The sequence below is a fragment of the Balaenoptera ricei genome, chromosome 2 (assembly GCF_028023285.1).
Source record: "Balaenoptera ricei isolate mBalRic1 chromosome 2, mBalRic1.hap2, whole genome shotgun sequence".
Taxonomy (NCBI): Eukaryota; Metazoa; Chordata; class Mammalia; order Artiodactyla; family Balaenopteridae; genus Balaenoptera; species Balaenoptera ricei.
The window spans coordinates 20,461,437-20,596,527 of record NC_082640.1 but is presented as its reverse complement, the minus strand read 5'-3'; the positions used below and the strand labels follow the sequence as shown (position 1 = coordinate 20,596,527).

Below are 135,091 nucleotides of genomic sequence, written 5' to 3'. Positions count from 1 at the left end.
CTCACTTTCTTCCCAGCCAGCAACCCTCCCAAGTGCCGAAAACGCTAACCCCTCCCAGGCCCTGCCGTGCTCTCATTTTCTCCCCCATGGAACAGGGGATGGCTGGCCCTTCCCTGGGGACAGAGCCAGGAGGCAGCACAGGGCCCAGGCTGCAGCCTCCTGCTCCCCACCCCCTACTACCCGCCAGCAGTGAGCCCTGCGTGAGCCTCTGGGTGAGCAGTGCAGGACGGACGGTTCCGGAATCGAAATGCTCTGAAACCTTAAGAGTCTTTCAAACCTTCCCTAAATAAGGCAAAGAAGTTAGGGAACAATATTTGGCCTTGAAGCAACAGGGGAGGATCAAGGGCTCTTCAGGCTTTGGGACATGTGACTTGTGACTTTCATGGCAGCGTTTTATAAAGAGAGCTTAATGGATGGATAATACATTGGAGTGCTGTTTGGGGACTCTCTCTGTGCCTTTCTCTGTGTAGATAGGTGATAGACAGAGTAGATACATAGATAGATAGTTGTGATGGATGACGGATGGATGGGATGGATAGATAGAGTTCATAGACAGATAGATAAAGAGATAGTTGTGATGGATGATGGATGAATGTGATGAATAGATAGATAGACAGAGTTCATAGACAGATAGACAGATAGATAGATAGGCAGACAGAGTTCATATATATGGACGAACTTATTTAATCCTCACGTCAGCCCCGTGGGGTGAGGCAGGTACCACTGGAGCACAGCTAGGTAACTTCCGGAATCCCTCAGCTGGTAACTGTCAGAGCTGAGATTCGAGCCCAGGCAGGGTTGTTCTTCATGACACTGACTGCTTTCCCACCCAGCATCCTGCGCTGGTCTTTTCTCACCCCCTGGGACTCACAGGAGCTGGAAGTCGTGGTGCACGTGGCCTTGGACCCAGGGTAGGCCAGGTGGTGGGGCCCACAGTTTAGACAATCTGGGGGCCCCTCCTTAAGGCAAAGACTACGAAATGGTGATGACTAATCTCACAGGCTTTGGAAGTGGCCATGCCCGGGAGGGGCCCTGGGTTTTCAGCTCTGTTGGCCTCGTGTAAACGGGCCTCTGCCCTGGTGACCTCTGGGGCTGTCAGTCTCCGATTATCTGTGCGAGGGATTCCGGGATTCTTTCTGTCACTGGCACATTGTGTGTCTCTCTTCTGGGAAAGAGAAATGATAGCCCAGGAGGGGAAACCACACGGGGGTCTGAGGGAAAACCCCCAATCACCCGGCATCCCCTCAGCCCACTGCTGAGAGGAGCGCCGGAATCCGGGACCCTGGGTGGGGCCCCGTGTGTGGGCCGCTCTCAGCCATGCAGGCCCGAAGCTGCTGGCACCGGCCTGCTTTCAAAAGCATGAATAGCCAAGGGGAAGATGTGGAAAATTTCCTGCCAGACCTGAAGGTGGTGGGATCATTAAAATGTAACCCTCTCAAGGTCACGCGTGTGGCTTGAAGCCCAGAAGGAGGAGAGGACCAGGTTCTCTCCTGAAGGCTGTAAACGACTCTTCCTGTGAAGAGGAACAGACGGGGTCACAGGTGATCCAAGCCGGAAAGCCTCAGTCCCCAGGGAGTCCATGTGAGGGGTCAACTTTGGTTTCTAAGTCTCAGAAATCGTCACCCCGGCTAGAATGTTCTGTGTTACCAAAGGCTCTCCCTTCCCTCACAATGTCATCCAAGAGCCACAGGGTGGGGCTGAGCAAGGCTAGGTGTCTGTGCAGGTAGGGGGCACAACGCTGGTGAGGAGGAGGGCCACTGTGGGGTAGGTGGTCCAGCGCAGGGCCTCAGAGCCTGGGGGAGGTCGGGAGGGGGTGGCATCCTCAGGGGGGAGCGGTGTTATGATGAGAGGCTGGTCACATAACGGGAGTGACCGAGGAGGTCGCTATGTTAAGGACAGTGGGAGCCAGCTCTCTCCCCATCTGAGAAGGTGCTGAGAAAACTAGAAGGAACCCTTTGGTGTCAGGTCGGAATCGGAGATACTGGTGTGCCCTTGAGGTATTCAAGTGATGTCGACAGAAGCAGGAATAAACACAGATGTAACTGCGTGCAGATGCACGTGTGTTTACACACACATATGTTCCTGAGCTCAGTCCACGGACACTGCAGTATCCACGAGTCCACGTGGCGCCCAGGCACCATCGGGAAAGAAAGAATGACTCATGACACTTGTTAGAGAAGGGAGGTGAGCCACTCGCTCCTACAGTGGGGGATGAACAGACTCAACTCCACCTCCAATGAGGACCAGTGGCGGCTTATATCCCAGGAGCAGAGTGGGGGTCAGAGGACGGAACATCACTATGGGGAAACATCAGGGGTGTTCAGGCTACATCAGCTCAACACAACTCTTGCTGAAGACAGGCTGGGTGATAGGAAACCAGGTTAGGGATGAGGAATTTGATCACATAGTGAGGGTGGCCAGATAGCAAGGGGGGCTATTTAGGTAAACTGAACTAGCACGGTTCTTGCTCAAGCTGGATTCTCCAAGGACAAAGAGGGAAGCCCAAAGTCGAGCCCAGAGGAGAAGGCTCAGAGGAGCTTTGTCACCATTCATTCTTCACTAAAAAGCGTCAGGGCTCCTGGGAGGAGTGGCCGGCTCCAGAGCTTGGGACTGGAAACCACAAGATGCGCCTAGAACATATGCTTGTGCCAGAAAGTGAGGAAGTGAGTGCTCAGAGAGTGATGGGGACATGTCAAAAAGACATAGAGGTCGGCTTGAACGGGCTCCCATGGACCAGATCTGGGATGATTTGAGCATCAGGATAAATAATGATAATAATGAGTCATAACCCACTGGATGAAATAGGAAACCACAAGTCCACGTGTATGTTAATTGATTAATTACATTAATGAGTTATATTTACCTGTATATTTAGAATTAATTATTAACCATAATTATTTGATGAGTAACTGGTTAGGTTACATAGTTTCAAAGTATTTCCCCACAAAACGCTTAACAATTAGAAATGAAAACTAACATCAGTGGAGAAGCTCGGCAGACAGACCTTAATCAGGGGTCGGGTCGGTTCCATCAGTGATGGAACAAATGGAAAATCGTGCAGCAATGAGAACAGGTACCACTTCCGTTCCTACCAAGATTTAGACCCTGAATCTAAGCATGAGGCAATACCAGAAAACTCAAACTGAGGGACAGTCTATAAACAACTGAGTCTGTGATGCTCAAAAGCGTTGAGATCATGTAAATCAATAAAAGACTGAGGAACGCCTCCCAGGCAAGGAAATCAAAGAGATGCGACCACTAAATGGGACACAGGATCCTGTACTGGACCCTTTTGCTACAATGGACATTACTGGGAAGGCTGGATGGTAGGAACAGGACAGACTGACTTCTTCATTTGATGGTGATGTTGGAGGAGAATGTCCTTGTGTGTAGAAAATACACACCAAAGTATTCAGGGGTATGGCCATCATGTCAGCAGTTTATTCCCTAATGCTTCTGGAAACGTATCTATACCGTACTTGCCACTTTTCTGTAAAAGTGTGAGAGGTCGTTTCTAATGAATCAATCTTCACAGAACTGCAGGTCTCAGAGATGGCAAGGAACTGAAGAGATCAGACAGTCTGGTCCCTTGCCTGGGGTCTGGAAGGGTTTCTTGCCCCCGTTTCGCAGACAAGATGGTTGCGACAGAGCAGGTAGTGCGATGGGCCTTTGGTCGCTCATTCCATGAGTGGGGCTGGAGGAAGAGACAGTGGGGAGAACAGCGCGGGGCGGCCACCCCGCACCTTTCCACGGAGCCCCGCTTCCACTCTGACCCTGCATTGCACCCTGGAGTCCTTTTCTGACCAGGAAATTGCCACATGGAAAGCAGGACAGAAAAACATAATAGGAGTTAGGTGTGCACTTGATGGTCAGGGCTCAACCCAGACAGCTGGGGAACCTTCTGCCCGTTTTCAAGGTCCTCCCAGCAAGAAAAGCTCCCGCTGTAGCCCATGGGGGAGAGCTCTGGGGAGAAGGAATCCCTCAGGAAAAGCCTGCTCCGGGAGACAGGTGGATATTACCTACGAAAGGACAATGAGACAAAGACATTTATTTCAGGGGAGGCGTCTCCGGAAGAAGCAGGCATGGAGACAGGAGGAGACACACGTGCTGTCCGACGGAGGCTGCCCGCGCCGCTCTAGCCCTTGACCATGAGAGACCGTCCTGTCTGTGCCTGGAGGGGTCAGGCCCCACGAGACCGACTTCCCCTCACTGCACCCGGCTCACACGGAGCTGGACGCCAGAGTGCCGGGCTTGTCCTTCAGAAGGAGAAACAAGAAAAGCTGCTAAGGTCTCGTGGCTGGGATGTGATAGCACAGGCGGGCTGGCTCTAGAAACACAGATGTGACACCAGGCTGGAGATTCTTACAGCATTTTCCCCTAAAGTCAAACTACTTGAGACATCAAATCAAAGAGGGCAGTCATCTTTAGAAAAGACAATCTGCCTTAAGCTTGAATAGAGTTTTCCCAGGCAGATGCCTGGGGACAGCAGGGATACTGCCCTCGGAGGCCAGGCTGAGGGGACAGCTGCACACATGCCTGGCAGCTGCATCCCTGCCTTCGTTTTTTGGCTGAGCCACTTGGAGCATCCTTCTGTACGAGGGAGGCGCCATGTGGCCTCAGACACTGGGCATTCAGGACCCCTTTGGCAGAGGCCAGAGACGTGGGAACTCAGAGTCCTGTGTTTAAAAGCCCTGTGGCCTGGAGGGCGGTACAGCACGGCGGTGAACTATACGGGCTCTGGAGTCAGAACTCCTAGACTCCAGTCCCAGCTCCAGCGTTTATGAGCTTGGGCCTGTGGGGGGGTCACCTGGTGTCTCTATGTCTGGGTTTCCCAGCTATAAAATGGAGATCACCATGCCTACGGGACGGGGCGGGAGAGCCACAGCGGGCTGGTCCTTGTGAGCACCAGCCACCCCTACTCCTCCACCTCTCAGGGCCTCCGCTTCCTCATGCGTGTAGGTGAGGAAACCGTTCCCACGCTGAGCAAGGGACATGGAGGGTGAATGTCTTGCATCTCTAGAAGGTTCTCTGTGTATGCGTGTTCTCCTTCGTTTCTCTTCTCTGCTTTCCTGGGTCTGGCTTCTCTACATATAGGAGGGAGACAAATGATTATCCCCACTTGCCCCCCAGAGAATTCACACCAGCTCTCAATCCAGAGATGGGTCTGCGAGGGCCTTACTGGTCTGTGGGGCTTTCCTGCCCTTTATGCTGTGTTGTGGCCAATCGTGACCCACGTGACTGACAGAACACAGCCAAGGACAGAGGGAGGTGGGAAGGGTGCCTAGTGCACGCTAGAATCAAAGGGTTTGGGTGGAGAGCAATAGCCCGGGAAGCCCTTCAGGCATCACGAGGAATGTCATCACCATCAGTCCTGGAGCCCACGGGTGCCGAGGGGCACTGAACGGAGGCACGCTGGGACACCAGGGGATTTCAGGAGGAAAGAGGGGGAATTCCAAAGGGTGACGCCAGTGCCCCCAAGGGCGAGGTCCATCCTTGCCCGGGTTCCAGAAAGCAGTCCTTAACAAAACACTACTGTGTCTATTTCCTTATTCATCCAGCTCACCATCAGCGTGATTCATCTCATTCCTCCAACATCCACTGACATTATAACATTGGGAATCTTCAGAGCAATCTCACTGCAGCAAAAGTCATCAGAGAGCAAATATAAACTTTGGAAAACAGAAGCAGATTCTCTCAAAAGTCAACTGCTGTGGCTTTGACTTTGAGACAGCTGGACTCTAGGGAACTTTCCCCCTTTAGAGATGCGGGGCATATGTGAGGCAGAGGATAGAGGCAGAAGGAGGACGGGGTCCGGGCTGCTGCAGAGCTGAGAGCCTTCACGCAGCTCCCCAACTCTCCCTGTCCAGCTCTTCTGTGTGACCTGCTGGTGGTGGCCCTCTTCCCCAATTTCCAAGCTTTCTCCTTTTTCTTTCATATTCTCAGGTCCACCTTCGTGCTCCTTGTAGTTTTATTTTGTCCTTGTAGCCTGCGCTCTCCAAGGTTTCATGAACAGTTTTCACCTGTGATTGCTCAGAGCTTTACACCTGGTGCAGTCATGTTTGTACTTCTTAAAACTTTTAAACCTTTAAGTAAACACATGCTCAGAAACACAGGGCAATCTGGTGGATGCCCTAAAAGCTCTGTGTAAGGGTAACATGGGTTTTACACTTAAACGAAGTCTAACCCTCATCTCAAAAATATTCTTTAAATGTACAGAGAAGCATGTAAGTCTCGTAGAGCAAGACTTACCAACCTGTCGACAAGATGGTAAATGACCGGGAGGGGCTGTCCTGTCATCACCGATGTTCCCACAGTCCATGGCTAGAGTAATCAGGTGGGAACTGTGCTCCTCCGAGCCGTGAGGAAACAAATTTAACTGCTGCATTTAACTACTGCAAATTTAACTACTGGAGAGTAGACTCTGTTTTGTCTTTAAAATCCAGGCAAATTTTTCCTACTCTATAACACACCTATGTTTATTTTCATAGATAATTGTTTTCTCATCATCGAATAAAATGGATGTTCCAGGGCGGTGCAGCGGGTTATCCTCTGGCTTTGTCTGCCCCCCCCGGAACATCACCAGGTATCCCCAGGGATTCATGATCCCAGTTTCAGAAGCCCAAGACTGAGGCCATGTGGAGCTTGTTAAAAGGATAGAGAGAAAGGGGGGTGGCAGAGCACTGAAGGGCTGCCAGTCATTTACACTGTAGTCTAAATGCACTCCCCTTTCCAGAGGAGAAGTTTCAAGGTCAGGAAAGAGGAGCAAGGAAGAGAGGCCCAGGATGTGTAAGGGCAGCAGAAGGTACAAAGAGGAGGGAGGAAAGCTGGGATTAGCAAAGTCAGCCTTCACCTCTGCGTCTGGCCCAGGGCCAGCCCTGATCCTCTGACATCAGTGAGCAAGCATTTGTAGCATTTGTCACACACCTGCTGGCCCCAGAACATTCCATTCTGAGGCCCCTTGTCAGGAGAGGTCTGCATGGAAGCCCCAGGGAGACCAAGACCCGCTGGGACCTGGCTGGGAGTTCAGGCCACAGTATTGATCAGCCCGGGAGAGCCTTTCAATCTCCAGGCACCTCTGGCTCCACATTAATTCTCAGCTTCTGGGCTGCCCAGGGCCCTGCCCTTAGGGAACAGGAGGCCCTGATATGGGGTGGCCAGACCCACCCAAAAGGTGACTTCCAGGCCAGGCCAGAAATGACATCATGCTCCCAGCGGTGAGAATTTACACTTAGGGCCCAGAGGATGGGTTGCCGGAATGTTCCCTGTGCTGTCTTCACTTCCGGCTGCTACACTGGCTGCCAGCTACACACCCAGTTCTCGGGGGTCTCGGGAAGGGGCTCGAGCTGAGATTAGAGCAGCCTGTCCCGTGCATCGCCGGGACCCCAGAAGCCCTTTCAGCTGAGGATGACTTTGGGCCTGTTGGGAAGGGAGGGGGCCTCCCTGACACCCCTTGGCTGAGTTTGTGACGGGAGAGGGCACGGAGTCCACTTATTCGAGCTGAGTTTATTGTTTAGGGCCAACAAGGATCCCTCAGAGGTAAGACTGTGCCATACAGTTTGAGCCTGGACCCCCTCACGTCCAAACGCAGACTCGCTGTCTTCACTGCTGAGTAAGCAGCGGGCATCTCGGCCTCGGGCGTGATTCCACCTCAGGTGGGCTGCGCTCTGACCAGTACCCGGCAGGAGTTCCCAAGCTAAGGTCTGGACGTGGGTCACCTTAATTCCTTCTTGTGACAAACTTGTGCAGTATTTCCTTTATTATCTCTGCTGAAGGATGAGGAAGCTGAAGGTTAGAGAGGCCAAGGTCCAAGGTCACAGAGCCAGCAAGTGACCGGGCAACACTGGGCACAAAACCCATCTTCTGATACCTGCACACCCAGTGCCCTGCAGGTGGGATGAGGAGGCTCCAGGGACACACAGGCTGGTGAGGCTGCGTCCCCACGTCCGAGGTCAACTGGCCAGGTCAGGGGCACCACGCAAATATCCTGTCCCCAGCTAGGTAGATGTAGGTCAACGGTTTACAAGAGCTCATTAGAAGGGGTTACAGCCTCCATCCCAGCAGCCCTGAGATCTAAGTGACACATAGAACAGGACCTGAGGGCCAAGGCGAGGTCACACCCTGCTCGTAGAGGCACCCTGACCCCAGTTAAAGGAGAGCCCTAGGATGGGAACAGATTCTGCCGCTTCAGCAGGAAGCAGGGCCTTCCTCCATCCACAGAGGCCCCTCTGGTCTTCAATGCACTCATTTCTTTAGTAAACCAGGTGCCAGGGAACGAGGGCTACGTGCCCACTGACCGCTCTTCCCAAATCAACAGTCTCCACCCAGGGCTGCCTCCCAGGGCCGTGGGGCCAAGTGTTTGAAGCTGGAACTGAACCAAAACCTGGGTCCCGCCATCACTGGACGTGACACCCCCTCCCTCATTCCCCTCCCCTGCCCACTAAGGGTGGGCACGGCCAAAATAAAGCCAGCCAACCCCACCAGGCCCGGCGGTTCCTCCGCTGGCCGGCAGGTCCATAGGGGATGTGGCGGGGGGGTGGAGCATGGGCGCCACAGAGCATGGTTTTCTCCCAACACAGTAACAGGTGCCAAGAGGTGTGTGTTCTAAAAGTCTTGGAATCTCTTTATAGAGAAGGTGTGGTTTATGTTAGCTGTGGCTGCACAGGCTTGGGGGCGAGCGGGGACCTCAGCAGCAGACAGCAGCCCCCTCCTCCCCACCTCCACCCCACCACAGATGCCCTTCCTGACTCTTCCTTCTCCAGGGGGCTACGGCTTTATTACACGGAGCCAGAAAACATTGCGCACAGGTCGCAATAAGGCTGTACTAAGAGCAGGCCTCTCCAGAGACGGTGTTCTCCCACCACAAGTCAGGAGTGACAGTGCTCAGAGAGGCAAATGCTCTTTTTGTTACCCTACAGGGCAGGTCTCAGAATTCCCTATTTTCCTAAAAATGGCACTTGTGGGTCTGAAAGGGATTGCCCAAATTCATTTTTCAATGAAGACATCATTTTCTCAAAAAAAAAAAAAAAAAAAAAAAAGCCTTTTGGGTCTGGGTCAGTACAGAACATTGTTATCAGGGGTGGGTTGTGGAGAGATTAAGAGAGAGGGAACTGACACAGAGCAAGCAGGCCAGGAGAGCAGAAGGTGGACAGGGAGAGGATGATGGGCCTCTCAGCCGGGCTGCGGCCGCTCCTCCCCTCCCCCAGCCCCAGCCTCAGCCCCTGACCTCCAGCCCAGCCGGCTTCCCACAGCTCCTCACCGCTCTGCTCCGGCCTGACCTTGCCCACCCAAATGCTGGCCCCGCCTGCAAACACAAACAAGGCCACTTATCTGCATTGCCTAACCAAGGTAAACAGCCCTGCAAGGGCCCAGGCCCTGCCCTCACCCCCAAGGTCGGGCTGCTGGGCCAAAGGTATGCAGAGGGAGATTTTTTTCGGTGACTATTTCCTGCTGGCAATACTTTTGGATTCAAGTGGTTTCGGTTGAGTAGTTCCCTAATTGTCATCAAAGAATCCTAAGTCTAGGAGGAGCTTGAAGCAGTTATAAGTCCATTCCCCTGCCCCTCTGCCCAGCTTTCTGCCACTTTCAGAGGAAGAAGCCCCATAACTGCCACTGGCCATACTTGGCAATGACTCCCCACTTTTTCAAACAGGAAGCCTTTCTGAGGTCTGAGCTAAATCCTTCTGGTTTTGGGTGGGCCTATTCCCCTCTGCTCCTGTCTCACATAAACAGAGGGCTGGTTCCGGAGGGCACGCCTCCGCAGGCCTCACCACACACCCTCAACAGCTAGAAGACACTGTCCCTGCCCCCACACATCTGGAAGATGATGCGCCTGACTTCCGGTTCTGGCTATGCTGCCAGCCAACTGTGTGACCTTGAGCAAACCACTTAACCTCTCTGAGCCTCAGTGTCCTCATGGGTTAAAATAAGGGGGCTGGACTAGAGGGTCTCTTAGGCCCTCTTACCAGTGATTTATGTCCCCCTAAATTCATGTGTTGAAGCCCCAAATAACCCCCAATGTGACCTTATTTGAAGATAGGGCCTTGAAGGAGGTAACCAAGGTGAAATGAGGTTGTTAGCGTGGGGCCCTGATCCAACAGGGCTGGGATCCCTATAAGGAGAGGAAGAGACACTAGACCACCCTTTCTCACTCCCACAGATGCACACAGGAAAGTCCGTGAGAGGGTGGCTGACTGCAAGCCGAGGAGAGAGGCCTCACCAGGGCCCGGCCCTGCCAACATCTTGACCCTGGACTTCCAGCCTCCAAAACTGTGAGAAACAAATGTCTGTGGGACTTGGTTATGGCAGCCCAGGCAGACAGGCCCTTCCCCTCTGCCATCCTGGAGTCAGTAAGATGGCTGGAACCCCAGTGGGAAACTCAGCAACTCCCAGTCCCTGCCTCTGGGGGTTACGGGGGCTCTGTCTTCTATGTCATCTCTGGCAGTGAGTTTCGGCTTCCACAGCATTCTTTCAGGAGTAGATCTTTCCCATCTTTCACCTGCCCCCAGACACCACCCCAATCTCCTCAGAGCCCATGAGGAGCTGAAGGGATGGGGTATCAGAGACAGAAGGGGAGAGAGAGAGGGTGTGTGTGTGTGTGTCTGTGTAGGGGTGGTGACTCTGTTTGGCAGTGTCCCTCTCCTTGTGTCTTTTCTCTCCCTCGTCCCCACCTCCAGCTCACCTCTATGCCGAGCACTACTGCCATGTCTGTTTGGTGACCTCCTTCCCAACCTTGCTGGTTGCGTCTTTTGGCCCAAAGAGGCAACCAAGGCCTTTGGCTAACAGACACCCATCCTCTGGTTACGATCTTAAGTAACACTCCCTTGGTCCACAGCCGGCCACAGTGCTCTAAAGCCAGGTCTCTGGCTCCCGCAGCCCTGAGACCTCTCTGTGAAACTGAGCAGGACCCAGTGGAGCCCTCCCGGGTACAAAAACCCCTCCATGTACCCCGTTTCTTGTTTGTAGAAAAAGGCTTTAGTCTCCTAGGCCTTCCCTGAGTTCCAAAGAGCAAACTCAAGCAGTTACTAATTAGGGAAGTGAGCGAATGCAGAAACAAAGGAAAAGCAGATAAGCAAGAAAAGTAATGACAAGAGTTCAGCTATGAAACAGAGTCCTAGTTCCTCCTCAAGGGATACACATAACAATCTGATGCACATCTTCAAGTTGTTCTGCAGAAACTAAGACACACCCAGCCCCCGCCCCCAACACACACACAAACATGCAGACCCCAGACTGGCTGGAACCAGAAGGCTGATGATTAAGATTCCTGAACCATCACTCTGTTACCCCGTCATCAACCAACCAGAAGAAAGTCCACAAGCCGCAACCCTCACCCCAAACGTCACCTTTAAAACCCCTCCCCTGAAAGCCATCAGGGAGTTCAGGTCTTCTGAGCATGAGCTGCCTGTTCTCCATGCTTGGAGTCTTGAAATAAAGGCTGTACTTTCCTTCACCACAACCCAGTGGTGAAGACTGGCTCTGCTGCACCCCAGGCAAGTGGACTCAAGTTCGGTTTGGTGCCATCTGGAGCACCTCTTGCATACCTGGAGCCCGAGCAGCCATAGCAGCATCTCCCTGCCTCCTGCAGGCCCCATTTAGCACCCTCTCCTCCACATCCACAGGTTCTCCTCTAGCCCGTCACAGTGACACCCCCAGCACCCCCTCTTCTGCCTCCTGGTGGAGGTCGTGGTCAGCGCCCCACATCACCAGAGCCCCGGGTGGTCCCCACTCGGCTGGCCCTTCCATTTCCCTCTCCTGCTCAGTGGGTTACAGCTCTGGGCTCTGGAGCGCAGCCGACTTGGCTTCATCCAGGCCCCATTAGCTGGGTGACCTCAGGCAAGCCACCAACCTCTTCAAGCCTTGTTTCCTCATCCTTACAGAGGGGACCCCTCCCAGGGCTACTGGCCTGTGTAAAGAAAGAACTGAGCACGGTGCCTGGGCACATAAGCATCCACAGACTCCAGTCACGGTTACGGCCTCGGAGAGTGGGCCCTGTGCTGTGGCTGACCACACCCTACCCATTGGGAGACAATCCTCAGAGAGGTGGGGAGACACAGCCTGACCTTGGGCACCTGCGTAAGCTGGTTCTCCAACCTTCCCATCAGTTCTGAGAGCCATCTCAGAACTAGTGCCATCATAACCAAAGCTAGTCCCTATTGTTTGGTGACCAGGGACCCCACTGCACCTCTGGAGCCTCCGCTGGCTGAACACCACACCCCATCAGCCCCAGGCTCACAGCCGTGAAACACAAGCACCACACACTGCCCGCCTCCGGCTTTTGCTTGAGTGGCTCCCTCTAACCGGGAGAGCCTAACTGGACTCTTCTTTATCCAAGTAACTCCCACTGCTCTTCAAAAGCTCTCAAGGGTCCCCTCCTCAGGAAGCCCCTCACCCACCCACTTCTTCTGTGCTCACATAGCACCTGCACACATAACACAGTTCATCAATCCCACTGGGATCCCTGCAGGGGAAAACTGGATCTTCTCCATCCTTCCCCAGGGTCTGGAGCATAATATGTATCTAACAAATGTAAGCAGACGGTGGACAGATGTTGGGTAGATGCATAGATGGGTGGATAGATGGATGGGTGGGTGGGTGGATGGATACATGGGTGTATGACAAATCACTGTCCCTCTAGTTGCCCCTGCTCTGTCTCTCCACTGAGTAATTTCCGGGCTAATCTTCCTAACAGCCGGCTTGGTTCATTTCATGACCCAAATACCTTCAGAGGTTGTGCACTGCCTGCCAAATACAGTTCGAACTCCTCAGCCTGGAATCTGGCCCCCACCTACTTTTCCAGTTCTGCTCTCCTTCCCTCCCACTGTTCTCCAGCCAAATCATACCAGACGTTCTCTACACTCTTGCGACTCAGGGTGACCCTCTGACCCGCGCATCAGCCTCACCTGAGAGCTTGTTAGAACTCTCAAGTCTTTTCCCAGACCCATGGAATCAGAATCTGAATTTTCACAAGACCTCAGGCGAGTCATGTGCATATGAGAGTTTGAGAATCACAGCTCTAGGGTGTCCCCAAAGCTCCTGCCAGTCATCTGTCAAAATCCTTTACATCATTTAGGGTTCAGCTTGCCTATGCCCCCCCTACTGGTAACAACCCCCATCCCACTTGCCCTAACCACACCCCCCTACACACACACACACACACACACACACACACACGCTGTTTCCTTTCTCTGAAAGACCATAGCACTTGGTTTATGCCTCTCTCATCCCAGGGATCACATTGTTTCTAAAGTATAAGCATTTGAGACTCATCCCTCTGTTGTAAATTATAAGTGTCTGGTGAATAAGGACCTTGTTAGTCTATTTCATGCCATGCCATGACTCAAAAGATGCCTTGCACCTAGCAGGTATCAGACAAATGCATTAAATAAATGAATGGATTAATGAAGGTCAGGTTCCTAATATGGGATGAAGGTCTGCAGGATCCCCACTGGTGGCAGCTGCCCCAGGCATCCTGGGGCAAGAGTTTCAGGTGCTTGCTCCTGCCTTTCTTCCCTGGAACATTTGGGAGCCTCTCAGTTTGCCTGCCCCTGCTCCTCTGGAGTGACGGGGAGTGAGATGCAGCCTGTGAGGGCACAGGACCCTTAGAGGCCATCTGGCTGTCTCATTTACGGGCGTGGTGGGGAGGGAGAGGAGGTCGACCTTGTCAGGGAAGCATAGCTAAGCCTGCAACAGCATCAGCAGTGCTGAGCCCGTCCTCTTCAGCTGTCAGTTCCTGCACTGGAATGTTGGGACAAACTCACAGACTTCCTGAGCTCAGTGAGCTCATCTTCCTCCCAACCCATCTCCTTGGGAAGCAGATGCCCTCACCCACCCCCCACCCCCCCTCTCAGGACCCTGGTACTTGGTCAGTATGTGGTGCTCTCTGTATTATATTACATGGTTAAAAACAGAATGCTTTCTCCTAAGATGAGGAGCAAGGCAAGGATGTCCGCTCCCACCACTTCTACTGGTTACTATATCGGAGATTCCAGACAGTGCAATCAGGTAAGAAAAAGAAAAGACATCCAGATTGGAAAGCAAGAAGTCAAACTGTATTTGCAGATGACATGATCCTGTATAAGGAAAATCCTAAGGAATCCACTAAACAACTACTAGAACTAATTGGCTCAAACAACATCACAGGATACCAGACCAGTGTAAAAAAAACAGACTGCGTTTCTAGATATTAGCAATAAAAAATCTGAAAACGATATTACAAAAACAATTCTATTCACAGTAGCTTAAAAATAATAACGCCAATTCCTATGGAAATCCCAGCAAGATATTTTTGTAGACAGAGACAAGCTTATTCTAAAATTTATATGCAAAGGAACTAGATTAGCAAACAAGCTTGACAAAGAATAAAGTGGGCGGAAATCACTCTACCTGATATCAAGGCTTACCATAGAGCTCACCAAACAGTAATACAGTGTGGTATTAGCGAAGCGACAGACCCAGAAATCAATGGAACAGAATAGAGAACCCAGAAATAGACCCACACGGTAGGTTCTGTGGTTTTCTCGACAAAGGTGCAAAAGCTACCCAATAGAGAATGACAGCCTCTCCAACAAACGGCACTGGAGCAATTGATCATCCATAGGCTAAAAAAAATCCTAAACCTCACACCTTACACCAAAATTAACTCAAAATGGATCATGGGGGCTTCCCTGGTGGCGCAGTGGTTGAGAATCTGCCTGCCAATGCAGGGGACACGGGTTCGAGCCCTGGTCTGGGAAGATCCCACATGCCACGGAGCAACTAGGCCCGTGAGCCACAACTACTGAGCCTGCGTGTCTGGAGCCTGTGCTCCGCAACAAGAGAGGCCGCGATAGTGAGAGGCCCGCGCACCGCGATGAAGAGTGGTCCCCGCTTGCCACAACTGGAGAAAGCCCTCGCACAGAAACGAAGACCCAACACAGCCAAAAATAAATAAGTAAAATAAAGAATTATTAAAAAAAAAAAAAAAAATGGATCATGGATCTAATGTAAAACGTACAACTATTAAACTTTTAGGAAAGAAGGACAGCATAAAATCTTTGATATCTAGGGCTAGACAAAGAGTAGAGTTATCAGACATGATAACAAAAGAATCATCTATGCAAAAAAAAGATAAGTTGGATTTCATCAAAATTTGAAACTTTTGCTGAGCAAAAGACCCCTTTAAAAGGATGGAAGGCGTGCTACAGATGGGGAAAAATTATTTGGAAACCACATATCTGACTTATATCTAGAATCTGTAAAAGAATTTTAAAAATTCTCAAAACTCAAAAACACAAATGCAATAAATACACAAATGTTTGGCCCTGCTTCTAATTAAATTAGAAAGGCAGAAGACATGAACAGACATTTCACCAAAGAGGATATATGAATGGCAAACAAGCACATAAAAAGGTGCTTAACATCATTAGCCATTAGGGAAACGCAAATCATAACAAGGAGATACCAGTACACACTGATTATAGCAGGTAAAATAAAAAAAAAAAAACAGTGATAAGACCAAATGCTGGCAGCAGTGTGGAGCAACTGCCTCTCCCCTACATTGCTGGTGGGAATGGACAATCGTATAGTCACTCCAGAAAATAGTTTGGCAGTTGTTTCTTAAGAAACTAAACATGCACTTACCACATGATCCAGCAATTATACTCTTAGGCATTTATCCCAGAGAAGTGAAAACTTACATCCATACAAAAACCTGTACATATGCTAAATTATACACCTAAAAATGGTTACAGTGGTAAATTTTATGTATACTTTACCAAAATTTTTTTTAAAACTTGTACAGGGGCTTCCCTGGTGGCGCAGTGATTGGGAATCCGCCTGCCAGTGTAGGGGACACGGGTTCGAGCCCTGGTCTGGGAAGATCCCGCATGCCGTGGAGCGGCTAGGCCCATGTGCCACAGCTGCTGAGCCTGTGCTCTAGAGCCTGTGAGCCACAACTACTGAAGCCCGCGTGCTCTGGGGCCCGTGCTCCGCAGCAAGAGAGGCCACCGCCATGAGAGGCCCGCGCACCGCAACGAAGAGTGGCCCCTACTCCCCGCAACTAGAGAAAGTCCATGTTCAGCAACGAAGACCCAACACAGCCATAAAAAATAAATAAAATAAAATAAAATAAAAAAAGCCACCTCTTTCTTAAAAAAAAAAAAAAAAAAAAAAAAAACTTGTACAGAAATATTCATAGAAGATTTATTCAGAATAGCCTCAAACTGGGAACAACCCAAACGTCCTTCAGTGGGTAAGTGGTTAAACTCTGGGACATCCATACATTGGGGTACCATTCATCAATAAGAAGGAACCACATGCACCAACTTCGGTGGATCTCAAGGGCATCATAGATCCATCATTGATCCATACTGTGCGGTTTCATTTACATAACACTCTCAAAATGACAAAACTACACAGATGAAACCAGGTTAGTTATTTCCAGGTACGATGACTAATTTTATGTGTCAACTTGACTGGGCTAAGGGATGCCCAGGTTGTTGGTGAGCCATTATTTCCGGGTGTGTCTGTGAGGGTGTCTCCAGAAGAGATGAACATTTGAATCAGTGGACTGAGTGAAGATCCTCCTCCCGCATGTGGGTGGGCATCTGCAAGTCCACTGAGGGCGTGAAGAGAACAACAATGTCGATGGAGGGGCACCTGCTCTCTCTGCTCGAGTTGGGACGTCCATGTTCTCTTGACCCCAGACATGGGTGCTCCTGGTTCTCGCCTTCTGACTCAGAGTGGGTCTCAGGCCTTCAGACTTGGGATGAACTGAAGAACTGACTTTCCTGCTTCTCCAGTTTGCAGATGGCAGACCGTGAGATATCTGGGCCTCCGTAATTACAGGAGCCTACTCCTATTATAAAATATCCCCATATGCATCTCTTTTTATCCTTTTGGTTCTGTTTCTCTGAAGAACACTAATACACCAGGGGTCAAGGAGTAGCACATAGGAAGGAGTTCCTTTGTGGTGCTGGAACATTTCTGTATCTTGATGGTGATGGAGTTACACAAATCTACACATGGAATCCCATTCTGTAGAAACACACACACACGTGCATGTGTAAAAACTTGTGGAAACTGAATGAGGTCTACAGTCTAGTTACCAGTATTGAACCAATGTCGGTTTCCTGGTTTTGATATTGTACTATCATCATATAAGATGTCACCCCTGGGGGAAGCTGGACCAAGGGTTTGCAGGACTCGACTATTTTTGCAACCTCTGGTGAGTCTGTAATTATTTCTAGATAAAAAGTTTTTAAGAAGTAAAATGGGATTAGGGATTCTGTAGTTATTTTAGAATTCCTCTCCCCGTAACACCCAGGGTGGCCTGGCTTTCATGCACTGGCTCTCCATGCTTGTTTGCAGGTTAGAGCAGCAGGCACGGAACACCGCGGGAGCTGGTGCAGAAACCCCAGTGGACCATGCAAGGGGCAGGACACCAAAGTCACACGTTGTTGGCTCTAGGGACCTAAATACACAGATCTTCTCTCCCACCCTCCGCCGCTCCTAAGGGAGTGACCAGATGGCTTCCTTCCGAGAGGGGCCGTGTGGGCCAATGGCACCTCCCAGTTCCTACCGCAGCGGGTGGTAGAGAGGAGGGAAAGAGAGGCCCAGGGTGGGTGAGGTCTGCCTGGCGCTGAGGCTGCGGGAAGCTGGGGGCTTGCAGAGGAGGCCCGGGCCTCTGGGAGGGCCAAGGGGAGGCTGCGGCCAGGCAGCCCCAGCCTGATCCGGGTGTGCAGCCACCAGCCCTGGCGCCTCGGGTTTCTCTCCAGAGTCTCTCAGAAACAATGCAAAGCAAACAAACAGAAGTCAGATTAAAAGGAAAGGAAAATCCAGGTCAGGCAGAACAGAGAGACATCCGTTTATAGTCGGCCCCATCCCACCAGTCTGCACGGGCCCGGCGGGAGGGTCCCCTTGCTCCTCACCCGGCCCAGGCCCAGGGCCTGCGCTCCAAAAGCACAGCTGGACAGCACTCCTGGAGAAGAGGCCCCGGGGCCCCCCTCCACTTGCCAAGGGCAACGTCATGGCCTCAGCTCTCTGGCCGAGACCTTTGCCTGCCCCCACCTGCAGACAAGGAAGTCTCCAGAAACCAGGTCCATTTGGCAGTGGCCATTTTCCCCGGCAGCCTGTGAAAACATCATGCAAACCCTCGAAGGGAGGTGGGGGGGAGCCTGCCGGCAGCTCCAGCTCCGTGAATGACAGCGCCTGGGGACGGGCTGCACCCACCCACTCCCTCCCTCCCCCCTCCCTCCCCCCTCCCCCCCTCCTTCCCTCCCTCCCTCCCCCCCCCGGCCCCACCACCACAACCGTGCAGGCCAGGACATCCTACCCGCTCCCACACCTACCCATCAGGCAGCCCTCTCCCCTCTACTTGGAAATCTGCCCCCTCTTTCTGCCACCACCCCATCGTCTCTTGGCCAGGCCCTGGCCATACCCTGCTCCCAGGTCTCCCCAGTTCTACTTTAGCCCCTACAATCTGACCTCCACTCAGCAGCCAGATGATCCTGTAAAGTCAGAGCAAATCAATCGTATCACACCCAGAAGAAAATCCACGCCTCCCTCTGGCTTACGAGTCCTCTCTGATACGGGCCCTGCCTCTCAAAGCTCTGCGTCCACCTCTCACTGGTTTTTCCTTCCATTCCTCAAGCAGGCCATGCTCGTTCCTCCCTCTCTGACCTCTTGTCTGGAATGTGTATCTTCCAGAGGGGCTGATCCTTGCCATCTTGGGGGGTCAATCTCGAGGGGCCACCAGTCACGGCACCTCACCCTGCACAGCACTTGGGCTGCAGTCCGGTCTCAGGAAAGCAGAGCCTGGGAAGAAGGTTAGAGCACGCGATGCTCATTAGGGAGCACGCTTGGGACCAAGAGCCGTGGAGGGGAGCCAGCAGGACGGGCAGAGGGGCAAGGCGGCTGTGATGTGGGCTTCACGACAGCTGGACTGGCCCTTGGGTTGTCTGACTTGGGCCGAGGATGCCAGGCCTTCGTGCTCCTGCTCCATCAGCCCTTTCACGTGGGCTTCCGCAGGCCCCCTCCTGCGCCTACAGCTAAGTCCATCCTAGAAAAGGGCCTTCGGCATTGCAGTATCCATCTCAGCTTCTCTCATTTTGGTATTTTTCTTAATTTTTCATTCCTATGTGTCTCTCCCTCCAAGAATGGAAACTCCATAGAAGCAGGATTTGCCTTGTGTGTCACTGGGACGTCAGCCTAGCACGTGGTAGGTGTTGAGTGAATGCTTTACATTCACGACCACCCTGGAAAATTCATCATTTGATTCTCATTGCACAAATGACATCAGTGAGGCTTGGGTTAAGAAACTCACCCAAGAAGTGGCAGGAGCAGAACCCCGGGTCGCTCTGTGTGGCTCCCTCGCCAGCGCCGCCCACCTCACCAGAATCAAGGCAGGGGCAGCGCCATGATGGCCCCAGGCTGACATGGGAGGCTGCACATTCTGTGCGTGGCTTAGAACAAGATTATAAATTACTGGGGGATTTGGGCCATTCCTTACAATCCCTCCTAGGCTCGGTGTTCAGTCAGTGGCCCCCATGCACGCAGAAGTCATAGTGAACCAGCCCTACGTGCCCTTCTGCTACACACACAAGCAGGTGGTCAACCTGATTAAGCTGAGGACAACTCTGCTTTCTCTTTTCAAATCCGCTGCCTGTTCTGCTCTGTCCGCTTCTTCTCCATTGCCGATGCCCCCTCAAAGAAGCCTGGCAAAAAATCCCACCTTCAAGCACGGAAGTCCTGTTGCAGACATGGCAGGGGAGGTGTTTGGGAACGTGGCCACACACACTTCCTGGGGTGGAGCAGATTCCCTGGAATTCCCGTAGTTCGGGGGAAGCACGTGTTGAGCACCTCACAGGGTCCCCCAGTCCTAGCCTGGTACTCCTATCAAGGGGCTCTGCATGCCTCTTGCAGAACAGTTGCTGAGCACCACCCTCCAATTAACCTCATCCCCCTGCCAAGGGCAGGTGGGCAGGCAGAGGTCCCTTTGATGAAGCTCAAGGAAAGCATCTAAATTAAATCAGGGATGAGGGGACAGCAAGGTTTCCTAGAGGAGGAAGGCCAGTAGCACAGCCGGGCAGTAAGGAGCGGACATTTCTGGCAAAGGAAACGGCATATGCAAAGGTGTCATACTAACACTAGCCACCATCAGACAGACCCTTCCTATGTGCCACGTGATGAGCTAAGCACTTTACAGATACCATCACTTAATTTCACAGAATTTTTCACATTTCTTGTCTGTCTCCCCTACTAGAACATCAGTCCCACGGGGGCAGTGATTCTTTCCCCACCTCTGTATCCCCCATGCCTGGTATACAGAATGGGGTCAATCAATCTTTCTCTTCTCATGGTCGCCAAGTATTCATCTAAATGTTTAAATCCATGAATCTAATCAGACTGACTATACAGTATCAATAGGAAACCAAAGACAGGGTAATAGCATGAGCACTTGTACACATACATGCACACACTCAGCAGAATTTGAAATGCTTTCCCCAGTAACTACAAAACTAGAGCTGCTTCCAAGGAAACAAACATTTGAGTAATAATCCAACCATTTCCAAAGTTACTCCTCCAGAAAGAAGAATTTCTACTGAGATAACAGAAGATGGCTGACTGTCCCTTGTACTTCGTCCAAAGGTTTAAAAAAAAAATTGCATATAAATAAAAATGCCAAAAACATGATTTTACTTATAGCATGCTAAATATTTTAAAATTGATTCTACCTCCATTCTGTTTTCATTCAAAACAAGTCTAGGGAAGAGCACTAGACAGAGCTGGGGCAGCTATACCCTGGTGCCAGCCACACAGAGTGAAAGAGATGCTTTAATGAGAGGTTGTACAGACAAAACATTTGGAGTTCTTTAAAATCCAAACTTTAGAAATAAACGTATAGCTATGTGGAAAACCTCATGTTTAAAATCTGAGAACCCCAATTATGGATAACTGAGTGTAGGAAGTGCCCCCCACCCCAGGTAATTCTTAAGGCTCCTGCTTGAGCGGCTATGGTTTCACAGAACCTGCCCCCTTGACCACAGATCCAAGGATGGACCAGCAGATCTGTGGGTATGCAGACTTGGTTGCACTGTCCATCAAGTTGTTTCTGTAGCTGCAAGATTTAAAACTCAGGAGCTGTTGGCAGCCAAGTTTACAACGAGTGTTATGGACTGAATTGTGTGCCCCCCCCTCAAAATTCATAGGTTGAAGGCCCAAGCCCCCATGTAACTGTATTTGAAGATGGAGCTTTTAAGGAGGTAACTAAGGTTAAATGGGATCAGAAGGGTGGGGCCCTAATCCAATAGGACTGGTGTTCTTATAAGAGGAAGAGACACCAGGGATGCAGAATAAAGGCCATGTGAGGGTGCCAGCTGCAAGCCAAGGAAGAGAAGCCTCACCAGAAGCAGTGCTTGGGCTTCCAGCCTCCAGAACTGTGAGGAATAAGTGTCTGCTGTTTAAGCTGCTGCTTTGTGGTATTCTGTTAAGGCACACCTGAGCAGACTACAAAGGAGCAGAACGCACACACACTGGAGGATCCTGATTGCATTTAGGTATCTTTAAAGCCCAACAATATTCTCATGTTGGTTTCAAACTTTAGGATCCTTACAATAATCTCCTGTGAGTTTAAGTGAATTCAAATTGGGTCTCTTTCATTTGCAACTAAATGAAAGAGGCTTCTGGATAGCTGGAGGTTTACCCCCCATCCCCATCCAAGCACACAAAATTTTAAAACCATTTTAGAAGGGAACCTGAGATACATTTCATCTCTTCTTTTTATAAGAAGATACTCTGTCTTAAAAAAAAAATTTCCCAGGTTTTCCATTATGAGTATTCCAAAGATATTCTATGATATGGCTGGAGTTATTAGGAAATCTGAGGTCTACACCTCTCTTTGCTGTTGGCCTCACCACTCTGGGCCTATTTCCTTTCTACAACAAGTTATTTCTGCTAATCACAAAAATTCTGATACCGCCAATGACTGATCTCACTACGCTGAACGTTAAGTCACCACACTGCTCAGGATGACTCCCCATCTGCAAACTGAGTGTTTCTTCCAGGACTAACATTCTACATGTTCCAGGATTACTACCCCACCAGGTCTCTCGGGGTCCTGTGCCATGCTCTCCCCTTTGGTATTGCCGTGTCCTGCTTATGTGGTTTGCCTTTTCTAGTCTGGCTCCTTGTTGGGCTCTTCCAGCTGCTGTGTGCTATCTGTCCAGCCCCCGGGTCTCACACGGGTCAGGTACTGTATGGGGCATGAGCTCACAGGGCCTGGGCGGCTCTCATAGGCAAGTGCAGAGACTCACCGGGAGAGTGACCCTTGGGCTGCCCAGAGGCCTTCTCAGCTTATTTGTTCCCCAAAAGGCATCAAAGGATCAAAGGGAGAAGTCTGACAGCAAACATTAGGTTTGTTCACATCTTTGCTTACCTTTGGTGGATCACAAGGTAGGGGAAAGAGGCCAAAGACTGACCACGTATGAGAATCAGTCTTCTCCAAAATCCAGTAGGCTTTCCCCCTTATTTATGTTTTTAAATATAAGCAAGCTCCTTGGTGGTTAAAACAGAACCCATCTTATGTGTCACTAATCTTTCGGTCACCAGTAACCTCTCTCTGCTACAGAAATCTAACGGAATAAAGCACAGGGCTGCACACCATCTTATTTGGTCTACTTTCTTTATGGTTACACCTGCTAGTGACCTTGTTTCTTCTAGATGAAAGATGAAAAGTGAATGAAGGTGAATTATCACAGCTGATTTTCAGATATTCTCTGCCTTGTGCATGATACACAGCAGAATTACCCCTGGTTCCCTCTAACAATTTAAACTTGGAAACAATATAAACATGACAAAACTTGTAAACCATTCTCCTCAACACCGAATAGCAAGGAATAGTACACAGGTCAGCAAGGAAGATGGCGATGAGGGTTGGAAAACAGGGTTAAGAGAATTAAGTCGAGTTTTGAAACTTCCTTCATGCCTTCTGGATTGTCTCAGCCAGCCTTGGAATAAATACCTGGAAAGAAATTGAAAACGATGGTTCTCGCAATTCCCTTCTGAACCACCTGCCTTACAGAGGGGTTTATCAGCCCTGCAGCACACACGTGGGTAAGATCATAAACACCACCCCAGGCTAGACTGTGCTGTGCCAGCATTTTCCATCATAACCAGCTTCAAGCCTGCTCTAAAAATGTTTATTCTATTGGACTCCACTGGCTACTTTTTTTACTGACCCCAAAGGTAAGTTAACTCAGGAACCCAGGAAAACAATGCAAGTAACAGATGCTAAAGGGAGAGCAACAATACTAGTGAAATGCTAAAGAAATCGTCTCTGAGACTATTTTATAAAGAACAGTGATGACCGTGGAAGATACTGATTTACCCATTTAATAGGTTTCCAAAACCCAAACCAAATAAAACACAACCACACCAAATCTAAATTACAACACTTTATTGCAGCATCGGCAAAGGTCAGATTTCTGAAGCTGGTGAAGATCGGGCAGCATTTCCATGTGAAATGTTACAACTTTACAAGTTTTGTTTCTTATTTAATTCTACATGCAGAAACTGAAACATTGTAAAAGAAAAAATGCAAAATAGCTAGAAAAAAAGATGTAATCAAGTTGTAGCATACAGATGTGCTCTTCAACTAAATTTACTATGCCTATTGGAAAGCAAACGAAAGACAACTATCCTAATAAATTAACAGATTGCCAGAAACAGACTAAGAATGCTCATTTCTACTTAGTGGGGGGAAAACAAAACAAAAGAAAAGAAAAACAAAAGCAAAATAAAAGCTCTACTGTTTCCATACTTTGTTTAGAGACAGAGGCTGTAAACCCATGAAGGTCAACAAAATCTCCGGATCCCCTTCTCGCTGTCCTTCGTCCATCTTCTGTGACATCTGCCTGGCACGCTGTCTGTTTTCAATGATACTTACAATGGGCTCAACTATCCCTGTTCTTAGGCTGGTGTCAGACTCCCCTAAGCCATCTGGGTACATGCTTTGTACACTAATCGTCTTCACATTTTCTTTTTACCCTAATAGGCAATGTTACATTACTGACTATGATGGATAAAACTGATTTTTCTCCCTCATCCCTTGTTCCTCTTGAAACAAATTCCTAAACAAAAGCCTTCCTGGTGGATTATCTGGTATCTGGATATCTTTCATCATTTTGTTGTCCTGCATGTAAGTTTTCACTAGAAGATTTTACTGCTTGCTCTATACTTTGCTACTATAGTCCTGGAGCCCCCAAATGTATCTTCTTCCAACTTGGGATGTTCAATTCAGAGACACTGTAACTCAAATCAAGTTTAAACTCAAGTTCATTTCCCCCATACCATTACCATTACAACCGTTTCTTCTTCGGCTCAGTCATCTCACTGACACTCTTCTTGGTGTAACTGCTCAGGAATCAAGTCAACCATCTCATTTCTTGACTGCATTCTCAAGAGAAGATGAACCCTCACGTGATTTCCATTACAAAAGGCCTTTTCTGCCTTATCTGGAAGCGTCGGCTTGTTCCGGTGTTGGCAGAGGCTGCTGTTTCTGCCTCATGGCCCCAGCCTGTCCCAGGTTTAGATTCGCAACTCTCTAGACCGACATGCTGAGATGTGTCCACTGCTCTCATTCAATTGCTGGAGGACTCCACTATCCACAACATCAGATACAGGACCTAATGAAATGACACGTGCTGCTGGATCAACGTCTCCTAGAGGCACAAACAGGGCAATGTTAAAGAACCAGGACTGAGGACGACCCTCCAGCAAGAAAAGGCCCCTAAAAAAGGCCCCAGCCACTATTCACTGACGTCCGCAGACAAGTCAGTGCTTTTTAAAGAGCACACAAACTCCTACTGGACTAAGACACAACAGGGGCCAGAGGGGCACTAAAAAGAGCAATTCTGATGCTGATCAGAAGGGGGTGGTCCCAGTAGCTCTCCTGTAACTACTTTCTAAGATGCTGAAAATTCATGGTTTGTGTCATGGTTGAACGGTGTACCCTCCAAATTCACATGTTGAAGTCTAACCGCAGTACCTCAGAATGTGACCTTATTTGAAGATAGGGTCACTGCAGGTGTTATTTGTTAAGACGAGGCCAGACTGGAGTAGGATGGGCCCCTGATCTAGTGTGACTGCGTCCTCGTAACAGGAGGAAACCCAGACACAGACACACACCCTGGGAGAACGCCACGTGAAGATGAAGGCACGGGTCAGATGGTGCTGTGGAAGCCAGGGGAGGCCAAAGATTGCTGGCAAAGCACCAGAAGCCAGGAGGGAGCCTGGAGCGGATTCTCCTCTCAGCCTCAGAAGGAACCAACCCGGCCCTGACCTTGGATTTCGGCCTCCAGAAATGTGAGGCAAACCGTTCTGTTGTTTAAGTCACAAAGTTTATCATGCTTTCTTTTGACAGCTCTAGCAAACTCATACAGGTTGTCTCTCACAAGGCAAGTTGCATTAGCAAGAAACTTTCAAAGAATAAAATGCAAATACGGAAAAGTCTATTTTCAGCTGGATACATCCGTAAGTCGTGCAGAACTGAACTGAATGGGAAAAGGTCAGTAAAAGAAGTATTCTCTGAGAGAAAGAAACAGTTTCTCCCCTGATGTCAAGACAAAGCAATGGTCTAAAACAGAATACTTTAGATAAACGCAATGAATGACAGGAAAAGCGTTCACAGTCTTTGATAAATAAGACACACTTATTATAACCCCTTGCTACTCAGAGTGTGGTCCACACTCCAGCAGCTTTGACATCACCTGGGAGCTTGTTAGAAACTAATCAGAACCAGCAGTTTAACAAGAGTCAGGATGGTTAAAATAGGTATTTTAAAGTTTGAGGAGCGCAGGTATAATCCACACAAATTTATAGCATATAAACTGTATTAATATTAACACTTGCCAAAGATGCTGAGTTTCACAGTTTATTCAACACTCACAGGGTAGAAGGCAACCCTGTCCTGCACTACAGAACACCTTGGTAATTGTGTTACTTAGAGTGCTACTGCCATTTTAACTCATTATAAGCAAATGTTTATTCCTTGTTAGAGCATTCCTGCCCAGGGAGAAGGACTGAAATTTTAACTTACAGCCCTATTTCAATCCTGATTAGAAAATATAAAAATCATTATAATTAATGTCTGGGAGCCTTATCAAAATCTACAGTTAATAAAAACTTAAAACTGCTTTAATAACAGTTTCCAAGTAAATTTCCCTTTATCTGACATATAATGTCAACAATTTAATAACTTTTTAAAAAAAGTACTAGCCAAGTTAACAGTCAAATTGAAAACAGTTTCTCAGACCTCACTCACAGAACCTCCCTCTGCCTCTTTCCACAGGACTTCAGCACGCAGACACCCGAGGACCACGGCTCTAGATGCACAGGTTCCTACTGAGTCTGGCCCAGCGTTAAAAATAGAAGAAAATAAAGAGGAGCCAAACTACCAAAAGACACCACCCCATCATCTAACATTCTTCCACATGACTACATTTCTTCACTTAAGTTTAAAAAATAGCAAAGAACATTTGGTACTTGAAAGGCTCAAAAACTCACTTTTACACATTTGCTTGTTCCTCTACAATGTTCATCCGAACCTGCATTTTAAAAGCACTGGCTTTGAGAAGACTATAAAACCATAAGACTTTACAGAGGGTCATTTTCAAGAGTGCTGGACAAGTTAGGATTTTTTTTTCCAAGTCATTATTTTAGGAAGAGATTTAAAATAGGTAAAGCAAGTAGCTCAAGAGTTGGGAGTCTCACAAAATCAGGAAAACAAAAGGGAATGACGGTGCTAGGGAGCATAACACAGGAAGAAAGTTTATTAAATGACTAAGCATAGATTCTTTTGAAGTCCCTCTGTCCATTCAACAAATATTTACTGGGCATCTACTATGTACCAGGCACCAAGACCTATGGAGGAGATAAAATGGAAAGCAAGATAAGGCTTCATGTCTGCCCTGAGTCTTCAATCTCCTGGCGGATGGAGACAAGCTAGCAGGTGACGAAGCACAACAAGGTCTCGGGAAACACAGTGAGCCAGGGCAGCAATGTCAGGCTCCCGAGTTTCAAGGGGAGACCTGACGGAGGAGCAGGAGTTATCCGGGGAAGAGTCCGAAAGGGTTCCAAACAGAGGGAGGCAAAAAAGGGCATAACTAGAAGAGCTAAAAGGCCAGCTGGGTGGAAGTAGGGGAAAAAACAGCAAGAGGTAAAGCCAGTAAGGGGAGTGCACCCCCATCACGCAGGGTCGTGTTAACCAAGTGAGGAGTTGGGACTTTATCCCACAAGCCACGAGGAGCCACTGAAGGGTTTAAGCACAAGAGCTCACTGCTAGTCAGATGGCAGGTTTGCACTTGAGAAAGAACACTGTGGGGAGAGCAGAGAGGATGCATTGGAAGGGGTTGAAATTGGAGACTGAGAAGTATATCTGGAGGCTGCAGGCAGTAATCCAGATGAGAGGTGACAGTAGCTTGATCTAGGATCTCCGTGGCGGAGGTGGAATAAACAGGGCCAGTGTGAGAAAGCCATTTACCAGTAGAATCAGAGTATTTGTTAATTAACTACACAGAGAGACTGATGGAGAGGGAAGAGTCAAAAACAAAACCTCCTTCTCTAGTTTGGACAACTGCGAGGGCAGAGCTTCCGTTCACTGGGCTAGAGAACAGAGGAGGGGAGAGGATAGGGAGGGGACACGCTGAAGTCGAAGTTCCCGGGAGACGTCTAGGTGGTTGTTCAGAAGACAGCAGGTGCACGGTCAGAAACCAGAGTGGAGGCTTGGGCTGGAGACCTGGCTGGTAACAGAGCCACGGGAGGGGACACCTCCTGCGAGAGCGCTCGGCGTAAGCGAGGAGGGCCAAGGACCAGCCTGAGGGGCACAGGTATTTCCAAGAGGAGGCAAGGCCACCCTGGAGTCAGGAGACAAGCAGAGGAGGCAGGGAGGGAAGAAAAAGACCAGAAAGGACAGCAGAGCCGCAGAGGTCATGGGAAGAGAGTGTGCCGACAGAAGAGGGGGGCCCACGTGCAGAGCGCTCCGAGACAGCCACCCAGATGGCTGAACGGAGCACTGAGGCGGTCAAGGTGTCAGGGAAGGGGCGGGGAGGCAGATGCACAGTGAGTGCGAGGTGAGAGACAGCCAGCGTGGCCAGTTCCAAGTCTGGCTGACTGCAGGGCTGGAGGGAGGGAAGGAAATCAGAAAGGTAACAAAGAACTTTGAAAAACGACCGAGTAACTGGTAGCAAACTAAGAAAGGCACATCTCTGTGTTCATATACACAACTATAGCAGCATGTTTAAGTTGATATATCTGCTTTCCCATATTTTTATTCCATACTCCTTGAGAAATGCTTGGTGCTTAGACTCTCCATCAATGATTTTTTAAATAAATACATGACTAGGGCAAAATTAGCTGTCAAGTACCTGGACCTGGTTTCTCAACTGGACTATAAGTCTGAGAGTAAAGTCTCTGTCTTCTACTTCTGAATTTTCCACAGTGCAGGACTGAACCCATGGAAGGTGCTGGATGAAATGTAAGCTAAGGGGAGCAAATCCTACTGCAAATAGTAATTATGTAGCAAATGTCATATTTATTGATTCTGTAAAGTCACCCAAACATTGAAAAATTAGGAAACGATGCTACAGTTACCATATCTAAACTGAGAAAGGATTAGGGATTAATAGAAACAATGCTGTTCAGAGATGTTAGGCTGCAATACGGCCGGTGAAGTTGATGAAAAATGTCAAGATAAGAAAGAGGGAGCAGATATTACCAAGAACACAATGGTATATATTTAAAGCTACTCTAAGAAAATGTAAAAGGAGAAAAGTAAAATTTCCATGGCCTCTTTCTTAACCTAGCCGGTTCCACATCTTAGCACAATAAAAGGTATTATTAAAGGACTTTAATGAAGGTCGGGTAATTTAAAATAACCTAGTATCTTATGCCTATTGTACATCATTTGTCACGTGGATTTCTAAAAAAAAACAATTACACTCAATAGCTGTTAAAAAACAGATCCCTAAACTGTCAATGACAAACCAATTTCCTAAATTGCAATTTGATTAGAGTTGTCTGAGCATATCGTTCAAAGAAAAATGTTACCGGGAACACAAATATACTCAGTGAGTAAAGACACAGGCTGGAACATCTGCGTTTTCTCCAATGCTACTACTCTCCTCAGTGGACCATTTCTCTATCCCAGCACCTCTTTTCTACACCTGCTCGCCTGTCTCCAACAACAAGGTGACAACATTTGAGGGCTGCTGTAGAGCCTCAGTCTAAACACTAATACCCCAAGGAAAACCAGTAAGAGCACAAAGCCTATGTCACTTTTGATAATAACCCAAACACAAGACAGAAAACAAAGTTGATAGGTACGGGTCTTTAGATCAGATCCCAGCAAAACTTTCAACAACTTTAAAAAAAAGATGAGTGAGGTCTTAGGCAATATCTAAGAAGATATTAGGCAATATCTTCTATATGAAATACCTTACAGAGTTTTAATTATTTCACATTAAGTAACTCAAGTTTAAGAAGAACTGGCATAGATCCCAGTAGGATATTTTATAATTTAAAAACAAACAAACAAAATACCTCAAAACAAACTCAATCTGCATGACTGAAAGTCTAGTAACAGGTTTTGAGTTTTTGTAAACATTATGATTACATAACACTGGCTTGAGAGATTCTAACAGAAAGCCTGTGACTTCTCTCAAACTAATCTATAACTAGTCCTCAAAAGAGAAAACTAAAAAATCCAAAGAAGTCCACTCAGAAAAAGTGAAAGCCAAGATTGGTGTGGCTGAAATTAAGATTAAAAAAAAAAAAAAAAAAAAAACTATTTCATAAATAGGTTTTCTTTACTCAAATATCTACAACTCAAAGACTTTTCTATTTTGCTAATCATTGGGCTTTGATCATTAGGTATAATCCAGAACTATCTAATTTGCTCACATGGACACCATGAAAAATAGCTAAGGCAGAAATAAGAGAGACCGTCCTACCTCCCACCAGTCTTAAAGATTAGATCTGCATTAGGCGCTCCCTTTGGATGTTGGTAACGAGGCCGCCGCTCCCGATTGGTGTTTGCTGGAGCCGGGCGCTGGGCAAGAGACTGCAGCATTTCTGGAATTAGGAGCAAACAGAAAAGGCATTTAACGTTGGTAAATGTACTCCCAAGAAGCAAATAAAACCCTATGGAGATGAAGTTTATTAGTACTGTCAGGTAGCTGACTAAAGAATAATAACCATTATATGGACTAAAATGATTAAGAAGTACAAGAAGAGCAATCAAGAGAGGAGACATGCTCTTGAGTATCATTTAACATCCAACGCTCCCTTTACAGTCAATGTGGCCACGACGTTAAGTGTCGTGAGGCAGTGAAACAGCGTAAGAAGCAGTTTAGTACAAAAGCTATGGGCATGGCGTTTGGAGCCAGATAATATTAGCTCAAATCCCAGCTCTGCCACATACTAGCTATGCGACTTTTGGTTCAGTTTCCCAAAATGTAAAATGGGAATAATAATAAGCACTTATCTCATAGAATTGTTGTGAGGATTAAGTGATTCAATAAAGTACATAAGTGTCCAGCCATAGTAAGCACTTACACTGAGTGTTACCTACCATTATTTATTATTAAGAACATTGGGTATCAACTGAATTGGAAGAGAAGATTCTAGAAGTGGGATTTAAAGATAGAAACCTGGGACTTCCCTGGCAGTCCAGTGGTTAAGACTCCACGCTTCCACTGTAGGAGGCACGGGTTCGATCCCTGGTCGGGGAACTAAGACCCCACATGCCACGAAGCGTGGTCAAAAAAAAAAAAAATTAACAAAAAAAAAGACAGAAAACCAACTATTTATTTATACAACAATCTCTTGCACAAAAAGCAGTCTGTGAGTATAGCACTATACAGATAGCCATGTTATGGCTCTAAAATCTGGATGCCAGGGGAATGACAAAAGGCTGACTTATGAAGTGTCAGTGGACTCTATATGTAAAGTTCCAGTTAATCCAAGTGTGCTGGGTATGTCTGCATAAAACCGGAATCCTAACTTGATGCCCGCAAATCTGAAGGAACAGAGGGTCCTCGAGACCAGGATTCTCAAGTAGACAAAAGAAATGACATTTGTTGAATAATAATTTGCTTACAGTTGACTGGCAGCATGAAGCAATTAAAACTTGGTATTATATCACTTGCAAACATAGCTCTAACAGTATAGAACCTAACTGAATTATGGGGGAAGCAAAATATGATGAAAATTACATTAGTGTTACTTTACAAAATAAGTGAGAGAAAAATAAAGACAGAATGGAATATAAAAAACAATCAACTTCTCAGGCTAAATATATACAAACATGACATGAAAAGGTGCAGAATAAAAACTTTGATGTTCTGTACTTTAAAAGCCCAAATTTCCACTTCCATCCTGAAAAAGATTTGATACCTTGATAATCTTCTTGTTCTTGCCGTTCATTGATATCTAGTGTGAGCTTTTTCATTCTCATCCTCTCTTCCTGTTCTGCCTGTTGCTGGTTCCAATGATTTGCAGCAAGTTGGGAAGACATGGGTACATTAAGGATCTTAAACTGAGAAAAAAAAATAATAAAGAAATCACAAATGGCTTGAGAAAATCAGAGAAAAAAAGATTTCAAATAAATTAGTAAGTAGAATTAAATGAGTTTAGAAAAATAATAATCTTTCCTTCCCTAATAAGTCAATAAAGACAGCATCATCTAAGAACGTAAACAGACAACAGTGTTACTCTACTGGAGACAAATCCATTAGGGCTGGATGGGAAGTGAAGCCATCAAGTTCAACCTCCAGGAAAAGCAGACGTTCCCTCTTTTTTGCACCCTGTTTGGGAGCACACATCTAAGCAACGGGATCATTTTCCACTGTACAGACCCTATTACATATGGCTAACTATCAGAAAGGGTTTTATACAGCAAGCTGTAATCTGCAGCCTTTTCATTTCTACCCTCTGGAATCAGTTCTGCCCTCCTGAACTATATACTCTAGTCCGCCTTCAGGCTTAACAGACCTTCATATTCCAAAGATAGCTGTGACACTGGAAAAGAGAAAGAGTTAAGCAACTGACTGATGAGATCTATTTCTCTATTATGGGGGAGAGTTCTTATCTACGGAATGGTTTGTTTTTAGCAGGATGTCCCTGTTTCAGGACTGTTAACAAGTATTAAACTATAATAAATATATTGTGCATTTGTTTAAAACAATCAAAAAGTTCTTTAAAACATTACATAATGGCTCTATTACATTAAAACTTTTGCTTTAATGATCAAAACATTTTATTTCAATTCATTATTCTAATTCACAGACATTTAAATATAGAAAGAAACTATCAACAGTATTATCCTTTCTTTTCAACTACTTACTTCATTGGTGCAAATTTTTCTTTTCCTACTGACTACAGAAGAAAGTTATTTCTGGGCACAAATCCGGTGCACAAAGAGATCTTTCATTTAAAAACTAAAGATTCCTATAAGGCTACACATTTCACATTTCTAAAAAAACCATTGCACCAGAAGGGCCAACGCCCAAAAGTCAAATAAAGAAATAAAAATCAGAACAAAATATACTTTCTTCTTCAGACCACAAAATAACAGTGATGTTTCTTCAAATAATGTTCCTAAAGTTGAACATTTTCCAAAATTCCAAATAATGTTTATGAGTTGAAAATTTACTTAATAACCAAGTACTCTGAACTCTCATTTCATGTTTGCTAACATTTTAAAAATAAAGTTCAATAAAAATGTTTCCTTAAACAAAATTTCACGTTTTAAGAAATAAGGACTCACTCCTCATTCTGAAGCTATATAGGTTACACACTATATAATCTATCCACTTTGAACCAAAAATATTTCTTCTAAAACACAGACATATGGTCCTATGTTGACCCATACAATTTAGAATTCAGGACAGCTGAAATGAATTTACTTTTCAAAGCTTCAAAGTTTCTGAAGGTAGGTTTTAATTTTATGCCTACACGTTCTGAAAAGATCAAATGGGGTGTGCAAATTCACAGGTATAGTGAATTTTCATGTGTGCCTCCGAAAAGGGAGGGATGAATGAAGAAAACTGATTATTTACTGTTGTGTAATTTGATCTTCACAGAAAGATATCCCTAAGGCTCCTTTTAAATAAGAAAAATCAAGGCTCAAGAAGTGTGCCAATGTAGTACAAATGTTCAGGAGCTGTACGGGAATAGGAACCAAGGCCTACTGAACTGACGTTGCCACGTACTGCCCTTCACAATTAAATAAAAAACCACCTTCCTTTTTGTGCCAAGAAATCTGGTGATGAGGGGAGAGCGAGGGAGTGGAAAGGGGAAGCTGAGAGCTTTTAAAGAAAAAGAAAATGAATCAGACCTACAATGTGATGACTGAAATAGAAAAGTCTACTCAGAGTACTAAGTCATCCCTAGAAAAGAAAAGAAAAGCAAAAACTCTGGGCTTTGAGAATCCTGGTAACCATGGTGAACTAGCAGTTCCAAGTGCTGAGAAGAGCAGTTTTACAAAGATCTCACTCCAACACCAAGTTTAGGGTCTTGATCAAAAACAAACCCTTATTTTTCTAGGGACTGGGTGGAGGATGAGGGAGAGGGGTAATGTGAGGGCTCATCTCTGGCCTGAGGGTGAGAAAGGGGGGGAACTTTCCTAAAAACTTGATAACCCTAGAACCTGCGACGGAGGAAAGTCCTATTGACTAGAAAGGAATTAGTAAGACAGTGTCTGAAAAAGATACAGCAGTGCTCGGAATCGAAATCAAAGTTAACTATTTAAACATGACTCATGATGGAAACCCTGTTCCCAGCCCTCCATTCTGTGATCTTAACTGGTATTCAGTTTTCATATCTCAAGATTTATTTGCACTACAGCAAAATAATGGTATACTGTACAACTTTGATCTGTTGAGTAACAAGATATTACCTGACCAAAGCAGAGATAAAAAATTAAGGTAGGCATCATCTCCTGGAGGCTGTGCTGGGAGGGAGGAAACAGAGCATCCCTGCCCTCACAGAGAACACCTCATTCCCGGTCTTCTCCGGTCACTCCCGCAGCGGCTGTCTCCCTCTCATAGCCTCCTCCTCACCCGGTCTCTTCTATCTTCTTATCTTGCTTTATTTTCCAACACAGCACTGTCTCCAACCTGACATTATTTCTTTATTGTTGCCTCTCAATACTAGAATGAAAGCTCCCAAGAAAGGAAGGACTTGGTTGACTCCTGCATTTCTGCACATGGAACAGTACCTGGTATGTGGCAAGTCAACAATAAGTATCTGTTAAATGACTATTTAAATGAATGGGGGAGCCAGGTACTGAACCTGTCTGTGATAAGCTGTGGTAGCCACTGTATTTCATAGACACTTCCATTAATTATAAGATGCACCATTATTTTACATACCACTAAAACAGAAAAAAATGCTGTCAATTATCCCAAGAGTCCACCAACTCTAAGAGGCGGCTTGATTTCAGAAATATTGAAGTGTGGAATTTTTTTTACAGAACTGGTAATATATGATGTATCCTGGAGTTGTATCTGAGAGCCAGGCTCTATTTTCTTCAGGGCACTTTTCACTATCTGCAAATATATTATGCTGTCTCTCTCCCTCAGCTGGGTTGTGCATTCATGGGGCCAGGGGCTGCATCTTGTTCATCACTGTAGCCTCACACTTAGGATGGTATTTGGCACACAGTAGACAATTAATATTTGATGAGTGAATGTATGAATCAAAGTGATAGCTTAGTAGTCAGGAAAATGATTTTGAGGGCCATCTGTGAGATAAGGGAAAGAAGGAAGAGGTAATTTAAGGAGAATGGAGGAGAAGGATCAGGGGTCAGAAAACAATGATTTTTGTTTTTTTCCCAAGAGAAATCTTGGCAAGTGAGCATTTTCTTGAGATTATCTACCCTCACTCTCCTTTCCTTTCCCACCCTGAGCTTACACATGAAACCCTTCTACTGAAAGTCAAGGTATTTATATCTTCTAACAAATACATATGATTTAAATTTTATTTTATTTATTTATCTGGCTGTGTCGGGTCTTCGTTGCGGCACACAGGATCTTCGGTGAGGCATGAGGGATCTTTCGTTGTGGCACACGGGCTTCTCTCTAGTCGTGGCATGTGGATTTTTTCTCTTCTCTAGTTGTGGCACACAGGCTCCAGGGCTCGTGGGCTCTGTAGTTGTGGCGTGCGGGCTCCAGAGCACATGGGCTCTGTAGTTTGCGGCACGCAGGCTCTCTAGTTGAGGCGCTCGGGCTTAGTTGCTCCGCAGCATGTGGGATCTTAGTTCCCTGACCAGGGGTTGAACCCGCGTCCCCTGCACTGCAAGGCAGATTCTTTACCTCTGGACCACCAGGGAAGTCCCTGATTTAAATTTTAAATGTCCTTTCCATTAAAAAATATCCATTCCATAGAAGTCAGATGTGTCATTTGTACACATAATAGATAAAATTATTTCTACCACTGAATATTTATTTATTTATTGGCTGTGTTGGGTCTTCGCTGTTGCACGCAGGCTTTCTCTAGTTGTGGCGAGCAGGGGCTACTCTTCGTTGCAGTGCGCGGGCTTCTCATTGAGGTGGCTTCTCTTGTTGCAGAGCATGGGCTCTAGGTATGTGGGCTTCAGTAGTTGCAGCACACAGGCTCAGTAGCTGTGGCTCGCGGGCTCTAGAGCGCAGGCTCAGTAGTTGTGGCACACGTGCTTAGTTGCTCCGCAGCATGTGGGATCTTCCTAGACCAGGGCTCGAACCCGTGTCCCCTGCATTGGCAGGCGGATTCTTAACCACTGGACCACCAGGGAAGTCCCTATCACTGAATACTTTAAATGTTTCCAGTCTTTCCCCTTGTAAGCAAAAGAGAATTTAGAACCTATAAAACAAAGTTACTGCTTACACTTGATAACTAACAACCAACTGTGAATACACGGCAGACAGATTCTTACCTGCTGTTTATTGCCTTTTCTGGTTAACATGACAAATGGCATCGTATCTGCAGACTCTGCCTCTCCCTCCCCACCACCGAGTGGGGGCCCTTTCCTCAGCTGGCTTTTGAGATGCAAGGGAATGGCAACATCAAGTTGGTGCACTTTAACAGATTCGCCACTTCGTTGCTTAAAGACAGAAATGAAAAAATGTAAATAGCCCAATACATTGCAAACAATTCCTTCAGTGCTATATTTCTTAGAGCCAAGTCGTCCTTCTGAAACCAGAGTCATCCCCCACCTCCAAACCCTTACACACGCCTTGGAAGAACCATATGATTTGGCTCCTATTGATGGCTCCAGCCTCTCCCAAGCTCAAACAAACAATGCTGTAGGTTCTCCTGTTTCCCTGTTCCTTGAGTGCACTTGTCCTCTCATTCACATTCACAGCACACATCTTCCTTTGTAGTTATCATAGGCCATAACTGCCTGCTTATCCATGAGATGTCCCACCTGACTGATGGGGTTCATCACTGAACCCTTTCCCTGGCATTCTATGGTGGTGCTTTACATACAGCAGGTGCCCAATTAATATTTAAGAGTGAATGGAATCTATTAATGTTCAGATTAACTTCCTGCTTATTAATATCAATTATTTTTTAGCATTCACACTGCATTTATCAACCAATTATTTAAACAAACCTTCACCAATGACTTACTACATGTTAGGCTTGGAGATACTAATATTAAAAAGACAGTCTCTACCCTCAAAGAGCTCATAAACTTGTTAAGTAAGAGAGAGAAATAAATTAATTACGATTCATCTGGGTTGTGTATAACGTGTGTTGGGGATGGAGTGACCACATAGGCCTAGCTGAGAGTGGGTGGGTGCTGAGATTTCACAAAAGGTTGAATGAAAATGGGACATTTGAGAACATTAAGACTTCACATGACTTCTTCCAAGCAGATGGTAAAAGAGCAGTTTGAGGGATATGGAGGGAATTTAGGCAGGGGAGGAATAGGTGCAAAAGCAAGGATGTGAAACAGCAGTTGCATTTAGGGAACTGCAAATAATTTTCTAAGTCTGATGAATGGAGCACGAATGAGAAAAGAGCGGAACATGACTCTTCAAAGCTAAGAAGGTAATGCGGAAAGGCCATGAAGGTGTTAAAACTGCTTAACGCTATTTAAATAGTCTTTTGATATAGGTGCCATATATGCAAGAGACTTGCAAATCAAGCAAAATGGTAATAAAGGTGTAAGGTTTTATTGTTTTGATTTCTAAGTTCCAATTTCTTAGAATTTGCTTAAAGTTCTCCCAGGTTCATAAGATTTATAAAGACTTTTTATCAATACTTAAAATTTGAAAGAATCATGTTAGATGAATCTTGATTTGTAAATTATCTTTCTTTCCTGATTACAAAATTAACATACTCTCTTCGTAAACTATTTCAATACAAAAATATATTACCGGGCTTCCCTGGTGGCGCAGTGGTTAAGAATCCGCCTGCCAGGCAGGGGAAAATGGATTCGAGCCCTGGTCTGGAAAGATCGCACATGCCGCAGAGCAACTAAGCCTGTGCACCACAACTATTGAGCCTGCGCTCTAGAGCCCGCAAGCCACAACTACTGAGCCCGCATGCCGAAACTACTGAAGCCCACGCGCCTCCAGCCAGTGTTCCACAACAAGAGAAGCCACCGCAATGAGACGCCCACGCACTGCAACGAAGAGTAGCCCCCACTCGCTGCAACTAAAGAAAGCTTGTGCACAGCAAAGAGCCAACGCAGCCAAAAATAAAATTAATTAATTTATATATATATATATATACACATATTACCAAGTGCGTCCATACCAATCCCTCCAGCTACCTCCCTCAGCCCGACTCCAAGATGCAACAACTATTAACAATGGGTCATGTCCTTCCAGACTTTTTTCTTGCATATATATACATATATAAACATATACTATATACACATGTAAACAGGAGCAACCATGATGCATATTATTCTATACTAAACATACATGTTTTTCTTCTTTTTGATTCAATATCTTGGGCATCTAGTTGAATATATACAGAGCTAATTATAGGGGTGTGTCTTATTTATTTTATTGGTCCTCTATTGATAGACAGTTTATACTTTTTTTCTATTACAATGTCACATCTTTGTGACATTATATTTAACTTCATGCACTTGAGAGATTATTATTAAGGGTACTTTTTTAGATCAAATGGCATGCCCATCTGACAGGTTTACCAAATTTTCTCTAAAAAACACTGGACTCATTTACACTTACCAAATATAGATGTTTGCCCACACTTAACCACAATAGATACTGTCACTTTTTAAATCTTAATATCTGATGATCTGATAAAAAGGCCCTTCTTAGTTTGCTTATCTTTTGATTGTCAGTGAGCTTTAGCACGATTTTACATATTCTTTCCAACAACAACAAAATGAGTCATTCATCTTTTCTCGTTAGTTTGTACGATCTCTTTGGTATAGTAGAGATACTGACTCGTGTTGTGTCGGCTATAGACTTTTCTCCCCCCTGGTTTGTTATTTCTTAAAGGTTTTTATGGCATTCTGTGCTGGAAAGTAATGTAACAAATGGTTGATAAGAGACTATACCACTCACTACCCTTTCACCTTAAGCAAGTTTTTTTGTCTTTCCAAGCCTATTTCTTTAAGTGAAACATGAGAATAAGAACAGCATCCAACAGCACTGTATGAAGAGTAAATGTAAAGTCTTAATGCAGTGCTCAACAGTTTTCACAATTATTAAGATTTTTTGAGAGATTTGCAATTAATTCTGGTGTGGAAATAAAACAGAAATCCAGCTTTATTTTTATTGACCATTTGTTGAATACACCATTTTCCCTCAACTGATCTGAAATGTTAACTTCATCATGATTAAACTGCCATGTTCTGAGGTCTATTCTGGACTCTCCTCTGTTTGATTAATCTATCTATTCCTGCAACAACCTACTACTGTATGTTTAAAGTGTTTTAATATCTTGTATCTCGACTCACTCTTCATTTTCTACAAGTCTCCTAGCTATTCTATTTGTTCTTACAGATGCTTTTAGAATAATTTTGTTAAGTTCACTCTGCATTCATGTCCCTGTTCTTCTCTCCCCCCGCCCCCACCCCATCCCCAAATGCCCCCCATGGGACAGAATTAGGACTGCATGAAATTTAAGGACCTGATTCATGAAGAGTCAATGTCTTCACGATACTGCATCTTCCTATGATTTTTAGCAAAAGGAAGACATCTGTACAACTGTTCGTTTGGGGTATTTGATAATGATTTAAAATCAGTGCCTAACAGAGGATGAAGTTTTCTCCAGTACATAAACACAAATGCAAAAATGTGAATTCAAAGTTTCCTCCTCTCTGATCACATCCTCCCATCCTTCCAGATCACTTCTTCAAGAGTGCTCAATAAGCAACGATCACTGGACCACATCAAAAGCTCCCATTCCTCTGACTTCCTCAGCTGTTCTACCTCATTTCTAAATGCTGGGTTCCTCAGGGCTCAACCCAGAACCTGCTCCTCTTCTGTCTCCACACTCTACATCTGGGTGAGTCAGTTATTGCCATGGCTTTAAATATGCTCTAACAACTGCTCCGTTTATGTTTCTCTTCTGATCTCCAGACATTTCCACTGACACCTCACAGGCTCCTCAAACTTAACAAGTGGAACTCGGGCTCACTCTCCCGTTCCCTGTCAGAGACCAGTCAGTGGCCCAAAAGCTAAAAGACTTGAGCGTCGTCTTTGACTCCTTGGGCCCCACACACTGCTATCTAATCAAGCACCAAATAAATCCAGTTCATTCTACCTCCTTAACAGCTTTCAAATCCAGACTTCTGTCCATGTGCTCTGCCACTCTCCTAGACAGATGACCATCATCTCTCACCTGGGTTACCACCACAGCCTTCTAACCACCCCCCTGGTTAGTCTCCCTGCTTTTAGTCCTATCCCAGTCTGAACCAGCTCCTTAAAGGACCAGGCCACTCCCAATTACCTGTTCTCATGCTGTGACCCACCCACAGACCGTGTTCTATTAATACTGGCCTTTTTAAAGTTTTTCAAACACAAGTTCTTTTCTGCTTCAGGACCTCTGACACACTGTTTTCACGTTACCCTAATTTTTCACCCAGATGACTCCTCTGTACCTGTCTTGTCTAAAAGTCATGCTCTCAGAGATGCCTTCTCTGATTATCTTATCTAAAGGAGGCCCTTCCTTTACTCTACCAAAGCATTCTTTTAGTTCCTTAGCACTTATAATTTGAAATTACATATTTGTGGTTAAATATCTACCTCCCCCAAAAAGTACATTCTCTGAGAGCAGGAACCAGCTCTGTTTTTATTTACTACTTTATACTAAGCCTGAACAGTGCTAGTCACACAGTAGGCCCAATAAATACTTGCTAGACAAATGAATGAATGAGTAAATCGCTACTGACTCATGTAAGATAGGAAAAACTTCTTTAAGGAGTTAACTGTTTATTACCTCGTCAAAGGGATTATAATGATTATGTTTTATTTGATGATGTGTGCTCCTAAATGACATGAATATAAGGTTTGTTTCATAAAGTAAGAGTTTTCTAGATGTATGAAGAAGCAAATTGGCCTGTACCGCTAATTTATACATTATCATAGCTTCTGACCTTATCAGCATCAGTGAAAGTAAGATCCAGTATTTCTTCTCTAAAGGATTATTCCATCGGCATCTACTCCATAACATCCTCTTTCTTAAAAATAACCCTCTTTTAACTCTGACCTTCTCTAGCTACATCCCCATTTCTCTTCCCTTTCTAGAAAACGTCTCAAGTCAGCTCTACCTGTATCCAGTATTTTCACTTCCTCCTTTTCCATTTCCCACTGAGCCCACACTCCATCGGGCTTTCACCTACCATTCCAACAAAAGCCCTCTTCTCAAGTCACCAAAGGTTAAAACAATGGCTATATATAGGACTGAAATAAACAGTCCATGGGATTTTCCCTCTAACTACAGAAAAACATAATTACCTAAATCACCAGGAAGATGGAGCTTTTTATAAAATCTAGTATCTTAATATCATGAATACATTAAACAATTAACATTTCTTTAAATATCAAATGACCAATTTCCTCTAGATATTTATATACAAGTTATTCAAATTACAAATCAAACTTAAGAATTTACTAAATTAAATTTCCCCAAATATTTATCTTCTGCAGTTTGACTCCTCAACAAACTGCAAGTGAGGGGTTTTAGAAATAGAGATATGACTTCAGAGAGAAAAGGTGGAGGGTGATACAATGAAGTCACTCTGTTCCAAGTCTTATTACATTTTTTCCATTCTATTTTCAAAGAAATGTGGCAAATCAGGATGTGGGATGCCAGAAGTATTGGCAGCTTCAAACTGTCTAACTTAGAAAAAGCTGCTGCAGAGGTAAATGTTTTAGGTAGGAAACACAATCAAATGTGCTGCAGTATTTTGTATCGAATATTTTGGATTAGAGCAACAGTTAATACCTGAAGATTTTCTAGCATCATTTTATCCAGAGCTTGAATGAAGTCTTCATCTTCTACACAAGGTACATGTTTGAGTCCACCTCCTTTAATCATTACCTCCTTATAAAAACAGAAGAGAAACAAGAATTCAGACCAGAAATTCTAACTGTAATATCTTGTATGGCAGAACCTTTTGTACTGATAACTTTTTCAACATAACTCAAGGAATGAGTGAGCAATATAACATTATTATATATTCAAAGAACTTTTTAATAAAGAAAAGTATTTAGATAGGAAAACAAATTAAAAACGAATTACCAAAGAAACATTATTTCAATTATCACAAAAACTAAAACTTCAGTGGCTAAAATTTAAATACTATGAAAATAATGCACAGTTTCAAAAAGCGAATTTTCAGCCATACGTACAGTATTTTCTTCATCAGTTTCATTCTCCTTATTTGAATCCGTGAGGTAATCTGTATTCTCTTCCTCTTCTTCCTCCCCTTCATCGTCATCATTATCAGAACCCTCCTGAAATTGTTTAACATTTGTAGAAGATTAAAACATTTTGAAAAACATTACTAATTTTACATGCCTTAAAATGATGTTAAAATTTCTGTATAATTGTTTATTATTCTCCGATTTCAGCCTTTTATGCAGTCTGGCTAGAATGGTAGGGCGAAGTCAGCTGGCAACATGTACTACATACCAGTAGCTGAAAACCCATTTCACATTTTCCACTGATCTAGTAATACAAAGATCCTTTGTAGAAACTCTTCCTTGAATTCCACAAGGAACGAGTTTCCTGAACCTTTTGTTATTTTTCTCCTCCCTAACTTGAGATTGATTTTCTCATAGTAGTTCTTCAATACCCATCTAACTCTGCAATGAAAGCTGACAATTCAAATTTAACATCGTTACCATTTGAAAGCAATGACACTACATTTTATAAAGCACCTCACTGTATAAAGCACCTCAGTTTAGAAAGTGCTCTCACAGCATTTTGTTTGCTCTACCTAATTCTGAAGAAGGATGGATAAGCTTTATGGTCCTCATTTTTATATGTGAAAAAACTAAGGCTCAGAAAAGTTAAGTGACTTGCCCAAGGACACGTGCTTTATTAAGCAGAAGAGATAGACATTCTGACTCCCCTTGCTGGTGGCTTTCAAGTACTACATCTCTCCATCCTCTCCTGTCAGTCCCCCCAGCATCCTCTTCTCTCAGCCAAAATTCCTTTTCAAATGGAAGATTGGGCAGAACTCCAGTGAATTTTCAGAGAGGCACAAAAAACCCAAAACTATAACCAAAACCAAAACCAAAAAAAAAACAACCACACAGGGGCAGCATTCCATCTGAGTATCCTTCCAACACAATTCACTCCCACTCTGTTCCATAAAAGTTTTTTTTAAAAAGACTACACTAAACCCAGCTGCTTCTCATTGTGCCAAGAGAAATAAAGTGAATGAGAAATAATTCCTAAGATAAAACAAATGATTTAAATTTGTTATAACACTTCTAGTATACACAGCAATTGATTTTAAAAATCCAAACAGTGCATTATTACTTACTATAGAAACATTTGAAAACTTTTAGAATTTCTGAAGTGGAAATAGTTGAGGAAAATACAGAAAGGCATTAATTTTTTTTTTCAAATGCATTAAACTTTTCTGACATAATTCTATAATTCAAATTTAAATTTGCAATAGAAATGCTCTTAAATTGGCCCTTGGAAAAAATTAATCATTTCTTAACACTTGAAAGATGCTTCCTATTCAAAAACTAAGCTAAAACGCATTAACTCTTTTCTTTCACCATTTTTTATATTGCTCAGGCATAATAAAACGGATTAACTTTTGAAATTAAAACGCTCAACAAGAATCTCCCTGTCCTAATCCCATGGTCATAATAACCTGTGAGGTGAGGAAGTCAACAGACCACATGAGCTGGTAAGGAAAGCAGGTGGTCAGCACAGCAGAAGTCAAACTGTCCAAGTTCAAATGCTGGCTTGCTAGGACCTGGGCCAAATTATTTACGTATCTGTGCCTTATTTATAACCTAACTCATAGGGTGCCAAGAGAAATGGTAATATGAACACAGTGACCATGCTCAATAAATATTATTGCTATTACAATAATAAATCTTGTACTTTCTCTAAAATGCTGCAGAAAATTAGAATTTTAGCAGAAGAACATTTACTTCATCTTTAAAGTTACTTTTAATTTACCCAGCTGATACTGAGAAGAAAATATTCTAGTTGTTATGTGCTAAGAATAATTTCAAAAGGCCATATGGAGCTTGGAAGAGTTGTGGACCAAGATGGAAATGAAGAGTACAACTTTTCTGAAGAGTTCCACTCCAGCCCTGTTCTTTCTCAGTCAAGGCAAATATTTATAGAATATCCTACATTGTTCTTACTACTTTATAATCGACCCATCTTCTCTCTTTAAAAATGTTCTCCTCCCTATGTTTGGAGGGTACTGGTGGAAAAGGATGGTCTCGGGTGGGAGAGCAAACAATTCCAACTCCATTTCCTTAAAGTAAACCAACCATTCCCTTCAATTCTCCTCCCAGACAAGGCTCATGAGCCATCCTACTGAACATTTTGTTTTTCCACTTAGCAAGCACACGTATATTATGTATAATATCCACTTCACAACCGGAAAAGAAATAGTTAAAAATGATACAATTTTAAAAATTATAAAGTTCACTTTTGAAAAGGAGAAAATGCGTTTAGAGGAGAAAATATAATACATTACAACTATTCAAATGAGAAATTTATAGGAAAATGAGTCACTCTTTAATGTCACATTTACTGAGGATGTTCAATTTATTAGATTCTTTACCTAATTAGTGTGGTAGCAAAATCCAAAGACAGCCATAAGATTACTCTAAAAATACAAAATGGAAATACTCTCTCATTTCCTTTTGTTGTTATAAAGTACTTAATAAGCCAATTTAAATTATATAATTGAATGTTTCTACGACAAACTCATTTTTTAAAAAAGCAATATAGGGACTTCCCTGGTGGCACAGTGGTTAAGAATCTGCCTGCCAGTGCAGGGACACGGGTTCGAGCCCTGGTCCGGGAAGATCCCACGTGCCGCAGAACAACTAAGCCCATGTGCCACAACTACTGAGCCCGTGTGCCACAACTACTGAAGCCCACGCGCCTACAGCCCATGCTCCGCAACAAGAGAAGCCACTGTAATGAGAAGCCCACACACCACAACAAAGAGTAGCCCCCGCTCACCACAACTAGAGAAAGGCCGCATGCAGCAACGAAGACACAACAAGGCCAAGAATTAATTAATTAATTAATTTTCTTTTTTTAAAAAAGCAATATAGCAATGTCCATCTCTTACACAGAAATCAATTATAGAAACATATTCCAGTTCTAAATTTTTATCAATTTATTTATATCTACTTCAGGGGAGTGGTCAGGTTGGAAAGAGAAAGTGCTGGCAATACTGTATTGTATATTTGAAATTTGCTAAGAGTAAATCTTAAAAGTTCTCATCACACACAAAAAAACACATTTATAACTATGTGAGGTGATGGATGTTAACTAAACTTATGGTAATCATTTCCCTCTCTCTCTCTCTCTTTTTATATATATGTGTATATATATATATCAAATCATTATATTATATGTACACCTTAAACTAATAAAATGTTATATCAATTATATCTCAGTAAAACTGGGGGAAAAAAGTGGTAGCAAAATAACAACACAAAGGTGCATTTCTACTGCCTATAAATGCTAACCAATTATAAAAACCATACATTATTATTTATGCTGCCCTTTTACACAATAATTCATTTTTAACTAACAGTAAAGCTATTTGCTATGTAGTCAAATCATACGAAATGTTCATTAATAGCTACAGACCTTCAGGGCTAAAAAAAAAAAAGACTTAGGGATTTCTACTTCTAACTGTAGAAAATCTTAATTACCTTAAATTACTGGTCATTTTTAAAAATTAATTAATTAATTAATATTTATTTTTGGCTGTGTTGGGTCTTCGTTGCTGTGCGTGGGCTTTCTCTAGTTGCAGTGAGCGTTGTGGTGCACAGGCTTCTCATTGCAGTGGCATCTCTTGTTGCAGAGCACGGGCTCTAGGCACATGGGCTTCCGTTGTTGTGGCACGCAGGCTCAGCAGTTCTGGCTCGTGGGCTCTAGAGCACAGGCTCAGTAGTTGTGGTGCATGGGCTTAGTTGTTCCTTGGCATGTGGGATCTTCCCGGACCAGGGCTCGAACCCGTGTCCCCTGCACTGGCAGGCGGATTCTTAACCACTGCGCCACTAGGGAAGTCCCTATGGGTCATTTTTCTTTCATGCTAAATGAAGCTTTTTAAAAATCCAGTTTATGAATCTCTCTTATGAATGCCTTAAATAATTTACATTCCTTTATACATTAAACAACCCATATCCTCTAAACATTTGTATTCTATTTACTCAAGTAAATCAAAACTTAAAAATTTAATAAATTCAATTTCCATAGAACACTTAAATATTGATTATAAATTTAAACTTTTTCAATATTTAATTAAAATCATACTTCTAAATTATCACACTCTCCTAAATGCTTTTAGCACCCAAGGGACACAAAGAAACCATACACATGATATAATTATAAGCTTACAAGGTGAAAAAGTGCTAATTCCATGGTTTAAATTTTATATTCATCAGTATTTTATTGTTATTCTTATTCATCCTGCTTTTTATTTTCTTAACTTTCTAATTTAAATATATATTAATGTAGACAGCATAGCATAAGGAACCCTTACCCATTACACAACAATTATTAGCTAATGGTCAGGTTATAGTTTCTTGTATATCCCTAACTCAATGCCCAGTCTACTTCCAGGTTATGAAGCAAACCCCAGATACTCTATTGTTTTAGGTGGAATTTTTAAAACTTAAGCAGCTTTAGAAGAAAAAAGGAACGAATTAAAACTATTAGGTTGAATCATATGTGAAAATGACATTTTGGTAGGTCCGAAATGGTAGAACAGTCATTTCATATGGTTTGGCCTAACAGAGTCGTAAAAACAAAAGGGCGCGCTGATGATTATGGTACATGATGATTTTCAGATTTCCTATACTATCAGATCTGGGAAAAAGCAAAGTTATTAACATCTAGTCCGCAATTTTTTCATAAAATCTACAGGTTAAAAAGTCCACACTCAAAAGTGAGATTAAGGGGACTTCCTGGTGACCCAGTGGTTAAGACTCTGTGCTCCCACCGCAGGGGGCACAGGTTCAATCCCTGGTTGGGGAACTTAGATCTCACATGCCACACGGTGTGGCCAAAAAAACAAAAGTGAGATTAAGAGGCATAGCAGATCGGGACTTTCCCAGTGGCGCAGTGGTTAAGAATCTGCCTGCCAATGCGGGGGACACGGGTTCGAGCCCTGGTCCAGGAAGATCCCACATGCCGTGGAGCAACTAAGCCCGTGCGCCACAACTACTGGGCCTGTGCCCTAGAGCCCGCAAGCCACAACTACTGAAGCCTGCGTGCCTAGAGCCCGTGCTCCACAACAAGAGAAGCCACTGCAATGAGAAGCCCGCGCACCACAACAAAGAGTAGCCCCCGCTCGCTGCAACTAGAGAAAGCCTGCGCACAGCAACGAAGACCCAACGCAGCCATAATTAAATAAATAAAATTAAAAAAAAAAGAAAAAAGATACATAGCAGATGAAACAATTTTTTGTCTTCAAATTGCTTATTAAATAAAAATCCTAACCATAATGATGGATACATGTCATTATACTTTTACCTAAACCCATACAAAGTACAACACCAAGAGTCAACTGTAATGTAAATGATGGACTTAGGGTGATTATGATGTGTTGCTATAGGTTCATCAGTTGTAACAAATGTCCCACTTTGGTGGGGGATGTTGATAATGGGGGGAGGTTGTGTGAGTAGGTACGAGCAGGTGACATATGGGAAATCTCTGTACCTTCCCCTTAATTTTGCTGTGAACCTAAAACTGCTCTAAAAAAATGGTCTTAATAACAGTAATTTTTAAAAATCCTATGATCAGTATTTTCTTACTTGTAAAAGAAAAAAAAACCTCTTAATTAATCCAGCAGTTTTATAATAGATATATACTACTAGTTACATGTACTCTAATAAAACTAAAGAGGAAATCTTATTTTATACATTAAAGAAAGTCTTGGCTCATGTAATCAAAATACTCTTTTACAAATGTACCTATTTTGCTATAAATAAAAGTCATCACCTCTTCCTCTGGCTCATTCACTTCACTTTCATTTCCAGATTGTTCCTCTGTTTCAGCTCCTCCTTCTTCTTCTTCTTCATCCTCTTCAAGATTCTCTCCTTCTGTCATAGACTCTTTTGAGTCTTTGTCATTTACTAGGCCTTGAAGTGAGGAGAAAGTAGAAAAAGACAAAAAAAAAAGATAAAGGCAAGTTTTCGACAGTGAGTATTACACCACTTAAAGTATGTATTAAGATAATTCAACAGCCATTTGCTCAGAATAAAATATGAACAGAATTTAAAGCTATTTTGAGAACCATTTAAAAAACTTAATTAGATCTTTATTTCAACAAAGGAGCACTGATACATTTCTTAACCACTAGCCAAAAAAAGAAAATTTTTCTTTCCCTTTCTCAGAGCTTCAAACTGTTCTCAGATGTCTCAGATGAACAAAGGCAAACAGTAGCAGCACATAAGGTGCAGCTTCAGCCACATACAATGCAACCTTGGTCACACTTTTTATCAAACGATATTTCAAGAATCTCTAAAAACTCAAGGATATAATAAAATTATATCGCTTTAATGGAGAAGTCACATTTGACTATCAATTTGAATGTCTGCAAATTAAGACTGAGGGAAGGAGGCAAAGCTATATGGTGACAGATCTAACAGCTGTGTCACCAAAGAGCTTGTTTTTTTCTTCAGTAACAGCGTGTTCCTCCAAAGGGAATTCCCTGGCTTGAATCTCTTTCCTCCTCCTCATGTTCATCCACATTTTGCTGCCTAGTCAACTCTTCTTTATTATCATTTGAGTTCCAAACTACTCTCTACTTTCAAGATGCACATACTATGGCCTCATCTGATCAGACTTTTCCCCACGCTCCCTAGTCTTAATCAAGCCTTTTCCTGTAGTTGGGGTAGACTCTTCTGTGTCACAAAGTACACTACCTTGCGTTCGTGATCATCAAATTGCTTCTCCATATAGAATATCGTTCAATATGCACTTTCAAATCCTATACATTCTTTAAATTCAGTCTAAGTTTCACTTCCTGCATAAACTCACTGAGTACTACTTTTCCTCCTACTTACTCTAAAGCACTTGGAGAATTGATCACAGCACTTTACATTTAAAGATACACCATGTAATGGTTTTTCTAATGATTTCAATACATGTTACATCAGATTATAAGATCCCTGAGAACAAAAAACTTTTTTTATATATTCAAAACTCATTAGAGGCCATATATTGATAAATACACAGTAGGTGTTTAGTAAATACTTGTTTATTCACAGAATCTTAGACAATTAGAGCAGACAGAAACTTTAGTGACAATGTGATTTAACCCTTTCATTTTATGAGGTATACTGAAGCCCAGAAAGTTTGAATAACTAACACAACCAACAAAAACAAAAAATTACTCCAGTGTCTGAAGTCTAACCAATTAAGAACTGACAAAAACACAGATGTATAGAGTGATGAAAGTAGGTATATTCAAGTTTGGAAATTAAAAAAAAAAAAAAAAATTGAGAGAAGATGGATAAAGCTCAGAGAGATCTGTTTTAAAAGAAAAATAATACTGAGGGAAAAAATTGCTATCTCAGATTGAGATACCATTAACTTACTATTTTATTTATTTACTTATTTGGAATTTCAGAAGCAATATATTGGGCTTTTATGTTATCAAAGGCAAAAAATTAAAAGTCAGGACTATATAAATCTAAGCACTCTCAATAAAAATATCACAGTGCTGATAAACTCACATGGCCTAATATACCATTATACCTTTTTTATAGCCACTTTAAAATACGTGTCATGGGAAGAACTCTAATGGATAAGTAGCTTTGTTTTGATAGCCGTACATCTAATTTGTAAGGAAAATACTACTATTTCTAACACATTTTCATTTGCATTGCAAGTTAGTTTCAAAAGCAGTTTATAAATATATTTTGCATTTGCTAAGCTGTAAAATAAACTGTTCAGTTGCTGACCTCTAGGACACTGTCAATCTAAAATAAACAATGCAGATAAAAATGTACAAAGGACATATGGTTAATAAAATGTAAAATCTAGACAGTAAAATATTTAAAATGTGGGTCAGAATTAAGTGTACTTGGGGACCAAAATCAAATACTGTTCTCTTGAATTTGAGCTGCTTGGTGCCTCAGTTTTCCTGCTCATAACAGACAGAGTAATAATTGTAATACTCCCTTTCAAATTATTTCTCTGTTCACTAGACATGCTGAGTATTTTCCCCACATACTTAATATGTCAGAAAGAGCACAGTCTTTGAATTCTGGCTCGATTGTTAACCTAGTATTTTGTTTTGGGCTTTACGTAACTCACTTGTCAAATATGAACAACATTACCTTCCACTTTAATTTTGGCAAACTGGAAGTACTCAATAAAAATACCAACTCTTCCCTGCCCTCCCTCATTTGATTATGTTACGTTCATCTAACTGTTGTGTGTCAATTTGCCTGTGCTCTTTATGTAAGTGATAATAACCTGGCACAGAAATTATTTTCACTTCAATCTTAGTTATTTCTTTCATCGTACTAAAGTTTTAAACACCCAAATCTGCCAACATATGTGTGCTTTCTTGCATCATTTTAAAATTTAGGAAAATTACCACCTCTCCGAATATCTGATGATCAGATCTATTTTTAACTTTTAAAAAATAAATATTTAACTCCTCAATCCATCTGGAGTTTGATGACATAAGATGTGGCTCTATATCAATTTTCCCCCCAAATGCTCACCTGTTGTTCTTATCCTATTTTTAAGATTCCTATTTCGTCATACACTAAATTGTTTTGTATTTAATTGGGGCAACTTCTGGGCTTTTATTTTATTCTACTGATTTTATTTTTAATTTATGAAATACACTCCTGTTTTATAAGTAATTTATTCATATGACTTTTCTTTTTTCACTTTTATTCTTCCCATTTCTGTTCCTTTTATAATATTTTAATATAATCTAGAACTTCCAAACCAGAATTAAATTACATTGCCTATTACCATTTTGGTTTTGTTCTTAAAGTGTGTCTTACTAGAGAATGGACTTGAGGACACGGGGAGAGGGAAGGGTAAGCGCTGACAAAGTGAGAGAGTGGCATGGACATATATACACTACCAAACGTAAAATAGCTAGTGGGAAGCAGTCGCATAGCACAGGGAGATCAGCTCAGTGCTTTGAGACCACCTAGAGGGGTGGGATAGGGAGGGTGGGAGGGAGGGAGAGGCAAGAGGGAAGAGATATGGGAACATATATATATGTATAACTGATTCACTTTGTTATAAAGCAGAAACTAACACACCATTGTAAAGCAATTATACTCCAATAAAGATGTTAAAAAAAAAAAAGTGTGTCTTAGAGCCAGTAATTCTCTCTATCCTGAGAAAACCAAGATACACACAAAAGTAACATAATAATGTTATTTATAGGGGTGCAAAATTAGAAATAACATGTCAAACAACAGAATTAACACATTCATACAAAGGAAAATAGCCAGTTTTGTAAAAAATTAAATATTTAGAAAAGTATTTCATGTCAGGAAGAAATTTCATAATATATTAGGTAGAAGAAAAAATCCAGTTATAAAACTGCAAACACGTGAAGAAATTTTTTTTAAATAGAAGAACATATATCAAAATGTTAACACATGACTCTCCGTGCATATGAAATATCAGTGATTTCTGTCTTCTTGGCATTTTTCAAAATTTCTGCCATGAACACTTCATTACTTTTAATAATAGTAAAATGGTTTTAAAAATATAAGAAAACGCTAACTATTAAGTTAGCATTGGGTAGCTATAAGATTGAAATGATAATGAATTTGCAAGTGCTTGAAAACAAAAAACTACCAAAAGCAAGATGCTATATTATCTTATGGTTTATCAACAGGAAACAGATTTAATATAGATTTATTCATGTATATCTTCTTTATGATATTTAGACTCTAAAACAGAAGGAAAATGGGACGACTTGGGAGCATATTGATTCTAGCTGCCACCATCCTTAGAGTGGCATTGGCAAATGGTGACCTATTTTTTTTCCTTTCCATATTCTAAACAAGGACAGACTCCTCAAAAGAAGCCCGAAGTCCTTTAATTTAACTCGTTGCTAGATAAAGGATAAAGCATACTGCTCTCTTTACTGCTACCAAACTGGGTATCCAACTAGTATTTCCTCATGCCCACTATACAGAGAGAGCCATTCATAAAAGTCTTTGGGAAACAAGGCTAACACTATTTCAAAGCATATAAAGTAAATGAAATAAGTACGTAGATAAATAAACACTCTACTTGAAACGATCATTTTATACAATTAGAAATCTGAAAAGGAAAAGAAAGTAGATAATTTGGGACAAAGTTCAAAGAACAAAAAGAATCACATATGCCTTTATGGGTTGAGAATTAGGAAAAGTGAATAGTTGCATAATCAGTAGCACCTTTCAAATAATGCTCAAATACATAACAGCAATCGAATTCTCCAAAAGAGGATTTACCTTGGAGAAAGAAACCCTATTAATATGCTGGATGTAATATGAAAAAATTGTTTTAGAGGAAAAGGATCACCAATGCCTTTGCCATGAAAAGTGGTTTTTCAGATATGCAACATAGTAAATTTATACAATCAGTATAACTGGTCACGGTAAGGGTCTCCTAATAAATAATCTCCTAATAAAATACCAGCTTCATAGGCTGAAACCATATGTCACTTTGAAATGACTACAATACAACATGCTAAGAACTATCAGCAAGCAAACCAGACTGGCAAGGCCCCACCCTGTTCCAGTTATTTCCACTGGCAAGGCTAGTCGGCTCCTACAGTCCTTTAGGGGAGCCATTCAAATGCTACCTCTTCTTCCAGAACAATCTCAGAAGGATACTGAGAAAGTAAAGTGACCAATCCTCCTGTAGCACGTTTCTCACATGTTCTCTAGTCTTTAGAAACAGAGACAACTCCCCCAGTGACTAGGATCTAAAATTTGGTGGGATACTTTCAAACTTCTAACTGGCACTCCCCTTATATAGTGTCAAGCCTGCACTGTCTTAGGAAATAGTGTTATTGAAAATATATACTGTATATGAGATGCTTTAATCAAAAGTAGGTTTTAAATTAGCAACCTAAAATTCTAAAATTAAGAGAGGCTGACAGGATTATATTTTTTCCATCATTATCATTTGCTTCAAGTTTTACATGACTGTTTTCCTCCAATTTGGGATTATTTAATGAAATCAAGAAGTAAGTCACCCAGGTCTTACCTAACACTATTATGTAACACTCAACATCGAAAAACAGAAAGTATACAAAAGTAAATGCTAACTGAAAACATTATAAAGCAAATTCTAGAAACGATCTGCCAAATACCATCTTTATTTTCTCTCTGTAATTAATTGCTTACCTAGTTTTATTAAGAATTCTCGTTCCAAGTCGTGTACCTGCCTGATGGATTCTTCCAGAGAATTACAGAGTTTGATCTTTGGTCTTAGCAGTTCTAGTGTGTCACTGATCATGTAATCTATGTCAATAGGAAATGGATGGTCTTTTGTCCAAACCTCCAAACTTTTCTTCCACCAAACATAACGCTGACAACAAATGAAAAATAAATTTAGCTATAAGAAATTAATAACAAAATATTTAAAATAATCTGTATCGTGACATCACCTAGTTATAACAACTAAGCTAAAGAGTTGTACAAGACACCTACCATTTTTATTAATGGTCAACAGCAATGATCCTAGCACATTTATTTCCCTCCATCTATATAGTTCCTAAGCCATCTGGTGACTTTAATTTAAATATATTTTTTATTGTTAACTGTCATAACCTTTTTTTAAAGGCAAGGAAAAATTATAAATAAATAAAACAGCAAATAAATTTTCAGGTACTGAAACCAGGCAGAAACTCCACTCCCAAATCCCAAATAGGGCTTAAATATTTAATTTTACAAAAACAACCAAATTCAAGGCAACGGTTTTGATAAATTATAATTATTTTCTCTATACTACCTGCTCTGATTTTTTTAAAGAGTCGAAAGTATCTGAAGATAGGGTTTTTGAATATATAAAAATCAGTAATCAACAAGCATTTATTGAACATCTACTGTGTATATGGCACCATTGAGATATTTTCCCTCGTCTCCTAGCTTGGCTCCTTCATTCTATTTTGTACTTGTAATTCTCAAGTTTAACTAAAAAGCACAACCCCTGAATTTACTTGTATATAAACAGGTGTTCCTCTGGGTGTTTAATCTTCCTGTCCAGTTTCTTCTAGGTCTTGGCTACTCAAAGTGTGGGAACTCAGAGCTTATTAGACATACAGAATCTGAGACGTCCCCTACCCTAGGCCAACTGAATCACAGTGTGCATCTTAACAATATAGCCAGGTGATGTGTGTACACACTGAAGTTTAGAAGCACTGCTGCAGGTGAGCCTTTCTATCTGCCTTCCAATATATAACTGGACACTGTGTTACAGGCAGCACACACTGACTGCATCACCCAGGCCTCACTCACTTCTTACTCCCGTGCCCTAAGTATATCCCTGCTACACATTCCTGCTATTAATCAATGTGGAAAATACTTTTGTCTCTTTCTACTCCTGAATATTTCTGAGTGGCTCTTTTCTCTCTGCCAGTGATGTCAGAGTGAGTGCAAATAAGAACACTCTTCTGAAAGGGATCCTGCTTTAGATGCTGATAGCGATAACTGATATTCTGCAGCAAAACTTTGGTTTTAAATACAGGCAGTCTCCAACTTAAGGCATTTCTTACATGCAACAGAGAATCTGAGTCTCAAATCTTCAACACCCCTTCCCCATTTTTGGCTCATCAATTCAGAAAACAGGAGAGTAACAAGTTACCCTCTAATGCAGAGATAAAGTAATAGGAGAAGGTTACAAACAGCTCTTCCCCAAGAGTAGTTACCCCCACTTAACACCAGCTACTATGTGGATGTATTTTTGACACCTCAAAGTTGTAGTTTTAAATTTATTTTCTTTGTCAATGGGTAAATGAAAACAACATAACAGACTAGCTAGAAAGGAATGATCAAATAGAACTGAATGGTACCATTGGTACTTTCAGTAACATCTGGAGAATTTGATAGTGAGCTATTCCCCCTAACCAGTACTTGTAACATTGTATTTGATGGGAAATAATGATTAGGTTCCAGACAACCAAGCTACAGCTAACTTTTGGAACATGAACTGCAGAGAAGTTGTAGAACTGTCTCTGTATTTGTATCTGAATTTAATTTATACTGTACTTGCTCTAAACCACCAGTTTACAAAAGGAACTTAAGATATGGAAAGCACAACCCAAGAGTTTAGCAATGAATGAACAAATATTTCTTTCAGTGTTAATGATGGGTTTTTTTTTTTAATTTAGAAACAAGAATTTTAGATATAAAACCACAACACAGATGAGTGAGAATATTATCAAATGTATAAATACTACAAGTAATTTGATTAATTACTGTACCAAATACAAAATAATCCATACTATACCAAATTTATAAACTGCACCAAAATAATTCCCAAAATTAATGATCATCAATTATAAAACTTAAAATGTAATCAGAATGTTTATGATAGAATTCATCATACATATATTTTTTAAATTTTTCTTTCTTTTTTTTGGCCATGCTGTGTGGCATGCAGGATCTTAGTTCCCTGTCCAGGGATCGAACCTGTGCCCCCTGCAGGAAGCACAGAGTCTTAACCACTGGACCGCCAGGGAAGTCCCCATATCATATATTTTAAAACCTCTAAAGCTAAGCATACTTGCAAGAAGAATAAATCTCACCTAACTATGAATATATCTTATACATAATATATGAATGCTACAGGGTTTCTTCTCTAATATTTTTGTAACACAAGCAATGCATTAAATGATGCCAACTGCTTATTTCAATTTATATACCTGAAAATACACAAGGAAGCAATCGAGTTTTCGTTTACTAGAACCTCTGTCAAAGTACTGGCCACAGGTATCCAAAATAGTGCACACTAGTCTAATCCTGAAAAGGTGCTCGGGAGGGTCCAGTGAACTTGGAGAGCCATCAGGGTTAACACCAAATGAAGTAAAAGAATAAAGAGTTCTAAAAATAACAGCCGATTCCACCATTCGGTAATTATAAAGTTCCCCTAAGAACTTGGCACTGCTGATACGTCTCTGATTAAATTTAGGTTGATTAACCTAAAGGGGGAAGAAAAAAAAAGCAGATTTCCATTAAAGAATAGCAATGTGTTTGAGAAGAGGTAAAATTTCCCTATGTCACTTGACAACATCACTCACTGAACAGAGAAAAAATAATGGGTTTTCTTCTTCCTTTCTAATAGGTAGTCACTTCTGGGTGTCCTTTTTCTCTCTCTAAGAAATGTCTACCATTAAAATGTTTTAATAAAAAGAACATGTTAAGTATTAAATTTAATATTAAGCTATTGTTAAATGAATTAATAGTTTATGAAACAGTTAAAATGTAATTCTCCCTATCAGCCCTCTATAACTTATTTTCTCTGAAATCCATGAATTAAGGAAACAACAAGCATATAGAAAGAGGGAAATTCTTACAGAAATTCTTATCAAATGATTACCAATTCTCCTAATTAATAAATTTATGAATTCCTGTAACACGAATGACAATAGTAACCAGGAAATAATAAAAATTTACTATACTCTTCTAAAATAAGCTTAACTGGACTTGAAGAAAAGGCAAAAAATACTTCAGCATTAGCCTGAGAGAAGACTAGGAAATCTGACACAACAGGGTTTATTAAGAAATCACTATCTTCAAAAAAGTAATAGTAAATGACACCATATGGGGAAAAGAGGGTTTTCAAATCCTTATTTTTCAGTAATAGGACTTTAAGGCTGTCTAAATTGTCCACAGATTCCAATTTGCTGCAGGTCTTTGTTACCTCCATTCCTAATCGAATATCTTCTAAAACTCCATCCACAACATGGATTCCAACATCCTCCTGGTAGAGCACTAGTCCTGCTAAGAGGTTGGCTACACAATGAATGCTGTTATATTTCACATTCCAGATGTTTATCATACAACAAATCACATAGTCTTTCACTTCTTGGTCCTGCCAAGGCAACTTTCGCATCTGTCTCAAAACCTAAATGAAGAGAATTTTGTTTAAATTACTAAGATAAGCACTAAGTAGTCCAAAATACCCTATAATACAAATATTTTATTATGATTGTACAGTCACAGAACTTTTGAAATGGAAAATACTTTAGAGATTCTCTACCAGCCTTTTCACTTTAGAGATAGGAAAAATAAGATTTTTCTAATTATTGGTAAAATTTATTCACATTTTCCCTTTATCTTTCCATAACGCCCTTAAATTTCCTAGAGTTTCCAGGACTTCAATCAAGCTAACAGTATACACTCATACTCAGGTCACTGAAAGAAATACCCAAGATTTAACAAAAATAATGTTTTCTTTTGTGCATGATTTGATGTAAATAACCTCAGACACTTCTTTTTATAAATGAAAAATTTCCAATAAGGAAATAAACCCAAGGTCAACTGGTTAAAAGATCCCTTAAGATGGAGGACACAGGACTTCCCTGGTGGTCCAGTGGTTAAGACTTTGCCTTCCAGTGCATGGGGTACAGGTTCGATCGCTGGACGGGGAGCTAAGATCCCACATGCCTCGAGGCCAAAAAACCAAAACATAAAACAGAAGCAATATTGTAACAAATTCAATAAAGACTTAAAAAAAAAAAAAGGTCCACATCAAAAAAAATCTTAAAAAAAAAAAGATGGAGGACACAACATCAAGACTGACATCACACAGTTTCCTTGGATGTAAAGGGGGGATGATAGGCACTTACTCCATAAGTCTGGTCTAAGGGTTAGACAAGTTAAAGTGCGTGAAGTACGTAGGAATGTGTCTGGCGCATTACAAGCACCCCATAAAAGTTAGCTATTACTTTCAAAATCTCTACTGGTAATGAGATAATCAGCAGAGATCTAGTCATCATCAAGTTCTTTCCATTTTTATTCTGAAAGAAAATGGATACTGCTGGCAGAATGTAAAGTAGTCCTTTCATCTCTACTCTATACCCACAATCCACCTTTCAAGCACTAAATATGTTCTCATATCAGCTTCAATGGAAATGTCAATGTCATCTCAAATGCATAAGCATTCCATACTTTTCAAACTTTTAGCCAATTCTAAAACAGCTTTCAAATCCTGTTGTTTTAAACAACTACTGTCTCTGGATCCCTGAAGGTGGCTTCAATTTTCAAAGTTGCACTCATTCGTCATCACCTTCTACCCCGCCCACCCATGACACATGTATTATTCCATGCCTCTTATCCTCCCCATAGGTTTCCTCTGTCCAGAAGTTAATTTGCTTCAATTTTTTTCCTGAAAAGAAAAAAGTTCCATACCATGTTGTTTCAACTTGTAGAGTTGACCAAGAAATGTTTACTCAACATGTCTTACTTAAAAGTGAAAATTCTAACAAGGTAACTACAATAATTAAGGTAACAGGTCGGTGGTTCTTAACCTTTTCTGGAAATTGACCCCTGCTGAGAATCTAAAGAAAGCTACAGACCCTCTTCCGGAAAAATACAGACAGGCCCAGAGATTCAAAATCATTAAGTTCCAGAGAATCACGGGCCTCTTAAAGCCTACTTAAGGTTAAGAACCCCTGTACTGAAAGCAAAATATTTAAAGGCAAATTCATTACAGAACATCAGAGACAAAGTAATAGTTTCAAATATACACACAGCATCAACATCAAATTCAGAAGAATTACCATTTTAATTAGAATAAGAAGTTACTATCATAAAAGGAAAATAAAACATATGTCCCATACATTATGTATCATCGTATGAATTCCTTCTTGGGATGACTTGTATGGAATCAATCATAATGGAACTTGGGATCTAATCCTACCTCTCCTAAACTCCACTGCTGGGACTTTAACAACTCTGCTTCAATTTCTCCATTTACAAAATGTGAATAATGCAAACTACTTACATTTCCTAACTATACTTTGTGGGGCACTGAAGCAACTGATAAACAAGCTGATCTAGGAAAACTGAAATATATGTCCCTGACCTAAAACAATTTGGTGCAGGGCTAGAAGGAAAGTGCACTGCAATCAGTACTATTATCATTAGGACGAAAAAGAATTAATTTGGTTGAATGTTATATAAGCTTAGCACTACCACAAATCTCAAGTTGACTGCTGTTCTATGATTTCATTAAGATTTACCTTCTCAGTGGTAACCTTGGAGAGATCCTTGTACAAAAGTTTCCGGACATATTCCTGGAGAGGAGGACGTTTCTTTTTCACTGTTTTTTCAGCTGGAGGTGGGTTGCAGTAGTAATATGCATTCTCCACCATTGTGACATATCTTGCATCGAGATGCATGGCTTGTTTCTTTCTCATCATTTGTTCCTAAAATAAAAAGTCTAGTCAAAATACTTTCATTCTAAGGTTTCTTTCTTCCTAACTAAAGTTCTACTCTCAGTGATAAGATTTCAAGATAAAGGGCTAGAAAAGGGAAAAAACAATTACTAGGTATCTCTAAGAGTATGCAAGCATACTAATTGTTATATCACTAATCATGTTTTTAGAACAAATTAGTCCATAACTGCTTGGTCTTAGGCCTTGTCCAATAAAATACTCAGAGAACTCTGTTACAAATATAACTTGACTTATAACTCTGCCAAACTATATGAATTCTACGTAAAACAAGGCTTATATACGAGTGACTGAAATTAAGGACCAACAATATAAATAAAGGGGTGAATGCCTCTGGCTGTTCCACACACAACAGCTGAGAATAACTCTACTCTGAGAGCCTGCGCCATCCAATGTTGTACCCGGTAAATCTGACATATCTCTACAGACAAGAAAACTAAAAGCCCCCAGTGTCACAACTTGTCCACAGCCCTCAGCATCAGCTCCAGGAGGTGATTAAAAACAGTCAATCATCATCTACTTCAGGATCCTCAACCTCAGCACTACTGCTGTTTTGGACGGGATAGTTCTTTGTCGGGGTGTGTGGGGGGAGGGTGCTCTGTGCACTGCAGGATGTTTTGCAGCAACGTTCACCTCTACCCACTAGACACCAGTTGAGAACCACGGACTGACCAGTTGAAGATCTTCAAACAGTACTCCTAGTTCTTAAAACAGCACCACACTAAGTATTAAGATTACTGAATTTATTCAGCCATTCAACATTTTACTTGGCACTTACTATGTGCCAGGCACTACGCTAGGTGCTGGAAGTCACCAGTGAACAAGACGGACATGGCTCCTAGCCTAAGAGTCTGGCGTAGGAAGACAGAATAAACAAGCCAACAAATAAACTAACAACCTTTTAAATACTAATTGTGAATAGTGTTATGAAGGAAAATAACAAGGCCCTAAGATGGAGAGTAATGAGAGCCCACTTTAGTCAGGGTGGCCTAGGGACAGCCTCTCTGCAAAAGTGACATTTGAGTTGTGCTCTGAAGGATGACAAAAGGTTGAGAAGAGACACAGAGAGAGCACCTGAGGCAGAAGCAACAGCAAGACGAGAGGCAATGAGGAGAGAAGGCTCTGTTACAGGAACTACATGAAGGCCAGTGTGGCGCCAGCATGGAATGGCGTGAGATCAGCTCTAAGGAGTGAGGAGAGGCTCGGTGAGACCAGATTCTGCAGACCGTGGTTAACAATGCTGGATTTGAAGCCTGTAGAAAAGCACTGAAGAGCTTCAAGCAGGTGTCTGGACTGGGGTGGCAGGTGGTGGCGGGTGGAGGCAAGACTTCAAGCTTTGGAAAGAAGGCTGTGTCTGCAAGCTCAGGGAGGGCAGGGGCTGCAGCATGTTCACTGCTGTAAACCCAGCACGTAAAACAGTGCCTGGCCTAGCACATGGGAGGCTTGCAATTAATGTTTATTAATATACAAAGTAATGAATGAATTTTTTAAAACACATTCAAATCTTTCCCATGGTCTGCCTTTCCATACACGTAAAACCATCGTATACTGGGGGGAAATTCTGCTCTTTCATAAGTTCAATTATGGGTATACCAAGTTTCACAATTGTTTCTCTTGTCTATGAATCTGCTAAAGTATACAGGTTGTAGTCTAGCTCCTCTCCTGACATCTACTTTATAATTTGTGAATGCTTATTAAATGTTGACTCTTCCAGACAGAGAGAACAGTTCCATGTTTAACAGGGCTAGAGATAATGACCTCACCCTGTAAGTTCTTTGGACAAAACATAATGCAACACTTAACTTTTCATTTGTACATATATAACAGTTTTAAACCAAGACTAGTTTCAACCTGTTATGTAGACCACTTTAGAACCTTTTCCCCCAACACACACACCAAACAACTTTCTTTTTTCTTTTTTGATGTAGACCAATTTTAAAGTCTTTATTGAATTTGTTACAATATTGCTTCTGTTTTATATTTTGGTTGTTTTTGGTCTGGAGGCATGTGGGATCTTAGCTCCCACACCAGGGATGGAACCCACACCCCCTGCATTGGAAGGCGAAGTCTTAACCACTGGACCGCCCGGGAAGTCCCCACACCAAACTACTTTTAACATCAGCCAAGAATAATTTTAAATGCAAACCAGTTAAAAGGTTATATGTGTTCCCAAACAAATATGGATATATTTTAGATCATCCCATAAGTGTTCGTGTGCTTCAAACCAAACTCTCCATTTCTTCCCTCCTCCTACTCCCTCATCTCTGTGACTGGCACCATCATTCTCTCAGATGCTCCTGCTGGAATCCGGGGTCTTATCTTAGGGCCCTTTCTCTTCCTCGTCCCTAGTATCTCACCATCACATCTCATCAGTTCTGCTTCCTAAAATTCTTCATACAGCCAGTTATTATTCCCCATCCCCCCATCCTTACCATTTCTTCATTGTTTTCCCCATAGGTTTTGAAAACAGCTGTTTCACTGTTCTGTCTACCTCTGGCCTCAGCCACCTCAGTTATCTCCTCCACACCGATCTTTCTAAAACCATAAATCTGATCATACCTATCCTACCTGCTTAACATCCTTCAATAGCTACTCTCTACCACTGCGGGAAAACCCTCGTTCCTTAGCACAGTGATCACACTCGGGGCTGTGCCTACGTCTCCAGTCTTACCTGCAGCCTCTTGACTCAGTGTATCTCTCTTCTCTGCCTTTGAGACTCAGGTTAGTCTCTAAAATAAACACCATTTTTTCCAGGAAACCTTTCCTGACATACCAAGACTAGATTAAGCGCCTCTTCTATCTATACACATAATACCCTATGCTGACCCACAGTATTATATTGCATCCCCCTCCCTGTGTTCCAATTGTCCATCTGTCTGAGTTATTAGACTGCAAATTCCATGAGGGCAGGAACTATCTTTCTCACTTTTACATCCCAAGGGTCTGACAGAAGAGTCAGACTCAATAAACACTCAATAAACACTGGGAAGCTGTTAGGGAAGATCTCTCCTGACTCATTCAGTCTGGCTTAAGTACTCCCTCCACGAGCCCATAAAATCCTCCGCACACCTCTCTCTGTTAAAGCACTTAAACGCTACACTGGAATTAGCACTAGATATGGACCACTTTGAGGATGGCAACTATGTTTTGTTTCTTTGTACTAACCACCCCCAACCAGCCATAACATCCCTGCAGAACTGAGTTCAGTGCCTAACACATAGGAGGAGCCCCAAAAGCGTTATATGATAAACAAGGCTCCTATCCAGAAAGCAAGACAATCAATGATAAAGACTAGCTGCTTTCGCTACAAGAGGGGGAAAGATCCGCTGAGCGAAGAAAACCAGACGGGCAGGAAGAACTTTGGTTTCCAGCAATGGGATAAGCATCCACACCACCACAACTAGTAAACTTTCCCTAGCAAAAAGTAAACATAGAGGGTTCAATATTACAAATAAAATATAGACATTTTTAAAACCTAAGCTTTCTTGGCATCTCTATTACATTTTCATATGCAGTGTCTCATTTAACCTTACCAGCTTGAGCCAAAGAGGAGGAAGAATTTTTTCTGTGTTACAATAAAAATTTGAACTTGGAATGACTATTATATGAATAAGCCTAGAGAGAATGTGGATATAAAGTCCATGTGATGGCCTTCACATTAATATTTTTGTTAACTAGAAATAAATTCCCATGTTTTTTTCATTTTAAATATTGCCAGAGAAGTATTCAAGCTTACAACTAGATTCTAAAAAATAACACACCTAGAGAAAACGACACAATCAACACGTCCGTAAAAGCAACACTGATGTAATGACAGTCTCTTCCCAGGGAGTCCTAAACCAGGGCTAACACTGACACCCTCCCCCACCACACTCTCTCCCCTGCAAAGGCTGCAGTCGAATGCATGGGTATTACCAATAAGCGTATTAACTTAATTGCTTAATAAACTTGATGGCCATGCTGGCATCCTAATTAGCTTAAGAAATATCTTCTCCCCCCAAGTTAATTTTTCAAGCTTATGTTTTATGTTTTCCAATTTAAAAAATTTAAGCTTTATAATTTATGTGCTTATGGCACAGTAACGATGTACCAAGAACACCCACAAAGAGGGCTCTAACACAATAGTATTTAGAGTACCTGCTCCTCTGCATCATTTGTAAAAAGTTATCTGGAGCTGAATTTAATCCCCCTTTACAATAGTGTGAACTCACTGGCAGTCAAATGAGAAAAATTCCTACAGCTCTCCAGGAACGGCTGGAGTTCTAGTTTAGGTAGAAGAGTTTAAATGGCAGAGCAAGATAAAAGGCACTCGTCAAAATTTTTAACCCCTGGAGTAAATCAAGAACCTCAACCTCTTGCTAGGATCCTCAAGCCCTTACCAAAAGTACACTGGTCCTCAGGTGAGATTCTGGAGATCTGAAAAGAAATCTTCCACATGTTTCTAGTAGGGTACATGCCATTTCAATATGGTGATGGGAAAAGTCTGATAGAAGCATCTGTAAAAATAATAATGATGAAAAACCACAAATACAACATTTCAATCCTATTAGAGAAAGAGAACATTATGCACCTAATGTGTGCAACAGTTTTAAAATGTCACTGTAAAAAGAAGAAAAGCTAAACACAACATTGTAAATCAACTATAATTCAATTAAAAAAAAAAACCCAGTCTACTTTAGATGCCAAGCTTCATCACTGGGTATCTTTGTGTTAGGCCATAGAATTTTTTTTTTTTTTTTTTTTTTATTTATCTATGGCTGTGTTGGGTCTTCGTTTCCGCGCGAGGGCTTTCTCCAGTTGCAGCAAGTGGGGGCCACTCTTCATCGCAGTGCGCGGGCCTCTCACTATCGCGGCCTCTCTTGTTGCGGAGCACAGGCTCCAGACGCGCAGGCTCAGTAGCTGTGGCTCACGGGCCCAGTCGCTCCGCGGCATGCGGGATCCTCCCAGACCAGGGCTCGAACCCGTGTCCCCTGCATTGGCAGGCAGATTCTCAACCACTGCGCCACCAGGGAAGCCCTAGGCCATAGAATTTTATCTAAAAACTTCAGGATATTTAATGTCGTTCCTTTTAGATAGATATATGAAAACTAATTTATCAAAGCCCGTTTTATATTTATCAGGAGATGCTATGTATTTAAGCAAATGCCACAGACATAGCTAACATTTTCTAAATAGCTTTTTGGTTTTGGTTTATATGACATTTACCTTTAAACTTCTGACAACAAAAGCCTTACTGTATGAAATTTACAAACACATTACCACATTTTACTATTTATCCCCCCAATATTTTTCTGTGCACATTTTCTAAGCCAAAAAAGATTTACACATATCATTTAATAATTTGGTTTTCTTGGGCTAACATGAGTATTTTTCCACGTCCTTATTATCCTTCTATGGCATGATTTAAAGGGTGCATAGTACTTATAATATGAACTATACTAAAACTTAACTGATTCTTATTTATGGGACATCCAAATTGTTTACAATTTTTTGCTACTATAAACAATGGTGTGCCATTCTTGCAGATAAATTTGTGCACGTTTATGATTATTTCCTTAAAACAAATGTACAGAAATGAACCTGTGTCAAATAAATGTATATTTTTCCTATATATATCAGTAATTAATATAAAGAAATATACTAATATGTCTAAGTTGTTCATGGCATGACTCCTTTCAATGACAGCATTGAAAAAACTTTCACAACCTCTCTTAAAGTGCTGTCCAAAGTTCCCCTAACGTACTTTGTAGTCTCCTGAGATGCTCCAAGTAGGTTTAGGAGACTTAACCCCTTGAATATTTACGACGATTATTAATATTTTAAATACTCTTAAGAAATCATGCAGTAAAGAAAGTTGTTTAACTCAGGGTTTTCCAAATGTATTTGAACCTATGAGAACCATTTTGTGTGACATACCTAGTGATATCTTAAAGAAATCAACTTGATAAAAAATTTGTTATTGTTAGTAATGACCAATTCCAAATGTAGAAGAATTATTTCATCTATGCTGCATCAGTTTTACCACACGAAACTAGTTACTAATGAATTTCTACCTTAATTCTATTGTGGACAAAAAAAAATAATCTGAATAATTTCAATTTTTTTGAACTTGCTGAGACTTTCTTTTTGGTTGATTTTGGTAAATCATCCATGTGCATTTGAAGAGGTTATAAATTCTGATCCAGTTGGGTATAGTGTCAATTAGATTAAGGTTGTTAACTGTGTTGTTCAATCCTGAATACACTTACTAATGTTGTCTGCCTATGCTTTCAGCTACTAAAAGGTGTTTTCAAGTCTCTCACTGTAATTGTGGATTTACTTCTCTTTCCTTGTCAATTTTTTGCTTTATGTATTCTAAAAATACAGTACTGGATGCATACTGATTCAGGAAGGTAACACACTTTCCTATTCAAAGGACCTCATCATCATTATGAACTATGTTTCTTTATTTCTAATAATGCTTTGTGCCTTAAAGCCTACTTTGTCTGATAATAATAAAACCAGGTGCTTTTATTTATTTATTTATTTTTAGTGCTTCCATGGTCTATTTCCCCCATCTTTTTATTTTAGGCTTCCTGGTGTTAATATTTAAGGGCATCTTCCTTGTAGTCAGCATATAATGTTGTTGTTTTAATCAAGTCTTACATTTCTAAGGCTTTTACTTAATGTATTTTGTCCTTCTACATTTCATGCAATTACTGTTATACTTGTATTTGTATCTACCATCTTATTATTTGTTCTCTATTTTGTTCGTCTGTTTATTGTTCCTTTTTACTCCTTGTCTTCCTGTAGATTAATCAAATATTTCTTAATTACATCATTTCCCAGCATTTATAAACTGAAGCATTAAAACTTTAGATGTGTCTATTAAAAAATATTTCAAATGATTCACCACTAACCTTCAAACAATGCAGTGTATCATTTTTTGTGAACATCTTAAACTTAGTGAGTTCTCCAATAAAACGAACAGTTTTGTTCTTTGTTTCAATATTGATCTGGTCCTTTTTTCGTACCTACAAATTAAGAGAAGAGACATTGCTTAAATAATTAACACTTTGAAATCTGTGATAAGAATTGTTATTTTAATAAGACTGAATTCACTCTAGATATTTTAAATAAATTTGGGCATAATTTCTTGCCATATTCAAATTATCTTAAGTTAAAGCAAAATAAGCTCTGTGGAACACCAGTACCAGGACATGCTTTGCAAAACTGTTTCATGGTCAAATAATTTGGGGAAACAATGCATTTCATCAGCCTTAAGAGGCTCTCAAATAAAGAAACCTGTTTAACTTAATTTAATTCAATGTTTCTCAAATTTATTTGGCAATATAACCCCTCTTTTGAAATGGTAACAACGACTAGTTTGTTAAATTAATATTATAAGGAATACACTTTAGGAAATGCTGCTTTAAAAATAATAAACACCAAGAGCTCACTTAAGCAAAAATATTAAGGCTCAGTTAGTATATTATAATTATGAACTATATACATTTTTTATTGTAAATTCATTAGTACAATGAAATTTCCAATACAATCACTATTTTTTATCAACAGTCACAGTCGTATATCAAAGTTCAAATCCTTTGCAAATATAAGCCCTCTACTTAGGCACACATTTCAAGCAATATTGAACATAACAAAATCCTATTACAACAGTACCATGTGAACAGACACGTCACGATAAATGTAATTGGATTTAACCTCAGAATTACATTTTCACCAGAAAACCAAACCTGTAGTCTAGAAGCCTTTTCTGTGAAAAACAATAACAATAATACGGTAGTGCTTTGAACTAGTTTAGTGTTCCTTATTTTTTCAGAGTACTATCCTATCTTATTTGTTCCACATAACAACACCCTGAGAAAGGAGCAAAAGCTGTATAATTCTGATTTAATAGTTAAAACAACAACAGTAGAAGAACACAAAGCTGTCAAATGACCTGACCAAGGATCAGTACCAAAACCAGACTCCAAACTTGTACTTGAGAATTCCACTGCTCCATCATGTACTGGGATTCAAAATAAGTCCAAACCTCACCCGCACCTGGACAATTAGTAACAATCTTTTACGTAAGTATTAAACTTCTACATAGACAGCTTACAATTAATGGAATTTATCATCTTCCTTTTTAAGGACCTACTTTCTATAGCAAACAGAGGTAGGTGTTTAGACTTTTTAGATCTTCAGTGATAATTTTTGAACAAAACCATGCTTACTCACTTAAATCAGAGGAAATTAGAAACTCACTATAACTATATTTAATCTAAAGCATCAATAAAACTGCAACTAAAAATAAAATCACAAAAACTCAACTTACAGAACTTTAATCACGTCATTCAAGCATACAAAATAGCTTTGAGATTAGAGACAAATAGAAAAAACTAGAACTAGACTCTACTTTAATTAGTCTATTAAACAAAGTAATATTGAATAAATTTGACTATTTATTCTAGCCTTGCAATTTAGCCTTCATAAAGGTGTTTTCACAAATAGGTGTTTGATAAGTACTGCATACAAAAAGCTCCTCTTGGGACTTCCCTGGTGGCACAGTGGTTAAGAATCTGCCTGTCAATGCAGGGGACACGGGTTCGAGCCCTGGTCCGGGAAGATCCCACATGCCGAGGAGCAACTAAGACCGTGCGCCACAACTACTGAGCCTGCAATCTAGAGCCCACGAGCCACAACTACTGAAGCCCGCACGCCTAGAGCCCATGCTCCACAACAAGAGAAGCCACCGCAATGAGAAGCCCACGCACCACAACGAAGAGTAGACCCCGCTCGCCACAACTAGAGAAAGCCCGCGTGCAGCAACGAAGATCCAAGGCACCCAAAAATAAATAAATAAATTTATATATTAAAAAAAAGCTCCTCTTTTAATTTATCTTATTTTGTGAACTCCGACGCAAGTTTCACCTACACTCCAGATTAAGAGGGTAGACTCTGGACCAGATCTGCTAGGTTTAATTCCCAGCTTTATCACTTACTGTTACTTAAACTCTGTGCCTCAATTTCCTCATCTGTAAAATGGAACTAATGAAAGTAACCTATATCATACAGTTATGAGTCTTAATTAAGTGAACTAATACATACAAAGCACAATCAATAGTGACTTAGACCACGAAGAGTTCACTAAGTATTAGCCATTATTAATATTATCCACATTTGTACATTGTATCACTAATACATTGACACAAAATCAATGTTCACTGAGTGAACAAATTAATGAAAATGCTTAATGTTTATATACATATTGCAGTGACGTGAAAGACTAAAAGATCTACAGTCACAACACCTGAGGTCCTGTGGTCATTTCATGCAATTTGGGGTGGGGGTAGGGGTATACAATCTTGAACAATTCATATAAAACTCCCTGAACCTACTGGCTCACTTGGTAAAATAAGGATAAAAACAAGGATGATGATGATAGGGCAGTAATGATGATAACTATACTTCACTTGATACTAAGCAATTAACATCTAGGACAAAAGAGTATACAAACTTTAAAATGATGCTTGAGAAGTGTTTTAAATGATGCTGTAAAATACTTCTGAGTGAGAAATAAAAGTGGGAAATTGTACATAAAATACAAAAGCATCCATCAAAAACTACAGAAGAAAAAAAGTAAGGAAAACATACTAAAATATTAACAAGGTTTGCTTTAAGTGATGATATTATGAGGTTCCCCCTCCTTTCTTTCTTCTTTATATATTTTCTAAATCACCCACACTGAGCATGTATTTCTTTTACAGTTAAAGAAATGTAGAAATAGAAAAAGTATAAAGAAACATTTGAAAAATGATATACTGAAGGCTGAATCTTTAGAGGGAGTAGGGCTGGGAAATACATATACATGTTTTTAAAAATCTCCCTGGGTGAGTCTGGATGCACAAGCTCTTAACAACTGTGCTGTGGAGATCATACAATTTAAGTATTACTGAGCATCACAGTTTACAAAACACATAACATAGTGTATCATTCACAATTATTCCTAAATATTATTGAGGTTAAGGAGGTACAATCTAACTAACATGACAAGATTGTAGAATTTTTAAATGAAGTATTAGAAATCAATTATCTCACTCCCTCATCTTCAGATGAAAAAAACTGAAGGCTTTTCAAAAGACTGTGACATACAAAACAGACTTATTCTGACTTCTCATTTAATATTTTCCAATCTCATTTGTTGACTCTTTAGGATCAAATGGTATGTCAAACACTTCTGCAAAAGTAAATACAGATGAATTAACAATGTAAAATTTTCTATATATTTTTAGTTCAATAATGTCTCAGATTTTACTTACATAATCAAATTTAGCAAAAATGCTGCTTACAACTCATTTATTAATAACAGCTGGAATTGAGATTACTCAAATAACTAAATTCATACACATTAATAAAAACTCTTCAGATATGTCAAGATACAAAAGTAAAAATTTCCAAGGCCTATCATTCATTATTCCCCTGGAGGAAGAACCCTTTGCCCCAAACCGGCCCCTCTATAACTTCACCCAAATACTATATTTTCTGTCCTCCATAATTTGCTCATTTTGTTTTACATAAACATTCAATCATTCAACTAATTTTTTGGAAAATCCACTACACTCTAAACACTAAGTAGGCACTGGGTTTATAAATAAGTAAATTTGCCTTCAAAGAAACTTATTTATTTTATTCTAGGGACCACTGATCTCCAAATAGGGAGGGCAAGACTCCTGATCTACTGGGGTGTGGGGAAAAAGAAATGTTGAAACATCTATTTATGTTTTTGTTTTTTATCTCATACTTTTAAAGTTATTTTTGTATGTTTTATGATATACATAAAATATCTGGTAGAATTACAAATGCATATAATTTATAAATAAATATGCCTATACTGGGATATGTGGTCAACTTATTTTACCAACAGAGAGGCTTGATCAAAAAAGTTAGAAGATCACTGATTTCAAAAATGTCCATCAGTGAGGGTGATATGGCTATATTTAAATAAAAGTTGTCTTCTCCATTATTAAAGAAGTAGGCCTTGCTAAAAATGTGGAGGACACAGAAAACTAAAAAGGAAAAAAATTTCGCATAACCCCACTATCCAAAGACAGCCACTGGTAGCATACTGATATACAATTTTTTCTAGTCTTTACTTGCCAAGAATTTTAACATAACTATAAACTTATTATGTGTAAGATTTTAGAGCTTGCTTTTTTTCCCCTTAAAAAAAGCACTTTCGTAGAGAATGGACTTGAGGACACGGGGAGGGGGAAGGGTCAGCTGGGATGAAGTGAGAGAGTGGCATGGACATATATACACTACCAAATGTAAAATAGCTACCTAGTGGGAAGCAGCTGCATAGCACAGGGAGATCAGCTCAGTGCTTTCTGACCACCTAGAGGGGTGGGATAGGAAGGATGGGGGGAGACGCAAGAGGGAGGAGATATGGGGATATATGTATATGTGTAGCTGATTCTCTTTGTTATAAAGCAGAAACTAACATACCACTGTAAAGCAATTATACTCCAATAAAAATGTTTTTAAAAAAAAGCACTTTCTCTATGATTTGAAAACTTTTTGGTAAACAAGACTTTCAATGGTTCTATATCATTTCAGCATTATGATTATATGACCATTTTCTTAATCCACTGTTGGACTTCTAGATTAGTTTCCTTTTTTTCCCTATTACAATTCATGATGTGAATAAAGCTTTCTGGGGTACTTAGAATTGTTTACTTGGGACAGATTCCCAGAGTTGTCCACTGTATGAATGCCTCTAAGGATCTTGAAACATGCTGCCAAATTCCTTCTCCAAATTCCAATCTCAAGTATACGTGATGGTTTCTCATTGTTATTACCTTCACTAACCTGTTAGTCAAATTAGCAAATCCGTTGCTTTAACTAGAATTTCTCTACCAGGTGAGATTTCATACTGTTTTGCTAACCAGCGTTATTTCTCAGGTGAGGTTCTTAAGCACGGGACAAATAGGATCAATTGTGGCAATATGTTGGAGCTGGATAGAAGCCAGAGATGGGAAACCTGGTGAAACAGCTATTCTCCTAATTCAAGCTACAGAGAGTGAAAGACAGCAGCACTGGGAATGAAGGAGAGACGCTAGCCTTGAGGAGGTGTTTTAGCAGATATATCAATAGAATTTGGCAAATTTGGCTCCCGAATGTCAGAGGGGTGAAAGTAGATGTACTTCCCTCAGTGATTAGATAAAATATATTGCAAATTTATAGGGAGAATATAAAAGCTGGTATAAGAAAGTGAAGGATAAAGACATTTTTGAGAAGAAAATGAGTTTTATGGATGTATTTAGCTAAAAGTACATGAGAACTTATTAAGCACCAGGAGAGAGGTTCTGGCAAGAGATATATACGTGAGGCTGCTGGGAAATAGATGCCACCTGAACCCCAGGTAAACTGTATTCCATCATAAAGGAGGGTGAAGGAAGAAAGTCTGGGGAAGGAACACCAACATATAAACTCAGCTGGAAAAAAGAGCAAAGGATATTGAGGAGAGCAGTCATAAGTGAGAAGCAGGAGAGAGTGGTGGTAAAGAGGTAATTATTATTATAATGACATCTGTGTGATGAGCTTTATATGAATTATCTCGTTTAATCAGTAAGAACAATCACATTTAAAAAGATACAAATTGGGACTTCCCTGGTGGTGCGGTGAAGAAGAAGAATCCGCCTGCCAATGCAGGGGACACAAGTTTGAGCCCTGGTCCGGGAAGATCCCACATGCCACTGAGCAACTAAGCCCATGCACCACAACTACTGAGCCTGCACTCTAGAGCCCGCGAGCCACAACTACCGAGCCCACGTGCCACAACTACTGAAGCCCTCGCGCCTAGAGCCTGTGCTCCGCAACAAGAGAAGCCACCGCAATGAGAAGCCCGCGCACCGCAACGAAGAGCAGCCCCCACTCGCCGCAACTAGAGAAAGCCCACGCGCAGCAACGAAGACCCAACGCAGCCAAAAATAAATAAATAAATAAATTTATTAAAATACAAATTATCCCACTTAACAAGCCAGGAAATCGAGGTATGGAGCACTTAAGTAACTTGGCCAAAGTTACAATGCTAGTATGTGGTAGAGTCAGAATGAGTTTCCTAAAAGGCAGGGGAGTCCAGCAATTCAGAATCTGCAGGGACATCAACTAGGATGAGGCGATTAGGAGGACACTGGTGGTTTCTGCCAGGGCGCTATGATGGTAAAACAAAGGGTAAACATCAGAAGTGCAAGAGACACGTATACTCTACAACATCAAACAAGAAGGAAATGAAAGAGGATGGGAGGAGAGGTGCAGTTGAGGAAAGTTTTCCTGTTTTTATTTTAAGGATGGGAGAGTGTTGAGCACATTTATTGCCTGATAAAAAGTCAATGGCAAAGTCTGCAGATCTGAGGGTGGGAAAGGCTAGACCCTGGAGGAAGCAGAGGTGATCAATGACATCAAGTGCCCTCTCTTCTCTCCCCTGAGAACAGCAGTTCCCAAATATACTCTGGAATCCTGATACTCTTCTAGTTGTAATGAAACCTTACAACAATAACAAAAATGCCAATTCCCTCAACTCTCACCCCAGTTTTCAAAGATGGGATGGGAAGTACACATGAACAGAATTTTCTTAATTTTAGGTTTCTCACCAAAAGCACTAATTATGCTTGGTCCAGGCAACTCATGTTTTGTTTGACTGTAGCTTTGGTGGAGGGGTGTACACATGTAACTCATACAATGCAGTCATACTGCCTGCTAGTAAAACAGTGTCTTGTCTGTATCTGTATGATGGGATTAAAATACCAACAATATGACTTCAGACGCATCTGCCCCCGAACTAGCAGCATGTAAACAGTGCGTCTTTTGAGTGACTGTATATTCAGCCCCTTCCAGAAGGCTCACAGTGCTCATTACCCTATTAAAGCTTTGAGAATTCTTACCATAAAACAAAAGCAAAACGGTTTAACTTCCTGGATCTCAGTGTTTCCAAACTTCTCTAGACATAGAAACCTGTCCTTGATTAATATTATCTATGAAAGTCTGAAACACAAAAAAGCTGGCCCAAAAAAATCTTACCCACAAATCTCATACTAACAAATTAACAGCCATGGCAAGAAGCCTTTAGAGGCCATTCCACCCCTCACACAGACTTTTGCTTTCTCTGGACTCAAGGCACTGACTCTCCAACAATTCATTTGGCAATTAAGCATGCACTTCCTTATAATATCAAATTTATTTAGGGTTTAAATTTTTATTTCACTCTTGCTTTTATGAGTATTTATGCCTTATCTTCCCAATTACATCATGAGATTCCTGACCTCAGGAATTATGTCTGTTCTGGTGCTCAGCCATACTACCGATTTGTGTATAGCTAGTGCAATGAAATGCATATTGAGCAGAGCAAACATTTATTTGCATTCCAAGCAACTTGCTATATAAAGCTAAATTTTACAAACACAATTTTTCCATGGGCATACATGAACACTTGCGTTTCATGTCTTTTCAAATTCTACCAATGTTCACTTTCAGTCACCGCTAAGGTATCCTTTTACTCCTTTCAAGCCTGTATCCACAAGATGGTGGGGTAACATGGGTTTGGGCAAACCACTCATGGGCACTCTATTAAGAATCTTTCTTCAAGCTAAAGATTCTTAAGGCAAGAATCAATAAAAACATGGTCTATGACAGCACTCACTGAGATCAGAGCATTTACGCAACTTTGTGTGCCCCAAACGTTGGACCCCCAACACCTAAATAGGCATCCTACAGGCACTGTGTGCCCTGACTTGTCATGGCCAATCCTACATTTCTTCTGGGAACACCAATGAGGCCTGCTGGCTCTCTTGACCTTGGAGAATGTTTTTACTTTACAAAAGCAAGAAGTGCAGAACCTACAATGGGAAAACAAGGTAGCAGCAAGAGCTCATCTCCAAATTGGAATAGCATTTATCAATTTCAAGCTTTGTTGAGTAGATTTACATTTTAAAAATTTAGAAGTCCATACATTCTGAACTGTTATACCACTATCAAGTTTCAAAATGTGCTTACCAATAAAATAATAATATTTTTAAACTAAAGAATCCTCACTCATAAGTGTGTATATATATATATATATTACAAAATAAATGCTTAAATACATACATGAAATCTGAAATCCCCCCTCAGCATGGAACAAAGATCCTCTGCTACATCAGACATGCAGGGATGCAATGTAGCAACCAATCTTGCATAAAATGGTAGCAAATCCAACCTGCAAAAGTTATATGTGATATGTGTAAAAGGAAAGGCATACCAGAAATAACTCATTTTAATATTTAAACTTTCTCAGATATATTCACACATTAAATGATTATAAAAACTAATAATAATCATACAGACATGCCTATGTATTGCCATCATAATGAAGTATTTGGAAATTCAATTTGCCTTGTGAAAGTTTATTAATAATCTGGTATTTTCCATTCAGTACATTTACTGCACATCTGCAATTTTCATCAAGTACTCAATTTTGATAAAATATGAAATACCAAGCAAAGAAAACATGGCTTAAAGTTTTAATCACATAATTACTGAGTAAATAAACAAAGATAACTTAAACAGTATAAAACAATCCTTTTAAATCATTTCCTTCATTTATCCATGGATAAGTTATTTCAAAACCTCAATGTAAAGTAAAAGGGTAACCAATAACCAAAAGGGTATCTAAGAAGTCAAAACAAAAAAAAAATCACAAAGCCCACACTAACTTATTCTACCCATTACAGAACCCACTCAGATTCTCACACGGGGCTTCTCGATTCTTACTCAGGACAGTAAACGCAGATCTGCGTTTCCTCACGCTGCTGCCCCCTTTCATCACCGGCGCACTTTCTCATCAAATTTGGATGCAACTCCAGATTCCAGCACGCCAGGCAGCCACTACTAATCAGAATCAACACACAAGCTAAAAATTTATTTTCCATTCCTGCCACAGACATTATTTTATAAAACTTGATTATCCAATGATTCAACACTCAGCAGGCCAGACTCTGAAGATGAGAAGCCGTGAGGAACTAATAAAAGCAGCTGCACTGACAGCAGCAAGTAATGAGAGCTGACAGGGAGGAAGTAAGCAAAAAACTAGAAAAATTCAAAGCAAGAGCTCAAAAACTACGACAACCCGAAGCCATTTAGAACAGACAAATAATTCTACAAGTCTTACATATCCCTGAATATATCACTATACTACAGAACATGAAAATGGTGTGATCATCAGAGAAAACTCTGCCTACCATGAAAGGCTGAGAATTAGACCTGGAAAACTCAGAAGGGACATAGGGAAGGAAGGAAGAATGGACATAAATTTGAAAGGTGGAGTCAAGGAGAGGAAAGTGCTCAAATTCATGCCTAAGGAGCCTCAAAAACTTTGTATTCCTCTTTGACCATTATAATTTCCTTTAAAACTTATCACGTATTTCTTCTTACCAATGTGCCAGGCCCTGTCCTAGGCATCCAATATCCATTATTTATCTTGTTGATCCTAATAACCACCCCATCAGGTAGACATTAGAACCACCATTTCAGAAATAAGACTACAGAGGTTGAGAGAAGTCAAGAATATGGTGGCTCTGTAAAAGTACCTCAAAAAATTTTAAATGCATTATACCCTTCTTTAAAGAAATGAGAAGTACAGTCCGTTATGTAAAGAGCTGAATCAAAACATTTAGTGTTAAGCTTTATTTTAAATGTTTCTTTAAATTATTTTAAAAGTTTTATCAATTGAAGGTTAAGTTCCTGTCACACAGAAAATGCACACATGTGGGTCACATTACTCCTTGCTGATGTTACAAAAAAGAGGTATCCTGTAAGACACTCACAAATATGTAATAACTTTCCTAACATCTGCTAGTGCAGGAAAAAAAAAAAAGCCTAGGGCAACTGCACACGTAATTTTCATGCATAATAGATGGATTCATACTAATACCAAATTTACTTTCTAAATTTTCAAACTTTAGTTAGAGTATTATATTTTAATATATTATTATATTTTAGTTGGAACATTAGCTTTTCCATATCCACTTTAGCAACAAATACTTTTTTTCTCAGTTCATGATCAATTACAAATATAGAACTTTAAACCTATGCCCCAGGTTCTACCCCTCCCAACTGCCACAACTACAGGTCAGAAAAATAAGACTCAAGAGTTGAGGTCATGGGATAACAAAGAGTAATGCACTGGGAGTCGGGAGGCTCAGGTTCTAATTCTCTCAAACAGCACTCTGTGACCTCATGAATTGACCTGACCTCATCTCCTACTATTCTGTCCAGTCTCACCAGACCCCCAGTAATCCTCAGAGCCTCAGCACTGGTTCTTCTCAGTAGCTGGAGTCTGCTTTCCCCAAATATCTCCACCACTTACTCCCTCACAAAGGTCAAGTCTTAGTTCCAATGACACCCCCTTCATGAGACCCATTCTGAATACACCATTGAAACTGCAAATCCATCCCACCCCTAGCCCCTTACCCTGCACTACTATTTTTTTAAATAGAGTTTATCACCTTCTAACGTATATAATTTACTTACTTGTTCATAGGTGCTTGATAGATATTTCTTAGATACCGTCAGCTTTTATTCTAAAATATTCTTCATATTAATGAAGTATCATCCAATTTTTATAAGAATAATATTAAATTTGATCAAGTTTTATATTTTATCAAACAAGCACTAGTTTATCAAATATCTTTTTTTAAAATTAATTAATTAATTTATTTATTTTTGGCTGAGTTGGGTCTTTGTTTCTGCGCGCGGGTTTCCCCTAGTTGCAGTGAGCGGGGGCTACTCTTTGTTGTGGTGCACGGGCTCTAGACACGCAGGCTTCAGTAGTTGTGGCTGGCGGGCTCTAGAGCGCAGGCTCAGTAGTTGTGGCACACGGGCTTAGCTGCTGCTCAGCATGTGGGATCTTCCAGGACCAGGGCTCGAATCCGTGTCCCCTGCATTGGCAGGCGGATTCTTAACCACTGCGCCACCAGGGAAGCCCTATCAAATATCTTTTATGCAGTCAATGGGATAATCATATAGTTTATTTTCCCTACTGCTGTTACATATATTAATAAGTTTCCTGTTTAAAGTAGCTTTTCATTCCTAAGATCAATCCTCTTTGATCATGCTGGATGTTTGTTTTTAATATACTATTAAATATAATTTGTTAGTGTTTTACTTAGAATTTTTATATCGACATTAGAAAGTGAGACTGGTCCACACTTTTAACATCCTCGCTCTTTTTTTTGTTAGGATTTTGCCTATTTCTTCATATTATGAAATGGGAAGTTCTCCTTCCTATGCTCTGGAAAAAACGATACAGCAAAGAAATTACTCTGATAACTTTTTACATTTTCTTCCATGATCACTGGTCTATTTAATTTTGTCTTGATTGAATCAATTTTGAAAATGTGTATTTTTTCCAAAAAAATTACTTGTTTCACTGAGGTTTTCAAGTGGTTTTTTTAAACTTCTAGTATATCATCTGGCTTATTCTTAAACTTTTTAATGTTTTCTTTATATTTTCTAAATGGTTCTCTACCTGGATTTTTTTTTTAAGAATTAGCTCCTGAGTTTACAAAATTAATATTAATCTTTATTGTCTTTTTCAATGTATTTTTCAATAAAATTTGAGATTATAACATGTAGAAGCAAAAAATTTTAACCAAACTATGTCATTTCCTTTTTTCTTCTTTTCCTGGGCAAGTCACCTATACTTTGCTTCATTTTTTTTATTCTTCCAATTGGCTCAATCTAGTGATACTTCAAAGCTTTTTCCCAGCCCCAAAAGTAAGGTGGATAGAGCCACCCATTTTAAAGTAAAGCAGCCTGTGCTATCCATGCAGAGTAACATCAGTAAACTAAGAACACAGGTCAACACTTTCAGCTTCAACAGGAATTTAAAAATTAGTTTAAGGATCCCCTAGACGATCTTAACTCTTTTAATTAAGCCTTTCCAGGGCTTCCCTGGTGGCGCAGTGGTTAGGAATCTGCCTGCCAATGCAGCGGACACGGGTTCGAGCCCTGGTCCGGGAAGATCCCACATGCCGCGGAGCGGCTAGGCCCGTGAGCCACAACTACTGAGCCTGCGCGTCTGGAGCCTGTGCTCCGCAATGGGAGAGGCCCACGCACTGCGATGAAGAGTGGCCCCTGCTCGCCGCAACTGGAGAAAGTCCTTGCACAGAAACGAAGACCCAACACAGCCAAAAATAAATTAATTAATTAATTAATTAAAAAAAAAAAAAAAAGCCTTTCCAAGTAGATAGTAATCCTAGTTTTTGTTTCTTTCATAATTGGTCATATGGAAGTAAAGCCAGATATTCCATTTCTCAGAATCCTCTACTAATAAACTCACCAAATCCTTCTCAAACTAAGAAATCCCTAAAATTCCTTTTTCCACTATACTTTTTACAATTAAATGGATAGTTGATACTAAATATCATCCTGCCCCACTTAAATCTTCCAAGTTCTGTGAATGTTCATTCCTTACTTCACAAAATAAGATCCCCTATGATGCAAATAATACAAGAAATTATATATTTTTTCAATGTTAGTCCTATTTAAGTATGTTTCTGTCTTTTCCACCTTCCTACAAATGCAAGCCCAAAGGGAATGGAGTGCTAAATGCTATATTAATCACATGAAAGTTATAAAACACTTTAATCAACATAAAAAGCAAATTTCTGTGTTAAATTTTAAGCTAGATATATAATTTATTTTATTTGACTTTTCTAAAAGTGAACTAGAAAATAAACTTAGATCCTTCCTTTGAAAACTGAATTTTATAATCTTCAGAGAGTGATCATTATTTTTACCAACAATTAATGAGTGAACCACTTAAAAAGAATGTTTTTTTCTTAAATAATAATAAAACCTTGCTTATACTTTCAAGGTCTCCTAAATCACACATTTAAGTATCCTACAAGCAGTTAATGATCATCAAGTAAGTAAACATCCAGTTATTAACTACAAGTAAGAACAGGAAAGCAGGATAACATACTTTTGTTCCTGAGGGGGAAAAAAAAGGAATCTTAAAGGCTTTTATTTTGTAATCAATCAGCTTTCAAAAAAAAAAGTCCAGCTTTTTTCTGTCTCTTTAAAATCTAAAGAATTTAACTGTTGAAAGCTATTAATTATTTCTGTGTTCAAAAATGTCTAGAAAAAAATTAATGTAAAAGAACACTGTTACTGTTCAATTAAAGAATACAAAGGTTTTTCTTCATAGGAAACACCAAAGCAGATGATGATTTAAAAAAGAGAAAATATAATAAAAGATTGGGATCATTTACTCTGAAATAGACAACCAAATGCTCCGATGACTTTTTCCACAACATTCACGTTCCCAATTCAACAGTGCCATCAAGTGGTACAACATGCTAACAGATTTCCCAAAACTCAGTTTCTCATTTTTTAGCAAGGGGAGGTCCAATTATAAAGTCTCTCACAAAAACTCCAGCAAACGCTCCTAAAAGCTGGAGCAGGAAAAGCTGTCCAAGACTTAAGTGAAGCACTTCACCTTTGAAGAATATTCTGTTTATATTAATGTAAAGAGATTCTGAACATACATCCATCTGCTAAAACATGGCAAAATCCATATGGCTTCAAAGTCACTAAAACCAATACCAGGTCCATCTATATTCAAAACAAGGCACTAAGAGATGCTTAAGTACGTTCCCTGATTCTGGCTGACTTTACACCTGAAAGTTTGCTTAGGTGAGGGAACCTCTGGAGGGGCTAGGAGTGTTCTCTATATTGATCTAGGTGTGGATATACACATATACTTAAGATGTAAGCACTTTATGTCATATGATCCAGCAATCCCACTGCTGGGCATACACCCAGACAAAACTATAATTTGAAAAGATACATGCATCCCTATGTTCATAGCAGCTTGTACAATAGCCAAGACATGGAAACAACCTAAATGTCCATGGACAGATGAATGGATAAAGAAGATGTGGTACATATATACAGTGGAATACTACTCGGCCATTTGCAGCAACATGGATGGACCTAGAGATTATCATACTAAGCGAAGTAAGTCAGACAGAGAAAGACAAATACCATATGATATCATATGTGGAATCTAAAATACAACACAAATGAATACATCTATGAAACAAAACACAAACAGGCTCACAGACACAGAGGACAGACCTGTGGTTGCCAAAGGTGAGGTCAGGTGGGGGAGGGAAGGGTTGGGAACTTGGGATTAGCAGATGCAAACTAGTATATATGGGATGGATAAACAACAAGGCCCTACTGTATAGCACAGGGAAATATCAATATCCTGTGATAAACCAGAATGGAAAATATGAAAAAGAATATATACATGTATAACTGAGTCACTTTGCTGTACAGCAGAAATTAACATTGTAAATCAACTATACTTCAATAAAATTTTTTTTAAAAGATGTAAGCACTTTATGTGAAATTTCAATTATATGTGTGGACAGTTATACTACAAATTAACTGTAGGATGATATATAAATATGTAATTAAGGAGGTTTCTAGTAGATTTCTTTTCTGTGGATTCCTTCAAATTAACAGGCTAAGAGATATAATGCCAGCCTTTTGAGATTTTTTTTTAATTATGTATTTAATGAAGGAAGAACACAACTGAAAGTTAAAACAGTGATTCACATCAGATATTTAAGAACTGTAAAGATGGAATAAATCAATTTTTAAAACTTTTGTGCTGCAAATGATACCAAGAAAGTGAAAGACAACTCACAGAATGAAAGAAACCATCTGCAAATTATATCTGATAAGAGGCGTGTACAAAGTATATATAAAGAGGGCTTCCCTGGTGGCACAGTGGTTGAGAATCTGCCTGCTAATGCAGGGGACATGGGTTCGAGCCCTGGTCTGGGAAGATCCCACACGCCGCGGAGCAACTAGTCCCGTGAGCCACAACTACTGAGCCTGCGCGTCTGGAGCCTGTGCTCTGCAACAGGAGAGGCCGCGATAGTGAGAGGCCCGCGCACCGCAATGAAGAGTGGCTCCCGCTTGCCACAACTAGAGAAAGCCCTCGCACAGAAACGAAGACCCAACGCAGCCAAAAATAAATAAATAAATAAAATTTAAAAAAAAAAGTATATATAAAGAACTCATACAACAATAATAAAAAGACAAATAAAACAACTTAAAAGGAGGTAAAGGATTTGAACAGTTTTCCAGAGAAGACATACAAATGGCCAATGAGCACATGAAAAAATGCTCAAAATAATTAGCCATTAGAGAAATGCAAATCAAAACCACAATGAGGTAAGATTCCACTACACACTAAGATGGCTATAATCAAAATGGGGACAATAACAAGTGTTGGTAAGGATATGGAGAAACTGGAACCTTCATACACTGCTGTTGGGAATGTAAAATGCAGCCACTGTGAAAAACAGTTTAGTGGTTACTAAAAATGTTAAACATAGTTACCCTAAAACACAGCAATTCCACTCATAGGTATATGCCCAAGAGAACTGAAAACATAGACCACACAAAAACTTGTACACAAAGAGTCACAATAGCATATTCATAATAGCTAAAAAGTGGAAACAACTCAAATGTCCGTCAACTGACAAATGGGTAAACAAAATGTGGTATATATCTATACAATGAAATATTATTCAGCCTTAAAAAAGAAGGAAATTTTAATACATGCTATGATTTGGATCAATCTTGAAAACCTACTAAGCGAAAGAAGTCAGGCACAAAAGGCCACATATTTTATGATTTCATTTATAGGAAATACCAGAATAGGTAAATCCATAGCGACTGAAAGTAGATTAGTGGTTTCTTAGGATAGGGGAGAGAGTGGGCAGGGAGGGAATGGAACTGCCTGCTAATAGATATAAGGTTTCTTTTAGGGGGACAAAAATGTTTTAAAATTTTATTGTTGTGATAGTTGAATATATTTAAAACACTGAACTGTATACTTCCAATGGGTGAACTGTATGGTTATGTGAATTATATTCCAATAAAGCTTGTTTTTTTTGTTTTCTGCTTTTTTTAAAGAAAAGAACTGTAAAAACCTTAAGAGTTATCGAGTTTAGTGCTTCCTAAACCAAACTATACAAACTAGGTAAGACAGCTTAAATTCTCTACCACATACACACACATATAAAACCTTCGGGTCCTCACAGTCATAGGCACTCAAGTAACTATTAAATGATTCATTCTGGTTTTTATAGTCGGCTCAGGCTGGAGGGGCTAAACGGATAAAGGAGGGAATCCTGGCCATAGAGAAGAATAAAGACATTCACTAGGATCCATGTCCTTTGGGGGGAGGGGAGGGAGATGCCACACAAAGAGAGAGGCGCCCCTTTTTCTAAAAATGTTTGTGGAATGTTCATGAAAACTGACTATATAAAAGGCCGCAAGAAAATTTCAAAAAATTCCATAAAACAAAAGTAACACAGTATTCTCTAATCACAGTGCAATAAAAATATGAATTATTAACCAAGCCAGAAAACAAAACAAAAAAGTCCCACTACCTGGAAATTTCAAAACTCTCTCAAATATCTCCTTAGGTAACAATGGAATAACAAACTGAAATTGGAGAATTTCCAGAAAACATAAAAATAGAAATCACCACATGTCAGAACTAAGAGATACAGCTAAAACCAGGGTCAGAGGACAGCAATATATAATATTAAATGCCAAAAAAAGGAACAAAATGAATGAAAGAAACCAAAAAAGAAGAAAATAAAGATAAAATCCAAAAATAATGAGTAAGAAAACAGTAAAACAGTAGAATAAATACATAGATAATCTAGAGGCTGGGTTTTGTGTGTGTGTGTGTGTGTGTGTGTGAAAAAAACTAAAATGAATAAACCACTAGCTAACATAATGCAGAGGAGGAAGAAGAAAGGAAAGGTATTATACAACTACAGGATTGTTTGTAATGGCAAAGACTGGAAGTCCAAAGTGGTTAAATACAGTACATTCATAAAAAGAAACACTGCAACTTTAAAAAGAACAAGAGAAATCTTTATGTATTGACATGAAAAGATTTCCAAGATATACTGTTAAGTGAAAACAGTAAAGTTCAGAACAATAGGTATAATAAGTTGCCCTTGTGTAAAAAAGCAGGAAATATAAGAATGTTTGCATGTTCTTGCACATGCAAAAGCAACTTTGGAAGGATGCAAGAATCAAGACAGTGGTTTCCTACTGGGAGGAGTAGGAATTGGGTAGATGGGGAGACAAGGATAGGAAAGATATTTTTCAGCACCATGTTTTATACTTCAGTGTTTTGAGTCCTATGAGTGCATTACTATTTTTTTAAATAAAATTTTAAATTTGCATATGACCAATATTAATTCATCAAATATTTTCAAGCCCTTACTGTGTATCAAACACTACACTTGATGTTGTAGATGTTCAAAATGAAAAGATCTAGTCCTCTTTTAAAGGGCCCATATTTTTACAGTTTCATAGGGATACAGGCACAAACCAACACTGACCCAATATGCCTAATGTAATGTGCCGAATTCTTTGTATGTATGAAGACATTAAGTCGAAAGTCTATTAAAGAGCACCTATATATACATAAGGGAAATAAAGATGGTTGTTCAGAGAAGATAACTCTTATGCTAAGAGTTCAAGACTGGAGATTTTCCAGTGGAAAAATACAGGATATCTCAGATAGAGCAGAAAGCAGAGGCTTGGAAGCAGAGAACAAAGGGTATTCAAGAAATCATTACAGATCATGATTTTCCAAGAAGAGTGGCTAGAATGACGACTGAAGAAGCTGAAAAGGGGCTAGATGAGAAAGGGCATTGTAAATACCAGGTTACATAATTTTATCACCTTCTGTCTGTGAGGCATTGTGTTCAGTGCTGAGGATAAGAAGTAAACGTGGCCTCCCTCCTGCAGCTTAGTCTAGACAACAATGTCCAGGGAAACCAAGAAACAGGTTTTTTCAGTAGTCTGATGCGTGACCCTTCCTGTCTCTGGTTCTGTTGCCTCTATCAGAAGTGCTTTCTAGGTTCCCTCTCCTCATCCATCCCTCTCCTAGCTCATTCCTTTCTCAGGTCTCCGATTAAATGACCCTTGTTCCAGGCAGCCTCTCTTACTGCCGAGACTAAGTCAATCAGTTCCCCGTGTTATATACTTCAAAGCATGCTGGGATTCTTCCTGTCAACTGCACTTAGAATTCTCTTTCTTCCTCTCAAAACTGTAAGCTGCATGAATACGAGTTGAATCTGTCTTGTTCACCACTGTATCTCCAGCACTAATCACAGTATAGAGTAGACCCTTAGTTAATGAATAAATTTTAGAACATAATTTAACCTTTCCTGATCACTCAGGCTGAATATAAGAAACCTAAATTATTATATTTATATATTTCAGGTATATAAGACTATGTGGTCTCTTCCTCATAGCTCCAAAAGGATATACATTTTAAGTACTTGTATCTTTATTTTCTTCTCTCCTCTCAAACCATAAATTGTCACTTCCTACTACTTTCAAGTCTGTTTCTAGAAGATTCCAACTACTTCTAATTTGCAGCTAACTGCTGAGCTAAGCACATAAATCCAGTTATAAAGAATGTAACTGGCATAAAACCAAGTAATAGTATATAGTTTTTCAGGAGTTTTCTCCGGGGTGGGGGAGTGGGAAGGAATGGGGACAAAGGGAGACAAGATGCTCTCTTATCAGTAAACTATTTAATATTACTGCATAATTTCTTTTGTTAACAAAGCCTTTTATTTTTGCTAAATTTGGTTCATTCTATGCTAGAAGTCCACATAATTGTTACTACGTTTCTTCATTCAAATAAACAGTTGAAAAGACAACTATGAAAGTAAACACTCCACTGTATAGGTAAAGAATCACTTTAAAAAACTGGTCCAAAATATTAAGGAAAAAAATATTTGAGTTTGAAATTTTGAGTTTGAAAGTAGAATGTGTCTCACAATCAAAGGCTTAAAAGTAACTGGCAATATTCTTTTCTTTCTTAGTTGTACATGAAATAATGATGCACCTCATAACTGATGGCACCTAAGATTTGATGAAATGCAGTACATAATTTTACATAATAAAAATAATTCATCTATGATTTTCTCAATTAGATAATTCTGAATTATCTACTCACTATGTTAGCACATTCCATCTCCCTTGTCCCACTAAAATGAAAAAACAAATGCTCATTAATGCTGCTGCTGACAGGAGATAAAAACCAATATAAAGGAAAAAAGTAGTGATTTGGTTTCACTGCGAAATGTTACCATTTAAGAGACCAATGAATGAACCATATTAAAATTTTGCTTAAGAAATATTTAGTGAAGTCCCTCAGAATCCATATCTTCTGGGGAAAGTATCTATCTTAGCTATGATGTATGTAATCATGATAATAGTTAACAAAATCCTTTAATTATTCACTGTTGAATAAACAGAAATGGATCTCCTCCAGGTTCCTAAGGTCAACAATCTATGACCTGTTGTGGTCCTAAAATATGCGGGTGAAGTAGGGGTTTTAATTTAGTGTAAGTTAGAGCATTAGAATTCTCTACCAGCATTATGAAACGGAATATGTTTCTTGAATTACCAGCAACATAATCACTAATGTGACTTCCAAGTCCAAACTAGCATAATTACAAAAAAAAAAAAACTTGAAATTTTTCATTTAAACACAACTCTTAAAAATTAGATACAATCAATTTAGTCTGATCTTTCCACAAAATAAAAACTCTCCAAAAAAAAGATATACCATTTATTATTTTTTCTCCTCAGAGGCAAAAGTGCAAACAAGTTGCTTCTAGCAATGATTAAGTTATTTAAGTTCCTATAATTCTTAAATTTTTTCTCTCAAAATAACAGGAAAGCATCAGAAGAAATATTCCCACTAGAGCTCATGAACAAAAATCAATGAGAAATAAGTTCTGGAAAATATGCTAACAACAATGATAATAAGTTCTGTTGACAAGGGATATTTTCTAAGAGATAATTAAATAAGAACTTAGACCTTACAATCATCATTGCAGGGTAAAAACACTAAGAAATTACTGTTGTTTTTTTTTTTTTTTACCTACCTTTGTCTGGGAACTATAAAGAGCGCCCGGACCAGCTTCTTCCTATTTGCTTTTGTGTTCATGTTCATGCAAAAATCCATTGCTGCCTATAGGAGAAAAAGCAAACTTTTTTCTTAAAAAAATATCCATTTAGCTACTGAAAGCAGAAACCCTGCATGCTACAATGGATTTCTAATAGTTCCTAAACAGTTCACAATGGTTTTAAGACACTAGTATTATAAGCATATCCCAAACTTTAAAGATCACTAAGCTTAAAACCTCTCTCCTTTTATATCTCAAAATATATGTTTCATAAACTTTTTAATTGCAACCTAGTGTTAGAAACAGAACTTCAAGTGAGTAGATTGAAGACCCACCATGACATGTTTGGCAAATAACTATATGAAATGTGCAATCCATGCTTTTGATCTCATAAATCAATGTTAATATCAGGAAAGTTTTCTGGTAAAATGTACAAAGTAACAAGAAGCCAGGAACCAAGAAAATTACTAATGCTAATAAGGATAACCAAAAAAGAATAAAGACCAACTATGTATGAGACACAGACACAGATTATCCCCAGAAACATGTAAGAGTAAGTGCTTCAACACTGAGTAAAAATGTTTACTGTCAACAATCAGATCTGGTAACAAACTAAAGAAACCACATCATAGGACTATAATAAATATCCATAATTATTATTTAGTATAGCAATCCACTATTCTATATTTTAATAACAAAAATGTGTTCAATATTTCATCAATATGTCTAACATCTAATATAAGTGTAGAAGAAAAGCTACGAGAAGTGTATGTTCCGGGAAGCCATTAGAAAACAAAACTATGAGTAGTTGGTATTTTTTAAATACAGGTATATATATTTTTTAAACATTAAAGATTTTCAATATACATGGTTTAAGAAAATAACAAGTTTAAGTTATACTTTAAAAAGAAAAAAACTATTATCAAATATCCTTTTGGGTATCTCAAGTATTTTCCTTCCATAGGTTCACATGATTATTTTATCATTAATCCCAATCTTTAGGTAGATTTGAGGATCAGGTAACAAAGATCCTCAGATTTCCCTACAAAGGGTTTCAACTCTTCAACAATACACTCACTGAAACACCTCCCATTTGATTAAAACTTTTGCTGAAAAAATGACACAACTAATGGTGATTAGATTCAAACCCAGGAAACTAACTCACATTGAAAGTATTCACCAAGATTGAAACTGTCACTATTAGTCAAAAGTAAAACCAATGTAAATTTTTTCTTCTGCTTGTAAAGGGAGTATAATAAATTTCATTAAAGTTTATATTTTATAACATTAAAGCTTCTTACAGCTAATTAGAATAACAAAGAGAAAAGGTGAAAATATACTAAAGTTCCTTCAAGTAATTCACCATATGAAACACTGAAAATTTCTGGACTAGTATAAGAAAAATCCCAAAGGTCATGTACTCAGAAAAGAAAATTGGTTAACACTGGAAAACTTCACACACACACACACACACCCCCCTCAAATCAACATTTTTTGAAAAATATAAAGAAAAAATTTTAATGGCTAATAATGGCCTATGTTTCAACATAAACTAGGAAACAAAAAATAAGATGTACTTCAATAACTATTTTAGAACATTATCCTTTAAAAGGCAATAAACACTTTTCCTACCACAATAATCAAAGGCCAGTTAGATGGAAAAAGACTACAATGCTCAAAACTGCAAAGATTAGGAGTTCGTAAAACATGTAAATGCCTGGTACACACAGTGGTGGCTCAATAAATATGTAGAATAAATGAATAAAAGACTACATGAAAACCGCCAGAATTAATAAATTTGAGGAAATTAAAAAGAAAAAAAAAGCTTCACATGTATATTAATTCTTAGATTTAACCAGCCCTGCCCTTTGGGGAGAAATGAAAGCAAAGGAATCACTGGGGTGGTGTCTGTCTGCCTGGGTTACAAGTGCTGCCTGACAACTCAACAAGCAGTTTTTGAAAACCTGTTTCAAAACGTTGTAAGTAAACGAAAGACAGTTCAACAATCATTTTTTATTTTTTTAAGTAAAAATAAACTCTTCTGATCATCAAATGCATGCAGAAATAAGCATCACCATGAATGACATTACCTGCAGAAGTCACCTAAAAGAAATCTTCACTTCGGGTTATCTATTGTTACGTAAGTATTGAATTCAAAAGAATTCTTAGATTTTTCTATTTCTCAACTACTTTTCCCTCTTAAGCCATTTGGACCTCTGCCAATATAGATGGAAAAAATTCCTTTCATGAGGAAGCTGACTCCCAGGAGGAACCCACTGGGGTCCAACAGGGCAGGGTAACCTCCTATTTTCCATCTGAACCTCCAAGAGCTAACCCAGAATTTAACATATGGTCATTACTGAGCTGGGCACTGCAGGATACTTTCCAATACAGATTCACATGAGATCTTCCCACTCAACTTTCAGGATAGCACTCAAAATGGCTGCAAGGGTGTGGCAGGCATGTCAAGGTATCTCTCATCCTGCTGATAGCCAGTGAATATATGAAAATTTAGCAGGGGAAAAATTCAATCATATCCCAACCTTAGGAAAATAAGCAGTTGTTTAAAAGGTAGTCTCTGCTATATTCTAAGATGAAAGAAAAAAAGACACTATCTCTTCAGAAAACAGAAATAAATGCTGTAATTACTAAGTTTTTGAAAACTGTACATTGACCTAATTACTCCAAGAGGTGATTAGCCAATTTGGAATTTTTTTCAAGCCTATTTGATTATATGAATAGTTACTGAAACACATCTAAATTATTTGTAGAAGAGCTAAACAAGCTGAAAATCAAAAAACAACTTGATGTCTGTAGTACTCTATAGGGAACCCTCAATACATTATGGGGAGAAAAAAGGATAAAAGATTACATTACACCTTGACTTAAAAATGATTTAAAGCAATGATTTTCAAACTTTGGGTCTCAAGAGTCTTCTACACTCTTAAAAATGATTAAGGACCTGAAAGAACTTTGTTTTTGTGGGTTAATATGTATATCAGCAGTTACTGTTTTAGAAGTTAAAACTGAGAAATTTTCAAAATATTAATTCACATAAAAATACCAATAAATCTATTAGTTGTTCACATTTTTTGGAAATTTTTTTTTTTAAGTTTTATTTATTTATTTATTTATTTATTTATGGCTGTGTTGGGTCTTCGTTTCTGTGTGAGGGCTTTCTCCAGTTGCGGCAAGCGGGGGCCACTCTTCATCGCAGTGCGTGGGCCTCTCACTATCGCGGCCTCTCCTGTTGGGGAGCACAGGCTCCAGACACGCAGGCTCAGTAATTGTGGCTCACGGGCCCAGCTGCTCTGCGGTATGTGGGATCTTCCCAGACCAGGGCTCGAACCCGTGTCCCCTGCATTGGCAGGCAGATTCTCAACCACTGCGCCACCAGGGAAGCCCCGGAAATTTTTTTTTAATGAAAAAAGAATTTAGTGACAGAAGAGTGGTACTCTTCCAGAAGATACCTTAAATTCTCATATCTATAGATTCTCGTATCTACTTATGCACTCAATCTGTTGTGACATGTTGTTTTGGATGAAGTATATGAAGAAACTCCAGGGACTTCTCTGGTGGTGCAGTGGTTAAGAATCCGCCTACCAATGCAGGGGACACAGGTTCGAGCCCTGGTCCGGGAGGATCCCACATGCGGTGGAGCAGCTAAGCCCGTGCACCGCAACTACTGAGCCCGCATGCTGCAACTACTGAAGCCCGAGCACCTGGAGTCCGTGCTCCGCAACAAGCCCACGTGCAGCAACTAGAGAAAGCCTGCACGCAGCAACAGAGACCCAATGCAGCCAAAAATAAATAAATAAATTTATTTAAAAAAAAAAAAGAAAAAGAAACTCCAGTTTCACACACATATGTAGCTGGAAAGGGAGGCATATTTTAAGATCATTTTCAGTAATTATAGATATTCTTTGATACTTCACCAAAACTTGACAAGTGGTGGTTTCTTAACCATTAGTTGCAATGTGAAATCAATGCAATGTGTATCAACTTCTCATGCTCTGCTAGATTAAAATCCATTGGTCTATCTTGCACTGAGTGAATTTTTAATATCCAATCAAGATTTTGTTGACCTTATGTACTGGTAATTCAGAACAATGGTTCACTGAGCTATGCAGATCTTCCAAACACTTACATAGTATTTTTAAATTACATTATTTAACATCACCACTCATCTTATCAGAAAAGTTTCACCAATAAAGCCTCTTCAGAAAAGAACTGGGAAGATGTCAAGCTTATGGTGGTGGACATAAGTTTTCCAAAATTCTAATTTTTGCTGGAAACTCAGATTTGTCCACAGGCAATAAATACTTTTAGTTGTTTCTCTTGAAGTGAGAGGCTCACCTGTTCATGTTAGAAAAATGTCTGCTAAACACCCACATCTGAATAACCACAGTTTGTCCATCAGTTCTTTCAAGTAAAAACGGTATTCTATGTAAAAAGCAACTAGTTTAGCTTGCAACTCAATCACACAAGTGATTGAGGCAACCTTTTCTTGAGGCAACCTTGAGATAGTATATTGAGATAGCATATGTGCTTTACACGTCCTTCTTATTTTATCAAGTTAAAAGGAAGTGTACTCAAAGACTGAAATGAAACAAAATTACTCCAATTTTTATGGATTCATCAGAGATTCCTAAGTGAAAGGAGCATTGTTCTTTTAATTGCAAATGCACGGCAATGGCTACTAGTACATTCTGCTACCCATGCAGCTTGATTCGTGTTAAAATGCCAGCAGCTTTACCCATCATCACTTTTGCAAATGTCAAAAACAGTTAAAAAGTGGGGAAAAAAAATCCTAGTATTAGTATGGAAAGAGTTTTGACCTTACAGACCCCCTGAAAGTGCCTCAGAAGATACCAGGAATCTACAGAGCATACTTTAAGAACTTCTGGTCTAACACAGTATTTCCCACACTGAGGAACCCCTATGTGAAGGGGAGAGGTGTCAAGCTAACAGGATTCTAGAGACAGTTCCACCCCCAAACACAACATCTACAAACTGGCTCCCACTGTATGTGTTTATTTTGAATTCCCATATTAGATTCCATTTGAAGAAATGGTTCATTCTACAGCCAAAACAGTCCAAAAACCATAGACGTTCCTAATTAGAGCTATCCTACAAGGTCTACGTGCTTGAGTAAAGTCACACAGAGGCAATCATACCTTGTCTATCAGATCACGGTTGACACAGTTGGGCAATTGCTGGAGAAAAGCATCTACTATGAGCTTGAGATGAGATCCAGTGCTGGCTTCTTCATCCTCTTGTTCTAATATGAAATTGGTTTTTAAACAGGTTTAAATATATATATACATAAATAATATAAGAATAAAAACATCCAGTAAGAAGTTATCTGGGGCATAGATAATCTAGAGCACTTTTCTTACTCATGAAAAAATGAAGCATTTTTTGAGATATTACCCTAGAAAGTGTGGGTATCTTTAGAATCATAACCCTAAATCACTACTGTCTTTCAGATATCAACTATAAAAAGGCAAACTTTTACATGAGAAGTCACAAGTTGCATGTAGTTTTATAGTAGATCTGCTATTTTTATCTGTCACGCATCCCTTCTCCCATGTCTTCAATTAACATTACGATCATCGCTTGCCCTCGAAGGCAATCCATGGGATTCTGATGGGGAAGGGTGCTGCCCAAGCACAGACACCACCACTCCTCTCGGCCACAGGCAAGCATGACACAGGACTAGCCAAGTCCTTCCATGAGGCTTATACACAGACAGTCTTGTGGAAGACAAGCCCTCTTTTCTTCTGATGTCACTAACTGGTTTGAGCCAAGGGTAGCCTCCAGCCATGCCTCCCTCCCTTCATGACATGGATAAACAGAATCTGCAGTAGGAAACAGTGAAGCCCATAGAGAGAAAGGCAATACTGACAGAAGGTATCTTTCTAATAAAGAATCCTAACTAATAAAGAAACTTGACGGGAAGTATTCAGGAAATAATTAACAATGTGATATTTTTATTACTAAATATAAAACATTACTCAATTATAAAGACAGATAAAATTACATCAGATGAACTGATATACTAATTGTCTTTTTATCTCTCAACTTTCAAATATACTTATGTTAAGACTGTAAAGATTATATCAGAATTAAAATACATTAAGGACAATGCTAGCAAGTAGAGAAGTGTAAGAAATATCTATTAAGATTCAGATTATCACTAAAGTTTGTAGTCACATAATATAGGACATGTAGTATTTCTGTTCCAAATCAAATTCCAAAAAAGTGATGGCCTAGAAACAACAGGAAAACAAGGAATAAAAGAGTAAAGACCCATATTCTCAGGCAAGGGCTTTGTGTAGAAACACTAATCCAAACTTGGGAATTCCCCGGCGGTCCCACGGTTAGGACTCCGTGCTCTCACTGCCGAGGGCCCGGGTTCAATCGCTGGTCAGGGAACTAACATCCCACAAGTTGCAGAGCGTGGCCAAAAATAAATAAAATAAAACAGATGTTTTAAAAAAAAAAAACAACTAGTCAAAAATTAAAATTTTTGGCAAAAGTGTTTACCTTGCTCATCAAGAAGTTTCTTTGTAAGATCTTCAGCTTCATCTCCACCCTCTAGCTCCAAAGTGTCATCATTAATCTCTAGGTTCTCCAACTCAAGCTCCAAATCATCAGGACTTGATACCTCCTTATTATCCTTAGGTTCCTTTGCCTCTGTTTGAAATCAAAGAATCAGTACCTCTGAATTAAAAGTCATATTGAAATCCTGCTGCAAAAAATACAAAGACTCACAAAATCTGCATCGTTTGTCTTAGAATCTACATTTATACCTGGCAAGAAATTTGATATATTCAGATTTTTTAAAATACATTATGCTCATTGAGAACAAAGACCATAACTTCTTTGATTCTGTATGCCATCTGTTCACTGAAGAAATGAACAGATGGATGGATTGATGAATTGATGAATGGAGACATACATGGCATGGGGATCTGTGGTAAAGATGAGGGGAAGATAAAGCTGATTAGATAAAGTGGACTTAAATTAATTAAGATGTCCATATTATTCTGTCATTCATTTAATCTAGTGACTCAATGTTCGTATTACAAAACTAGTAAATAAAAAAAAATTTTTACAAATATTATTTTGAAACTAATCTTTATAGCACTTTAATATAAAAAAATTTGTCCTCCAGCATTTACCTTTGTAATCATCCTTGTTGGACTCTTTATTCTGACAACTTTTTTCATTATCTTTAAACAAGATGGCTGGAACAAAAGCTTTCAAATCAATGAGGTTCTCATAAAAATTCCGAGCATCTTCATCTTCCCATATACCACCTTCCAAGTCATATTCTCCAGGTTTACCAGGTGTAAATATATCAATTCCAGGCCTATGCTCTACAATAAAATAAATCACAAGGAATTAAAACCAATGAACCTTGAATGTTTTGATTAACAGACGCTTCTTCAATCCACAAGCACTCTGGACTGTTCATGTAACCATCTTTACCAGAAAATCACAAACTGTGTTTTAAGTAAAGCTCTAAACCAGGACAGACAAGAGGAAAGCGTAGGATAAAGATGCATTTCTCTTAAATGTTTTAAGCAACTGATATGAGATTAAGTAGCCATTTGATATATTAGGCCCACCTTCATAAAACCTAAAACCAATATAAGAAATATATAAGCCTGGTCATTCCTAAACATCCAGCTTAAAGTCCCACCTCCCCTATGATGCATTTTTTTAAGACTCGCAACCCTCTGTACAATTTATATCATAATTATCATCACAAGTTTATGGTTTATCTTACCATAAACCCTTAAAAGCAACCCCTTTTGGTATTAACTTGGTATAAGACAGATTGCCATAAATGGTCAATTGATAAATAACTGGAAAGGAAGGGAAGGAATGATGAGGAAATATATAGATATTTCAGTAGAGAGTGGAAAACCATGTATAACACACACACACACACACACACACACACACACACAGTCTACCTTACATACAACTACACTTTCTTAAACTCAGAACATTAAAAGTAACTAATTTCCTACTTCATGATCATGAGACCATTCATGATTATATCTATCCTCACTGTACATCTCTCCAAACTAGAGAATGATCCTGCAGATTAAAATTCACCCTGAGGGGTTCCTTGTTGGTGCAGGGGTTAAGAATCCTCCTGCCGACAGTTACAGAAAGATAGAGAAGATGAAAAGGCAGAGGGCTATGTACCAGATGAAGGAACAAGAAAAAACCCCAGAAAAACAACTAAATGAAGTGGAGATAGGCAACCTTCCAGAAAAAGAATTCAGAATAATGATAGTGAAGATGATCCAGGACCTTGGAATAAGAATGGAGGCAAAGATTGAGAAGATGCAAGAAATGATTAACAAAGACCTAGAAGAATTAAAGAACAAACAAACAGAGATGACCAATACAATAACTGAAATGAAAACTACACTAGAAGGAATCAATAGCAGAATAACTGAGGCAGAAGAACGGATAAGTGACCTGGAAGACAGAATGATGGAATTCACTGCTGCGGAACAGACTAAAGAAAAAAGAATGAAAAGAAATGAAGACAGCCTAAGAGACCTCTGGGATAACATTAAACGCAACAACATTCGCATTATAGGGGTCCCAGAAGGAGAAGAGAGAGAGAAAGGACCAGAGAAAATATTTGAAGAGATTATAGTCGAAAACTTCCCTAACATGGGAAAGGAAATAGCCACCCAAGTCCAGGAAGCGCAGAGAGTCCCATACAGGATAAACCCAAGGAGAAACACGCCGAGACACATAGTAATCAAAGTGGCAAAAATTAAAGACAAAGAAAAATTATTGAAAGCAGCAAGGGAAAAACGACAAATAACATACAAGGGAACTCCCATAAGGTTAACAGCTGATTTCTCAGCAGAAACTCTGCAAGCCAGAAGGGAGTGGCATGATATACTTAAAGTGATGAAAGGGAAGAACCTACAACCAAGATTACTCTACCCGGCAAGGATCTCATTTAGATTTGATGGAGAAATCAAAAGCTTTACAGACAAGCAAAAGCTAAGAGAATTCAGCACCACCAAACCAGCTCTACAACAAATGCTAAAGGAACTTCTCTAAGTGGGAAACACAAGAGAAGAAAAGGACCTACAAAAACAAACACAAAACAATTAAGAAAATGGTCATAGGAACATACATATCGATAATTACCTTAAACGTGAATGGATTAAATGCCCCAACCAAAAGACATAGACTGGCTGAATGGATACAAAAACAAGACCCATATATATGCTGTCTACAAGAGACCCACTTTAGACCTAGGGACACATACAGACTGAAAGTGATGGGATGGAAAAAGATATTCCATGCAAATGGAAATCAAAAGAAAGCTGGAGTAGCTATACTCATATCAGATAAAATAGACTTTAAATTAAAGAATGTTACAAGAGACAAGGAAGGACACTACATAATGATCCAGGGATCAATCCAAGAAGAAGATATAACAATTATAAATATATATGCACCCAACATAGGAGCACCTCAATACATAAGGCAACTGCTAACAGCTATAAAAGAGGAAATCGACAGTAACACAATAATAGTGGGGGACTTTAACACCTCACTTACACCAATGGACAGATCATCCAAAATGAAAATAAATAAGGAAACAGAAGCTTTAAATGACACAATAGACCAGATAGATTTAATTGATATATATCGGACATTCCATCCAAAAACAGCAGATTACACGTTCTTCTCAAGTGCGCACGGAACATTCTCCAAGATAGATCACATCTTGGGTCACAAATCAAGCCTCAGTAAATTTAAGAAAATTGAAATCATAGCAAGCATCTTTTCTGACCACAACGCTATGAGATTAGAAATGAATTACAGGGAAAAAAACGTAAAAAGGACAAACACATGGAGGCTAAACAATACGTTACTAAATAACCAAGAGATCACTGAAGAAATCAAAGAGGAAATCAAAAAATACCTAGAGACAAATGACAATGAAAACACGACGACCCAAAACCTATGGGATGCAGCAAAAGCAGTTCTAAGAGGGAAGCTTATAGCTATACAAGCCTACCTAAAGAAACAAGAAAAAGCTCAAGTAAACAATCTAACCTTACACTTAAAGAAACTAGAGAAAGAAGAACAAACAAAACCCAAAGTTAGCAGAAGGAAAGAAATCATAAAGATCAGAGCAGAAATAAATGAAATAGAAACAAAGAAAACAATAGCAAAGATCAATAAAACTAAAAGTTGGTTCTTTGAGAAGATAAACAAAATTGATAAACCATTAGCCAGACTCATCAAGAAAAAGAGGGAGAGGACTCAAATCAATAAAATCAGAAATGAAAAAGGAGAAGTTACAACAGACACTGCAGAAATACAAAGCATCCTAAGAGACTACTACAAGCAACTTTATGCCAATAAAATGGACAACCTGGAAGAAATGGACAAATTCTTAGAAAGGTATAACCTTCCAAGACTGAACCAGGAAGAAATAGAAAATATGAACAGCCCAATCACAAGTAATGAAATTGAAACTGTGATTAAAAATCTTCCAACAAACAAAAGTCCAGGACCAGATGGCTTCACAGGTGAATTCTATCAAACATTTAGAGAAGAGCTAACACCCATCCTTCTCAAACTCTTCCAAAAAATTGCAGAGGAAGGAACACTCCCAAACTCATTCTATGAGGCCACCATCACCCTGATACCAAAACCAGACAAAGACACTACAAAAAAAGAAAATTACAGACCAATATCACTGATGAATATAGATGCAAAAATCCTCAACAAAATACTAGCAAACAGAATCCAACAACACATTAAAAGGATCATACACCACGATCAAGTGGGATTTATCCCAGGGATGCAAGGATTCTTCAATATACGCAAATCAATCAATGTGATACACCATATTAACAAATTGAAGAAGAAAAACCATATGATCATCTCAATAGATGCAGAAAAAGCTTTTGACAACATTCAACACCCATTTCTGATAAAAACTCTCCAGAAAGTGGGCATAGAGGGAACCTACCTCAACATAATAAAGGCCATATATGACAAACCCACAGCAAACATCATTCTCAATGGTGAAAAACTGAAAGCATTTCCTCTAAGATCAGGAACGAGACAAGGATGTCCACTCTCACCACTATTATTCAACATAGTTTTGGAAGTCCTAGCCACGGCAATCAGAGAAGAAAAAGAAATAAAAGGAATACAAATTGGAAAAGAAGAAGTAAAACTGTCACTGTTTGCGGATGACATGATACTATACATAGAGAATCCTAAAACTGCCACCAGAAAACTGCTAGAGCTAATTAATGAATATGGTAAAGTTGCAGGATACAAAATTAATGCACAGAAATCTCTTGCATTCCTATACACTAATGATGAAAAATCTGAAAGAGAAATTATGGAAACACTCCCATTTACCATTGCAACAAAAAGAATAAAATACCTAGGAATAAACCTACCTAGGGAGACAAAAGACCTGTATGCAGAAAACTATAAGACACTGATGAAAGAAATTAAAGATGATACCAACAGATGGAGAGATATACCATGTTCTTGGATTGGAAGAATCAACATTGTGAAAATGAGTATACTACCCAAAGCAATCTACAGATTCAATGCAATCCCTATCAAATTACCAATGGCATTTTTTACGGAGCTAGAACAAATCATCTTAAAATTTGTATGGAGACACAAAAGACCCCGAATAGGCAAAGCAGTCTTGAGGCAAAAAAATGGAGCTGGAGGAATCAGACTCCCTGACTTCAGACTATACTACAAAGCTACAGTAATCAAGACAATATGGTACTGGCACAAAAACAGAAACATAGATCAATGGAACAAGATAGAAAGCCCAGAGATTAACCCACGCACCTATGGTCAACTAATCTATGACAAAGGAGGCAAAGATATACAATGGAGAAAAGACAGTCTCTTCAATAAGTGGTGCTGGGAAAACTGGACAGCTACATGTAAAAGAATGAAATTAGAATACTCCCTAACACCATACACAAAAATAAACTCAAAATGGATTAGAGACCTAAATATAAGACTGGACACTATAAAACTCTTAGAGGAAAACATAGGAAGAACACTCTTTGACATAAATCACAGCAAGATCTTTTTTGATCCACCTCCTAGAGTAATGGAAATAAAAACAAAAATAAACAAGTGGGACCTAATGAAACTTCAAAGCTTTTGCACAGCAAAGGAAACCATAAACAAGACGAAAAGACAACCCTCAGAATGGGAGAAAATATTTGCAAATGAATCAACGGACAAAGGATTAATCTCCAAAATATATAAACAGCTCATTCAGCTCAATATCAAAGAAACAAACACCCCAATCCAAAAATGGGCAGAAGACCTAAATAGACATTTCTCCAAAGAAGACATACAGACGGCCACGAAGCACATGAAAAGATGCTCAACATCACTAATTATTAGAGAAATGCAAATCAAAACTACAATGAGGTATCACCTCACTCCTGTTAGAATGGGCATCATCAGAAAATCTACAAACAACAAATGCTGGAGAGGGTGTGGTGAAAAGGGAACCCTCTTGCACTGTTGGTGGGAATGTAAATTGATACAGCCACTATGGAGAACAATATGGAGGTTCCTTAAAAAACTAAAAATAGAATTACCATATGACCCAGCAATCCCACTACTGGGCATATACCCAGAGAAAACCGTAATTCAAAAAGACACATGCACCCGAATGTTCATTGCAGCACTATTTACAATAGCCAGGTCATGGAAGCAACCTAAATGCCCATCAACAGACAAATGGATAAAGAAGATGTGGTACATATATACAATGGAATATTACTCAGCCATAAAAAGGAACGAAATTGAGTCATTTGTTGAGACGTGGATGGATCTAGAGACTGTCATACAGAGTGAAGTAAGTCAGAAAGAGAAAAACAAATATCGTATATTAATGCATGTATGCGGAACCTAGAAAAATGGTACAGATGAGCCAGTTTGCAGGGCAGAAGTTGAGACACAGATGTAGAGAATGGACATATGGACACCAAGGGGGGAAAACTGCGGTGGGGTGGGGATGGTGGTGTGCTGAATTGGGCGATTGGGATTGACATGTATACACTGATGTGTATAAAACTGATGCCTAATAAGAACCTGCAGTATAAAAAAACAAACAAAACAACTAATACTAAACTTTCATTGGGTTATTTGTATGGAAACATGTTAATATAAATGTTTCAGACATTACATGAAATTTCTAAAAATCTTATATTTGTATTTGTATGGAAATATGTATGGAAATATGTTAATATAAATGTTTCAGACATTACATGAAATTTCTAAAAATCATATTTGTATTTGTATGGAAATATGTATGGAAATATGTTAATATAAATGTTTCAGACATTAAAAAAAAAAAAAAAAAAAAAAAAAAAAAAAAGAATCCTCCTGCCAATGCAGGAGACAAGGGTTCGAGCCCTGGTCCGGGAAGATCTCACATGCCGAGGAGCAACTAAGTCCATGCACCACAACTACTGAGCCTGCGCTCTAAAGCCCGCGTGCCACAACTACTGAAGCCCGTACACCTAGAGACCATGCTCCGCAACAAGAGAAGCCACCGCAATGAGAAGCCCGTGCACCGCAAGGAAGAGTAGCCCCTGCTCGTCACAACTAGAGAAAAGCCCACGAGCAGCAACGAAGACCCAATGCAGCCAAAAATTAATCAATTAATTAATTAATTTAAAAAAAAAAGAATCTAACAGAGCAGAAACCAGAATTAAAAACAAAACAAAACAAAAAAATCCTGAGAGGGACTTCCCTGGTGGCGCAGTGGTTAAGAATCCGCCTGCCAATGCAGGAGACATGGGTTCAAGCCCTGGTCCGGGAAGATCCCACATGCTGTGGAGCAACTAAGCCTGTGCGCCACAACTACTAAGCCTGCGCTCTGGAGCCTGCGAGCCACAACTACTGAAGCCCGCGTGCCTAGAGCCCGTGCTCCGCAACAAGAGAAGCCACCGCAATGAGAAGCCCGCGCACCGCAACGAAGAGTAGCTCCCACTCCCCGCAACCAGAAAGCCCACATGTAGCAACAAAGACCCAACGCAGCCAAAAATAAATAAATAAATAAATAAATTTATTTAAAATAAAAAATAATGATGGCAGAACTTTGTCAACTTCGTTACACAGCATTTACATCTACATTGTATTAGGTATTATAAGTAATCTACATGATGATTTAAAGTATATGAGAGGATGTGTGCAGGTTATATGCAAATACTAAGCCATTTTATATGAGGGACTTGAGCATCGTTGGAGGTCCTGGAACCAATCCCCTGCAGATACCAAGGAAGGACCATAAATGTATTCACAGTATACAAAGCGTATTTTCTTATTGAGGATGTAAAATACAAAATACCTTCTTGTATTATAAAAGGACACTTCACAAATATTTCACTTTTAAGATTTTTAAGTAAATAGGATTTTCAGATAGTTTTAAGATTAATAATGTATTAGCATTTATCTACCGAAAGTAATTTTTCAAGTAGTTGGTGTGATATGTTAGAATAGTATATTAGGAGCCTTACCAAAAAGAAAGTTTAAAACACCTTCGAAATAATACGGAAAGTAACTCATCTTACAAAATGATAAACAATTTATCTTATAAAACTGCAAAGTAGGCTTTAGTTCTAAGTAACAATTTAAGATTATATACCATTCAAAACAACTAAATTATAAATATAAATAAGCACAGAAATATTAGTATCCCAAATGTCCAATTCACCTTATTACCTATCCAAGATATAAAGTAAATCTTTCTGTAGCTCCAATTATGGTTTAAGACAGGCCCCTGTTAGACACAATCTAAGGATATCTATTACAAAAGAACCTGAAGGGACTTCCCTGATGGGGCAGTGGTTAAGAATCCGCCTGCCAACGCATGGGACACAGGTTCGAGCCCTGGTCCAGGAAGATCCCACATGCCGCAGAGCAACTAAGCACGTGTACCACAACTACTGAGCCTGTGCTCTAGAGCCTGTGAGCCACAACTACTGAGCCCACGCGCTGCAACCTCTGAAGGCTGCGCACCTAGAGCCCGTGCTCCACAACAAGAGAAGCCACCGCAATGAGAAGCCTACGCACCACAATGAAGAGTAGCCCCTGCTCACTGCAACTAGAGAAAGCCCACGCACAGCAACAAAGACCCAATGCAGCCAAAAATTAAATAAATAAGTAAAGTTATTATTAAAAAGAAAAGAACCTGAAGAAATTCATCGTATCATCATATGAGTTAATTATTATTCTCTAAGTGCAAAGCCTTTTCCATTCAGAGAAGCATTTCAAGTAGATTTTCAATGTTCTTATTAGGTCTTAATACTACTTCTTCATTTAAAAAATTTTAAAGACATTTCAAAACAGCCATTTTCAATATTACACATCTGAGAAGACTAAAGATATAAGTGATTAGTGCTTACTAAAAAAAAAAATCACAATGTTTGTTTTTAAGGATATCTTACCTTCTGGTGTTGGTTTGTCTTGAGGAAGATCTGGCATATTTTCATCCAAAAGGTCTGCTAAGGATTGAGAATTTGCCAGCAGCTTCTGATAAGACATAGCAAATTCCTCATACTGTTTATGTCTATCTTCGCTTAGCTCCCCTTTAGAATGTAGAATACGCCTATAAACAAATGAAATAATCTGATAATCTTATCAAATAGATGGGATCATGTATTATTACATTGGGAATGTTCTATAAAATTTGACTTTATCACACAAGCTTATTAACACAATCTTATTTAACAACTTATTTTTAATACTTAACTTTCAAGACGTATCTGAAATTAAAACTTGTACATCAAATTCACCTGAACAATTAAAATTTTTTAAACAATTAAATTTTCACATTGGTTCTTCAGAAAACATGAAGTGTGATTAACAATTATGCTTGCAGAAATATAAAATTCAATAGTATGGGGGCTTCCCTGGTGGCGCAGTGGTTGAGAATCTGCCTGCCAATGCAGGGGACACGGGTTCGAGCCCTGGTCTGGGAAGATCCCACATGCCGCGGAGCAACTAGGCCTGTGAGCCACAACTACTGAGCCTGCGCGTCTGGAGCCTGTGCTCCGCAACAAGAGAGGCCACGACAGTGAGAGGCCCACGCACCGCAATGAAGAGTGGCCCCCGCTCGCCGGAACTAGACAAAGCCCTCGCACAGAAACGAAGACCCAACACAGCCAAAAATAAAATAAATAAAATAAATAAATAAATTAAAAAAAAAAAACAGTATGCCACTAATTTTTAGTATTTTGTTACAGCCATATTCCCATCAGACATACAAGTTGGTTTTCAAAAACAGCACGTTATAGAAAGAATCATTATCTTTAAACTTTCACAGTGATTTGATTCGAGATTATGTTGAAAAAGCCTACATCTTCTGTGTAGTCAATTCTCAAGCTACTGTGCAAGCACTCGTTATTTATCCATTTAACAAATATTAACTGAGCAAACCCACTTAATCAAGGCCAGGCCGCCCTGAGGAGCAGAGGACACAAGTACTCCTGCACTCTGCAAACAGTTCACTAATAAGCCACCCATAATTAGAAATGTAAAACTAATGAAAATTTTCAAATTGTATAAAGTAAAAATTTTACTGTAGTAGTTTAGATGGTTGAAATGTCTATAGCTGGACCCAATTTTTCTACAACTAAATATTTATGTAGTAGTGTAACATCTGAAATTTATCAACCTTAATACAAATACAATACGGATTTCAAAAAGTCAATTATAAATTGTAAATTAAGTTATTTTCAAAAGTAATATTTAAAAGTATTTTTTATTCCTTGTTTTGAGTTTCCTTATGAACAGTGAAGAAAATGAGTTAGAGAGTTTTTTGTGTGTTATCTCCTTAAAAGTTATAGAAAATGAAGTAGAAAATCCATGCCTACACTTATTTATCCCTGCTTATTTGGAACAATTTCCAAAGTTTCCCATCTTATCCCATTCTTATCCACAGAAACTTTTGTTTAAATGCTACAATATTCCAAATAGCAACATTTTCTATTTTTAGGAATAGCAGTTCCCATTTACAAGCACAAGATAGATCAATAAAAAGATCAATTATTACTCATTAAATCCAATTCTTTTTTTCCCCAAATCTGGCCTATTAGGATCTAAAGTGAGAATTTTTCATTCATTTTCTTGTGATTTAAATACACATTAGACAATATCGTTCTACAAATAGATAAGTAAAATGCCAAGATAGTTTAACCATAATAATCCAGGCTAAAAAGTATTCCTCTAACAACACTGTCACTAAAGAACAGTTTCTTTCTCTCTTCTAACATATATTTCAGACTAACTTTACAGGCAAGAACAAAGTTTCTTTCAGTAAGTTTTATGAAAGAATTTTTTTAATTAAAGCAAAAACCCAAGCATTTAAAAATATTCAAGCCATGAAAGAAATGACTGACATTACTTTAAATGAGCTTGTTCGAACTTTTAATTAGAAGTCATGTCATTTTTGAAGTTAAAAAAGCCATTAAAATTAAATAATTTGAATAAATAATACTCAAAGGCAGGCTACTCTAAAATGTTCTACAATTATTAGGAAAAATGTTAATTAATAAAAACTTGAGTTTATTCAGAAACAAATTATGTTAAAAGGGATAATAATAGTTCCAAGGGATTTCAAAACCTCTAATGACAACTAAGATGCAAAATTATTTCAGCTTGAAACGAAACTGGAAAATATCTCAAAATACCATGAACCTGGAACTTTATTTCTCTAACAAGTTGACATTCTGGTCATCTGAAGAACATACACCCAGTTTAGGTTATATAATATTCACTAAGGATTTATGACATACAAGCTGTAGCAAGGTGGTGACTATTTTATATCAGAACAGAAAATGAACTCTTTTTTCCAGTATCAACTTCACTTTCAAACTTTTGCCTGGGACTTTGCATGGGTAAATTAAAAGTGACTGAATTCTATGAGGGGTCCCTTTGTATGCATTCAGTTCCTTTCCATTTCTCCTGGAACCAGTCAAAACTTTGACGCTTCAGAGATATTCCTCGTCCTCCCAAAACCTCAATTCCACGATTAAACTCTTAACAGTACTAATTTACCTAACTACTTAATTTATACGTGTTTAGGTTATTGTTTAACGAGACTAGTTGGGGGGGGAGGGTTAGATTTTGGTTGACTGGTTTTCTAATCGAATCTTATACTACGCACTCAGAAAGCAGTACAGGATACCAATGAAATGGCATTAGAAGAGTTCTGTTATACACAAAACTTATATAGTCATATGTACTTTTTCCTTACCATTTATTTAATATACATTTCCTAAACATCTGACTAATCCTACAGCATGTAATAAGACTATAGACTTCAAGCAAAGAAAGAACCCATCACAGGTACCTGAAAATTCAAAATCCCTAGTTATTTAGAGGTTCTAATGAAATTTAAATGAAACAGTTTCTAGTTAATGTACTATATAAGTCAGTTTTTATAAGTTTATGAAGTCCATATGGAAGTTTTTCAGTTTGATTAAATTTTAGACCTGTATGAGGGAACTAAATATACACAGCACCTTTGACCAGAGTACCTTTTCTGTACATCAGTGTAAATCTCACCAAAATTTCTTATGTAAATTCCATGGGAATATATCACTAAGCAAAATCAAGCTGAAGATATGATTCATCACATACCACTTTAATTACAATCTCTTCAGAAACACATCTATTACACAAAGCTGCTTTGAAGCTATTATTCTGAGACTGTCATAAACCAGAGGTCAGCAAACTTTTTCTGCAAAGCGCCAGATAATAATTATTTTAAGCTTTGCAGACCATATGGTCTTTGTTGCGACTACTCAACTCTGCTGATATAGCACAAAAGTAGCCACAGACAATATGTAAACAAATGAGTGTGACTATGTTCCAATAAAACTTTATTTATGGACACTGAAGTCTAAACGTCATATAGTTTTACTATTTCACAAAATGTTCTTCGATTTTTTTGAACCATGTAAAAAGGTAAAGACCATTCTTAGCTCACCGGCTGTACAAAAACGAGTGGTGGGCCTAATCTGGCCTGCAGGCCATAGTTTGCCAATCCCTGTCATAACTGGAGATAACGGAGTATCACTGTTAAATATATTATAAACAAGTTCATTCTCTCTCCTGGTATCACTGAACGATAGGGAGGAAATGGTACCATAAAGATATGAAAAGTAAGCAATGAAAACAAAACTAATTCCAAGTCTTAGTCACTGTAATAAAAAAATAAGAAAGTAGACCTCCTTCACCCAAAATATGAGCTATCACTATCTGGGAGGACCCCCTAAGGTACATCAATCCTTGATTTCTGGAGTGTTTTTTATATTACATTTAATATTAATTTAACTTAATATTGTAAAACTGACAGAAAATTTCAAATAGTCCATTCTGGAATCAAGCATTATATCTCATAAATAAGAAAAGCCACAGATGCCTCAAAAAATTCTAGTATTGAGACATTCGGTTTTCTTTTTTTCCATTTTTTTCATTTTTATTGTTATTGCCTGACTTTCTTGCTATTTCTTTAATTTTGTACAGTGTTTATTCTGTTGTTTTGTATTGTTTTTAAAAATGAATTTTTAAAATAACCCATGAAAGTTTAAGAAGTTTAACATACAAATTTTCAAAATCATAAAAAGGCACAAAGAGAAATTCTCATTCAAAAACCCTTCTGAAGGATTGAGCAGGCAATATACTGTTAATGGTGAACTAACATTTACTGAATACTTACAAGGTGCCAGATACTGTTATTAAATGCTTTTACACATACAAGTTCACTGCATTGTTCACATGTAGCTCAAAGGTAGAGTGCTACTGTTATCCCATTTTACAGAAGAGAAAACCAAAGCACAGAGATGTGAGGTAACTTGCCCAAAGCTACAGAATGAGTAAATGACATCTAAAACTTGAACCCAAGCAGTCTGGCTCCAAAGTCCATTCTCATAACTACTGGATTATACTGCCTCTCAAATAAAATTAAAATTATCCACTTGGTACCTTATTTTGAATTAGGATGTCTCTCAAATGCATGTATCAAAGGCAAGCCTTCCCACATTGAGGTTCTTGTTTTATATTCTATTTTGGGTCCTTCTTTTGTTTGGATTTGACTTTGTAAGTCCTCAGTAGCTAATGAGTTTACTAGACACCTTAAAAATAAGTACTAGAACTTCCCTGGTGGCGCAGTGGTTAAGAATCTGCCTGCCAATGCAATGGACACAGGTTCGAGCCCTGGTCTGGGAAGATCCCACATGCCACGGAGCAACTAAGCCCATGCGCCACAACTACTGAGCCTGAGCTCTAGAGCCCACAAGCTACAACTACTGAGCCACGGGCCACAACTACTGAAGCCTGCGCACCTAGAGCTCGTGCTCCGCAACAAGAGAAGCCACCACAATGAGAAGCCCGCGCACCACAACCAAGAGTAGCCCCCGCTCACCGCAACTAAAGAAAGCCCGCGCACAGCAACGAAGACCGAACACAGCCAAAAAAACCCAAAAAAAACAAAAGAGAGTAGCCCCCCGCTCGCCACAACTAGAGAAAGCCCACGCACAGCAACAAAGACCCAACGCAGACAAAAATAAATAATTAATTTTAAAAATATATAACATTAAAAATAATAATAATAAAAAAATAAGTACTAAATGCAGATGAAAATGAGTACTATGGAAGATGTGAAAAATACAGAATGAAAAGGTAGGAAAGAACCTGATTCTATCATTTGCTATCCAAGTCACATTGGGCAAGCTCTTTAATCCCTAAATCGGATCTATCACCTTCAAAATACAGGTATTTCTTTCAAGGGTACTGTGAGGATCAACTGGAATCATACATCTGATGCACTATATCAATGTAAAACAGTATTTTCGTGGGAAAAAAAAAAAAATGCCAGAGCTCACTGTAGAAAATGCAAGAACTTCAATGCCAAGTATTATTTTGATCTTCTATTAGCCAAGTTAAAAAAGAAAAAAATCTTGAAAAGACCAGAGAAAATCCATTTTAGCTTTGTTCTTATGCAGTCATGCAAAACAACATAGAACACATGGCCAAATCTTGAAAAAATAACCATGAAGCAGACCCATGAAAAACTACTAGGTTTCACTTTTCATCTCCTTTAGCGCTCTGTCAAATTCTCATGAGAACTTGAATTTTCTTGTGGTTTCATTTTAGAATTTGGTTATAGATGTTGTACAATCTTATATGAAAAGAGACTAGAGCAACAGTTAAGCATAACTGTACCCAAATATTTATTAACCAACTATGTCAAAGTCATTGACTCAGAATTAGAAAATATCTGGAAGGAGGTAACAATTTTGAAGCACTTATAAAATTGTTAAAGCCTCTGTAAGTCTAAAGCACAGTGATATAACATTTTAATAGTGCTTAAATATTACTACACAATTTATTAAACAATCTCCCTGTAAAGGCAAGGTACAACTTATCTGGAAAGAATGTGAAAGGTAAAAGCAACACTATTTAATTTCAGGTTGATGTGTTTTCAGGTTTCAACACTATTAAAGTAATGCCTCATGAATTTACAATAATAAAAGAAACCTCTGGCGGGGGAGGGGAGGGCGGTGACGAATTGGGAGATTGGGATTGACATATATACATTAATATGTATAAAATGGATAACTAATAAGAACCTGCTGTATAAAAAAATAAAATAAAATTCAAAAATTCAAAAAAAAAAAGAAACCTCCCTGGTTTTATTAACAAGGGAAAAGCCTACATTCTACCTCCATTTTTCTTCCTTACTAAACTTTAAATCATTTACTGCTGTTGGACTGAGCATGCAATCATGAAGGTCATAATTCACCAGTACTGAAAAGAGAAACATACCCCCACTCCCACCAACTAAGAAGAAAAAAAAAGAAATTAAGACACTTCAGAATTATTCAAGCAAGAATTCTGACTTAATATCTGAATTCATGATTTCACTATACTGCTAGAAATGAACTGTTACATAATTAACATTAAGTTACATCTAATAAAATTAAATCATTTATTCACCCAATTTTTATTAAATGCCAAAAAAATACTAGGTTATGTTACCTTAATGAGAATAATATCTCAAAGTACAAAGCATTTCAAGTATAAAGAGCACTGAACATAAAAAACAAAGTAAGAAGTAAAGCTATTAATTCTAAATTGGCAAATATTACTAAATGATCTTTTAAATGTGTAAATATTAATTTTCATTCCCCAGATCAAACACTTAACCAAATGCATTTTAAAAATAAGATTTTGTACTTAAAGTATGAAAAGCTTATAAATTCAAATTTATTAGAATTCACCCAACGCTAGGGTCAATTGTATTGCTGGCTGACAATTGTAAATCCCTCAGGGGGCTAGAAACAGAAGTAGCTATCTAAAATCTATCAGCCGAGATAACAGCTGAGATTCCATAGGTCTTATTCAGTCACCTTCTTCATTCATTCATTACAGTGTTTTTCAGAAAACACCAGAGATTTTATTACTTTATTTTTTTAAATTGGTTAAATAAATTTTTAAGTAAAGACTTTAATGAGTACAGACTAACACTTCACAACCCCTAAGCACGGTGCCATCTCCCAAGTTAATTAAAATGACCAAGAGCACTTATAATCCATAGACTGAAAATACAGTCACTTTTTTAAAACCATCATTATTGAGATATTGAATAAAGGCTTAAAGTATTTCAACTATGTATGAGCATTAAATACTCACTAGCTTGGCACTTAGATTTCTAGCATTATCATGCGTAAGAGAAACCTTACTGGGAAAAACGATTGCCTATGATTTATTCCTATGATACAGAAAAACTTCACAACACCTACTGGATAATGATTGGGAGGGAGAAACTTTTGGAAACTGGTCATTTTAACTGTAATGTACCCTCTTAGAAGGAGACTAACATTAGGCCAAGTAGGGACTCTGCACTAACCAATTCCTCATGTCTTCTTTGCTCAGTCAGGCATTTAAATCCTCACTACAGAGGCTGCTCAAGTTGAAGCTATCCTAAGGCATGAGTGACTTATTAAGCTATATGCCAATTATTTTCTACTTTGTGATTAAGATTCTCACATTCCCCCAAATTATTACATCTAATTGGACAGTCTCTGTGATAAAATAACTGCTACCATGCTAAGGTCAATTTACACTTAGTAAATAACCTCCTCTAATAACCAACCATAGTTAATAGTTCTGTATTAAAATGAGTAAGTTTCTAGGAAAAGGCCACAAAGCTGTGCTCTCAACACGAGATCCTGTTCAAAATTTTCCTGCGTGACTTTAATAACAAAAAAAAAAAGGTCTGCTTATCTAATCTAAATGTGAGCAATGCATAAGTACAATTAATAATATACACATCATTGGGACTTCCCTGGCGATCCAGTGGTTAGAACTCAGTGTTTTCACTGAAGTGGCCTGGGTTCGATTCCTTGTCGGGGAACTAAGATCCCACAAGCCGCGCAGTGTAGCAAACACACACACACACACACACACACACACATCGATTATCATTAGGCTAACATAATATGCCAGAAGTATCTAAATAAAGTTTCAAAGAGGTAAGTCTGTATTAGGTATAAAAAAATTATTTCACTAGTTCAAGGTGAAGAACTGGCTGGGCAGCAGTTCCTCTGAGAAATTAGTCTTTAGGTGTAACAAAGAGTCAAGACTGACAAGGCAGCTATAAAAACTAATGGAATTGTAGGTCATAAGCAGATAAGACGGCATCCAAAACAGACGTCCTAAGAACAGTGAAGTGTCTGGAAATCATGTAGCATACTGAGGGAACCAGAGGTATTTAGCCTGGAGAAGATGAAAGGGAAACATCTTGGCAGTCTGCAAATATTTGAGACATCCTGGTGTAAAAGAAGAGACATGTCACATGCCAGTGTTTCTCAAACTATCTGCCATAAAGGAATAATTTTCTTTCCAATCACAGCACAGCTATAAAATACAGTGACAATATCATGGCAATGGAGAATTGCTATCAAAACGTCTAAATGCTTAGTCTAAAGTTTCTCAGCTTAATTCATTGTGAACAGGTAAATAGTTCATGGACCCCCACTTTGAGTAGCTTTATTCCGTCTGTATCAGAAAAAAGAAGTAAATCAAAGGGAACCATTATATGGGGCGTTAAACATCAGCTTGAATTCCTAGCAAATAGGTGTGTCCAACAGTGGAATGGCTCAGAGCACTAAGCTCGAGAAGTTTTCAGAAGGATAATTTGTCAGATAATCTATAAAATGGATTCCATTTTGCATTGGAAGGATGACCGGATTAAATGATTACAGACTCTCTACCCTATAAGCTTCTGTGAGGCCAATCAAAAACACACACACAAAACCCTTAAAGTAGCCAATAAAAAGTAATCAAAACATACTTTCAAAATCAGCTGTGATGTATTAGGTAGGACACACAGGAAATGGAAAAAGTAGAAAACTTGGGGAAAAAAAGAAAGAAAAAACACAAAACCTTGGGGCTCCCCTGGTGGCGCAGTGGTTAAAATCCACCTGCCAATTCAGGGGACAAAGGTTCGATCCCGGGTCCAAGAAGATCCCATATGCCACGGCGCAATTAAGCCCATGCTCCACAACTACTGAACCTGCACTCTAGAGCCGGCATGCCACAACTACTGAGCCCATGTGCCACAACTACTGAAGCCCACACGCCTAGAGCCTGTGCTCCACAACAAGAGAAGCCACCACAATGAGAAGCCCGCGTACTGCAACGAAGAGTAGCCCCCACTTGCCGCAGCTAGAAAAAGCCCACGAGCAGCAACAAATACCCAACGCAGCCAAAAATAAAATAAATAAAATTTAAAAAAGAAACGTTAAATATGTGAGAATTATTAATAGAGGACCCTACTTTCCTTTTTAACCCATTACTGGCTATACAAGTATATTCTGAAGTAGCCTCTTCAAAGTTTAAAACAGTCCTTGCTAGGGCTCCCCTGCTGGCACACTGGTTGAGAATCTGCCTGCCAATGCAGTGGACACGGGTTCAAGTCCTGGTCCGGGAAGATCCCACATGTCGTGGAGCAACTAAGCCCGTGCGCCACAACTACAGAGCCTGTGCTCTAGAGCCTGCGAGCCACAACTACTGAGCCCGTGAGCCACAAATACTGAGCCTGCGTGCTGCAACTACTGAGGCCCGTGTGCCTGGAGCCTATGCTCCGCAACAAGAGAAGCCTCCACAATGAGAAGCCCACGCACCGCAACACAGAGTAGCCCCCGCTTGCCGCAATTAGAGAAAGCCCGTGCGCAGCAACGAAGACCCAACACAGCCATAAATAAATAAATTAATTAATTTTTTAAAAAAAACAGTCCTTGCTATTCAAAAGCAAAAAAAGAGGATGCTTTTTTTTTTAAGAAACATTAAGGAGCACCACTGCCATCTTAAATTCTCACCTCTTAGTGATCTTCAGCCACCAAGGATTTATCCATATAGTCTCTGCACCTATCTTACCCCTGACCTAACTGAACTACTGGCATATACTATGGCAGTCTTTTCTGGTTGAGTCAATCACCTTCTAGTGGTAACTACTTAAACCAGTCAGTCCTCCCCAACTACAGGCTTATAGGAATAAGTGTTCTGACCCCTACATACATTTTAAATAGCTGCAGAGTATCCAACCAAAGGCTACTGCTGTTGCCTCCTTTCTGTACCCCTTCAGCCCTCCTCCAAATCCAACCCTCCATAAAGTTGACCTAATAACCACCAACTGCATCAACTTTTAGCTTGTTAATGCCTTCTAGGTGCAGACGCTACACAGTAGTCTACAGTATCTTGTAACTGTCAAAGGTGGCCTAAATCAGGGACACACAATCCTTTCCTTTAGAATTTTGAATGGATGTCCCCAGGAGAAAGACTCCCATAAATGCAGAGTTGCACTTGAAGAATTTTTTCACAGCTACTTTGGTACATTATTTTCCAAATTTCTAATCTAAAATATCACTGATAATGAATGACTTGTTCTCTTAAAAAGCGAGTATCAACAGTGACATCAATAAACTAAAATACAAAACAATGAAAGCAAACCTGTTAGAGACGGAACAGCAAAACACACAGAATAATAGCAGATAAGTTAAAGTGACAGAAAAAGAAAACTTATCCCTCAACATTAAGAAAACTTATCCCTCAACATTAAGGAGTTTTTTAAATGACAGGAAGAAAACAGATCCACAAAGTAAAAATCACCACATACTTGCCGGATTTCTTTTAAAATCAGAAACAAAATCTATCGAAGACTCACATTTAAACATGAGTACTTAGATTGTTACACTGTGAAATTTTCCTGGAATGTTAAGAAATCACCTGCAATGAGCCCTTTTCCAAAAGTTCTTTCAGTGGCATGAAGACTTTAAAATTTTTTAAGTATGAGCTCCAAAATAAATTCTCATTTCTGAGAAACATTTGAAAATCACCTGTTTTGTCTCTCAGTATTCTGTAGCTCCCTGTGGTCCCTTTTCAGGTGTTTGGTCAAAGACGTAAAGTATTCTTTTAAAAGATTCTGGAAAGGTTGCTGTTTCTCTGGACTAATTATCTCACTAGGAGGAAAACTCAAATTAAACTTCTCTGCAGCACTCTTTACTTTCCTTGGTACAAGTCCAGCAATATCATCTCCACAATGTCGACAAAAACTAATCACCACAGAAACATGGGTATGGGATTCCCGATCAGCATTAATAATATTCTTTAGCTGTTCATAGATTACGGAAAGACCTTCCTTGTCAGTGAAAATCCCAACTATTGTCAATTCTGCAATGAAACGCAAATCAGTTCTTAACTTGGTAATGTTAGGTGTTTTCTCTTCTTTCCTTGCTTCAAAATGTTTTTTCCAAACCTGAAGAAGTGATGGGGCAAAGTCGGCGTAACGCTGGTGAAAGAGAGAGCATAAGTGCACAGCACAATTCACATCAGATATTTTTAGCTTTGCTTCCACAACAGAAGCTACAGCCTCTGCAATGTACTTGCTTAAATTTAGGCCATTAAAATCATGGGACAAGGAGTCTCTCTGTTGTTCCGTAATAGTTTTTAGTTTCTTGACAAAAGCGGTATTTTTCTTCAAACTTGAGTCTAGTCGGCTAAAGAAATTTTCCTCTGGTCGGTTGTCTGGAGCATTTTGGTTTTTGCTACGAAGTTCCTTCCTTAACTGATGTCGTTCCCAAGCCTCCTGATGAAGCTGAAGGGATTCCTCTTTCTCTCTATATAAAAAACAAACAAACACGTAAGTACAATACCCTGTATATTTTGAAGCATCACTGATGAATCCTATAAGAGTGAAAGCCAATGAAAAGGTGATCAGAAAAGCAACAGAATCCAAGAGGAACAAAAGATGCAAGAGGCCCTTTCACTACTTTAAAGACATCTGATTAATAACTTAAGATAATGAGAACCCATTCTACTGATAACACCAAAAGTGGCAGATTGGAGGATTCTGAATAACTAGATTAAAAATCATTCTGCCAACTGGCAAGCTAAATGGATAAGACACTTTTGTCAACTGTAACTCAATAAAGCTGAAAAAAATAAATAAATGAATAAAACACATGATGCTTAATATGAAAAAACATAAAGTAATACGTTTGGGAAAGATATAAAACCTAAAACAAATAAAAGCATTGGGAAAACAGAAAAACAAAAAATGTCCACAAAGAATATTTTAATTAAAGAATAAACATTATAAAAGAATGCATTAAAATGTTTTGAGATGTTAAGTACCATTTCTCCATACTTCAGCATTAAACAAACCTTTATTAATAAAAGTACTTGCTAGGTTTAGGTCTTAAAATTCAAGTGTAATTAAGAAAGCTTGTATAGGAACCAGAAGAACTATAGGATAAAAGCACTTTAATAAAAGGTTAACAGACTCAGTGTATCCTTAAAAGAATAATTAAAAACAAATCTACCTATGTTTCCACTAAAAAGATGGGACATGTTTAAACTGTAGAAGTAGTAAAATAACTTGGGCAGGAGTGGGAGAGTGGAGACAATCTGACTTTGAGGTTTCTGATACCAAAATATGTAACTTTAAAATATGAATTTCTAATAAAATAGATTTTCATCTTTCTGAGATAACCATCCCTGAGCTACCCTATAATTCTATGATTTTTCCACTAACAGCCACAATATGTTAACAGAGAGTTGCATCTACCACTGGGAACAGGGACATGTGAGTATCTCTTGGAAGCCTCCAGCCACAGAGAAACACAAGATGAGCAGTGAGAGTACACGTTAAGAAAGCATAACTCATTACGTATATGCACTCAAGAACTCCATTATCATCTTTATTAGAAACACTTTGATATATAATGAATATATACACACACACACACACACACACTTAAGGTATTTATTTATTTATATTTATACATTTACAGGTGAAATAATGTGATGCTTTAAAATACTCCAAAGGAAAAAAATGCAAATTGTTGATGCTGGGTAGATGGGGAGGGGTGGTAGATCATTTCATTCTACTTTTTGCACCCTTGAATTTTTCCCAGTAAGAAGTTGGGGTTTTGGTTGCTGTTGTTTTTTTAAGCTCTTTGTATAGGAGGGGTGAGAGAACAAAACTTACAGTGAAATTAAATATTCTTGTGAATTTTTTTTTTAAAACTAAAATAGAAAATAAGCAAGAAACTCTCAAGAATCATGGTTCTGAATATTCCAAAACAGGTCACTACTACTGCTTTTCAGACCCAAGGTTCCAGTTCCTCATTAAAAATAGAGGTACAAAAGAACTTTGGTAAGAAAGTAGGTAGCTGAGCTGTTCTAGAGATTCATGAAAATTCATGTTTGCAAACAGCTTTTTAAATTATATATATGAAGGGAAGAGCTCCTGCACTATTCAACAACTGTCATTTCTGCTACATCCTGGTAGTCTTCCCATGAGGTCTACCTCATTTTTCACCAGTTCATTATATCACTTGCACAGATTTACATGGTTAAGAATAGATTTAGATAAAGGGAAGAATGGGAGGCATTATGGAATTGTACTTAAGGACAAAGGTTTTAAAGTCAGCCCAGCATAGGTTCAAATCCCAGCTGCTCTACTGCTTACTGTGACCTTAGGCAAGTCATTTAACCTCTTGAAACTTCATTTTATTAATCTGTAAAACGAAGATCACAAAGCTTACTTCATTAGACTGCCTTGAAGACATGTACTGATACAATCGTAGTGCCTGGCATATAATAAGAACTCAACAAATAGCAGCCATTTAGAACTAAAGATTTTCGGGAATTCCCTGGCATCCCAGTGGTTAGGGCTTGGCACTTTCACTGCCAGGGGCCGGGCTGGATCCATCCCTGGTCAGCGAACTAAGATCCTGCAAGCCCCATGACGCGGCCAAAAAGAAAAAAAAAAACTAAAGATTTTCAACTTAGAAAGATGGCATAAGGTACCATGAAAAAAAGCTTTTTTAAAAAACAAAAACAGCCCAGATTGCCCCACACCTCAAAAAATACTCGTTAAAGATGACTATTATTTAACTTAAAGAATGAAAGCACTGTAAGCATGCCGCTCAGTAAAACTAACAGAACAAGTAAATTAAGATACTCCCAACTCTCAAGAAACCGCACCCTGGACGTTTTATTTCAAATAATCACTGTTTTTCCAAAACATTCCAATCTTCCCATTCCTGCATATCAATAGTTAGAATAAACATTCTTACTTCAACTGGGCAGCCTCTTCTTCCTGTTTACGTTTCACCTGCTCTTCTTGCTTCTTTCTCTCTTCTTCATGCTTCTTTTTTTCTTCTTCCTCTTTTTTCTTTAATTCCTCCTCTGCCTTCACCTTTTCTTCTTCTTTTTTCTTGCGTTCCTTGTCTTCTTTTTTTCTCTTATCTTCTTCCAGTTTCTTCTTCTTATCTTCAGGGACCTTAATAACCTCCTTCTTGGCGGTAAGCTTGATCTCCTCTTTTGGTTTCTCCCTGCTGCTCACTGGCCGCCTTTCACTGCAGTCTTTTTCCTTGCTGTTTAGTAAAGATTCTTTTTCTTCCATACTTGCTGGCTTTTTACGCTCAGCTGGCATTATGTTACCCAGGACAATCTGTAAGAGTAAAAGAATGTCAGCATTGTAGACGCAGTGATGTTTTTTAGTGACGTGACACTATTTTGTTAAGCAGAACATATTAATGCAACTTGGCAATTGTGAGAGATTAAATAAAATGCATGCAAAACGAATACTATTTCAGTGATAAAATTCCATATTCTATCATTATTAGTCATGCCTATGTCTAAGTATTTTTTTTCTTTCTACTTTTTATTAAGGAAATAATCAAACACAAACAGAAGTGGAGAGCACAACATAAGGAACTCCATGTAACCATTCCCTAGATTCAACCACTGTCAACTTCAAAACAACATATTTAATCATAAATACTTCGGTATGTATCTGAGAACATTCTGAATCAGTTTTACCCCCCACACTTCACAACCATTAAGAAATGCTGGTGACACTACTTCATACAATATTCAATACAGGTATCTAAGTGGGAGCATAAACGAGCTCTTGCCTCCTATGAAGACTCATAAATTTCACCTCATTGCTCTAACCTTATCAAACTTTCAAATACAAAAACTGTTAACTATCCCAAACTGGACTAGACCTTTCATCTCTTTATTAGTATTAGTCAAAATTAGTTTATAAATAAACATAATAATGATTATAAAAAACTGTATATTCTCTTCTATATCGGCCAATACAAGGGCCACCAGCCCAGGGTTTCTCAGCCTCAGGACACCTTGGGCAAGACAATTCTCTGGATGGGAGGAGGGGGACGCTATCCTGTGCACTGCACAAAGTTTAAACGCAGCATCCCTGCCTTCTATCCAGCAGATGCCAGTAGTATCTCCCCAGTTTTAAAAACCAGAAATTACTCTGGACATCACCAAACGTCCCCTGGGGGGAAAATCACCACCAGTTGAAAACCACTGCACTAGCCACATGTGGCTACTCACATTGTAAATTAATTAAAATTAAACAGAATTTGAAATTCAGTTCTCCAGTCACTATCAATATTTCAAGTGCTCAACTCCACATGTGGCTAGTGGGTACGGACAGTGCAGATATAGAACATTTTCATCATCACAGAAAATTCTTTTGGATAGCACTGGTCTATAGTACAGGCTCCATACAGTTAACCGGAAATAAACTCTGCAACAAAAAATGTATTCCCCAGCAAAATTCATAATTTTCTTTTCTAAAAATACATCTCTACTTAGAACTTAATGTCCTCATATAATTTCTTTTATGGACAGTACTTCATGTTTTAATTCCTAAATCATCTGAAAGTTGTACCCAAGAAAATCAAAATACTTTCCATTTAAGAAGTATAGAATTACTTAACTACCTAGTTGTTGTTTTTTTACAAGCTAAAGACAAACACAGTACTCTTTAAGTATTTTCAAATATAGGTTTTAAATTACATCAATAAAAACTAGGTTAGCAAAGAAAACATTTGCAATAATATTTTATAAACACAAAACATTTATTTCAGCCATCTAATAAAATATTACCACAGAAAGACAAACTAAGCCACCAGAAGCACTTTCAGTAATTTTTGGAGGCACATGTCATAGTCTGTACCTTCTCTCAGCCACCTCTTCCTTTCCCTTTTTCTGTTTTTACTCTTACTCTCCTCCACTTCCATGTTCTATGCATTTTTTTTGGACAATGACACCCAAAGGCTTTAGTTAACACCATTGGTGGAACTTGAACAAAAAAAGGCTGTTAATCCTGTTTAAACAATCATTAAAATATACAAGAGCATAACTACGTATTTATGTGGTAAGATACTGTTAATATTTATATTATCTGGGAAGTGTAGCTATCAATTTCTCGTGCAGCTTCAATTAAATAACCACCTTTGCCCCAAAACAAGCAAACTTTCAAAAGAGAGAATACTAAAGGCTACTACTCACTGGTACCAGAGTAAACATCTTACATACATCATCTCATTTGATACTAAAATCTTTATGAGGTGGGTATTACTTTCCCTATTTTATAAATGAGTAAATGGAGACCTGACCAAGTAACTTGACCAAGGCCTCCACAGCTAGTGACAGACTGGAATCTGAACTCATACTCCTAAAGTTACGAAGAACCTTTAGAATATGAAACTGTCAGCTGGAAAACTTGACAACAGATACTGACTACAACAAATCAGAATTACACATCTCAAAGTAGAAAGAGTCCCTGATAATGGCTATGCAGTTTTCACATGATGTTTTAACTTCTGGCATATTCTATGCTAAAACATATGGGGACAGGTAATTCCTAGGTAACAAGATAATCTTACTTAGGAATATTTGTAATTCTATGCAAAAAATAATAATAATGTTTATACAGAATTTGTATTTTCTGTTGTGAAGCAGCAACAAGCAACATTTCAGCTGATACAAGGAAGTGTAGTTCTCAGGATATAAAAAAGAATGGCATCAAATTTTATAATTAATGTCTCATCTATGAAGATGAAATTAGATATTAAGTTCTGTTAAAACATTAAGAAATTCACTTGGAATCTGACAAATTCATAAAGGATCATCATTTATTAGCACAAGAGTCTCCCAAACTTTTGTGACTCTCCACAGTACTTAATTATTCAATAGATTTTTAAGTGCCTTCTACATCAAACTGTAGTAGTCATTCGTGAATAAAATTCTGCTCTAAAGCATGGCAAAACAGATTCTCAGTAAGACCCTTAAGTCTTGGGAGTGGTATCTCCTTTGAATCATTTCATCCTTGTATTACAAACATATACCCAAAGTACACTTGGAACTAAATTTCAGTGAACAAAAAATACGATGGAAATCTAAAGGTTCATGTAAAGGGATCAACGCAATATGTGAAAGTAATATGAGCTTTAAAGTCAGTCAGACTTTTAAGTTTGCATCCCAACTCTGCAAACTGCTAGCTATGGAAACTGGGCAATGTAACTTCTCTGAGTCTATTCATCAATAAAATGGAACTGTTGCTACCTCTCTGGAATTACAGACTTCTTAAATTTCTAAATCAGTAGCAGCATGAGGGAGGCATTCAACAAATGTTTATTCTCTTCCACAGAGAACACTGAAAAGTTCATCCTAAAATGAGAGATTTTTCGAGTTAGGAGTACTAGATTTTACCTACTCCAATTCTCAATCTTTACGTTGAGTGACCTGCCCTAGATTACACAACTAGTTTAGTGGCTGGGTTCAAACTCTGTGTCCAGGGCTCTTTTCCACTATACACCCTGACTCTAAGATTTAGAAAGACAAATAAAAGATACGAACAACATGATTCAGATCAGTATGCATTTGTACCACATCAAGTTTCAAAAATTGAACTGTGTTAAATTGTATATAATGAAACGCTCGAATTTCTTTAAATTATTTTAATAAACTCATGCTTTAATAAACATCTATTTTACCTAAAATGTTTCACAAGTTTTTCAAATAAAAACTAAAACTTTTAAATAGATTCTATCTCAAAATAAGGTAAAAATTAGTGACCTTTTAATTAGATATGATTAGCTCTTACAATGACTATAATTACATTCACATAGTCCTTAAAAGGAAGCCATGCTTTAAAACCACCTTCCTAGCTCCCAAAATAGTGTCTTGGCCCTTGGGCTGTATATTTTGTTTGGTTTTCTAAATATACTCTGAACTTCCAGAAAAAAGTAAAAACTACTTTACTGGCAAAACAGGTACTAGCAATGGCGTGTACGGGGAGAGTGCAGAGGAAGGGGTGTTTCCCTTTCAGAGATATTCCTTTGCAAACTACCATATGGACGATGTATGAAATCACAAAGAGACTGCTCTGAAAATGCTCCAGAGTAAAAGAGTGCTGTTTTTTCTTTTCATTCTGGGTTATTCATTCAAAATGTTCTAAGGGCAAAACCGCACAGGGGCATTACCTCCCAGTCTTCGACTTTAAAGAACGTCCTCAGTATAAAAGGACTCTTTCAAAGCTTTTACAAATTTCACCAGAGTTCAAAAACGATTTTCTCGAGGAGTTGTACAGTTCTCATCAACACGCATCAACTCCGCTAAAGGAGCAAAGTGAGTGATAGTTTTCCTCAGGTCTGAGGCATCACTGCGTACAAGTCCCAAGGGAGCCAGAGAACTGACGGTTCGGTCCAGAGTGTCCCCTCAAGCCTGAAAGCTGGCTCTGCTTGGCCAACCTGGAGACCAAATACCCGCGATCGTCCGGTTACTTCAACAGGGCCAACAAGAGAAGACCAGGAGGCCCGGCATGAAGGCAAAGTGAGGAATCACCAGCCCACGGGACTAAACAACAAAGTACACCCACTAATGCCTGCCCCAAAACACCCAAACCCCTTCCCCTACACCCTCGTCTCCCACAACCCCCTGCTCTTGCTCCACACGCCTCTGCCCGACACGCTTCCCCGCCACAGCTCCCCTTCCCACGGGGGTCCACGGTCACCTTCGCGCACCATCCCTGCCCCAACCCGAACTTCGCACCCCACACTCCCTCACCGACGGAGCCCGACACGCTCCGGCCGGTCTCCCCGCTCCACATCCTCCCACACACGCACCCTCCCCACTTCCTCGCCCTCGCTTCCCTCCCGGCTCCCCGAGAGCTTTCCCCAACCTCCCCTCGCTCTCCTCCACACCCCCAAACCGCCGCAGCCCGTCACGGCGGGCTCCCCGCCTCCGGCCCCGAGGCCCGGCCCGGGCATGTGGGGCAGGCACCCCCTCGACCGCCCCTCCTGCCTGCCCCAGGCCAGGAGCTCCCGCGTTGATGGGAGCCTCCGGAGGAGAGGGGTGTGAGAAGGACGACGCCGGACCCGCGGTCCGGCTCCTGCTCGCCACCCCCGGAGCGCTGGGGTGCGGAGGCGCCTCTTGGGTCCCCCCGGGAGTAGGAGTCCAGGCCGGTACCCCCCAGCCCCGCTTCCTCCCGGTCGTTGGCGCGGAGGGGAAGGAGGTTCCCCGGGACTCACCTCGAGCCTGTTGTCAACATTAGCCCCGGGTTTCCCAGCACCAACTCCAGCGCTCTGGCTCTCCCCTCCCCTCCCCCCACCTAGCTCGCAGCCGAGGGCCCGCCTTCCCTCAGCTCCCCCTCCTCCCTCCGCCCGCCGGCCCTCCCGCCCGCCACTCACCAGCGCGGCCGGGCTGCGAGTGGGGGCGGGGCGGAGGGAGGTGGAAAGGAAGCAGCTATCCGTGCGATTGCCAGATCGAAAACAGCCCGGGGCTTCCTTCCGCCGGGATCCCCACGCGCTTAGCTTAGCTCCGGGGTGGAGAATCGCGAGTAAATTCTCAGATAGGTGCCACACACATAGCGACTGCTTCAAATTGCCCGCTCAATGACGGGAGCGAATTTTTCAGACAGGCAGTCCTCAGGGCAGCCACAACCACCACCTCTAGCCAGGACCTTAAGGGAGGGGAGGAATGTTCCGAGGACCGGAGGCAGGAAGTGGATTGGTCGCCAGGAAAGGGAAAGCGCCTGAATTGGAGGTGCGCAAGCGCAGGCACTGAGGTTGGGGGGGGGAAGGGGAGGAAAGCGAGAATGGGGCGGGGCGGAGCTAACAGGAGGTGAGGAAGGGTGGTGGCACAGTAGGCGAGTTACGGATCGCCATTAGGGACAAATTTAGCCACGTGATTCTCATGGGAGTTTCCTGGAGCTAACGTAAGGAAGAGGTCTAAGAAGGGAAAGTTTGATTGGACTAATTCCTGGGGTGAGGTTAAAGATTTAGGAAGTTGAAAAGTGAAGAGGCTAAAGAATATGGCTGGTGAGGAAGGTACAAAGTGGTAAGGAACGGGTCTAGATTTAAGAAAGTCCCGTGGGGGAATTTCCAGAAGCAGTTTTAGGTGTTCGACCTAAAAGTACCCCAGGGTGAAGAAGAATCAGGGCTTTTTTCATACAGATCTTAGAAAGTACCCTGTTCTAGCAAGCAACTTTTTAAAATTACAGTGGAATGACCTCCTGGAATTATTGAATGGAATCACCAGGTTAAAAAATTGGCCAGTCTTGCTATTTCTTCTGAAATGTGAGACCAAGTCAACTTTAAAAAATGGCTCAGCTTATCTAAACAACTTATTTTTTTTTAAATTGATGAACTCGTGCATCTGGCCTCCGATTTTTATCAAAACGGTGCTAGGGTTTGCCAACAGAATCTGACTGGGTGTTAAGTACAGGCCGGCTTTGACTGGTCAGGAGCCAAAGGAACAAAAGTGCAGAACTGGTCTTGATTCTTGCTTGATGTGCGGCGCCCCGCCCACAAGATAAGCTACTAGCAACCTCAAATCCTTGACGCAGGTCTAGGTTCACTTGTGTTGCTTTTGCCCTTTGCCTCTATTTACTGTTTTTTACTTACCGTTTATTCTTTTTTTTTAATTGTTGAGGTGTAGTTGATTTACAGTGTTATATAAGATTCGGGTGTACAACATAGTGATTCACAATTTTTAAAGATTGTATTCCATTAATAATTATTACAAAATGTTGGCCATATTCCCTGTGCTGTACAATATATCCTTGTAACTTATTTATTGTACATCGAATTTATACCTCTTAATCACTTACCCCTACCTTGCCCCTCCCCCTGGCCCCCCTTGCCCTACTGGTAACCACTAGTTTGTTCTCTGTGAGTCTGTTTCTCTTTTGTTAAATTCACTAGTTTGTTTTCTTTTTTAGATTCCACATACAAGTGATAACCTACAGTATTTGTCCTTCTCTGTCTAACTTATTTCACTAAGCATAAAACCCTCCAAGTCGGGCTTCCCTGGTGGCGCAGTGGTTGAGAATCTGCCTGCCAATGCAGGGGACACGGGTTTGAGCCCTGGTCTGGGAAAATCCCACATGCCGCGGAGCAACTAGGCCCGTGAGCCACAACTACTGAGCCTGCGCATCTGGAGCCTGTGCTCCTCAACAAGAGAGGCCGTGATAGTGAGAGGCCCGCGCACCGCCATGAAGAGTGGCCCCCACTTCCCGCAACTAGAGAAAGCCCTCGCAAAGAAACGAAGACCCAACACAGCCAAAAATAAAATAAATAAAATAAATAAAAAGTGATAATAAAAAATAAAGGAATTCCTTTAAAAAAAAAAAACCCCTCCAAGTCCATTGTGTTTTTGCAAATGGCAAAATTTCGTTCTTTTTTTATGGCTGAGTAATATTCCATTTTATGTATATACCACATCTTTCTCCATTCATCTGTTGGTGGCAACCAATTAGGTTGCTTCCACTTACCATTTATTCTTAGCATGCAAGTTGTGCTTCCAAACTGAGTGTTGATGCCTCCTGTACTTAGAAAAAAAAAAACTACCAATAGGCCCATCATTTAAAGGGTAGTGAAAGAGAAAGAAAGACAAATACTGCTATTTTGTACCATTGATGAACAACTATGAGAGAAGTGTCCTAAAACACCATACTAGCAATAGCCACCAAGTTCTCATCAAAATTTTTTTCTCATTTTGTCTGATTACCTTAAGAAGATTCACCTATGCTGATAGGTGATAAATAAATCCTTCTTCTCAATCCTTTGCCTTTCATTAGGTGTTAAAAAGAAATCAGGTGTTAAAAAGAAATCATGTGAATACAGGGATCAAAAAAGGAGAGCATTTTATCAAGCATTTGCTATTTTACATTTGTTATTTTAATAATCACAATAATCCTGTAGGTAAATATAGAAACTGAGTCACAGAAATATTAAGTAATTTATTCAAGATCACTAAACTAGTAAATATATTACCTACTATCATACTGAACACTAACTCCAAAACTCAAGCTCTTTTTGCTATATCCCACTTAATGCACATTTTTACATAGACTGAAAATGCTGCCAATCATTTTCTTTCCAAAGGAAGATGTCAAGCAAGCCACCGAAAACCTTCTGATGTGGGGATATCATTGAATCTCTGACTGGAAAGAATACATTGCCCTGAAGAAGCCATCATTTTTGCATTCTGATAATAATTCAAACTTCACTATTTCCTGAAACTACATTATATTAAGCATTTAAGTGTTTATCTAGATATTTCATTATTTGAGAAGATTCTCAGAAATGTCCATTCTTCTCCATTTTGCCTGCTTCACTTGACAGATTATACTACATGAAAAAAGAGGGGAATTCCCTGATGGTCCGGTGGTTAGGACTCCACACTTTTCACTGCTGAGGGCCCAGGTTCAATCCCTAGCTGAGAACTAAGATTCCCACAAGCCGCGGGTGCAGAAAGAAGAAAGAAAGAAAAAACTGATATATACATATGCATATATATGTACTTATACATAAGTATATATATATATACTTATGTAAAAGTACATATATATATATACTTATTTATTTACATACTTTTTTTCTTCTTAAAACCTAGTTATAACGCTGCTTCACAGAAGAAAGTTAAGGCAAAGGAAAGAGATTATAATTTATAGGGCAGGACAAACCCTGAGTTTAAAAAAAACAGACATCATGCATGTGAGAGAGACAGCATGGTGCTCTGCTGGGGGTGTGCTGTACCTTGAACAAATGCAGCTCTGTCTTTTATATGCCAATGTCTAGTTTGACTAATTTAAGCTAGTTTAAGGTACCTGTTTGTTTCTTTTTCCCCCACATTTTACACCTGTTTCTTTTTCTTTTCCATTACGGTTTATTACAGGAGATTGGATATAGTTCCCTGTGCTATACAGTAGGACCTTGTTTATTCATCCTATATATTATAGTTTGCATCTGCTAATCCCAAACTCCCAATCCATCCCTCCCCAACTCCCTTTCCCCCTTGGCAACCACAAGTCGGTTCTCTGTGAGCCTGTTTCTGTTTCATAGATAAGTTCACTTGTGTCATATTTTAGATTCCACATATAAGTGATATCATATGGTATTTGTATTTCTCTTCTGACCTACTTCACTTAGTATGATAATCTCTAGGTCCATCCATGTAAACTACCTCTTCCTTTAGGCACCCACCTCTTCATGGTATATTTCTGGCAGAAATTTTTCAAACTTTATTTGTCTCTCTACTTAGTCTCTAAAATGAATGTGTCGAAATATATCCATTCAGTAAAAAGCCTAGGGGCTTCCCTGGTGGCACAGTGGTTAAGAATCTGCCTGCCAATGCAGGGGACACCGGTTTGAGCCCTGGTCCGGGAAAATCCCACATGCCACAGAGCAACTAAGCCCATGCACCACAACTACTGAGCCTGCACTCTAGAGCCTGCAAGCCACAACTACTGAGCCCACGTGCCACAACTACTGAAGGCCGCACACCTAGAGCCCGTGCTCCGCAACAAGAGAAGCCACTGCGATGAGAAGCCCGTGCACCGCAACGAAGAGTAGCCCCCGCACCCCACCACTGGAGAAAGCCCGCACGCAGCAATGAGGACCCAACACAGCCAAAAGTAAATAAAATAAATAAATTTATAAAAAAGAAAAGAAACCTAAGTGTATTTAAGCAAATGTAAGTATAAAGTATATAGAACATGATACTAGTCAGCAAACCATATTGAAATTTCTCATGAAACTGTAAGGCTGAAAATCAGTTTACTAACACTGGCTTCTATTAATTTCACCAAAATAAAAGTGAAGCAATGTGAGGTTACTCTTTTTTTTTTTTAGTTTTTGATAAACATGGTTAGTCAAAAAAGCAAATTAGATCATAAGACTTATAAAGTGCTTAAAATACTGCATAGCAAATAGTGAAAGTCAAATAAATGAAGTTATAATCCAATGCACAAGATAGATAGTAAACAAAAAAATTAAATAGAATAAATGCTACAAAGGAAATAACAGGGAAAGGACTTCCCTGGTGGTCCAGTGGGTAAGACTCCATGCTCCCAGTGCAGGGGGCCTGGGTTCAATCCCTGGTCAGGGAACTACATCACGCATGCAGGCCACAACTAAGAATTCGCATGCCGCAACTAAGAAGCCCGTATGCCACAACTAAAAATCCCGTGTGCTTCAACTAAGACCTGGCATGGCCAAAATAAATAAATAATAAATCAATAAATATTAAAAAAAAAGAAATAATAGAAATATAATGGTGAGGAACTGGAGAGAGAGAATAAGGTGGCTTCTCTTACAGTGGTCAGGAAAGGCTTCTTTAATGATGCAAAGTTCAGGCTAAAACCTGAAGAATTAGATGATCTGAGTTATCCAAATACAGATATCAGATGGGCAGTTGGAGCTCAGAGAAGTGTACTGGCACAAAGATGATAATTTGAGCACCATCAACATAGCTAATATTTACAGTCATAAGAAAGGGAGAATCCCCTGGTGGTCCAGTGGTTAGGACTCTGTGCCTCCACTGCAGGGGGCACAGGTTTCATCCCTGGTCAGGGAACTAAGATCCCGCATGCCATGCGGTGTGGCCAGTAAATAAATAAAGTCATAAGAAAGAACGAGATCAAAGAAAATGTAATAAGAGAAGAAGGTCCAGGACAAAGCCCTGAAAAACTTCCAAATGTAGAGGTTAGGTCCCTAAAAAGGTGACTGGGTGAGGAGAGGGGAAAGCTGGAGGGTATAGTGTTGTAAAAGCCAAAAAAAGAGATGCTCCAGGAAAGGAAAAGTGGTTAACTGTCTCAAGTGTTACTGAGAGAACAGGTAACATCAAGACAGAAAAGAGCTCACTGGATTGACACCATGGGGCTCAATATTGACTTTGTCGGAGGCAGTTCAGTGAAGTAGGGGGGACAGATTGGAATAGTTCAAGACTAAGCTGGAGATGGAAAAAGTGAAGACAGGTATTTGAGACATTTTATTGTGAAGAGCGATAGAAAACTATAACTGTGGGAGAATATGAAGTCAGGGAGGATTTTGTTTTTGTATCTTTTATATTGTTTTTGTATTTCTTAACGAAAGATATAGAGAATGTATACTAATGGGAATGATCCAATAGGGAGGGAAATATTGGGGATGCAAGAGAGAGAAAAAAAAGATAACAAAGGAGCAAAATCTTTGTGATGGAAAGGAATGGTATCCAAAGTACAAGTGGAGGGACTTCCCTGGTGGTCCAGTGGTTAAGATTCCACACTTCCACTGCAGGAGACACAGGTTTGATCCCTGGTCAGGGGAACTAAGGTGTCACGTGGTGAGGCCAGAAAATTTTTTAAAAATAAAGTACAAATGGAAAGAGTGCCTTTGATAGAAGCAGAGGCATTTCTTCATGATACTAAGAGAAGACAAAGACGATGGATACGTGTACAGATAGGCTTGTAGATTTAGGGGGTGGTCCATGAAGGACTTCTTCCTTGATCATCCCATTTTCTCAATGAAATTTGAGGCAAGCTCATCAGCTAAGAGTAGGTTGAGGGAGACATTGTGGGAGGTTTAAAAAGAGGAGAAAATAGTGTTTCAGAGCCAAGTTCATGTGCCTGACACACAGTGAGACCAAACAGAAACGTCAAGTTTGGAGCAGAGAAAGTTTTATCGCAAGGGCTGAGCAAGGAGAACAGGATGCTCCTGCTAAAAAAGTTCAAACTCCCCAATGGTCTTTGGCAGAGAGAGTTTTTTTGTTTGTTTGTTTTCTTTTTTTGGCTGCACTGAGCAGCTTGCGGGATTTTAGTTCCCCGACCAGCGATGGAAGCCGGGCCCCCAGCATTGGAAACACGGAGTCCTAACCACTGGACCACGAGGGAATTCCCTCAGGGAAGAGTTTTTATAGGCAAAATTTGGGGGGAGGGCTGCAGGGTGTGTGACAATCCTCTGACTGGTTGGTGGTGAGGTAACAGGGTGGTATTCCAGGAATCTGCCTTCTGGTTCCAACCATCCTGGTATCCAAGTGTTTACACTCAGCCTGAAGTTACCATCCTCCAGCTGAGTGGGGGCCTTAGTTCCTGTAGAAGAACTCAGATATTTATATCAGGATGTTGTGTATATTTCTTGAGGAGAAACCAGGCCCCTGCCCCTGGGGCTGCGCTATCGTTTCTTTTTTTTTTTTTTTTTTAACGTTTACCGCCTCTCTGTTTATTTTATTTTATTTTTTTGTTAGTTTCTGCTTTATAACAAAGTGAATCAGTTATACATATACATATGTTCCCATATCTCTTCCCTCTTGCATCTCCCTCCCTCCCACCCCTCTAGGCGGTCACAAAGCACTGAGCTGATCTCCCCGTGCTATGCGGCTGCTTCCCACTAGCTATCTATTTTACGTTTGGTAGTGTATATATGTCCATGCCAAGCTCTCACTTTGTCACAGCTTACCCTTCCCCCTCCCCATATCCTCAAGTCCATTCTCTAGTAGATCTGTGTCTTTATTCCCGTCTTACCACTAGGTTCTTCATGACCTTTTGTTTTTTTTTTCCCCCCTTAGATTCCATATATACGTGTTAGCATATTGTATTTGTTTTTCTCTTTCTGACTGAGTGAAGTAAGTCAGAAAGTGCACTATCGTTTCTTCACCGTCTTTCCTTTGTTTCTGCATTCCCTTACTCCCCTAATTAGTAACTGTTTAAATCTGCCCTTTGGGACTCGGGGGAAGGTCTAAAAGGCTTTTGTACCTGGGAGGGCCCTACAAAGTGTGAAAGCAATGGAGATTGCCTGCAGAGCCAGTTGAGGTTTGTGGTCGTGAATTTAAAGTAAAACCATCCAGCCTACATATGCCAATTTCTCCAGAAGAGATGGACAATTAGATTTAATCAGGGTTGTGGCTTTTTTTTTTTTTTTCCCGTGAGAGTAATGAAAGAGAAAGAGACAACTACTGGAATTTGGGTGTTTGCAAAAGAATGATTATAAAGAGGGATCTTGGGATCTAAGCTGGGTGCAGAGGGAGGTTAAGGGAGAGGAGGTATGTGCCTGACGGTGGATGGGGTTAACGGATTGACAGGAGTACAGGTTGTAAAGAAAACAGTAACAAAAGAGCTTGACTTCGGTGAATTAATGGGGACAGACAAGGACATAAGAAAGTGGTTCTGAAGAATTGCGGTAGCAGGAGGCAGGCAGAAGAAGCAAGCCCAAAGGGGCCAAGGCTCTTGAAAGCACGGAAGAGAACTGGTGTGGAAGCCACAAAGGGAAGCAAGAAACATGCATCTCTGAAGCCAGACTACATGAGTCCAAATTCTAGGCCCAACATTTACTAGCTACTCAAAATTCACATCTTTTTATTCTCGAAAATTGTGATAACAGTACTTTTTTCTAGAGTTTTGTGAACAGTAATTGAGGTGATTTAAATAAAAGCACTTAACACAGTGTTCATAGTTTATGCTCTGTGTTAGCTATTACTAAATCATTTTGGAAACAATAAACACTATCAACTAAATGGCTTTGCAATTTGAGTAAATAGTGCTTCAATGGCCCTTTCTTTGCCCTCCCACTGGTGTGAAACCAGTGCACCTGGGAGTTTTTACTCCCGCATTACTTATCCTGCTAAGACAGTGAACTCTAAAATGAAGATTTAAAAGAAAGGGGGAAAGTCAAATCACCATGCTGCACATTTTACTTTTCTTGCAATTTTGTCAATTATACCTCAGTAAAACTGAGAAAAAACAAAAAGGAGAAAAAAGGAATTGTGTGCTCAGCTATCATAACCAATAATGACAGAGGTTTGTAAGTATCACCTCTAATTCTGGTTTCACTTCTATTTGTCCAGCAGAATAACCATTTTCAGTATTCTTTAGGAGAACTAATGGGTAAGTGGTGAGAAAGCTAACCCTATGTCATCTACGTGATCTCAGTTCTTTAATTCCTTATATTTCTAAGTCTTTGCAGTGGGATAACTGTGATGAAATATACCACATATACTTCAAAACTAAAATGTCCAAAACTGAACTTAATATTGGCCTCCAATCCCATCTACTTCTTTTTCTATTTTTATTCTTTCAGTTAATGGTGCTAAAGAGGATCAGACAGGCCACCCCCAAAATATGTCTTCATCATAAGGATTATTTTCAGCAGAAGGCAATTGAGAATCAACAGATGCAGGAAGAGTTCTCTAGGACTCTCCTTATCTGCCTAAATGCAAGACATGGATTTCCCTTTGTGAAAGTGTCTACCCCCAACCTCAACCCCAGCATCAAGAAGAAGAAAATGACTCATCACCAGAAATGTAGAGACAACACCCAGATGGGTTTGCATAAACAGATCTTACTGAAATAATCCTTATCTTCCGTTAGTTCCCCCATATATTTCCTGGTGACGTCCCACAATTTGTCATTCCTTGAAACCCAAGCCCCCTTTCCTTTGTTAGGTTGGTACCTAAGCCCCGAGTCTAACTGCTTCTTTGTGTTTCACTTCTTTTCTGCGAACTCTTATGCACATAAATATAAGTGAAAATTGTATGCCTTTTCTCCTGTTAATCTGTCTTTCCTTAGTTTAATCTGCACACTCGCAATTAAAGAACATAAGAGGATAGAGGAAAAGTTATTCCTCCCCAATCGTTTCTTTTTTTTTTTTTTAATTTTTTTGATGTGGATCATTTTTTTAGTCTTTATTGAATTTGTTACAATATTGCTTCTGTTTTATGTTTTGTTTTTTTGGCCGCAAGGCATGTGGGATCTTAGCTCCTCGCTCGACCAGGGATCAAACCTGCACCCCCTGCACTGGAAGGCAAAGTCTTAACAACTGGACCTCCAGGGAAGTCCCCGCAATAGTTTCTTAGTCCCAACTCACCGTCTCTTATCCAAATGCAATCAGTATGTCTTAAAAAGATCTTGCCTCGGTCCTCTCCCACTGCCATAGCCTTAGTTCAGGTCCACAGCAACTCAAACCCACACCATTGGCAACCATCTCTTCTTCTCCTTAATTGCTTCCAATCTTGCCCCCTCCTGACCTTAGAGAGCATTGTTTCAAACACAAATCTAATTGTTTAACTCCCGTGCAAAACACCCTTTAATGGCAATAGTCTCCAAACTTCTTTGGTCATACAACCCTATGGGGAGGGGAGGAGGGCAGATACTCCCAACCCATGTCTATTTACTTAGATATAAACTGTGTATATATGTAATACTACACAAATTTATACATTATACTACATACCCCAAAGTAGAAGAAATTTAAAAAAACAAGTTCTAATATTTTGGCCTAAATGGATCATTTTGCACACCCCCTAGTGCCAAGCCACTTTAGAAGCCACTCACTTACAAGGTAAAATTCAGTCTTAAGCAGGAGCCTTTAATACAATAGCTCTTGCCTGTATATCTAGTCTCATTTCCTGCTGATTCCCCACAGGTCTGAGTTCTAGCCAAAGTTAATAACCTGCGTGTACTGGACCCCCCTCTTCCCTTGGTGCACATATTATGACTTTGCCTAGAATGCTCTTTCTCCCATGACTGTTTTCACGCTGGTCGCTCAAGCATTATTTCCTTGGGGAAGCCATTTCTTATCACCACCACCCCACATATATCAGATTATGTCTCTCTCCCTACCTGGGTTCCCATAGCAGCCTCTGAACAACTCAATTGCAACACTCACGATATTATATTGAAGTAATTTGTTTATATTTGTTTTCCCATTAAGACTGTGAGCTCCTTGAGGCTATGATTGGTAGCTTATTAGTCTTTGTGTCCTGGGACCACAACCACATTTTTTTTTTTCACAATCACATTTTGATAGAAGAATTAAAAGTGATGAATATGAAAGGGATTAGAATATACCACCTCAAAATATGCCACTTTGGCATATGGATTATTTTGAGCTGAAGGCAATTGAGAATCAACAGATGCAGAAAGAAAACTTCTTGGAGCTCTCTTTATCCGACTAAAAGCAGAAACTTCTGAGAAATAAGGACTGCCATAAATACCCTCCCTGGGAGATTTATGGATCTGAAGAAGATGGAAAGCCAACACCAAGATGAGTCTCACAAACAAGCTTTATTCAAATAACCCTTATATAGGTTATTTATATAGGTGATATGTCTTAAAGGGGTTCCATTTGTTATCCCATATATTTGCCTTCCTACAACTTTCTGCCCCTAGAAGTCCACACCCCCCCTTTTTTTATATCTAGTCACCCTTTGTTAAAATGGTATATAAGCTTCTGAGTCTGTTTCATTAGGTTTTCACTTCTTTTCTGTGTAGCCCCATGCATGCAAAATTAAAAACATCAATTAAATTTATATACCTTTTCCCCCTGTTAATCTGTCTGTTGTCAGTTTAATTCACACACCCCAGGTGTTAAATCTAAAAGGGCAGAGGGAAAAAATTTTCCTTTCTTACAAACACTTTCTTGGAAGAGAGAGAAAAACCTGTGTACTTATTCAGGAATGTGTAGGATTAAACTAGAGTGAAAAGAACAGACTATTTTAAAGACTGGAATTTCATTTTTATTTACCAAGCAATATACCAACTCTTAACAGTCCAAATATAGGATTACATGTCCCTTTTTGTGATTTCCATTAAAGGTAATTCAAGTTTTTAACACTGGGTGATTAAATGGATGAATGGAGAGAAATAAACAGACACTTCTTTCTTAATGTGTATCAGGCATTAATCCATCCAATGATTCTTTTTGAGAGACACTGTTTTTCTTGTTTTTATAAATGGGGAAACTAGGGCTTAACACAGTTTAATAATGTGCCCAGGATGACACAGCTACTAAATAGAACCTCAATTCTGGACTATCTGATCCCAAAGTTCACAGTCTTATGTAATATTTCCTCTTATTCTAGGGTGGTTTCTCCACCTTATAGAACTGAATACCATACACATGTTAATACAAATGTCCCTTTTTACACAATCAGAATATAGAATGAGAAAAGACATAATTTTATAATCTAGTCCTAACAAGACCAACCAATACATATAATGATAATAAAAAAAAAAAATCTCTGCCTGTGTCAGACATACCAATGAAAGTGCAAAGGGAAGAGAACTGGGTCTGGTCTTACAACCCCACTAATGTCCATGGAATGCAGTGAACTAGGGAAAGTGGTTTGTAACCTGTCTGTGACTCAGATGTTTCATTTAAAAAATGAGTACATTAGACGTTATGATCCCTAACTTCATTATTTTAATTTAATTTTGGCATCACACCCCGTCATGGCTTCCAAGTGTTTAAGTATTCAAAAGAAAAGCGGTTGCCTTCATAACCCAGGACAATATTGTCACATTGAGAAATATAGCTGGAGAGAATAAAGGTATTACTCAGAGAGTCCTCTGGCATCACCTCACTTCTTGTGTCAGTTGCTAAGGGAAAGGTAAAGCAGTAAGTGTCATTTCTAGCTTATTTGTCTTCTGGAATGTTCTACACTGCAGACGTGATACTATATACATTATACTTCCCTACTTTTTCCCCATGGAAGCTGTAGAAACAGCCATTCTGTTGTGTTTTACCCTCATTCATCCAACTTAAGGAAAGACTCATTTAAACAGGGATGTCGGGGGTGGGGGGGGGGGATAAATTGGGAGATTGGGATTGACATATCCACACTACTGTACATAGAAATAGATACCTAATAAGAACCTACTGTAGAGCACAGGGAACTCTACTCAATATTCTGTAATGACCTATATGGGAATAGAATATAAAAAAGAGTGGATTTATGTGTATGTATAAACCGACTCACTTTGCTGTACAGCAGAAACTAACACATCATTGTAAATCAGCTATACTCCAATAAAAAATTAATTAAAAAATAAAATAAACAGAGATGTCACGGGAATTCCCTGGCAGTCCAGTGGTTAGGACTCTGTGCTTCCACTGCAGGGGGCACAGGTTCGATCCCTGGTTAGAGAACTAAGATCCCGCAAGCCATGCATGGAACAGCCAAAAAAAAAGAAAAAACTTAAAAAAAATAAAATAAAATAAACAGGATGTCACTTTGTATTAATGGTCTCATACCCAACATTTAATATCAATTTAAGAAGAATAATAAGCTAATAACCATAGCTGTAATCCTTTGGGCAGAGTGTCATAGCATCCCATGTAAGAGTTACATGAGAGAGTTCATGACTGATAGGCCAAGAGGATGAACACTGCATATACTTCAGTCAAACATTTCTAGAAATGGTCATGTGGGTATGGTAGGTGGCCTCCAAAATGGTCCTCAAGGGCTTCCCTGGTGGCGCAGTGGTTAAAAATCCCCCTGCTAACTCAGGGGACACGGGTTCAAGCCCTGGTCTGGGAAGCTCCCACATGCCGCGGAGCAACTAAGCCTGCGTGCCACAAGTACTGAGCCTGTGCTCTAGAGCCCGTGAGCCACAACTACTGAGCCTGCGTGCCGCAACTACTGAAGCCCGCTTGCCTAGAGCCCATGCTCCACAAGAGAAGCCACTGCAATGAGAAGCCCGTGCACTGCAACAAAGAGTAGGCCCCTCTCTCCACAACTAGAGAAAAGCCCGTGCACAGCAATGAAGACCCAACGCAGCTTTAAAATAAAATAAATAAAAATTTGAAAAAAAAAGAATTTCCTTCCTTAAAATAATTAATTAATTAATTAATTAATTAAATAAAAAGGTCCTCAAGGATCCCTTCCTCCTGGTATTTACGCCCTTGTGTAAAGCTCTCCCCTTGAGTGTAGGCTGGATTTAGTGACTAACTTCTAGTGAATATAATACAGCGGAGGTGATGGGGTGTTAATACCAATATTAGTTTACAGAAATACTGTGGTTCATCTCCCCATACCTCTCCCTGAGGACAATTGACTGCCATGTTGTAAGCTACCCTTGGAGAGGCCCACAGGGCAGAGAATTGAGGGAGGCTTCTGGCCAATGGCCAGTGAGGAACACAGTCCTGCCAACAAACAAATGAATGAAATGAAAGTTGATTCACCCCTGCTTGAGCTTTCAGATGAGATCATAATCTCAGCCTGCAGCCTGACTGCAACCTTGTGAGATGCCTTGAGCCTGAGGCCCTGAGCTAAACTGTGTCTGGATTACTGACCTACAAAAACTGTGAGGTAATATATGTTTGTCATTTCAAGCCATTAAGTTGTGAGGTAATGTGTTATACAACAATAGATAACTAGTAGATGATAATCATTATTATAACAT

At 39.7% G+C, this 135,091-nt stretch overlaps 1 protein-coding gene across 1 annotated transcript; it reads right to left on the bottom strand.

Moving 5' to 3' along the window:
- Positions 1–23,429: 23,429 nt before the first annotated feature.
- UPF2 (UPF2 regulator of nonsense mediated mRNA decay) lies at positions 23,430–121,263 on the bottom strand. The gene is made up of 22 exons (XM_059912088.1): positions 121,182–121,263; positions 115,908–116,284; positions 112,662–113,441; positions 101,703–101,863; positions 93,366–93,563; positions 92,728–92,877; positions 91,356–91,459; positions 86,158–86,243; positions 74,246–74,354; positions 66,016–66,129; positions 63,496–63,612; positions 58,904–59,089; positions 56,581–56,784; positions 55,583–55,858; positions 53,064–53,247; positions 47,677–47,816; positions 41,856–41,960; positions 41,449–41,547; positions 35,945–36,112; positions 31,426–31,567; positions 29,982–30,102; positions 23,430–24,695 (listed from the first exon to the last, which is right to left on the bottom strand). The coding sequence occupies exons 2-22, from the start codon at positions 116,264–116,266 to the stop codon at positions 24,686–24,688; spliced, it is 3,813 nt and encodes a 1,270-aa protein (XP_059768071.1). The 5' UTR covers positions 116,267–116,284; positions 121,182–121,263; the 3' UTR covers positions 23,430–24,685.
- Between the last annotated feature and the right edge of the window lie 13,828 nt (positions 121,264–135,091).

Excerpts from the sequence above, each read along its gene's own strand:
- UPF2 (XM_059912088.1), bottom strand. The coding sequence starts at position 116,266 with ATGCCAGCTGAGCGTAAAAAGCCAGCAAGTATGGAAGAAAAAGAATCT. Across the intron at positions 53,248-55,582 it reads GCTTCCTTGTGTATTTTCAG|CGTTATGTTTGGTGGAAGAA; the intron begins GTATATAAATTG and ends ATTTGTTGTCAG. Across the intron at positions 47,817-53,063 it reads AGAATTCTTAATAAAACTAG|GCCTAGTAAATGACAAAGAC; the intron begins GTAAGCAATTAA and ends CCTCACTTCAAG.